Source organism: Canis lupus, chromosome 5 (assembly GCF_011100685.1).
Source record: "Canis lupus familiaris isolate Mischka breed German Shepherd chromosome 5, alternate assembly UU_Cfam_GSD_1.0, whole genome shotgun sequence".
Lineage (NCBI taxonomy): Eukaryota > Metazoa > Chordata > Mammalia > Carnivora > Canidae > Canis > Canis lupus.
In genome coordinates, this window is record NC_049226.1 from 20,886,891 (window position 1) to 21,008,786 (window position 121,896).

The 121,896-nt window shown below is 40.9% G+C and overlaps 4 protein-coding genes and 1 pseudogene across 9 annotated transcripts; 2 read left to right on the forward strand and 3 right to left on the reverse strand.

The window, feature by feature from the left end:
• The first annotated feature begins 29,113 nt into the window (after positions 1-29,113).
• Positions 29,114-29,916, forward strand: LOC111095837 (annotated as a pseudogene).
• Positions 29,917-30,740: 824 nt separating this feature from the next.
• On the reverse strand, positions 30,741-59,741 carry PTS (6-pyruvoyltetrahydropterin synthase). Of its 5 annotated transcripts, none has more exons than XR_005359283.1 (8): positions 59,602-59,741; positions 58,126-58,205; positions 56,851-56,873; positions 56,417-56,473; positions 53,799-53,869; positions 44,363-44,509; positions 39,270-39,371; positions 30,741-31,453 (listed from the first exon to the last, which is right to left on the reverse strand). XR_005359283.1 is itself a non-coding variant. In XM_038536145.1 (7 exons), the coding sequence occupies exons 1-6, from the start codon at positions 59,691-59,693 to the stop codon at positions 44,383-44,385; spliced, it is 450 nt and encodes a 149-aa protein (XP_038392073.1). In that variant the 5' UTR covers positions 59,694-59,741; the 3' UTR covers positions 42,170-43,809; positions 44,363-44,382. The 5 variants fall into 5 exon arrangements, 3 of the variants coding, with proteins under 3 accessions (XP_038392073.1, XP_038392074.1, XP_038392075.1); XR_005359284.1 differs by lacking the exon at positions 30,741-31,453 and adding an exon at positions 38,191-38,475; XM_038536145.1 differs by lacking the exons at positions 30,741-31,453; positions 39,270-39,371 and adding an exon at positions 42,170-43,809.
• PLET1 (placenta expressed transcript 1) lies at positions 31,236-43,654 on the forward strand. Its single transcript, XM_038536144.1, has 4 exons — positions 31,236-31,479; positions 36,190-36,391; positions 38,716-38,777; positions 41,208-43,654. The coding sequence occupies exons 1-4, from the start codon at positions 31,299-31,301 to the stop codon at positions 41,492-41,494; spliced, it is 732 nt and encodes a 243-aa protein (XP_038392072.1). The 5' UTR covers positions 31,236-31,298; the 3' UTR covers positions 41,495-43,654.
• Positions 59,742-62,065: 2,324 nt separating the features above from the next.
• BCO2 (beta-carotene oxygenase 2) lies at positions 62,066-111,637 on the reverse strand. The gene is given in 13 exon segments (XM_038536148.1): positions 62,066-63,227; positions 63,229-63,285; positions 64,513-64,623; positions 65,449-65,631; positions 67,114-67,251; positions 79,725-79,892; positions 80,903-81,063; positions 82,083-82,211; positions 87,285-87,387; positions 88,158-88,273; positions 88,470-88,681; positions 106,853-107,057; positions 111,479-111,637. Coding segments are annotated over 13 exon segments (1,728 nt in total). The 5' UTR covers positions 111,567-111,637; the 3' UTR covers positions 62,066-63,170.
• Positions 111,638-114,801: 3,164 nt separating this feature from the next.
• TEX12 (testis expressed 12) lies at positions 114,802-119,307 on the reverse strand. Of its 2 annotated transcripts, none has more exons than XM_038536149.1 (5): positions 119,232-119,307; positions 117,451-117,529; positions 116,367-116,478; positions 116,220-116,271; positions 114,802-115,457 (listed from the first exon to the last, which is right to left on the reverse strand). In XM_038536149.1, exons 2-5 carry the CDS (start codon positions 117,511-117,513, stop codon positions 115,313-115,315), a joined length of 372 nt encoding a protein of 123 aa, XP_038392077.1. In that variant the 5' UTR covers positions 117,514-117,529; positions 119,232-119,307; the 3' UTR covers positions 114,802-115,312. The 2 variants fall into 2 exon arrangements, with proteins under 2 accessions (XP_038392077.1, XP_038392078.1); XM_038536150.1 differs by lacking the exon at positions 119,232-119,307 and adding an exon at positions 118,333-119,069.
• Positions 119,308-121,896: the final 2,589 nt, after the last annotated feature.

Genomic DNA, 121,896 nt, shown 5'->3' on the forward strand with positions numbered 1-121,896 from the left:
AGAGATAGTGGACATCCCTGCTGTGTTCCTGACCTTAGGGGAAAAGCTCTGTTTTTCCCCATTGAGAATGATATTCTCTGTGGGCTTTTCATATATGGCTTTTATGATATTGAGGTCTGTTCTCTCTATCCCTACACTGTGGATAGTTTTAATCAAGAAAGGATGCTGTACTTTGTCAAATGCTTTTTCAGTATCTGTTGAGAGGATCATATGGTTCTTGTCCTTTCTTTTATTAAGTAGGGTATCACATTGATTGATTGATTGATTGATTGATTGATTTGTGGATGTTGAACCACCCTTGCTGCCAAGGAGTAAGTCCCACTTGGTCGTGGTAAATAATCCTTTTGATGTACTGCTGGATCCTACTGGCTAGTATTTTGGTGAGAATTTTTGCATCCATGTTTATCAGGGATATTGGTCTATAATTCTCCTGTTAGGTGGGTCTTTGTCTGGTTTTGAGTCAAGGCCTCATAGAAGAGTTTAGAAGTTTTCCTTCCATTTCTATTTTTTGAGATAGCTTCAGAAAAATAGGCATTAATTCTTCTCTAAATGTTTGGTAGAATTCCTCTGGGAAGCCATCCAACCCCAACTCTTGTTTGTTGGGAAGTTTTTAATGACTGCTTCAATTTCTTTGCTGGTCATGGGTCTGTTCAGATTTTTTCTATTTCTTCCTGTTTCAGTTTTGGTAGTTTCTGTGTTTCTAGGAATGCATCCATTTCTTCCAGATTGCCTAATTTGTTGGCATATAGTTGATCATAATATGTTCTTATAATTGTTTGTATTTCTCCAATGTTGGTTGTGATCTTTCCTCTTTCATTCAAGATTTTATTTACTTGGGTCCTTTCTCCCTTCTTTTTGATAAGTCTGGGCCAAGGGGTTTTCAATCTTATTAATTCTTTCAAAGGACCAGCTCTTAGGTTTCCTTGATCTGTTCTACTGTCCTTACTTCTCTTTCAATAAGGGTTAAAATTTGGGGGTCCAATTCCACCAAAGTTCCCCTTCACTTGGAGATGCTAGTGGATTCTCTCCTTGTAACTATCAATTGAAAGTCTGTACTCTCGTGCCTCATGAGAATCTGCATGGTCTGGCTCTGCTCTTCTCTCTAGCCTACCTCTATCTACTACTTTGTCACACTCAGTCCTCCCCATGCCCCATCCATCACCAAGCCTTTGCACAGCTATGTCTTCTGCCTTATGTGTCCTACTCATCTTCAAAACTCAGGCATTGCTGCCTCTGGGGAATGTTCCCTGATGGAAAACATCTAACCTAGAACCTCCCTGCCATGTGCTTCCACTTCTATACCCTCCTGACTCATTGGAGGCCCTCAAAAATGTTTCTTGACTGGAAGAATAGGTTGCAAAGGGCACCAGGAATAAATTCCCTTGAGGACTGCTGTGGAGACACTCATTGGTCACCAGAATCTGCCTTCTCCTTCCATAGGAATAGATTTGTAGCTGGGCACTGGCTCCCAAGAAGAGACTACATTTCCTGATGCCCTTGCTTCCATGGGACTAAATTCTCACCACTGGAAAATGAACAAAAGTGACACATGTCCCTTAAAAGACCCTCCACATGCTCCTCCATGTTCTTTCTAGAACCCAGAAGAGGCCACATCCCAGCTTCAGTCAGCAGAGCTGACTAATGCCCTGGGGTAATGCCACGTTCCCAAATGCCCTGATGGGAAAAAAAGAGCCCATTTACTCATCACAGACTATTAAATGAGAGAGAAATAAATCCTGATATTCTTCAAGCCACTTGTATTCCTGGGTGTTTTTCTTACAATGGCTTTGCCTTTCACCATAATGAATAACAAGAGCAGGCAATTTCCTGGCATGAGTCACACCTGGTTTCAGCTCACAATAGTGACAATGCCCTCTGAGGACCAACCTCATATAATGTGGTGGTTAGGTTTGGGTACTGAGACTCCTGATGAAAAATTAAGTGCCTCCCAGCATCACCTAGGCTAAGAGATAAGTATGGCCTCTCTTTTCTTGCAACAGGCCATCTACCTCTTTCCTGCTTCATTTTGTCCTTCGCCCCTTTCCCTGCCCCTTCAAGGCACACAGCAGAGGATCCAATAAGAACCAAAACACACTAACCAGCTGAGCAGTCTGAGCAAGTATTTGGCTTCTCAGGTCCCTTTTTCTCTCCTCTGTGATGAAGGACTGGACTTTACTGGTGCTTCTCAACCCTGGCCACTCACTAGAATCTTCCTGGGAGCCTTTAAAAACTGAGATGAAGGGATCCCTGGGCGGCTCAGCGGTTTAGTGCCTGCCTTTGGCCCAGGGTGTGATCCTGGGGTCCCGGGATCGAGTCCCACGTCAGGCTCCCTGCATGGAGCCTGCTTCTCCCTCTGCCTGTGTCTTTGCCTCTCTCTCTCTCAAATAAATAAATAAATAAATAAATAAATAAATAAATAAATAAATAAATAAAATCTTTAAAAATAAAAAATAAAAACTGAGATGAAGAGTTCTGTGCCAGGCCAATTAAAACCAAAGTTCTGTGGAATAGAGAACCTCCAACTTGGAAGTCAATCCAGTTTTCAGATTGACTTCATAACACCCTAGAGCCATGTTGTTCTGGTCGCAATCCAGCCCAGCACAGCCTTCAGTGGGCTCCGTGTCTTGTTGATGACCCAGCACCTAGGATAGTAGTAGGTATCACACACAGGTGCTTGTTATTCTTTCTGAGGTTACCGTCATTTTGGATAAAATTCTATATTTCCTGTACTTGATTTCAGAATATGTGAGTAGAACTTTTCCCAAAGAGGAAGAGAAAACTAAATTCAGTTGCATTTTACTCCTATGGGGTCTCTGAACAGAAAGACCTGACGTTTTCCAATCATTCAGACCTGGGTTTAAATCTGGCTCTGCCCCTCCCCCATTGCGTGGCTTGGGCTAGTGATTTATTGGCCCCACCTCCAACCAACATGGCCACTTTGACTACAAAGTGAAGAGCATCTCCTGGAGTAGTACAAATATACAACTTGCAGCAGCCCTGGCTGAATCTGTGAGCCCAGTTTCCTTAGCTGTAAAATAGGAATAATGATAGCCACAACACAGATATGGTGCAAAACTATGAACAATGATTTAACACAGCATACAGGAAGTGCTCAATAAATGTTCATTTTCTCCTACTTTTCCCCAAAAAGTTTTCTATAACCCCAAATCTATGTATCTGTGTTCCCTGAGTGATGGAGGCCCCTATTCCATAACCATGTGAGATCCTTGCCAGGGTACCTGTAGACACAGGCCAAGATGCACATCATGCTCACTGTGGCCACAGCAAGGCAGCCACTAACAGGAGAGTGAGTTTTGCACTGCACAACTCCCAAGGACCCCTTCTTCCCTGTGCTCCTCATGGTGTTGACTGGTTACTACAATAGCTTTCTGGAAGATGTCAGTGAAGTATCCTGAGAAAGCGATACCCTTCCTAAATTTGAACAAACTTGCTCTATTAACCAGCAGCAGAGTACCATCCCCATTCCCTGTCTCCTTGCCCCAATGTGACATCTCCCTTCATTGACCAGCCAATCAACCCACCCACATGGTACATCGTCATTATGCCTGCCTCAGAGACACACAAGCCATTCATTGTGCTCCTCTGCAACGCTGGTCACACAATGAGAATGGAAAACAGAGCAGGACAAATGGAGAGATGAATCCCATCAAGTGATATCCTGAAATTTCCATCCTGTGGGAGCTCCTAGCCCCCCTGCAAAGTAGACCAAATCACTCAGTTCCCAGACCAAGGCTTCACAGCAGCCACAAGTGAGTTTCCAAATGGGATGGCCCTATGATGTGCCATGATCTTGCCCTTCTAAAGGAAACTTCCTCAGCCCCTGCTACAAAGGCATCCCCAGCCAGTTCTGCTGTACCACATCCTCCCCTGCCCAGCTGATTGCAAAGGGCCATCCTCCCCTGCTCAGCTGATTGCAAAGTGGGCTGGCCAGAGATCTTTGATGTGCCCAAGCACCAAAAAAGGCAGGTGGTGGCATCAATTAGAGTTCTATCTCAGGAAACAGAACTGAGAAATGCCAAGAAAATAAGTTAGTTGTTGGTACATGCTAAGATTGAAATACCATGAGGTGGAGAGAGTGGAAAGATGCAAGGAGGACCACAATGAGCTTCAGGGTAAACCACAGCTCTGAATAAGCAGAAGCTATGATGCAGAGGAAAGAAACAGGGGGACTCAGGGCAAGGTCAGCAGCAAAGAGAGAGTGAGAGAAGGGAGGCCACCATCCTGCAGACAACCAGGGCAAAAGCCAGACTCCTGCTCCAGTGTGACCTTCCAACCAGATCACAGGCTCTAAGGACATCGGCTCCCCCTGCTCCCCCTCTGTCCTTTCAAATTCCTCCCCAATTTCCTGCCAATTGGTGTGGAGGAGTCCGCTCACAACAACTAAAATAACTCAGCTAAGACACTTAGCAAGTAGAGACGGACAGAGAAAATCACGAAAGAGGCCCCTTAATAAGGAAGCTACCTGGAAGAAGTACAAGGGTTCTGGAGTTCCTGGGAATAACGCTAATTAACATATATATGTAGCCATTTGCAAATTTTGACTGGGAAAAATTATGAGAAACATGGAAATTGAAGGGGAGCTCTCTTTCACCAGTCACTACAGAATCCATTCATTTTAGTCACAAGGCCAGAGGGAGGGCTTTGTACTCTACAGCTCTCCCACCCATATGTTGGTAGATCTTTTAGAGCTGTAAGGAAATCCCCAAGAACAAAGGCGAGCAACGCATATTGAAATACACCTGTGGGGCCACTAGAGGGAGACGCTTCCTTATGAAACCTGTCCTGGCCAGCCACCTACCTGGGGGGATTCTTCACTGACTTCAGGATGCAGAAGAACCAGCTCTCTTTCTTCCTCTTTTGGGTGGCATCCTCTCAGGAGCCAATTGGTTTCTTTCCCTGCCTTGGTCAACAACAACAAAACAACAACAACAACAACAAAAGAATTAAAAGTGCTTCCCTACTTCAAGTCAGCTTTGGGGATCCCCCCACCCCATCCAGAAAGGACACTGGAGAAAACTGCTGCAGAGTGCTGCCTAGGGTGCCAGCTTCATAGTTAGCTGTGGGCCTGGGAAGCTGGAGAACAATGCATTCCTTCCTGAGCCAGGCTGCCCACTGTGCTATCCCCTCTATCTCCACTCACCAGCCACCAGCACAAGGCCTGTTTGGGGACCAGAGTTTCAGGAGGCCAAGAAGAAGCTACAGCACCTCTAGACCTAGTCATGAACATGTAGAAAGAGATAGAAAAAAAAAAAAAATCCAAGAGCTTCGCCTTCCAAAGGAGCCTGCAAATCCAAAATTATAAAACACATGCAGAAATCAAATGCTAAGCGTAACAGCTAAAAACATCAAAAATCTGAAATAAATCAATCCACATGAAATCAGTTTTAGGAAGCAGAATAAAAGGCGTACATCAGTACGTTGAGGATGGTTGAGAAACAAATGAAGACATAATGCTGGCCACTGAAAAGGGCAAATGGCCAAGTAGCATCAGCAGCCGGGAAGACTCAGAGAGAGGAGCAGGAGGACGTGTGCAGGTCCCCATGGCCCTTTTCTCCTGTGGCAGCACACAAAGGTCTAGCACAGCCAGACATCAGACTCTAGGAGAGGAAGCCTGACTCTTAGACCAAGGGCCTTTGATGTTGACTAGGGAAGTATCACTCTCTTCCTGGAGCAATCAGAGGCTGGGGTGCCAGATCCTGGGCTGTATTCTCAGGGGGAGGTTGCACTAGCACTCCCCCATATGATACAGATGGAGGTGCAAGCCTGGCGCTTGCAGCTATACCACCTAGCCACCTTGTGGCAGGGACTTACGGTAGGGAAAGTGCCAGCTGTCCTCTCCTGGCAGGATGGGGGCGTGAGGGCACAGGGCTCATCTCCCAGTCCTTGCTGTTGTCAGCACTGACTGGCATATGCACTGGGCCAGTTCCTGTGGATCCCTGCAGGAAGCCCGCCTGGAGGGATCAGACCTAGACACACCCACCTTTATCTCTCCATATCTATTTCAAACAAAAATAAAAACAAACCACCAAAAAAAAAAAAGAAAGAAAGAAAAGAAAAGAAACCCAAACAGCCAGACATGAAGAACAATTTTTAATCATGGAAGTGAAAAACTTAACAATTACACTTAAAACTCAACAGTCCCTAAGAAACTGGGCACAGTCAGAGATGGAATGAGTGATTGAAAGAAGGCACTGTAGAATTCACCCAGAATGTAGCCAGAGAACAAAGAGATGGAAAATAGGAAAAATTAGTTAAGATGGTAGATGGACTTATAGACTTTAATAAACATGCAGTAGGAGCTTCAGAAGAGAATGAAGAAAATGGCGAGGAGGTGTTACCTTGTTCTTCTCTTTCTCTCACACCCCACATCCAATCCATCAGCAGATTCCGTTTTCTCGACCTTCAAATAATACTCTGAACCTGACACTTCTGCCTTCCCTGTCCCTACCACCACCATCCAAGCTGCCACTGCCTCTCGCCTTCTAACTGATCACTAGCTCCTTTGCAGCTTAGCCTCCATGCAAGAGCCAGTGTGATCATCCATAAAACATGAATCCGGTCATGCTGTTCCCTGCTCACAGTCCTCCTGTGGCTGCCAATCACTTTAGAGCAAAGTCCAAAGCACTATGTTCTACAAGCTCCTTCAGATCTGGCTGCAGCAAATGCGCCAATGCTGCTTCTCCTCCCCGCCTCCTCAATCAGTCTGTTCCATGCACTGACCTCTCTGCTGTTCTTCCAACACTGGGGACACTCTACCGCAGGGCATTTGCATTCACTTTTCCCTCTTCCTAGGGGAAGCATCCCCCAGATGATTGCATGGTTCATTTACTATCCTCATTCATTCAGCTCTCTGCTCAAATGTCCCTCATCAGAGAACTTCCCTATCCTTCTCTCTAAACACCCCCACTCTGCCCCCATAACTGGCATTATAGATTCATGGAGATAGAATGGCCTCTTCAGTAAAACATATTGGTATAATTGGTTATCCATATGCCAAAAAAATTGGATTTTTATCTCCAACAATCACAAAAATTAATCCATAGTAAATTCAAGACCTAAATGTGACGTGTAAAACTTTCAAACATTAAAAGAAAATATAGGGGGATATCTTTTTAAAATCTCATAAAAGGAGAGGATTTCTTCAAAAATATTAAAAACAAAAACAAAAACAAAAAAAAAAAAAAAAAACACTGCCCGTGGGTGCCTGAATGGGTCAGTCGGTTAGGTGGTTTCTTAATCTCAGCTCAGGTCTTGATCTCAGGGTTGTGAGTTCAAGCCCCATGTTGGGCTCCTTGCTGGACCTGAAGCCTGCTTAAAAACAAAACAGTGCCCACGAAAGGTTATAAATGTGACTATTTTAAAATTAAAAATACGTGTTCAGGGATCCCTGGGTGGCTCAGCGGTTTAGTTGCCTGCCTTTGGCCCAGGGTGTGATCCTGGGGTCCCAGGATCGAGTCCCATATCAGGCTCCCCACATGGGGCCTGCTTCTCCCTCTGCCTGTGTCTCTGCCTCTCTCTGTGTCTCTCATGAATAAATTAATAAAATCTTTTAAAATAAATAAATAAATAATAAATAAAAGCTTATATTCACCAACATAAAGGAAATATACCTGAAACAATGAGATACCGATTCACATCAGATTTGCAAAAACCAAATCTTGATAATTTGAATAGTTGACCCTTGAAAAACGTGGGGGGTGGGAATAGGGATTCCAAACCCCTGTGCAGTCAAAAATCCACATATAACTTTTGACTCCTTAAAAACTTAACTACTAATAGCCTACTGTTGACCAGAAGTCTTACCAATAACACAAAGTTGATTAACACACATTTTTTATGTTATATATAGCACATACTGTGTTCTCACAAAAAAAGTAAGCAGAAGAAAATATTATTAAGAAAGTCATGAGGAAGAGAGAATACATTTACAAAACTGGGTTTATTGGGAAAAAAACAAAAACAACCCACTCATGAGTAGAGCCACACAGTAGAAAGCCATGTTGTCCAAGGGTCCACCGTACAGCACCACCAGCCCTGAAGAGTGAAAAGGATGTGCTCAGAACATGCTCTGGCCTGCTGCCCTGGCCTTAGACCCCTCTGCCCCTGGGCTTTGCGGTCTGGTAGCCTGTGTATGGAAGTCAAGTCCTTCCTCATGTCCACACCAGCCTTCGTTTCCCCTTGTCTCCACCACCATCCTTCCTTCTTCCAAGAGGGCTGAACCTTTCCCCATCCCCTGGGCGTTCCCCACTGCGCTCTCATGTCTGAAATTCTCTTCCTCTTGCCCACATGTCCAAATCTTACACTGCCCTCAAGGTCCAAAATGGCCTCCCACTGACCCCTCACTAGAAATACCTTCCTCTTTGAAAGTCTCAGAGCCCAGCATCTCTTCTTTGCTTATGGTGAAGCAAAGGATTAACTCCTTGAGGATAGGTCTGATTCATCCTCAGGTTTTCTCCTACCCACCCGCTATCCACTCTTCGGACGGAGGGCACTCAGGCTCATCAATCCTGACTGGGTGACGTGGGTTGCATCAGTGAGACTTAACAACTAATCAATAAAGGGTTAGAAGGAGGAGGTGTAGAGAATGTCATCCTGGATTCTGGGCCTGCCATTTCCTAAGGCATAATAACAGGAGGAGAAACAGGGTTTGGGAGGGAAGACAGTAATTCCATTTTAGGCACCAGGCACTGGATGTGCCTGCAGGACATCCACGTGAGGATGAATAGATAGATGTCGCACCCAGGAGAGACATGTAGGCTGGAAACAATGTGGAGGATTTCCAGAGGCATCGCTGTCTCCATTTAATGAAGAATGAAATTTGGAGAAGGGGCTTGTTCAGACTTGTCTGGTAGAAATAAAGTGGACTGAAGTAGTGGATGCTGTCTGGCTCCATCCTGCCTGGGGAGAGGTTAAGGAGGCAGAAGTCTTTCCAGGGAGATTCAGGAAGGGATTCCGAGGATTCAGGATTCCACTGGGGACACCGATGGTTTGCGGGATAACCAGGCCTTAAGCAGCACCTCTCTTGAGCCTTGTGTCCTCAAAGACAGACTAGTGTAGTTCTAAAAGCCCTGGCTCAGGAAATGTGAAATCCACTATGAATCTATGTATTACCTCGCATGACTCCCTTTCCCTCTCTGCATTTCCTCTACTGTAAAATGTGGTTAAACAAATGATCCCAGGTCTCTTGTAATTCTAACACAGATGGGATCAGTAATTCATCTCTTTAATTCTTTAATTTTTTTTTAAATAGAAGCCCAGGACCATTTCTTTTCTAAGTGCTTCGCTTCTAATTAGCATATTAATATAATTCCTATAGTGTTCATTGTAGAAAATTTGGCAAAAGGGCAAAGTCTAAAGAAGAAAAGAAAAATCACACTACTGCCAGTTAAAGACAATACTGCTAACTTTTCTATGTAAGAAAAGTACTGGCCTTTCTTTTACTGTGCAAATATACATTTTATTTATTTATTTCAACAAAAATTGGGTGATACTATCCACTACTAACTGAGCATCTGGCTGATACACAGGCTCAGAAACAAGTGCTCCCCATACACATCACCCATCCTTACAGGGCAGACTGCATCGTCCTCATTTTACAGAAAAGAAGGCTGAACACACAAAGGTCAAGAGAGCTGCCTGGGGTCATATAGCTAGGAAAAAAAAAAAAAACAGAATTCCAGAAATCCTACCAAACTAGCTCTCTGAGCTGGGTTTTGTGTGTGTGTGATTCTTCCCCCCCCCCCCCCCTTAATTCTGTTTTAACATGCTCTCATCTCATTTTTCAAATGCTTTTGTGCCATGTTATTATAAGTTGCTTCGAGGCACTAATCGCACAGTCCCTCACTGGTGAGCCTATCAGAAGTTCTCAGTGTTCACTCTCACAAAAAATGCTATGATTATCTTCTTTCCACTCAGTGGTAATTATCTCCTTAGGGTAAATTTGTAGAGACTGAACATCTAGACGGAAGAATATCTGCCTTCTTAAAGCTATTGACAAATAGTATCAGGTTGCCTTTCCCCACACACACACCAAAACTGAACAATTGTTCTCCCTGCAATAATTTATAAAAGTGTCGTCTACCTGAGACCTCATTAATGTGGAAAATTATCTTACTTTTGTTAATCTCTGCCGATGTAATAAATGAAATTTCTTATCAGTGAAGTTGAACTTCTAATGTCATTGACAATTTCGTGATTCATTTTAATAAGCATTTATTATATAAACCCTTGAAAGAAAAAAAATAAACCCTTGGGAGATGGGAGAGAAGTGGAGGAATGGTAAGAAAGGCAGAGAAAATTAATTGTAGTCATTTTAAAAAAAACCATGTACCTAACATATGCAGAGCATGTTGCAAACCCTGCAGGCATAAAAATTAATAAGAGCGAGCAGATATTGAGTACCAAGGCATACAGTGAGTCGTGGGAAACACAAAAGAAGGTATAGTATTTATCCTCCAAGAACCTGCAAGCTAGCTGGGAAGGGAGACAACCAACATACAAGGTGTTTGGGCTATTAAGCCTATTAAGCTATTAGCCTCCCTCCCCTGTTATTTCATGGGGCTGCTTTCCCACATCCAGTGTGGCTTTTTGGGTCAGTCTTGAACTATTGTTACTTGTTCACAAGCCTTATATCCTGGATCACCTGAGAGCCCTGGAGGGCAGGTATGGTGGATTACTCATAGGCCTGTCATGTCACATCAATGAAGGATTTCATAATTCCTTCACAATTATTCAGTGTTATAAAACAGCCACAGGCTGCCGAGCTCTCTGCCCACTACCCACCCCTGCCCCCAAGTTGGTCCAACACACACCTGAGCGTATCATAAATACAGGCAGGCACTCATGTACAAGGTTATAGGACTAGATGTTAAAGTTACATGAACTGTACCAACATGTTGGTTTGAGTAACTAAACCACCACACCACCTTCAACTGTCGGAATTCTAGGATTCTTACCTGCCAGATTCATCGACGTGGCCCCACCTGTAGGGAGGTTCAAGGGTTTGGGATCTGTTTGTTTTCTAGTTTCGCATACCTTACTGATGCTTACATCCCCTTCCTGCCCTTCTGGGACCCTGCAAACCTCATGATCATCTCCCAGCACACCTGAGTGCCTGGCTTGAGAACCTGCCCCCCCACCGACAAGAGTCCACATGAGACTCAATTCCTCTACCACTAACTACCCTTCTGCTGGGCCCTCTGGGCCCTTCTTCCCTTTAATCTGCTCACTGCAGATCCACACTCAGCCCCTGCTTGGTCTGTCTCCCTTCTCTTTTCTTCTAAGGCACATCGCACAACGCCAATACTAGAGACGTATCCCCAAGGTTCCCCTTGACCGTACACTCATGTGTCTTCTCTGTGTTGCCCAAAGTATCTAAGGCCAGCTCAGCTAAACGAACATTTGCTTCCCTGAACAAACTCAGATTCTGATTCCAGTTTCAAGAGTGTTTTGGATTAGTGAGGGCCAGAGGGCTGGAGAGGGGTGGCCCCCACAGTAGGACTGGGATCAGCCTGAAGCGTAAAGAAGAGTCAGGTGCCAAGGTGGCCAGGGCTCTTCATCCCCTTACACCTTTCCTTCCTTGTCCCCTCCACCCACTCCTAAAACAACATGGATAAAAGGTGTAGACTGTTAATAAAGTGTTAATGCACTTGAAGGATGTGAGGGGTGGCCATTGGCACCACCTTCTCTCTGCCACCTTCTCTCTTCTCACCACCATCCCAGCCTCAGACATACCACAACTCCCTGAGGGAGGCCGGTGGACAGGTAAGAGTTAGAGGCCAGTGGAAGAAGAAAGGAGGAGACCAGAGCAAGAAGGGGGCCTGGGGTTTCCCAGAAGCGTGAGTGAGAGGTACTAGGAGGAAAAATTGAAGCCATATTTGCTCCTCGCCCCAGCATATTGGCATGTACATCAGCCAGTAACAAAACTCTGTGTGCCCACACACCCTTCCAGAGGTCACCCAGGGGTCCAAGCATGTGTGACACTCATTGACCAGACAGGCCCTGTGTGTGGTGCTGTATCTCTGAGACGTCACTGCGTGCCACCAGGCCCTCTGCATGCAAGACCACCAAGACTCCCAGATGGGAGTTTTCAAACTGGAGATGCTTCAGAATAAGCATCTGGAGCTGAGTAAAATTGCAGGAACATGCATTTTTATAAGCATCCTGTGACAGTGATGCAGATGCCAAAGACCACAGTGGTATATCCAGACAAGATCCTTGGGAAGCTCCATCCTCGCCCCAGGAGGCTAGTGGCTTCCATCTGGATCCTTGAAATCACTGTCTATTAATGCCTCAGAGGCAGTCAATCCACTCTTGGCATTGAAAGCCCCTCCAGTCATCCCTCCTCCTCACAACACCTCAGTGCTCCTCCACCTTCCCTCGCCCTATCTCTCTGCTTCCCTCTCTCAGAACATTTCCTCTGTGCCACTCAAAGCCCCCAAAGCCTACTAAGCTCCCTTACACCTTCAGTCCTTTCCCTATAACCTTACCCTATGATACCAATTCCCAAGTCCACCACTAGCCTCCTTGGCACCTTGGGTAAATTAGAGACAGGTGGCCCCTCTGGAGGTGGAGGTCTCATTGGTTAAAAGTGCTCCCTCTCCCCCCAGGACCTAAAGTATGGTGAAAGCTCAGATTTGAGCCCCACCACTCCCCAGACAGAGCACAAACTACACCAACTCCAGCCTGACTGCTTCCTTATAACCTTCCATGGAGATTGTTCAATATCCCACTCCCCACTGGCACCAGATCAAGGGAGTGCTGTCCTCTATACTCCCCAGTGCCATTTCAAAATCTTAACTCTTCCCCTTCCAATTGAAGTCTCTGCTATTGAGACTCCGCCCCATGGCTCTAACGGCCTCCAACCCCATCACTGAAGGCTAATAGCTTCCCTCTGTCCCTTACATCTACCACCTGGCTAAGTAACTTGGATGTCCATAACTCATTCCATGCTGCAGTCTCACAGCTCACAAACCTCCTCATCTCCATTCCCCCTGGGTTCCCCACATCCAGTTGTCAGAACTGCCCCTTATAAGAAATCTCAAAGTCTAATAGTCCAGCCCCAAACAGCATTCCATTTACTGTGTGGCTCTTTCCTGTTCTCACTCCTACTCTATTTGCTCCTCAGCATCACAGGCATCCCTGGTCCCCTGAGTCCTTCATTTGCTGCCTGCCCAGCCCAGACCTCACAGCTGACCACCTGAACCATACCCTCGCAAGCACCTACCTTCAATCTCATTTTTCGGAAAAGCACACAATTCTACCATAGCACCATGGTCTCCACACTCAACTGGGTTCAGAGTGCTGCAAATTGAGAATCCTTAGACTTGTGCTTTGCCTGCCATCTCCCCACTCTCCTTAGGAACTGTTCCAATTGCTAGATCCCTCTTCAAATCCCTCCACCCAACCCCAAAGCCCCCTCAGTCTTGGTGGACAACACCTCTTCTTATCTTGATGAGAAAACTGAAGCCATAAAATGAGAGCTGCTTTACCTTCCTGTCCCTACTACATCCTCATCAGTCTCCACACTCCTCCTTTTCCTTGTCTCCAGTCTCCCAGGATGAGGGTTATTCCTCCTGCCCCAGGCCAGTCCCTCCATCTGTGTTCCCCAGCCTTGGCACCTGTCTCCCTCAGCTTTCACCCTTACCTTCCAACACCTCCTTCTCTACTGTTTCCTACCTCTTAGCCTATAAATACACTCCAGTTTTGCAACGTTTAAAAATAAACAGAAACCTTTCTTCCCCTGGGTCTTTCCAACCCAATCTTATCTCCCTCCTTTTTTCTCTACTGAAACCTCTACTTGCTCTCATCACTGCCTCTCCTCCTCTCCCCAACTCATTCCATTGCAGCTTCTGATCCCCTACTTACCACATTCCAGCAAAAAACCAATTCCTTCCCATTGCCAAAATCCAGTGGACAATTTCTAGACTTTTCTTACTGCTTCATTTGACCCTAGTGCTTAATCTTTCTTGAAACCATCTACTCCTTTGTGACTGTCATGCCTCTCTCTCTCTCTCTCTCTCTGTCAGCATGGGTCTCCATCTTGGAGTCCTCTTCCAACCACCACTTAAGCATTGGGATTCCCTGCCAATCAGTCCTTAAACTACTGCTTTTTGCATTGCACACAATGCTCCTGGACAAAAGCTTCCATCATTGGTGTTTTGGCTATCATCAGATAGTGAGTCTCTATCATAGTCTGGCTTTTCTTCCCCCAACATCAGGTTTGTATATACAACTCTATGCTAGACGTCTTCATTGGGATACACCACAGGCATCTCAAATGAGACCTAACTCACTATCTCCACCCTCGCCCCAAAACTGCTCCTCCAGTGATCCCCATGTTAGTCAATGGGATCATCATCCTCCCATCCAGTAAAGCCAGACACCTGGAGTCATCCTAACTCCACCCTCTCCCCAGCAAACTATCTCTAAATCTGCCCTTTTCATTGCCTTAATATTTAAATTCTGCCCCCTCCCTTCTATATCCTACACCTCATGACTACTTTGTGATAGCTCATCATCACTCACCTGGACTATTACAACAGCCTCCTGATTGGATTGATTCCAGATTTTTCAATCCCACATGCACTCCCCACATAGTCACTAAAGTGACTGATCTAAACTCAGATCTGGCCACGTCACTCTCCTGCTTCAAAACCCTATTGCCTGTAGGATAGAGTCTTAAATTCTTGACATGACCTACAAGGCTTTGGTGACTTGACTCCTTCCTAGTCACTCCCCAGCATCATCTGTGTCACCCCTTGTCCTGAGCACTACGTTTCCATAATTCCCTGCTCCCTCCATGCTGTTTCTTACCTCCACATTCCTCTCATCCAGAAACTCCCACCCCAACCACCCCTCATCCTTCAAAATGTCTCGTCCTCCATTTACTCCAAAAAGCACTCCTGTCTTTCCTTTGTACTCCAATGCATACCTAAGCCTACCTCTGTCTTAGCATTTGCCCACTGTCTTGAAACTATCTGCTTATAGGCCTACCCCCCAACACCAAACCAAATTCAAAAACAGGAATCAAGTACTGGGTACTAGGCTTTGTGCCCCCTCCCCCAGGCCCCAGTGCTGAGCACATTGCCTGATACATAGTAAGCACTCAGAAAATAATCATTGAATTGATTGCCACAGTAGGGCAACAAGGCAAGTATTACAAATGAAGAAACTCAGACTCAGCAAGTTATATACTAGTAGATGGGAGAGTAGTGACTTTAAATCAATTCTAAGGCCTATGCTCTTTGAAACACAATCTGGATAACACAAGCTAAGCATAGAAACAAATGAGAATGACATGTCAGGGGCACCTGGCTGGTTCAGTCGGTGAAGCGTCTGCCTTTGGCTCATGTCATGATCTCGGGGTCCTGGGATCAAGCCCCATGTTAGGCTCTCTGCTCAGCAGGAAGTCTGCTTCTCCCTCTCTCTGCACTACCCTTGCTTGTGCCCTCTCTCTCCCTCTCTTTCTCTATCAAATAAATAAATAAAATCTTTTAAAAAATGAGAATGGTATGTCAGTTCATCACCTAAGGGTGACAGTGTACATGAGCAATCTAAGGAAATGATGGTGGGCAAGATTTTGGGAGGCAGAAGATTATGGACTTAAAGTCCTAGCATTGCTGGCTGTATGTGGAGTCCTGATATTATAAACTGCTGGCAGTGCCAGGCCTGAGCAGCCTACTAGCTAATTCTACATGCTGCACCTGAGGCAGCTGATGTTCCCACAAATACTCACAACTGTGCTTTGCAACCATTTTGTCAGTCCTCTCTTAGAAACAAGCCCCTCTCTTGGAAACAAGCCTCCGGGAAGTTCCTAGTATACAAGACATGGACTATCCAAAGGATATGAGAAGACAAATCAATATGGATCTGTGTGAAATAGAGCTGCCATGTCCCTCAGCCTCTCCTGGGAGGTCCCTAGTCTCACCCACCTACTGTCCAGCGGCCTTCCCCTACAACTTGAAACACAGAAGGCAGTCAACAAAAGCTGCCAAGAGAGACACAAGACAAGCCAAGGAAAGCTCAAGCCCAGAACCCACAGAATCACTGCACAACAAAAGAGGAGATTGTTAGATCCAGCTAATGGTACCACACCTGCACACATCATACATGGCGATCCCTGCACACCTTCCTCTGGAACTCCTCACCTAGAAGATGATTGCCCCAGACAAGGAAGGCACAAGGACACAGGGTTGCAATGATATCAGCAAAACAAAACTAAAAATACCATCCCGTGTTGACAAAACACAGGAAAAGGCAGCAAGGGTATAGGTAACAAAGGATAAAGATAGGGTGCCCTTCTCTGGTAAACTCCCTGTCAAACAAAGGTGAAGAGCCAGAATGACCTCATTAGTAGAGAATCTGGCAGGTGTCCAAGGCAAGAACTCCCCCACCCTCTGTTTTCACCCTAATCTCTGGGGGCCCAGCCAACCTCCCCGCACCTCTAAAGGGTTCTAGGACTAGGAGAGCTTATTTCCTGCCTGGGGAAGGAAGCTAGAGCAGCTGCAGCTCTAAATCATAGTTTTTATTCACAAATAGAGACATTAACACATCTGCTCCATACTCTGCTGCTCCTCTACAGATAAAGGCCTTCAGTTTATAAAGTTTCACAAGAAAAAAGAATTTGTTATCTTCCTTTCTTGCTTCCCCTTAGCCAACCAAGCCCAGCTTCATCTCAGCTCAGCTGCAATGGACAGCTCATTACCAGCTGGACAGGCTGTGTCCTGGAGCCAGAGTGAAGCTCTTGCAGCCCTGACTCACCTATCATTGCTCAAGGAGGCGGTGAAGCCTGGGATCCTTGGAATTCCCCTTTGGAGGAGGTGTGAACAGCTCCCAGGCACCACCTCAGTGGAATCTCTCTAATAAATAAGAAGTAAAATAAGAATTTAATGAGTGCTTTCTCTATGCCAAACACTGCGCTTTACATGTACCATCTCATTAAAAAGCTTCCAACAACCTTATAATAAGTACTACCATTATCCCCATTTTATAAACCAGAGAATAGAGCAGTTCAATATATTGGTTTGAGATCATGTGGATAACCAACAGAGAAGCAGATACACAACACAGATCTTTCTTCCTGACTTCAGAGATCCTGCTCTTACCTGCCCACACAGAAGGGGCATCTTCCCTCCTTCTCATTGTTTGGACTATGATTTTTCCCTTTACAAAAAAAAATTTTTTTTAATTTTTTTTTAGTAGACTCCATGCCCAGAGTGGGCATCAACCCACAAGATCAAGACCTCAGCTGAGATCAAGAGGTGAATGCCCAACTGACTGAGCCACCCAGGAGCCCCTGATTTTTCCCTTTTGGTAGAAGCTCAAATTCTCAGAACTCTCTTGATTTCCCATTGGTGTAGAAGCTTTCTGAGGTTAGAAATCATTTTTAAGGTTCCTTTGGAAGTGATTCCAAGAACACCGTGGATGTTTAATAAATAGCATCTATTTGTTATTATTAAAACCATTAATAGGGATCCCTGGGTGGCGCAGCGGTTTGGCGCCTGCCTTTGGCCCAGGGCGTGATCCTGGAGACCCGGGATCAAATCCCACATCGGGCTCCCGGTGCATGGAGCCTGCTTCTCCCTCTGCCTGTGTCTCTGCCTCTCTCTCTCTCTCTGTATCTGTCATAAATAAATAAAATATTAAAAAAAAAAAACCATTAATATTCTAGGGGATCCCTGGGTGGCGCAGCGGTTTGGCTCCTGCCTCTGGCCCGGGGCGTGATCCTGGAGACCCGGGATCGAGTCCCACGTCGGGCTCCCGGTGCATGGAGCCTGCTTCTCCCTCTGCCTGTGTCTCTGCCTCTCCTTCTCTCTCTCTGTGTGACTATCATAAATAAATAAAAAATTAAAAAAAAAAACCATTAATATTCTACATACCAGATAATTCCTTTCCTCTAGAGCAGGGTTTCACGACCTCACCACTACTGGCATCTGGGGCTGAATAATTCTTTATCATGGTGGCTGTCTTGTGCATCACAGGTATTCTGCAACACCCCTAGCTTCTACTCACTAGATGTAAGTAGCAATCCCACCACCATCAGCTGTGACAAGCAAAAATGCCTCCAGACATGACCAAATGCCCCTAGGTGGCAAAATCACCCCCAGGTGGCAACTATTGTTCTGGAGTAAGCAAATAAAAATGATAGTACTTATTCCCTCAAAGTAAAACAGCTGGAAAGCATAGTTCTACCTACAATAAAAGAGCACCCTTATTACTCATAGTTAATAAATATGAGAGTTCCTGAGAATTACTTATAAAATAAAAGCACCAGAGCATCAATTTCAGAAGATCAAGGCAATGTTCCTGTTATGCCTGAACCAAATCACTTTCTGCTTATAGAATCTTTCATAGTGGGATGTCATAGGCTGGTGGGAACCCATACACAGCCAAAACAAAGGCCTGGGTTCAAATCCCTGCTCATAGCCCCAAATCACTTTTTGTAACAAGATGGTGTAGACATAAATATTTTTATATCTCAGCTCATTTACTTACTAGCTTCTGGTCAATTCACTTAATATTGCCAAATCTTAGTTTCTATCAAATGGAGGTGAAGTTTCCTTGCTCAGGATTGTCGTGAGAATTCAATACAACAGTTAGAAAGAAACTATCTCACGAAGTTAAGTCTCAAGAGAGCTCAAAAATAGTCACTTCTGGGGCACCTGGCTGGCTCTGTCAGTTAAGCATCCAACTCTTGGTTTCAGCTTGGGATGATCTCAGTATCCTGGGATTGAGGCCCAGTAGGGAGTCTTGAGTGTCTTCCTCTCTCCCTTCCTCCTGCTTGCACACATGTGCACACCCTGTCTCCTGCTCAAAATAAATAAATAAATCTTTTTTTTTTTTAAAAAAGTTACTTCTTACCAGGCCCTGATACCTGATTTATTTTTGTTTTCTCCACACCATCCAGCAGAGCACCTCTCAATCCTACAGAACTTTCAAAATGCAGATATCTGACCCTACTGTATACCAGCTGGATCAAAATCTCTGGCTTGGAGAATATATATTGTGCATACCCAAAAATGTATTCATAAAAAAGTTAACATATTACCTTTTATATAATTTTATTGGTGCCAAAAAATAAAACAGTAGTATTTGTATCAGTTCTTAAAATATGATATTACTTATTAATAATCAACACATTATAAATAATTTAAATAAATAAGTATATCTCCCAATGGCATCTAGTGTATTCTTAGGATCCACAAGTTCCATTAGAATTTTTAGATTTTATGTTTGAATTTCAAGACTTTTTTTTAAAGATTTATTTACTTATTCATGAGAGACACACAGAGAGGCAGACACAGGCAGAGAGAGAAGCAGACTCCCTACAGGAGCCCGATGAAGGCCTTGATCCCAGATCTCGGGATCACAGAATCACGCCCTGAGCCCAAGGCAGATGCTCAACCACTGAGCCACCCAGGTGTCCTGTTTTGTTTGAATTTCAATGATCACTTAAAAATAGCCTTTACACATCTACTTTTCAGGGGAATGTCCTAGGATTGTTCATATGTAGAAAAAAAGCAAAAGTATTGTTACTCTAATTGGAAATGTGAGTAAAAAACGGCTTCTCTTTAGCATCAGTGGGGGGTTTTGTTTGTTTGTTTCTGTGGGTTTGGTGCTTGGGTTTGTTTTTTGGTTTTTGGTTTTTTGTTTTTGTTTTTGTCTTGCTTCCTGGTGTGTTTTTCATTCAAAGGTAATCGATCTTGGAGGAGAAGCAGAAAATTCTGTCTGGCTTTTTAAAAATCAGGATTGCTTTGATGCTTTTGGCAACAATAGATTTCCCTGACTATTTGGAGCCATTAGGAAGACTATCTAGGTCCTTGGGCTCTAGGTCAACTGAGGAGACTTTTGGCTCCTTTGTCTACTATTGATTGTTTTCTTGAATTCTCAAGACCTGTACCCAGCTATTATTAAAAAGTTTCCTGTTTTCTCCCTCTGATTGCATTAACTTGCACACTGTTAACAATATGTGGCATTTAGAATGCCTTCCTAATTCTTTTTGAGCAGCCATTGCCTATATTTTCTGAGCTTCTCCCTGGTTTCCTTGCATGAGTTCATCTGACAAGGAAATGCAGCTATTTTGTTTGTCCTCTCTCCAAAATGGACCATTTATGTCAGTGTTCTAATTCATCCCTGATGGTCTCTGAGATACATAGACTACTCCACAAGACTCAATAGTTACGCTTAAGAAATTTTTATATAGAATTGGTCCCTGTTAGGAGGAGACTCTCGGTGTCACTTTTGTTATCTTGAAAGCTGGTCCCTTCCCTGAGGCTCTTAATTTTTTGAAAACTTGATGCTGTTTCAACTGAAAAATTGGCAAAAATACTAAAAAAAAAAAAAAAAAAAAAAAGAGTTGAGGGGAGCTGTTTAAGAAATTGAAAAGTAATTACAAACAACAATGGATAATTATGTCTTTCAGTTGTTCTGTATCAGTTAAATTTTTGTGCTCTTTTCCCTGTGTACATGGTAGTTCTATTTTTATACAATAAAACTTTTATTTAAAAAAAGTTTAGGGCAGCCTGAGTGGCTCAGTGCTTTAGTGCCTGCCTTTGGCCCAGGGTATGATCCTGGAGACCCAGGATCGAGTCCCACGTCGGGCTTCCTGCATGAGCCTGCTTCTCCCTCTGCCTGTGTCTCTGCTTCTCTCTCTCTCTCTCTCTGTGTCTCTCATAAATAAATAAAATATTTTTTAAATAAAAATAAAAAACTAAAAAAAGTTTAAAAAATAGCCTTTACATGTTATTTTTTTAAAAATCTTTGAAGTGATAATTCTCAACTGAAAGACATATTCTTTAGTAAGCTGGAATTTCTCATAGTCTCAGGAAACAGGGCTACAAAGAACTCTGAAATTAATGTATCAACAAATTACATAAGTGACAAAATTATATTTGTATACAAGGCTAGAAATAGAGCCTATTTGTTATCAGGAGGTTCATTTGTTTGGTTTTTAGAAAAGAGAAGACACCATAGTATACAGTAGTGATATTTAAATGCTAGTGCATTCTATCAAATCAACACCAAAAGGAAACAAAATCACTGTTCATGATTAATGGCAGAAGTCAATAGCATCTAAGGGAATTAAATGAATTAAAAGACGCTTCTATGACTCAAATAATGAAACAATTATTTTCTTTTTAAAGATTTTATTTATTTATTTGACACAGAGAGAGCACAAGCAGGGGGAGCAGCAGGCAGAGGGAGAGGGAGAAGCCGGCCCCCATGGAGTGGGGAGCCTGACGTGGGGCTCCATCCCAGGACCCCAAGACCCCAGGACACCAGGATCATGACCCGAGGCAAAGGCAGAGGCATTTCTGTAAGTTACCTTAAATCCTACATGAACAAAGTAGGATAATAGAAAATCAATCTTCTTTTAAAGAACTGGATGTAAGGGGATTCCCATAAGTAGTGACTTTGCCCCTGGAGAGCTGCCTCTGCTGCATCCTGTCAGTCCACCCACCACACTGGTCCATTGCCCCTTCTGGGAGTTCAGCTCATGTCCCACTGATTAAAGTGTCCTGTATGTTTTCACAATTAAACTGTCCAGTTAAACAGTCGGCATTTGAATTTCTTGGTAAAATGCCAGAGCCTCCAAAGATGTGCCAAAGTGTAGCTAAGAGGAACTAAGGAAAGCCATTTGTCTCCAGGGGTTTCTGACTAGGGCACCTGGCAGGATACTTCCTCTCAGGAAGAGAGCTCTTGTCTCTCCAGGGAGGAACTCCCACTAGCTGGGCAGTGAAGGGGCTGTCCAAACACACCTCCTCCCTCTCCTGGGGATCCCTTTTCCTCTTCCTCTTCTGTTTGGGGATTGGGAAGCACTGATCCCTGACTTCTCTAGTCTCATTTCACTTCCTCACCCACCAACCCACTCTATGACCAGATGCTGAGGATCCTCGACACTTCTTTTTCTGCCTAAAAATGAATGTAACTGATTTTGGATTTTTGGAGTGACTACAAATGTTAATGTTAGAAGGAGGAGTTTAAAAGGTTCAACTCCCTTATGAGTACTCAGTAATATACAGAATTGCTGAATTGTTATATTGTACACCTGAAATTAATATAACACTGTACATTAATTACACTTCAATACAAGAAAGAAAAAAGAAAATACCTCCTGGCAACATTTAAAAGTTAATGATGGGGCACCTGGGTGGCTCACTGGTTAAGCATCCAACTCTTGATTTCATGATCTCAAGGGGTTGAGGGATCAAGCCCTACATCAGGCTCTGTGCTCAGCATGGAGTCTGCTTGTCCCTCTCCCTCTGCTCTTCCCCCACCTTTAAATAAATAAATAAATAAATAAATAAATAAATAAATAAATAAATAAATAAATAAACAAACAATTTTTTTTTAAATTTATGATAGTCACACAGAGAGAGAGAGAGAGGCAGAGACACAGGCAGAGGAAGAAGCAGGCTCCATGAATCGGGAGCCCTACATGGGATTCGATCCCGGGTCTCCAGGATTGCGCCCCAGGCCAAAGGCAGGCGCTAAACCGCTGTGCCTATATAGGGACCCAGGGATCCCTATAAATAAATAAATGTTAATGGTAAACAACACAATCATCAGGAGAAACAACATGGAGGTGTGTCAGTAAATAAATAAATGTATGCTAATGGTAAACTGACACAGCCATTAGGAGACAATGTGGAGGTTTGTCAAAAACATTAAAAATATGGCTATCAAATGATCCAGCAATCCCACTTCTGGGTATACATCCAAAGGAAATAAAATCACTTTCCTTGAGATATCTGGACTCCCATGTTCATTATTCAGAGTCACCAAGATAGGGAAACAGCAAAATGGATAAAGAAATGGATAAATGGGTAAAGAAATTGTGATATATACACATACATATGAATATATGGATTTCATGTGTATATATATACACATATACTCATACATAGACAAACACTGAAATATTATTCAGCCCTTAAAAAGGATGGAAATCCTGCCATTTGTGACATGAATAAAATTAGAGGACATTATGCTAAATGAAATAAGCCACCCACAGAAAAATAAAGACTTCATGATCTCACTTATATGTGGAATCTAAATATAAAATAAGAGTTGAATTAATAGTAGCAGACAGGGCAGCCCCAGTGTCTCAGCAGTTTAGCACCGCCTTCAGCCCAGAGTGTGATCCTGAAGACCCGGGATCAAGTCCCATGTCGGGCTCCCTACATGGATCCTGCTTCTCCCTCTGCCTGTGTCTCTGCCTCTCTCTTTCTCTCTGTGTCTCTCATGAATAAATAAATAAAATCTTTATTTTTTTAAATAAAATCTTTAAAAAAAATAGTAGCAGACATCAGAATGATGTTTCCCAGGGTCTCAGAGGTAGAAGAAAAAGGAAGATGGTGGTCAAAGGGTACATACATTCAGTTGTGTGTAAGTTCTGGAAACCTAATTAGAGAACAGAAAAAAAAAAAAGATTCAATATCACACTTATTGAGAAAGAGGTCTTTGAACACCAGCTCCTACTTAAATGCCAGTAATCCCTGCTTCTTGCCACAGTAACACAAGGCATTTCTGGATGTTCCTACACAAAGTAAATCTTTGTAGATCCCTGGTCTCCAGATTCTGGATATCAGGGACATAGAAAGTGTGTTAATTTTAATTTTTTAAATTTGCCAAATAAGGACATTAAAAAAAACAAATAGATGAAAGGAGGGATTTACAACCTACAATCTACAATGACCATAATTTCACAACAGAAAGGACATTTTAATAACAAAATGTCAGAAAACTATAATGTTGGAAGAAAAGGCGAGCCCTTAAATTGATAAATTTTTATATTCTCTTTCAAAATCTCACCATTTTGTTCTCATCCTCCTATTCCATGAAAACAAAAGAACTGTCATCAGCCTGGAGTCACAATGAATGACTATAAGACAGGGTATTTTCCCCTAAAGCTGTGTGACATTAGACAGTTGACTTAGTGCCCCCCAATCCTAGTCTCCTGATCAAAGATGCAAATGAGACAATGTGGGTAAAGCACTGTGCTAACCCAACTGTGCCACCGACACACAATTTAGGACTAAATGAAGCTACCAATGTAACCAACAAGGAAAGGATAACAATTAATTATGGCAAGAGTACATTTATCTCTATAGTTCTATAAAATGCAAATAGACTAGTAAGAGTCCCAAATATATCACAAAGTACACATGCCTATTAATGTTAATTTACTACTAAAATTAAAATTAGGTAATGTTTTTAATTATTATAATGTAATAAATATTAAAATTAAAATGTATTATACCTTGACTTTGGTCCTTCTGAATCTCAAATGCTAAGTAGGTGCAGGCATGTAATCGGTAGTAAAACTGTACAGTGAAGAAAACACCTGGCTGGGGCGAAGAGGTGGGCAGTGTGGTCTCAGCCCTGACACTGGCACTAAGTATGGCTATAGCCTTAGGAAAGTTTCACCTTTCTGTATTCAGTTTTCTCAGACATAAATGAGGAAGTTTGATTAAAGTGATCTCTTAGGGATGCCTGGGTGGCTCAGTGGCTGAGCATCTGCCTTTGGCTCAGGTCATGATCCCGGGGTCCTGGGATTGAGTCCCACATCAGGCTCCCCACAGGGAGCCTGCTTCTCCCTCTGCCTATGTCTTTGCCTCTCTCTCTGTCTTTCACGAATAAATAAAATCTTTAGAAAATAAAATAAAGTGACCTCTTAGAGCCAGTTCAGTTTGAAAATTCTTTTTTTATTTTATTTTATTTTTTATTGGAGTTCAATTTGCCAATATATAGCAAACACCCAGTGCTCATCCCATCAAGTGCCCCCCTCAGTGCCCGTCACCCACAGTTTGAAAATTCTTAATGTCATATACAATATAGTGTGTTATCTCCCTGAGAATTTCTAAGCCTTGGAGAATGAGAAAGATGAGCTATATCTTCTAAACTGCTGGCTGCCTGATTGTCCTCTAAGGCATAAGGATTCACCCTATGGAATCCTCAAAAGTGCAATACCCAACACCCTGTTGAAAGCAAAGAGGGGCAGCCCAGATGGCTCAGTGGTTTAGCACCGCCTTCAGCCCAGAGCCTGATCCTGGAGACCGGAGATTGAGTCCCACGTCAGGCTCCCTGCATGGAGCCTGCTTCTCCCTCTGCCTGTGTCTCTGCCTCTCTCTCTCTGTTTCTCATGAATAAGTAAATAAAATATTATTAAAAATAATAATAAAAAATTAAAAATATAAAAAAGCAAAGAGTACAACTCAATTAGTCCCAAAGTCAACGTGTTGTCGTAAGTATCCACCATGGACAAACAAAGGAGATGCTGTAAACATTCTCCAGCCCTCTCCCTCTCCCTGGAGGCCCCTTCTCTTAGATTTGCACCCTGCTCTGCCCGGGGTTGCTAAGAACCACCATTTACTGAAGGCAGACGATGGCAGGCATGTAACCTTTGTTCTCTCTTAAACTTTGATACAATCTAAAACAAAACAAAACAAAAAAAAAACCTTGAGACAATCTTGCAAGGTTTGTATTGTTAACTCCATAATATGACTTAAAGAATTGAGGTTCAGAACAGGTTAAAGACAGTCCAAGGTCACGACATGAGGGGCAGGATTCAAATGGGGGCTTCTGTGACTCTAAAACCTGTGGCAGTGCTGCATCCCTCACCTCTGACACACTTGGGAGATTAGATCAAAAACCAGCCACGGTGCCTCAGGTTCCTGATCCCTGCATTCACCAGTGGTTGCTCCTGGGAATTTCAGGGAACTTCTCTTTAGACTCCGACCTTAGGAAGACCAGCTGCTCTCAGCTGTCTGAAAGCTGTACTTCCTAGAGAGACAGAGATTGGAAGTGCCCACCACTTTCTGCATCATGAAGTCTCAGCATACAAGCTCTAGGCCAACTGGAAACTTCGGAGTACCCAGCACAGTCACAGAGCCCAGCTTTTCTGACTTTAGTAACTAGTCTGACATTCAGTCCCAACCTGGTTTACTCAGATCAAGGTGAGCTTTGCAAGGTGAGCTCCAGGGATTAGCTACATCTTAGTATCCTCTGGGATCCTGTTATAAATGAGAAGTCTCAGGCCCCACATTGGTCCCACTGAATCAAAATAATCAGAAACTGCATGTTTGCAAGATGCTCCACATGATTTGAATGCACATTCAAGATTTAAAAGCACTGTCCTAGAATCACCTATGCAGTTTTCAAAGAGTGTGAATTTCCAGGAACTAGAGTCCAAAATTGGAGAGAAACAGGTAGAGGAATATTGCAAAGTCCAAATACATGTTTGTTTGTTTTTTTAACTAGTTTTCTTGTGGTCTCCTATTCTCAAGAAAACTGAAGTCCTTTCTGGAAGCAATCAAAGATTAATTTTGTTTTGTCAACATATGTCCCTGCAGCCAACAGGCAGCTCCCTCCTCCCAGAAGCAACGTTGGTGAGTTCATATGGGCCATCTTTAGGGCTGAGCTCCACAATGCAGTAAATGAATGGAACAATTCTGCTTTATCACTTTTCTCTTCTGTCCCAATCCTCTGCCCCCAGTTCACAAGGAGGTTTACACTGTGATGTCCATATCAACAGCAAAGCTCCTATATTTTCTCTTCTTCTGACCTACTGCCTTAATCTGGTGTGAAAGAAGGAAGGAAAGTCAGAAGGGAGGGAACAAATCAACATGTGAACATGTGTTATACAGCTACTATGTGCCAGACCCATCTCATCCTCCAAAACAGTTTACATGTATTTCTCATTGAACATACATAAAAATATGTAAGATTGGTATTAATGCCCCAATTTTCAGAAGTGGAAACTAAAAGCCAGATAGGTTAAAACTCTCCCAAATTAAACAGGATCTAATATTAAAGTTTTGCTGCATTCCTTTTACTACCCCCAACTTGCTTACATATAATAGTATATAAGTAAAAACTTTTACTCAGATGTATTCCCATACCATAAAATTGTTTAGTGGTTTTTAGTATAGTCACACAGTTATGAACTGTCACAACTATCTAATTCCAGAGCACTTCCATCAACCCAAAAAGAAACCACAAATCTGCACGCATGTGCGTGCATGTACACACAAACACACACACACACACGTACACCCATCCCTGGAAAATACTTGGTCTCTGTCAGTTTGCCTCTTCTGGATATTTCATATAAGTGCTTTCATACCATTTGTGATCCTTTGTATCTAGCTTCTTTCACTTAGTATAACGTTTTCAAGGCTTATCCATGTTGTAGCATCTATCAATACTTTGTTCCTTTTTATAGCTGTCCATTGTTGGATATATCATAATTTTGTATCCATTCAAGAATTAATGGATACTTGGGTTGTTTCCACCTATTGGCTTTAGGAATAATGCTCCTATAAACATTTATGTACAAGTTTTTGTGCAGACATACATTTTCAATTCTCTTGAGTATATACCTAGGAGTAGAGTTGCTGGTTCCTATAATAGTAATTCTATGTTTAATTTTTTGAAGGATTGCCAAACTGTTTTCCAAATTGGCTACCTTCCCACCAGCAATGCATGAAGGTTACAATTTTTCTATATCCTTACCAACAGTTATTATCTGTCAATTAGCCATCCTAGTAGCTGTGAAGTGGTATTCTCTTTGAGGTTTTATTTGCATTTTCCTAATAACTAATAATGCTGAGCATCTTTTGTATTTATCTTCTTTGGAGAAAGTATTCATTGCCCATTTTTAAATTATGATACTTGTCTTTTTATTGTTGAATTGTAAGTGTTAAAAAAAAAAGAATTGTAAGTGTTCTTTATATATTCTGGGTAGTAGGCCCTTATCAGACAGATGATTTGCAAACATTTTCTCCCATTATTTGGGTAGTCTTTTTACTTTCTTGATAGCGTTCTTTGAAGAATGAAAGCTTTAGTTTTGATGAAATCCAATTTACCTATTTTTTCTTTGGTTGCTTGTACTTCAGGCATTCTTTTTTTTTTTTTTTTTTTTACCTGTTTTTTCCCCTGAGTTTTATAGTTTAAGCTCTTACATTTAGGTTTTTGACCCCACCTTGAGTTAATTTTCTACATAGTATGATTTGGGGGTTCAATTTCATTTCTCTGCATGTGGATATCCAGTTGTTCCAGCACCATTTGTTGAAAAGACTATTCTCCCCACCCCCCATCAAATTGTCTTGGCAGCCTTATCAAAAAAATCAATTAATTCTAAACGTATGAGTTTATTTCTGGACTCTTCACTCTAGTCCATTGATTTATATATGTCTATCCTTACACCAGTACCATGCTATCTTGATTATTACAGCTTAGTAGTAAGTTCTGAAATTTCAGTCAGTGTGAGCCTTCCAACTTTGTTGTTATTGTTGTTTTTTCAAGACCATTTTGGCTATTTTGGGTCCTGTGTCATAGTTTTCAGTATAGAAGTCTTACATTTATTTTGATAAATTTATTCTATATTTTTATTGAAAATCTTCAAGTTTGCTGATACTTTCTCTTGCTGGCTAAAATCTTTTGTTAAGCCCTTCTACGGAAATTTTCATTTTAGTCATCATACTTTTCCACAGTAGAATTTCTATTTGTTTTTTTAAATCATTTTTATCTCTTCATTAATATTCTTTATTGGGTGAAACATTATTCTCATACTTTCTTTTTACTCTTTAGACCTGCTTTCTTTTACTTCTTTGAATATATTTATAATATTTGAGATAACATCTTTGTCTACTAGGTCTAATATCCAGTTTTCCTCGAGGACGATTCCTATTGATTGGGAGGTTTTCCTGTGTATTGACCATAGTTTCCTGTTCCTTTGCATGTCTTGTAATCTTTTGTTGAAACTGGACATTTAAAAAATATAATGTAGTCATTCTGGATGTGCAGTACCTCTCCTTCCCAGGGTTTATTGTAGTTTCTGTTGGTTATTATTGTTTGCTGCGGTGGCCACTGCTGCTGCTGCTATTGTCTGTTTAGTGACTTTTATAAATTAATTCTAAAGGATAAAGCCAGAAGAGAGGCCTGAGGGGGTCTGATGGCCCTTCACCTGCTGAAGTCTTCTGAGGCCTTAACCCTCCCTGCCTGTCACAGGATTCAAGCCACTAAACCTCAGCTGTGCCCTGGAGGAGGGCAAGGGGAACTGTAGAGTGGAGCAGAAGCCTGAGCCAGACCAGAAACCACTTCCTCTCCCAGACCACAGCTCTTCTTTCAGAGACTGACATGGGCCACCTGGTGACAACGCAGATGCTGTTCCTTCTGGTGGGGGTGGCCGCAGTACGGACAGCATGGCCCAGAACTGAGCTTCTCAATGTCTGTATGGACACAAAGCACCACAAGGAAAAGCCAAGCCCAGAGGACGAGCTGCATAAGCAGTGCAGCCCCTGGAAGAAGAATTCCTGCTGCTTCACCAACACCAGCCAGGAAGCCCATAAGGATATTTCCTACCTGTACAGATTCAACTGGAACCATTGCAAATCAATGCCTGCAAAAAGGACTTCATCCAGGACACCTGCCTATATGAGTGTTCCCCCAACCTGGGGCTCTGGATTCAGAAGGTGAACCCAGGGCTGGCACAAGGAGCACATCCTGCACATAACCCTGTGCAGAGAGGACTGCAAGCAATGGTGGCAGGACTGCCGCACCTCCTACACCAGCAAGAGCAACTGGCAAAAGGGCTGGAACTGGACCTCAGGGTATAACCAGTGTCCAGAGAGAGCTGCCTGCCATCCCTTCCATTTCTACTTCCCCACATCTACTGCTCTGTGCAGTGAAATCTGGAGTCACTCCTACAAAGTCAGCAACTACAGCTGAGGGAGTGGCCGCTGCATCCAGATGTGGTTCGACCTGGCCCAGGGCAACCCCAACGAGGAAGTGGTGAGGTTCTATGCTGGGGCCATGAGTGAGGCTGGGCACTGTGTGCTTGGGCCTCTCCTGCTCCGCCTGGCCCTGATGCTGCTCTAGCTACTTAGCTGAGCTCCTTTTATCTCCTGATACCTGCACAGCTCCGCTCTGTTTGGGCCCCACAGCTCCTAGCTATTTACTTCTGTTCGTTGGCCAGGGATGGAGCTCTGAGAGTTGAATAAACCAGGCACCCACCATGAAAAAAATAATAATAATTCTAAAGAAGTCTATCTTCTTTTCCATGTGTGGAGCACTGAAGGCTCTGCTGAGTCCACTTGGTAGTCAGCTAATAAAACCTGAGAATTCAGATTTATAGGCAATTTCCAGACACGTCACATAGTGACAATCCTTTGGAAATGAGGCTTTTTGGAGCACTCCAAGCCCATTCTGACCCCTTCCCTTCGCTGCTAGTTTGCCAGTCTGCATGGCTCCCATAGTGGCAAGGCTGTTGGTTTCTAAGGCTAGTGCAGAGGTGTAGTGAGAGGGGTGTAAATAAGCCAAGTTACAATGCCACCATGCTCATTGTGTTCAATGAGATTCAGCCATTTTTCTTTAAAAAATGCTTGTCAGATTTTTGTAAACCTTTGCTTAATTTCCAGAGTTCTGAAAAAGTTTATTTTGACTGTTTTTGTTCTCATTGCTTTTCTGGAGGAGGAGATTTTTCAGAGGCCCTTGTTCTACCATTCTGTATGTGCTTCTCTTGAGGAAACATTTATAAATATCATCTTGATTCCATTCTCCATTGTTTTGGTTTCCTTTCTACTCACATAATACTCCTTCAGTGAGTAAATCATAAAAATCAGAGGAGAGATACAAGAAAACATATTTTCTAATTCTTTAAGTAGTTTCCTTGTACTATGGTGCTATGGAAGAATGTGTCAAGGGCAAGGTGGATCAAAGCTGTTTATTTCCAAAAAATAAATATAAATCCAAAGGCACAGTCTTCCTACATTTTATGCTAGTCACAAAAGAAACTGGGATTGGAGACATGTTCAATAAAGGAGAGCTAGAAAAGGATATGTAATATTCCAAGAAAATAGAGCTTTTATGCCTAAATTCCCTACAGGGAGTAGTGTGGTGCTTCTAAATGGGCCAAGTATGTGATTACTCAACTCTGAATTTCACTTTGCCAGCACTAAGCCTTTTCTCAACAGCTTTCTTCAAATAGCAGATGCTGAGATGAATGAGATGCAAAATAGAACCATGATCAGTACCTTCCCCTTCTTGAGCAAAACTGGAATTGTAAAGGGTCATGCTGACGAGTACCATGAGATTCACTCCTGGGTGATATCCTGCGCCAAATTCCAGACACCAGTTCATTTTAGGGAGGAGTGGGAAGGAGATTTGCATGTATGACTTCACACAGACGCTCCAGCCCTGGAGCATATAAACAGCTGCAGAGTCACAGGTATTACCCAGTACCGGGCCCAGCAGTTTCCAAACAGGTCAAGACCATGGCAGTCCTTAGCTCCACGCTGCTGCCACTCAGGCTGTTTCTATGCTTCGGACTGTTGTGTTCTTCGGCCAGCTCTGCAGATGACATTGACAGCTGCATGCTCTTCAGTGAGGTCACCACCACTGGCCAAGGCATCATGGCCAATTCAGATGTCTACGAAAGCAACACAAACTACACAGGTGAGGAGAAGCCATTCTCTTTGTTGTCCTTTGTCTTCTGAGGGGAGTTAACTAGAATTTCAGAGCACTCCCCCTCCACTCCTGCTCTCAATCATACAAAACATATGTTTTTGACCCAGATGGGAAATGGAGATAGAAACAAAGAAAGGGGGATCCCTGGGTGGCGCAGCGGTTTAGCGCCTGCCTTTGGCCTGGGGCGCGATCTTGGAGACCCGGGATCGAATCCCACGTCAGGCTCCCGGTGCATGGAGCCTGCTTCTCCCTCTGCCTATGTCTCTGCCTCTCTCTCTCTCTCTCTCTGTGTGACTATCATAAATAAATAAAAATTAAAAAAAAAAAAAAAAAGAAACAAAGAAAGGGAATATGTGTGAGAGAGTTTGCTGGGTGGAACTGTTTCTGCTCTGTTCTCTGTGCAAATCTGAGCTGGGAGTCATTAAGTCCTGATACCCAGGTTAACTGAGCCCCAGTAAGAGCACACCTGCGGCAAATTCTCACACTTAAATAAAGTGGGCATTTTTATTGTTTTCAGGGATAATAAGTCCACCAAAGTGTGTGGTCTGTTCACATCCATGTGATAAAACAATGCCACCATGGATGATGGTATGTTGCACAACACGGGGAGGCACTGTTTGCCTTTAGTGTGTGGGTGGAAACTCTAGTGAGCTAGGGAGGGAAAGTGTTCCTCTCACACCTTGTTTATGAGCAGCCCTGCAGCTGAGAGAAGTTAGGTTAGAAGTTAGGTTAGGTTAGAAGTTAGGTTAGAAGTTAGGCTCAGGGTTCCCCTGCTAATAAGGGGCAGAGCTAGCTCCTAAATCTCGGTCTTTTCTTCCCAATCCAAGGCTTTTCTTCGAAGTGCCTCGGAACATTTTACGAATATCCCATCTGGGATCAGCCACACCTGTAAGTCAAGACAGGTGCTTTCTGATTACTTTCATAATAATATTTAATATGATTACATGTATTCATGCATTTAGGTCTCGTGATAACCTGTTAGGCATATAACATACCATGGTTATTCCGGTTTCACAGATGAGAAAACAGAGGTAGAAGTGCTAGTCACTTGCTCAGGTCACAGAGTTCCTTACGGGATGGAGTTGGGATATGAACCAGAGCTGTCTAGTTTCAGATACCTGGCCCATAGATACTCTATGCCCCTCACTTATGGTAATGGGAGCTGAGACTCCTTACTACGTGCTGGATGCTGTTCTCTGGGTAAATGCTATTGTTTTCTCAGATGAGAACTGCAGCATAAGGGAGTTAAAGTTCTACCCAGGCCGTAGTGGGTAGCATTGTTAATATCTGAACCTAAGTAACAGCTGAGATTTGTCCAGCTCTGTTCAGCCAGGCTGTCTAGCTTCAGAGCCTGCTGTCTCACTACTGTGTCATCTTGTTCTCCTAGAGCACCAGGGTGATGTCCACACCCATGAACCATAGATTCCAGACTTGGGGCAGGAGAACAACTATTTTCTGTTTTCACACACTTGTCCCAGCTTGTCCTTCTTTCTTTTCTTCATGGGGTCTGTCACTAAGGGCTTCAGTTGTGACTTGGGTCACTGTATCCCACCCACTTCCACAGGCAGTGGATCTTGTCCTACCAAGCCAGGGAGGATAACCTTATAATTCAAGATGAGGACAAAAAAGCATAGGTGTGACCTCGCACACAAAGAAGGACCTGGGGGTTGTCAGAGGGACTGCTACAAAAGAGATCACAGACTTGGGACGTAAGATAACATAACACAAGGTGAGGGATTTTGCTGTTGAAATGGAAGGAAAAGAAACCCATCTTGTGAAGATGCTGTGGGGGAGATATGTAGAATGGGGGCCTTCTGAAAGTAGCAAGATAGGAGAATGAACAGTCAAGAGAGGATCCATAAGACTCCTTGAAAGGGAACATGCTGGGTGAGGGGAAAATCAAACATTTACAGAGGGGTTGGGTAGAGTAGAGAGAAAGGGAAAGGAGGAGGAGACCAACTCTGGTTCATTGAATGCCTACTTCGTGCCAGGCACTTCTCCAAACTTCATCTGACTTCATCTCAGAACAGAAATGTGCTAAAGCTCTATGATAAACTGAATCACTGTGTGAGTGATTTGAGAGTCAAAATCCTACGCTCACGGAGATGTGAAGTGCCAGACTCCACACCTAGGATTATACTACATAACAGGCTTCATGATTGCCTCGTACGAGTGTCATTGCAGGACAGCACTGGGACTCGAGACTTTTGGAGAGACTGGGTAAAGACCCACAGAAACCAACTGCTTCTCTTTATTTTGATTTTGAAATTTTTTTAATTTCAGGGTTTGTGTCTACATTGGTAAGTCATGCATAAATGGTTTGTCACATTCCACGGCACAAGTGCAGCTCAGGCAGGATCTTAGAAGAGGTTCCCTGGGTCTGTCTTGATATCAGTGAAAGAAACCCGCGACACAGTGACATTTATATTAAGCTTGTGCTGGGCAAGCATCCGCCTCCGTGGGCAAGATGGCTATAACCTGCTTCCCTTTTTCTTGAACCTTCATCTTTAAGGGCATTGTATAATACTGGGCACACAACTTTTTAAATTAATCCATGAGTAGTTATTTAGTGCCTTCCAGGTCTCCAGTGTTTGGCTGGCCACATATTGACATGGATGAAACCACAGTATATAGTACAGATAGAATGTAATTAAGTACTCAACTCTACAATAACAAATGTAAATGTTTCAGGAGTGAGAGGAAGGGAGGCTGAACTGGCCCAGAGGTGGAACATAGGCAGGGTCCTGGAGAGCAAGCAGGGATGGAATGTGTGATAAGGCAGGATTCCAGACATGAAAAGGCCAGGGGCTGGCTGGTGTGGGCCAGGTACATCTGCAGAACCAGAGGAGGGCTGGCTGCCCCTAGAGCAGAAGTGCGAAAAGCACAGTCCGTTAGGCTAGGAGGGTCATAAAAGCCATGTGTTGGGTATTATAATCAACAGAAGTGAACAAGGCAGAAATGTCTAGATTCTTTAGAAAGACAGGCACTTTGAAAGTTCTGGAGAGTACTGTGTCCTGATGGAAATGCTGTGCATGGAATCTGATCTGGCTATGTCCTGAAGAGAGAAGGTAGAGGCCAGAAATCCAAGTGACAGATGCCTAGGAGGGAAAAGAGGAAGCTGGAATCCAGAAGGCAAGAAGGAGAGCAGAAAAAATGGCGAGACAAGAGTTTGCCCGTGGGAGGACTGACAGACTTGGTGCTCTCTGCAGGCCAGCACCACTGAGCACCATCCATCTCACCATTGTGCACACATCTAGAACTGTCAGCTTCTCACTGGGCAAGTCAGGGCCAGTGGGGTTTGGCTCAGCCTACCTTGATTGGCACAAACAGAACAGAAATGTTTTGTGCTAAAAAATAAATAGATAAATAACAATCGCAATTCATCTGACACCCATCATGTGTTAAAGTCTTACACTCTTCTCTGTGCTCCTCCCAGGAATGCTGTAAGATAAGGTAGTGTGATCTCCTTATAATGAGGGATGTCATCATCCCCAGACCTAGGACCAGACCTGCTGCAGAGTGGGCATTAGATATACACTTGTGGAGTGAGTAATGAACAATAAGGAAACAAAAGCTGAGGGATGAAATGACCTCTCCTAAGTGGGAGAGCTAAAATTCTTATTTAGAACTGGCTGATCCTACTGTGCTACCTGCTCGATTTTCTTTGCTTTGTAAAAAGAATCTTTGAATGAATTTTGGGTGGCTGACAGGGCCCTGGAGAATAACCCTTTAGCACTGAGAAATTCTTCCAGAAGGGATCTTCTAATGAAGGAAATGGACAGACTGAATGAAGTGTCCTCTTGAAGTTCCCTCTGTGTTACACATCAGAATACTGGAATCAGCCAGTGTGAATGAGGTCTCTGTGACCATACCCTAGGCTAAGTCAGCAGAAAGACTCACCTGACTGGGGAAGGTCAGGAAGCCCTAGGATTATATGACAGGTACTGAGGCTCAGAGACCCCACCCATTCCCTCATGCTCAACAACAGAGGCCAAGGGCATCAGTGTTTCTGGGACCAGGAAATGGACTCTGCTTTGACTTGGCACTATCGGTCCCTTTATGTCATGACACACTTCCCGGGGGGCCCACTTGATCCTTTCCCATGCATTGAGCCCACCTCTTCCCATACTCCACTCCCCCTGAGAGAAGGGCAGAACAGGCTGTCCCCTTCATCTGGCAGACAGGAACCTGGCTCTGGAGGTTAAGAGCCAGCCAGGATCTCACCCCTGTGACACAACAAAACCAGAGCAGGCGCACATGTCTTCTTTTGTTTACCTTTTACTGGAGAAAATTTGGAGAACACAAAAATGCACAAGGAAGAAAATAAAAATAATGGATAATCCCACTACCAAGAAATCACCATAGTAAGATCTTATACTTCCTTCCAGACTTTTTTCTTCAACTTCATTTAAAATGGGATACAATGCCCAGAGCATGATCCTGGAGACCCATAATCAAGTCCCACGTTGGGCTCCCTGCATGAAGCCTGCTTCTCCCTCTACCTGTGTCTCTGCCTCTGTGTGTGTGTGTGTCTCTAATGAATAAATAAATAAAATCTTTAATAAAATAAAATAAAATGGGATACTATATGTACAACGCTATTGGTAACTTCCTTTTTCACACTGATGTTTGATTTCACTATCCTCATCCTGTCTGACTGCACAGATGGCTGATTGGTTCCTTACCCTTTCCCCCTAGTGTGGGTTCCTGTGAATGCCAACATCACCTCTGTGGTCCTGCGAGCAGTGGATGAGAACAACAACTCACTAGGCCTCTGGGAAAAAGTAGATGAGCTTTGCAACAACAGTGTCCTGTATCACCTGGAGAACCCGAGTGACGAGCTCTTCACAGCAAGCTGGGTATCTCCTAACTCCACGAACATAACCACAATCACGCTACAGTAAGAATCTATCTCTATGTGATTTACTTTGGGCTTTTACAACTGCAGATGGGGTTTATGCAGTTTTACACTGACCTTGGACAACTCAAAACACCCTAGACATGATGTAGAGAATTTAGTAGCTGAATTCCTTTTCTGCCTTTTCTCTGTCCTACCTTCTACCTACAGGAGTTCACACACATGCACAAACCCCCAGGCAGACTCATCATAGACAGAAAGCTCTGGTCACAGCTGTACGGTGGTTAAAGCCAAACAGGCAAAGAAACAAATGAAAACAAAACTTATTTGGGGAAAGAGACTTCAGGATAGGACCAGGCTCAATTCTGAATACAATGTGGGCAAGTGGGAATTATAGCCAAGAAGCAGGGTGGGAGTCACTGAGAGGAGACAGTTAAGGCCTTATAAGGGGGATTCTGGCTAAACTGACCTAACAGGATTCTTGCAGATAGCAGGCCAGGGCCCTCAGGTATTCCCTGGGAGTGGTAGAGGAGGAAGGACTAGGTATTCGGGGTAAAGGGTGAAAGGTACTTGCTCAACTAACTTAGCAGTGTTCCTACTAAAACTGGATTTTACAAGCAAGTGCACAGATAGGCTTGAGAAGGTTCTAGAGCCTGACAAAAGTTTAAGCAAAGATCTTTGTCACTAGCTATGCTGCTTGCTTCAAATTCTGGAGAATTATTTTTTAAAATACAGATTCATTTTGGAAACACCAAGTGTGATGATTGTGTCATAAAACTGGCTTCCTAGTGTCATACAAAATGGACATGCTCAGATTGTGAAGTGAAGCCACCTGGGGGCTTGCATTACACTTGAACAAAAAGACGTTCCTCTCAGCTAGCAATGTTATCCAGGTTACTTCAGGTGTCCATGTTGAGAGGCCCTCACACTTTCAGACTGCCACTTTGTACTGAAAGGGCAGGTCAAGCCATGTACCCTGGTCGTGTCCCCTGGGTCTCTGTGGACACTGGTGGTGATGATGCTATCAAGCCATCCTGCCTTCTCCTGCCAAAGGCCTGGTTGGACATAGCTGGCCCTAGAGAGGTAATTTTGCCCACAGTGACTTCGGAAAGTGGAAATCTAAGGGAGCTGCTACATTCCAGACTCAGGAGGACAGCAGCCTCTTCGAAGCCAGCAAAAATTAGTCCGGGCTATGACTTTGCTTTCTCTTACCTCCTTAAAGCCTTCACACTCCATGCTACAACAGATAAAAGGCCCAACTGTGACAACCTGCCACAGAAACAGCACATTCCCACCCACAGTGCAGTCTCCAGACCTCTCTTAAACTGCACTGGCCTCTCTGGTTTGGTCCCTACGCCTAAGAGGAAAGGGGAGCAGCATGTACGATGGGAGAACAGAGAGCAGGGAGCTCACTGTGCTGGGGTGGGGGGCCCAATGGGATGTGAAGAGGCTCCTGCCCACAGGGCTCCACAGTGAGTTTTGGGTAGGCAGGGTCTCTATGGAAATAATTGCAGATGTTGAACATCACTCCTCAAGAAAGCATTCCCTAAAACCAGGTCAAGTTCCAGCTTCCTGTTTTCACTCTCATAGCTTCCACTGCTTTGTCATAACACATATCACAATTGGGATCTAATTATTTAACTTGTTTATTGATTGTTTTGTTTCAAGTCTGTCTCTCTGAAGAGACGGTAAAGTGCCACAAGGGTGAGAACCCTGCCTGTCTCCTCCACCCATGTCCCCTCGGCACCAAGCACGGTGACTGACTTGTGGCTGGAGCACTCTCATTAGTCAACTGTTCAAAGTATGAACAAGAGACTGAAATAATAACAGAACCACTGATCTAAGAACAGCACAACAAGCTGTACAGATTGTTTAATGAACATTAAGCACCTCCTATGCATCAGGCATTGCTAACAATAGAACCTGTCCTCCTGCTGTGGCAGGATTGGCTCACAGCAAGGCAGTGCAGTTGAGGGGCATGTCTCTCTAATGGAGCTCCATCTGGGTTAATGACAACAGGGAGATATGGCTTCACAGAGGCCACTGTTGAGTATATAGGCAGATGGGACCAGGCCGGAGACAATGGGTGGAATTGGCTTGAACAGTGACCAGGTGTGCGTTCCAGCCTGTGGGGAGTTCAGATGCTGAAGATGGTGGGGGGTGGGTGATGGACAAGAGCTTGACTGGAGCAAGACCACGGAGGATCTTAGTCAAGACAATATTGACCAGACCAACAATGATCTGTTGATTATGCTTGAGAGAACACTAAGGTTGGGATCCTCTGGGAAGGCAGAAAAGGGAGCTAGACTTGGGAGTTCCACAACTGAGAGCCTCACCATTATCTCTCATTGATTTACCCTCCACAGAGCCTTCGCTATTAATTTCTATGATGTGGCTACATTTTCTTCTCTGCAACTAGAAAGAAAAGGTAAGTTCTTCTGTGGTCTATTTACACATTTCCGTCAGCCTGGAAAATTACTTGATGAGGGCCCCAGAAGAATCTTCTAATCATGTGTTATCCAGATGTCAGTTGAGTTTCCTAATACCTGAGACCTACAGAAGACAGCTCGACCCTTTATCCTACACCCTGTAGGAAACAAAAGCCATTCCCAAGATTTTTTGCCAATTCCTAGGGGCCTCTAATTCTCACAGCCACCTGTGGCTCCAGACTCCTGCTGCCTCAGGAGCCGTTATGTCCAATACCACATAGATGGATAAAAGAGTCAGCCCTTTAATTTCCACAAAGAATTCCCATTCGCACAAAGCCTTCCTAGGTATAGCAGACTCTAACCAAGGGGCTCAAGGGGAAGAAGGGGAGATTTGCACAAAGAAGCCTTAATAGTGTAGAAATGCTCATACTTTCCTTAGTTCTCAGAGTAGCCTCTGGCCATCACCACTACCACAAGGGATTTCCACTGACCTTTCATAAGTTGTCGTCCCCAACTTCCAATTATCCTGAAGTTCCTTGTCCTTCTCCTCCCTTCTCTGTTGTCTTCCTTCTCTCTTGCCTCCTTCTAGGGAGCTGAAACAAATTCAAGAAACTGAGGTCCAGGAAAGACCGGTAACTCGTCTGAAACCACAAAGAAAGTAAATGGAGAAACTAGGACTCATAGCCCACATCTTACACTTTCCTCTCACTTTTCTTAGACTTACATCAAAATTATAAAGGCAATCATTTTTAAATATTCATTTATTTACTTGAGGGGGGGAGAAAGAGAGAGAGAGAGAGAGAGAGAGAGTAGGAGAGTAGGAATAGGGGCAGAAGGGTAGACAGAGAAGCTGACTCCCCACTCAGCAGGGAAGCCTGAAGCAGGACTCGATCCTAGGACCCTGAGATCATGACGTGAGCCAAGGGAGACACGTAACCAACTAGGCCACCCAGGTGCCCCAATAATCTTTTATTCTTAATGAAGTTTTTAAATACAAAGTTCAATCAAGAACAAGAAACATTGGTCTTTCTCAATGTCCAGATAACAGATCTTCCTTGGGAGCCCCCCAGTACTGAAATACGTGCAGCATGCTGCCCATCTTCCTGCTGGCCATACACTGCAAATACAGTCACAAGGGATATCTATTTTCAACAATAAATTTTAAAGTGTTTCTGCCTAAGGAAACTATTACGTGAATGCCTTCATGGCTTCCTTGGTGGTTTCCCTCTGTGAAAAGACTGGGGTGTTATTTTCTTCCTGAAGGACATTTTCAAGATGAATACTCATGTAAATGCTAAGAAAGAAAAAAAAAAATGTTTGTTTCCAATCAGGATTCCTTAGGTCCACACTAATAAAATCCAGTTTAAAAAAAAAAAAAAAGGAAGGAAGGAAGGAGTTGTGTTCAGACTCTGTGGCTCAGTGGGATATTGGTGAAACATCTGCCCTGGGAAACACTAAATGAGTTAAAACAATGCCTCGTAACTGGTAGGCACCCTCCCGCCAGGGTAGAGTGCCTGGGCCTGAGCAAATCATGGGACTTCTCTCTCCTCTTTCCATATAGTTCTCTTTGATCCACATACTCTTGGAGGCATCATAACAAAGCTCCAGTTTTTCCAGGATCAGCCCCTGGCCTGGTTCTCTCCAACTCTCTGCAAGGCAACCTCAGAAAACCAAAGGATGGTCAGACCCCTGCACAGGACAATAAGCAGTGCCTCTGAAACCATAGAAAGAGATTCAGGGGGCAGCCTGGGTGGCTCAGCGGTTTAACGCCGCCTTCAGCCCAGGGTATGACCCTGGAGACCCAGGATCGAGTCCCACGTCAGGCTCCCTGCATGGAGCCTGCTTCTCCCTCTGCCTGTGTCTCTGCCTCTCTCTCTCTCTCTCTCTGTGTCTCTCATGAATAAATAAATAAAATCTTTAAAAAAAAAAAAGAAAGAGATTCAGGGGTCTGGATGGGGCCTCCAAGCACCTGCTTTAGAGTGGGGGTAGCTGTCCTCAGGTCTGGATGATATCTAGTTCTTATCAACTTTATGTGCAACCTTTGAAATTAGTAAGGAAAAATCTGTGCCATTCTGGATCATATTTGCACTGATTGATCTAATATAACATTAAGGACATGAAGACATTTGAGGACAGACTAACCACCCAACAATAAATTCAGTAGTTGTATAAACTCCTCCCCCCCCCCATAGGATTGGATAGACCTTAAGGGTAGAGAGTGTTTCTTATTTGTTTTTTCTTCCTTGACGTTCTGTACTCCCTAGTTTTCCTCCTCTTTTACATACACTTGGCCACTGAGACGTGTTGACTGAAGTTTGCTCATGAATTTCTGGCTCTGGCCTTTTGTCAGATTAGCCTCCTTTCTCTAGTGTCTCCCCCTCCAAAAGAGGTCCTAATGCCATTGTGTTTTGTTTTGTTTTGTTTTCCAGGCACAACCACCTCCCAGATTTCAACAACCAGGACAACCTCACATCCAACCCCAACAACAAAACATATCTCCACAACAACCCCACACTCAACCCCGATAACAAAACACATCTCCACAACCACGACAACCCTACAATCAACTCCAACAACAGAACACATCTCCACAACCAAGACAACCCCACACCCGATCCCAAGAACAACCAACTTGGCCAACAGAACCTTCCTCTGCCCCATCACAAGTGCCATTCAGATCCTCCTAGTCTTTCTCACCAGCAAACTCCTCTCCTAGAAGGAAGCTAGGAGAATAATTGGTCCTGCGCCCACTGCATCCTCCTACGTTCAGTCTCAAGCCAGTGCTCTGATAGGTGTGCAAATGAAGACTCTACATTCTCAAATGTACAACTCTACTGCCACTGCTTTGGACCAAAACAGAGACCTGGAGGTCACTTGGTGGAGAGGGTAGCTAGTCCACTCACTGGTGGACTCAGGGCACACAGATGTTCAACTGGATCTCTCAGAACATTAATTAGGCTTTTTGTTAACTACTTAGACCTGGTCTGGGTGTAACCCAGAATTCCGACTCTCGGTATCACAAGCTGACAGCCAATTCCATGGTCAGTGTAAACTTTTGTTCACTGTCAAATATTCCTCTACACCTGAGTCTCTGAGGGATAAAAAAAAAAAAAAAAACCTTTCTTCACTTTCAAGATGACCTCAGATTTCTGACCAACCCCACTCAGGCTACACAGACCTTCTGTGTCTCATGTCACCCAACAAGGGAAGGAAAAATGATTAGCCTTGATTAGCCTTGATGTTATTGGTCATACCAGTAGTATGTGAAGGGCTAGAAAACAGGAATGTACCATGTCTGAGCAACCAACCATAGGGAAATATTATGGTATAAATAGATTATTTCCTATGGCGTACCAAATAAGCTATACTTCAAACAAGAATAATGAATGTGTTAAATTCAAGTATGTCTTTAATGAGTGATTACTCTAACTTAAAGTACAACCTGGTGTCTAATTTTATTCATGTATGTGAACATTTAAAAAAAATTAAAAGAATGGTGGGAGTGTATATTTTCAAAGCCAGATCTAAGGGTAGAGTTTTACCAATTTTACTTTCCCTCAGTATAAACTGGTCATTTTTCCCCTAATGGTAATTCCCACTAAGAAATGGGCAAAATATTTAGAGCACTCATAATACAATGTAAAACTAACAGAAGTGTGAGATTTCCAGTAATATCCTGGTAATAGGCAACAGTTTTATTTTAATAATTATGCTGAATTCCAGGATGCCAACATCCAGGAACGAGTCTTCTTTGGGGGCAGGTTCTGTCAACTTCTTCTTCTTCCCTGTGAATAGGTCACACTTTCCTACGTGCGGGTCTTTAATTTTTGTTAAGAACTGGACGTGTTAAAGGTTATAACATGGTGGTTCTGGCAATCGGGCTCAGCCTCCTCTCCAGGACATGCTGCTGCTTGTTGCTTGACTTTTCTCAACTATTTCGTGCAGACTGCATTCCTTGTTGAGTGTGGTCATTGACATCGCTTTTCTGTTATCTCAGTAGCAAGCCTGACAGATTTTCTTAAATTTCAAAATTTAGCAGCTTCTTTCCTCATTAAGCATTCCTCTAATAGCTGGAAGTTTTCTTTTCTTAGATCCTAGACTGCTGAGAAAGTTCACTCTGACAGTCTTTACCAGCTTAAAGGTTGCTGCGGTGGAGTGACAGATTCCTGGAGCGCCTCATCCTGCCATTTTCTATGACATCATTTGGTAGCTGTTATTAGTACTGCCAGGCACTGTGCTAAGCGCTTTGAGTGCATCATCCCATTTAATCGTCAGGACAATCCTAGAAGATATAGCTGTTTTACAGATGAGGACACTCAGGCAGAGACAGAGAAATCATTTGTCCAGAGTTGCTCAGTAAGTGGTGAGGCTGGGTTGTGACCACTTCAGAGCCTGCAGCATTAACCAGGATACCTGAAGGGCCCCCTGCGTGGCTTCTGCATCCCCCAGCACCCCCCAGGAAAACCTGCCCCCCAGGGTCCTATGATAAGGACAGGGTACAGGTGTTACTCATGGACACAAGCTCCAGCAGTGCTCCTCCACACCCACTCCCTGCTGCCACCTCTGAGATAAGCTGCAGTGAGCCCTGACCCAAAAGCAAGGGACAAGCTTCATATTTATCCATCATGGCTCAGCCTGGCTACATCTCAGGTTCAGTGTAGAAGTTGGGACAACTATTGGGGCCTCAGTAAAAACACTCTCAAGCTGGAAACTTTGAGACTCAAAGAAATCTGGGGAGCTGAATGCAGACAATGCAGCACAGAGGCAGTTACACAAGGCCATTGGATTCACAGGCGGGGAACATGTGAAGTTCCAGCTCTCCTGCTCAGAAAGAAGGGGGACCTTCTGCTCCGGTTTCTCATCTGTTCCATACAGGGTTGGTCTAGGTGGCATCTGAGCCCTCTTGTGGGTGGGTCTCCATTTTGATTTCTCTGTCACATCCACACCTAGTTCTCAAAGTTGAGTCAGAGGTAGGTAAGGCAGTGTGGCTCGATGCCATGTGTGATTGATGAGCAGAGGCTGCTGGGAGCCCTGTGGAGGAAGACGTGAAAGCCAGGCTCAGAGAGTGTTTGGGTGCCAGGATGGCTTAGTCAGTTAAGTGTCTGCCTTCAGCTCAGGTTATGATCTCAGGTCCTGGGATCGAGCCCCACGTTGGGCTCCCTGCTCAGTGGGGAGTCTTCTCCTTCCCCCGCCAACTCATGCTTTCTCTCTCTCTCATTCTTTCTCTCAAATAAATAAATCTTAAAGAAAAAAAGAAAAAAGAAACAGTGTCGTATTCAACAATGTTATCTCCCCTGCGCTCAGGAGGTCAGACTGAAGTGGCAGGGCTTCCTGGCATCTGCCGTCCTTGCTCTTTCTTGAGAGAATCCAGTGAGTGGCCAGCAGAACCAGAGTAGAGGGATAGACAAGTATGGACATTCACCATCTAGGAACAGGCTAATCCTGATCCTCACTGATGAGAAGGTGACCAACCACAAGGAAACAGACATATAGGATCTTCAAGGAAACTCACAGGGCTGCACCTGGTGCAGAGAAGAAAGAGGTGAACAAAAGATGGACTATTTCCACTCCCACACTCACTTACCCAACCTTGTTCTTCCACTTTTACGTTTTCTTGTTTGCGGCTTCATGTTTTGTGAAATTCAACGTGGGCTTATCCTTAGTTGGAAACAGCAACCGCCCATCCATTGAAGGGAAGTGAGCTTCTGTGCTGAGGAAGTAGGAAAGGAAACTGCAAAAAAAAAAAAAAAAAAAAAAAAAAAGAAAGGAAACTGCTGTCTTCCAAATCCTGGTACCTTGAAGACCTTCACACAGCAGAAGGAGTCTGAGCCCAGCTAGTGGTCCAGCTATCACACCAACCATGCAGAGCAGGGAAAAACGTTCACAACAGGCAGAACACGCAGATGTCATCTTACTATCTATCAACCTCCACATTAGTTTTGAAAATAAATGTTTAAAAATATTAATAATGAAGTAAAAAAAAACTTTATTATTTCACACAAGGGGCAGTTTGGCAATTGTCTTAGAAAATAAACTCTGAAAAAAAAAAAAGAAAATAAACTCTGAGGACAGACCACCTGAGTTTAATTCATTTAATTTTACCCTTTATTAGTTGTGGGACCTTGTACACATTACTTACCTTCTGTGCGACTCAGTTTCTCCATCTGTAAATTAGGGAGAAATATAGTAGCTACCCACAGGCCCTTGTGGAGATTAAGTCAGTTAATACATATAAAACATGTGGAGGGGATCCCTGGGTGGCGCAGCAGTTTAGCGCCTGCCTTTGGCCCAGGGCGCGATCCTGGAGACCCGGGATCGAATCCCACGTCGGGCTCCCGGTGCATGGAGCCTGCTTCTCCCTCTTCCTGTGTCTGCCTCCCTCTCCCCTCTCTCTCTCTCTCTCTCTCTCTCTCTGTGACTATCATAAATAAATAAAAAATAAATAAATAAATAATTTATTAATTTAAAAAAAAAAAGCATGTGGAACAGTACCTGGCACAAACTAAGCATATATAATTATCTAATGCCTAAAAGGGCATCACAAATGATATACTGATGTGCAAGAAAGCCAAGTATTGTACCCATATAAATATGTGCAAATAAAATGGTACCTATTACAAGGATTATAAGTACGAACATGTAACTCTTTTTTTTTTTTTTTTTTTTTTTTTTTTTTTTCTCTTTTTTTTTTTAATATTTTATTTATCCATGAGAGACACACAGAAAGAGGCAGAGACATAGGCAGAAGGTGAAGAAGGCTTCCTACAGGGAGCCCAATGCAGGACTCAATCCCAGGACCCCAGGATCACAACCTGAGCCAAAGGCAGATGCTCAACTACTGAGCCACCCAGGTGCCCCACTAGGTCCCCACTAACGTGTAACTCTTACAAGAAATGGTTCATGTCCAACTTTCCAGTCTTTCTCCACAGCCCCATCGCCACCCTTCAAGCTTCTAAGTAAAATGCCTCCTTGTGTGCTGGGTCTGTTCCTTTCTACAGAGAAACTAAACTGTTGGTGAGGGGTTTAATTCTTCTACATAATAGTTAAGAGAGAGGGTGGAGAAGAAAGAGAGAAGCCAAGTTCGGGATGAGTATTGTGGGGGCTGAGATGGAAGGGAGCCTCTGCAGGCCGAGCGGAGGCTAAGGGATTTCCCAAGAGCTGCTCTAGGTTACAAACCGGTTACCTCTTCATGTCCTTCAAGGCATACAAGTGAAAATAAGAATTATTTTACTTCTGATGGCTGAAATGTATTTCTTTGACTGCAGCTCAGCAGTGAAACTGGGACATATGGACCACCCCCCCCCACCCTGCTTTTATATACGTTATGTCCGTGTATATAGATAGAATGAAGTTAAATATATATACCTGATAGAAGTGGGGAATAACTTCTGCAAAAACCCACACATTTATATATGCATATGCATAAAACCTGTATGTAAAAATAGACTTTAGGTTCAGATGCTTGAGTTCAACAAATTCAAAAAGCCTTTGGCTAAAGGAACAAAATATGTAGATAGTACATTTAAAGAGCTTGGGAAAATTTTTTAATTGTTAATTGAGTCTTTTTCTCCTTTCTCTATTTCTTTTCTTTCCTTTCCTTTTTTTTTTTTTTTTCAAGCCAAACAAATTTAGGTTCAAATCCCAGCTCTTCCACCTAATGAGTAACTTTGAATAAGACCCTTCATCCCCTTAGACCCCAGATTTCTCAGTGGACTGGAGCCTCCTCCCACCTCACAGAGCCATAGTGATGGAGATGCTGGACACAGAGTGGTGAGCATAATGTTAAGCCAATCAATACCAACAACCTTAATTTGGTTAACAACACAATCTCCATGAGGATGGAAAACATTATACCCCACAATCTGGTTCAGTTGCATACTTTTTTTTTTCCTTTTCTAAATAGTTTTCTAGAATGGAGAATGGAGCCTTGACCAGTGTTGCCACAGATCTATTTAGTTCTACACTCTGCAAAAAATCCTGCTTTTAGGAGCCAACCAGATGGAATGATAAAAAGCATTGTTTGTGATACCAGCTGAGGCTCTCTCTGCCTGGGGCAAACCTACTCCCCACTAATCTTCCCACCAATCTTTATGGTTTATCCTGCCATTAAAGGGAGTACCTTGTCCGTGAGCACCTAAGGGCAGCTACCAAATGATGGTGTGGCCATGAGGATACAAATTTACTAAAAGATCCTTGATTCAGAAAGCTGGCTTGTCTTTAGTTAAGGTAGTAGTTGAGGACTAAAGTAATTCTTACTCACAAATGGAAATAGAAAATCTCCAGGAAGATAAAATCAGTCATATAACCAAGTCTGGAGAAATACTTAGGGGGTTTTATTTTTATTTTGTGGTGGTTGTCTTCTAAATGGAAATACATAAAGAATAACACCTATGGGAAGTATCCTCGAAATTTCAGTATTAAATCTCAAAATGTTTACCTAACCAGGTTCAACCTGTTCTTTGGAGATGGCAGGCGATTTCACACATTCAATAACTAATTATTCAGCACTTGCTGGGTAGTGGGGCTCTAGGCTAGGTTCTGGCGAAACGAGAGTAATAAGGCAATGTGACATCTCCATGATCAGGAAAGACAGTAAACCAGTAAGCAAATAAATGAGACAAAAGGAAATATAGGTAAAAGTTTTCAGACTGCGAGAAAGGGGAGTATATAGGAATTACAACAGAAAATAACAAGGTGGCCAAGGAAGGCTTCTGCAAGAGGGGGATCTTTTGGCTGGGATCTGAGAATGATCGGTTTTATAAAGAGGTGGGAGGTGGGGGTGAGGGGGCAGCATTCCAGGCAGAAGGGCAGAAAATACATAGATCTTGAGGTAGGAATGAAACTGATGTGCTTTAGGACTTGAAAAAAGGCCAGTGTGACCAGCTCTCCAGATGGAGGCTGTGGAGAACCAGTGGCTGGGTCATATGAAGCATAAAGTTTCGGTTCTGTTTTAAAATCAAGAGAAAGCTTTCAACCGGTAATAGGAGGGAAGAGAGAACTAAAGAAATATGGAAGAGAACCAAAGGGCAAGCAGGAGACCAGCAAAGAGGCCATGTCAATAATCCAGGCAAGAAACAAGGGCAGTTTGGCTGGGGGCAATGACACTGAAAATGGAGAGATAGACAAAAATCATTGCATATTTTATTTTTTAAAAGATTTTATTTATGTATTCATGAGAGACACACACAGAGAGAGAGAGAGAGGCAGAGACATAGGCAAGGGAGAAGCAGGCTCCCTGTGGGGAGCCCAATGTAAAACTCGATCCCAAGACCCCAGGATCACAACCTGAGCAAAAGGCAAACACTCAACCACTCAGCCACCCAGGTGCCCCAACACTGCATTTTTTTAAAACATTTTATTTATTTATTCATGAGAGACACAGAGAGAGAGAAGCAGAGACATAGGCAGAGGGAGAAGCGGATTCCTTGTGCTTAGGAGGGGCATAGAAGGGAGCCCCATGCGAGACTCGATCCCCAGACCTGGGATCAGGACCTGAACTGAAGGCAGACACTCAACCACTGAGCCACCCAGGCATCTCTAACATTGCATATTTAGAAGTAGAACCAATAGAACTTTCTGATGATTAGAAATAACTGGTAGGAATCCAGGACAATACCCAGATTTCTGGCTTGAAAAAAAAATGGATGGTAGCAGCATTTTCAGGGAAGACTGGCAAAGAATAAAATCTAAAGGAGGAAATTGGGATTTCGTTTTAGGAAATGTTAACTTTGAGATGTCCGTGTAGCACCTCGCTACCCAAAGGTTCTCTCTGCAGGCAAAGTAAACCTTTAAGAGGTGAATCACAACACTAGCCCTTCTATTTCTTCAGGTTGTCATCAGCCACAGTGATATTTGTGAAAAGTGAAAAGGATTTTTATACTGAGTTCATACTTTCACTAAATTGGGAGTTTTCATTAATAAACTGGCTGCTTGAAGGTGAACTTGGGCTGACATGCTGAGGATTTGTTTCTTGGGCATCTTGAAGTATACAAGCCTGGGATGTCATTTCTTTAGCCAACCGGGGGAAAAAAAAAAAAAAAAAGGAAAAAAGAAAGAAAAAAAAAAAGGTCAGTGCTTTTTTTTTTTGTTTTTTTTTTAATGATTAATATTCCTGTCTTGATAGTGACAGAATGCCAGTGGGATTTGGGGGACAGATTCTGAAGGAAGCAAATCAACTGATGAGCTACTTGAAAGCCTAACTGTCGCTTTGAAACTCCTTCCAGCACACAAACCACCCCCCCTACTTTTTCTTTTGTGGTGATAGCAGTTCTCTCTGCAGCTATGTGGAGAGAGTGTTTATCTGGGACAGTTTCCAAAAGTGTCTTGCAACAGAATCTTGCTATAAAGTTAAACTGCGTGAAACTAACAATGATTTTTCTGTGTGCAAGAGAGACTAGAAATATCCCAGACATAACAAAAGTGAAACGAGCACAATCTGTTTCCCACCTTTAAAATAATTCTATTTCCAGAAGGAATATAAAAGTTTGGAATGTAAAAAAAAAAAAAAAAAATGGACACTTACCATAGATCTAGTCTATGAGTAGCCACACATATACAACTGATCGTATTCTGGCCGTTTCTATAACCCACTGGTAGTGACTACATCCAGTTCAGACTAAGTGACAGCTGAGTTCTGGTCATTCTGTTCACAGTGATATGGTCAATATAATTTTTCTCAATTTCTCACCTTAGAGAGGGTTTTAATTTCAAGAATGCCATGCTTTAAAGATCTGTGTATCTACCCACAAAACCCACCATGCTCATTGGAAACAACCACTGCTGCTCGGATATTTCACTCCTGTAAAAGGAAATGAGTTTTAATCCCCTGTGGTGGGGGGGGGGGGGGGGGGGGGTGGGGAGGGCATGACAGCGCCCCCTCCCCATACTTACCTCCCCAGCCACCTCTCCTGCGGTCCTCGCAACACTTTGCACCTTCCCTAGAGTGTGGGGTGGATTTAGTGAGTTGCTTCTAAGGGACAAAATCTAGAAATGTGATTAGGTCACAAGACTGTGGCCTCCGCAGTGCTGGGGCGCGTGCTCACTATCACTCCCTTTCCCTGCCCTTTGCCTGCTCACTCTGAGGAAGCAAACTGCCCTGTTGTAAGCTGTTCTATGCAGGGGCCCCTGTGGCAAGAAAGGGAGGGAGGAACTGAGGGCTCAGACCAACAACCCCACAAGGAACTGAACCCTGTCAACAATCCCATGAGCTGGCAGCTGACCCTTCCTAATCCAGCCTGGGGATAGATGACTGCAGCCTGTCAGTGATCCTGGGCCAGAGGTCCCAGCAGGGACTCATCCAGACTTCTGGCACATTCCAACTGTGATAATAATGATAAATGTGCAGTTTTGAGCCACGATGTTGGGGTAATATGCTGTGTAGCAGTAGATAACTAGCCCACTCCCCTTGCAGAGTGACCATAAGGATAACGTGAGGTAATATAAAAAGTACTGAGCAAAATGCCTGAGGCCACTGCAGGCACCGCCGTGTTAGCTCTGCCCTCCTTCCCTGCCGCTCCACTGCCTGAGCCCTGACAGTTCTAGCCACCATCACCTCACATCTGGATCCCCATAATGGCTTTGCAACTGATTTCATTACTTCCCTGGGTCCAGCCAGTGATCCTCCTTAAAAAGCAAACAAATTTCAACAGCTCCTTATTTCTCAGAGGTTAAGAACCAAACTGATACTCAAGGCCTCCAGACTGTCCCCATCCTATATTTCCTAGCCTGCTTGCATCTCATCACCCTTCTATTAAAATAAATCTATTTGCTCTGCCCCAAATATACTTGGTCCATTCCCACAAGCATCCTCATGAAGGAACTGTACCCATCCAGTACGTATTCCTTCCTTTCTCCTGAACTCCCAAGGCCACCCTCCCTACCCCATCACTTCAAGGACCATTCAGGACTGACCTTCTCTACTAAGCTTTTCCAAACCTCATCACCCCCATGATACCCCACCTTCTTCCTTGTCTAATTTAATACGTACTCCTTTAGTATTTAAAATCACAAAGATATAAAATCTGACAACAGGCAGAAGCAACTTTGGAAAGCATCAGGTCCAAGCATTCATTTTATGAAGAAACTAAGGCTCTAAGACGAGAGGGACAATACCTGAACAGTCATGAGGACCAGAATTCAAGCCTCGAAACTCTCACATTATTCTATTCTAGAAACATTTACCAAGTGCCTATTATGTATAGGGGACCACAAAATTTCAACAGTTTCTATCAATATGCCATTCATTTATTTAATCAACAAAAAAAATTACTGGATACTCTGCTTAGAATAAAGACTCTGCCCACAAGAAATTTAGGGTAGTGAGAACACAAGAAGGTAAAGCAATAGTTATCAATACAGCTCAATTAGGGTCTCTGACAGCAGGTTCTAGGAAGACATAAAAAATCACCTACAGGGGCAGCCTGGGTGGTTCAGTGGTTTAGCATTGCCTTCAGCCCAGGGCCTGATCCTGGGGACCCAGGATCGAGTCCCACCCACATCAGGCTCCCTGCATGGAGCCTGCTTCTCCCTCTGCCTGTGTCTCTGCTTCTCTCTCTCTCTCTCTCTCTCTCTCTCTGTGTGTGTGTGTGTGTCTCATGAATAAATAAATACAATCTTTAAAAAAAAAATCACCTACATAATATCTTTACTCATTCTCTCCGTTTGATAGACAGATTTCTCACTTTTCTAAGGAGAACAAGTAGAAAAAAAAATGTTCTCTCAAAGCAATTTATGAACAGCAAACACCTGGAATTTCCATGCTACTAAGAAAAATAACGTTTTTCTAATGATTTCTATATCAGATCTACAAAATTAGATTAAAAAAAATCCTTGGGGCACCTGGGTAGCTCAGTAGGTGAAGCATCTGCCTTCAGCTCAGGTCATGATCGCAGGGTCCTGGGATAAAGCCCCATGTCTGGCTCCCTGCTCAGTGGGGAATCTGCTTTTCCCTCTCCCTCTGCTACTCCCTCTGCTTGTGCTCTCTGTCATATAAATAAATAAAAATCTTTTTTAAAAAAATCCTCAAATATACACACACTATCCTATTACCCTTTGTTTAGAGTCTGTGTTTAGGAGTCAGACAGACCCTGAGTGTCAAACCCTCAGTTTGCTCTTTATTTGCTGGCTGATCTTAGGCAAGTGGTTAAACCCTCTTAATTTTAATTTTCTCATCTGTAAAATGGGAATAATATGCACCTTGCATGGTATCTGTGGGAACTAAAAATCCTGTCTTTTAAGTAATCAATATAGAATAAACATGCATACATAACAAAAGTTGTGTCTGACTACTAAAACACATTCAAATTTAATTAAGTGGCCACTGCACTATTACCAAAATTTATTATAAAATTCCTGCATTACTAAATCTCCAAAATATTTTTTTAAATTTAAAATTTTTTTTTACTTATTTACTTGAAAGAGAGAAAGCACAAGTGGGGTGAAGGGCAGAGGGAAAAGCAGACTCCCTGCTAAGCAGGGAGCTAGACAACGTAGGGTTCAGAGAAGGGATGTAAGCCAGGGACTCCAGGATCATGATGAATCATTGTTGAAAACAGATGCTTAACCAACTGAGCCACCCAGGCACCCCCTAACTCTCGAAAATTACAGCACACTCCTTTGAAAAATTTTCTAGTATAGTAATCACCGCACAAGTCTTTTTACTATTTTCAGGCAGCAACATTCTGAAAATCTATTGTGTACTAGCTGCTATGTGGAGAGAAAAATAAAACCCTATGTTTAAGAAGTTTAGAATACGAATGAGTACACAGGAAGGAACAATTCTTTGGGCAAACCAAGCAAATATATTCTTGTGGATTTACTCATGAAGAAAAGATACCAGATGCCAAGAATACAGTTCAACTTAAGCAGGTAGAAGTTTAATGATCAGAACAAAATAAGGTCAATTAGGAAAAACTGTATATAAGAGATGCATTACAGTATAATATATCCTTTTCATTATTTAATAAGATTTAGTATATGTGACTATTCTTCAGTTTTCTGAATTAAAATTGTTCAGGTGGCCATAAGGTCTGGAAACATACACAAATATACATAATAGTCCAATGATATTCCAACAAATGTTCAATGAACATGCTGTTCCTCACTAGCAATTCATAGTTCAACAAGATATGCAAAACTGCAGTCAACAATTTCACTTAAAGCAGTATTTTCATCAATCCTTGTATATCCACCTACAACACATTGCCAAGGTGATCTGTGTGTCTCATTTTCACTGAATAAACTTGTGCCCTTACATATCTGAGAAGTAATCAAGGAAGAAGTATATGTTGTCAGTTTCTGGACTCTGTGGTCACCTGTATTTTTAAGTTTCACCTACTATAAGTCTTATAAACATTTCTGCCATTTATATTATACCAAAAAAATGAGTATTAAAAATGAGATAACGGAAAAACAAAAATTGATCTATTTTGCTTTCAAACTCCACACCACAACATTTTACTGAAAATGAAGTGATTTTTAATCTATAGATAAAAGACTCTCTAAATGATAATCAGAATGTTTTACAAGTTTGGTTTTAAGATAGATTTCAATTACAACAGGTCCTACACACAATGATTTCAATCAATCGGGCACTCTAGAACACAGTGTGAAGGCATAACAAGTATGTGATGACTTAATAGTCCGGGGGGATGAAGACCTTTTTCAAATAGAAAGAAATTAGTCTTTCTACAGTATTATCTCCTAAAAGCTACTCTCCTTTATAGACAACAATATTATTGTCAGTTTCATATACTTTTACTTTATAAAGAACTCCCAGAGGAAGAAATTTCTGGAGGTTTTCCCAGATATATACAGCTACATTTTCTGTTGTGCTGTAGGAAAAAAAGAAAGAAGATCAAAGACAAATATACAAAATTTCACTTTTGATATTTATAGAGAACAGAAATTCTAGATGTTAAAAGAGAATATTAAAACTTCAGAAATTATGCAGCAGTCAGATAAAATGTTAACAGCAATTCTTCTTTCTTACTATGTACATAAGGCAAGATGATCAGACTCACCTTACCACATCTGCAAAGTATGGTACATCCAGATCCAGATTCTTGTGATCAAGGGGCTTCATAATTGCCTCCTATAGATAAAACAAAGGAAGGATACCACTCATTCCCTTTCAGACTCAAATTCCAAAGTGTTCTATCTTCACCCCTAAACCTTACCTCATCAGTTAGCCACTAACTCAATACTTTTAAGAACTTCCTCCTTGTCTCAACGCTTAAAGTTGAAAAATAAAGCAAGGCCCAGATGTCCACCATGACTAGTTCTCTTTATTAACAAACGCAAAGAGGTAAGAAACTAACAAGTACAGGAGGATTCACTGGAGCTTTCTTGGAACCAGCCACTATGATTCAGAACTGAGTTTAACACCTTGTGACTGGCTGTCCCAAAAGTTACCAAAAACACTTCTCCATACAGTCTTCCCTTCTGCACAGAGCCACAATGTCATTAGGGTCCAGTGAGTAGTATATTTTACAAAGCAGACTAAGTAAAATTACGTAAGCAGTTCTAAATTTCTGCTATGAGGAGTAATTTAAGAATGGTCTTGGACACTTGGGAGGAAAAAAATGTAAATCTGCGGAGACCATTGTTTCCTAATGCTTATATATATTAACACAGTGTTTTCCCTTGTTAGTGGCAAGGGCAGTAACTGCCTTATTCTAACTTTTTACTTTTAGCTATTGTACAAAATCTATACATTTGAAAAACAATCTAATTTTCCAGTGGTATTGATCCCAGAATGGTACATTAATAATAATGGTAATCATTTTTTGAGCAAAACCAGAACCATATAAAAAGAGTTAAGTCTTTTTTTTTTTTTTTTTTTTTTTTTTTAAGAGTTAAGTCTTAAATAGCCTGTAAAACAAATCAAATGAAAGGCTGTTCTACATGGAAATCAAGAAAATACCTGTTTTCTCTTCAAATCCAGTTTGGGTCCCAACTTTTCTGTCAATGCTTCTTTCACAGGCTCCTTCTGATTTAACTATCTAAGCCACAATGAGTCACTGTTACTGATGGGGCTGCATGGTGTCCCTCAGACACACAAAGTGGGGAAGAGTCCTCTCCAGAGAACCTCTCCTCTAGCATGTGGTCATATGCATGCATGGGACACCTCATACTTCCTATACTGTTGTCTTGTATTGTACAGCACTGTGTCCATATATATTTTATGTCCCCAATAAATGTAAAAATTCTGTCTTCATAGCTTTCCTAAAGTACTTGGAATACACTGAATCTTTTATTCATTTGTTCTTTTTTTAAAGATTTATTTAATTACGTGAGAGAAGAGTGTGTGAGCAGGGGAAGAACCAAAGGGAGAGAGAATCCTGAAGCAGACTCTCTGCTGAATGCAGAATCCAATGCAGGGCCAATCCCAGCTCCCTGAGACCACGACCTGAGCTAAAATCAAGAGTCATTTCACCCAACCGACTGAGCCACCCAGGTGCCCTCCTTATTCATTTATTCAGCCGAACCTTACTGACCATTTATTACTGTTTGCCTCTTAGAAAAAGCACTCTGTGGGGAAGGACTTTGTCACACTCATCTGTGTACTCCTGATACTTAGCCCGAAGACTGATACAGAGTGGACAACCTTGCTGAATATACAGATGATAAGTACCATGGAAGCAGTAATGATCATTAATAGCATTTTTATGAGACAAATGTCAGATTCTAAAACAAGAGTAAGGAGCAGAGGGGATGCCTGGGTGGCTCAGTCAATTCAGTGTCTGCCTTGGGCTCAGGTCATGGTCAGGGTCCTGGGATCAAGCCCTGAATCTAGCTCCCTGCCTCATGGGGCCCTGCTTCTCCCTCTCCCTCTGCCTGCTGCTCCCCATTTGTGCTGTCATATAAAATAAATAAAATCTTAAAAAAAAAAGAGAGAGAGAGAGAGAGAGAGAGAGAAAGGAATAGAGTTAAAGTGAAGAAATGAACAAATAGGTAAAATGATGGAATCATAAAAACAGAGCTGGACAGAAGGAAGTCCACTCCCAACTTTGTAAAAGACTCACCACACAACCTAAGGCAAGTCAGTTAACTCTTCCGCCTCTCTTAGTCTTAATCTATGGAATGAAAAAATTGGTTTAGATAATCTCTAAGGAAAAAAAAAAAAAAAAAGATAATCTCTAAGGTCTCTGACCAGGCAGGATTTCTATGATACAGTCAGCAAGTCTTTGAATTCCTTCTTCTATGTCATCCCTATGGTGAACTGCCTCAGTGAATTTAAAACTAGAGTGAATAACACAGGGTAGTGTTAAAGATCTATGATCAAAGGCATAAGGAAAATCCAGAGAAGGAAAAGAAAGCTTCAAGGGAAAAGCTGTGTCTTGAAAGAAAGGCAGAATCTGTTACACAGAGGAAATTGAGATACGCCAGCAAGAAATACAAGATGAGCCTGTTACTGCTATTCCCATCATTGCAATACAACTGGGACTTCTTTCCTTTAAATCACCCAAACACCTTTAGAAAAACATGAGAATGGTTCCTCCAACTACTTCCCTACTCCCATACCCAATTCCACTCACAAGGTCATGGAACCTCTGCAGATACTTGGTTGGGGAGTGATAAGGGGTCCATCCAATATACTTAGAGGACCATACATAATAAACATCCACCATGACGTTACCTCCATATATTCTTTGAGGTCGGTCAAGTTCATAACCATTCCTGTAACAGGATCAATCTAAAGAATAAACAAAGGTGAATGTTAATCTAATATTATCTTCATATTTAAACCTCTGTTAAATTATTAAAAGCTATACAATGTGCAGAAATTGTGCCCACATCTGCCTTCATTCCCGGGACATTGATCTCAGTATGGAAACACCTGGTGCTCCAGGAGCCCCTTTCATGGTGCTGCTCTTCAACCTGTCCACAGATAGCACATTACAGATAACCCTCCGGGAAAGGAAAGGCCTGGAATGCCAGCAGCTCACCACACACAAAGGCCAACACTGAAGCAATATTGATTTGAACAGAATTTTTCAACACAGAATCCATCACGTTGGCTGAAAGAGCCCAGCAATCTGCACAAATCACACAGCTATTTTCAGCACGTACCTCTCCATGCACTGTCACCACAACTATGGGAAAGAAAACAGAATACCAAAAAACCACATGACTTTCAACAGAAAACAGCCAAACACAAGTTAACAACATAAATTAAGTATTAGATCTCTGCCCTGCAATGTTCTATTTATATTTTCCCTAAAACAGCAGTTCCTTTGGTTCAGATCTTTTTATCAACCAAAGCAAGACTTGGCCAAGACAGAGAAGCTTAGCAGGAGCTTTGTTTAGGCAGAGGAGCCCAGCCAAAGCCAGAAAGGGTGTACACTGTGCTTATGAATTTGATGCACTACGTAGGAATGTCCACTAGATAGTGAGATGCTGCTTGATCACTGCCTGCAAAAGTAGAAAATGCACAGGAAGACATCTAGCAACACACGGAGATGGCCCAATAGTGGGCAACACCTTTCTCAGCAAGGAAAACCACGACTGACCTAAAACTCTGATCCCTTTTCTCACAGGACCTATATACCGTTTAAGGTGATGCTTTGTAAGTTAACAAAGTGCTTGTCTGAAGCACTTGAAAAATGATGATGGGAGCATTTTACAAATTAGTGACCTTTATATATGCTTTCCAGCTTTATACAAACACCATTAGGTATTATGTGATAAGTGAGCAAACTAAGAATGATAAATATCATAGATCACGTAAGAGGCAGTAACTAAACTAGAAATTCTGATCTTCCGATACCTTTTGAATCTTTTTACTCTACTGAACTATACGCTGTTGATACTCTATAGCTTACAGGGCTGTTCTTTTGAGATATCAGCTTTATCTCAAAGAATCAAGTCTCTTATAGTCGCATAAATTATTTTCTTGGAACACTGCTGCCAGTATTAGATCCAACCTATTTTCCTGCCATACAGCTATTCCTAGCCAATATCTCCCTTTTGTCAGTCATTATTTACTCAAAGAATACAATCTAATTTTTTAATACAATCTAATTTTAACATTAGCCTCAGCAATACCTAATTAAAAGGAAGTACAGTGCCAAAAGAATCTCATTATGCACACTAAGGCCAAGGGGGAAGAAAAACCTGTTTAAACCATTCATTATCTCTAACAGAGCAGATACTTGCAAGGTAAAATTTAAGACACATCCAACCAAGGTAACAGATTTTTTTTTTCATTCTGAACTTCCAGGTAACTTCTCATTTAAGGCTCAAATATGCTTTGTCCGTAAAGTTTCTTACTTATTAAAACCGTATTTGCTGATCATACTTTCATCCTCATTGGAAGGGCTAAAATTTCATCAGTTTTTCTCTCACCTTTATAATTGTGCCCATGGCCATTTGGATTGTTGCATTTCCCAAACAGTTTCAAGTTTTCTTCATTACTCAGAGATTTGCTGACCAAAAAAAAAAAGAAAAAAAAATTTACATGACACAAGTTCAGACACCTTCTCTGTTCCCTATGTTTATTTGCTCTTGCCTTTGAAAAGCTTCACAATTTATTATTACCTTAGCTCACCAAAGGGAGAGTCATAAATCAACTGGACTTCATTGTTCAGCTGTCAGGAACCAGTGTATGCCCCCTAATTGGGCTACTGTACAGCACAAATGAGCATCAACCAAGCCCACACCCTTGTTCTATGGCAAGACTCCAACTCATCTAGATGCTCAAGTCCCTCTCCTGAAAAATAGTTCCGTGACCTACTACATCTCCTCTTTAACAACCTTGCATTGAGGCACCTGGGCGGCTCAGTGGTTGAACGTCTGCCTTCGACTCAGGTCATCATCCCGGGGTCCTGGAATCGAATCCTGCCTGCATGCGGCTCCCTGCCACGAGGAGCCTGCTTCTCCCTCTGTCTCTCTGCCTCTCTCACGAATAAATAAAATCTTTTTTAAAAATCGCGTTTCTCCTGAAAACTAATCACATGACCCACTACCTCTCCTCTTTCACCATCTCGCACTATCAGGCCTTAACCACTGCCCGTTGGCCACTTCGCCAATCCCAAGAGCGGGATTCAAATTAGGGGACACTTTTAAAAATCACAATACTCAGCTGTAGTTCTGGACAGAAAACAATTTTCTTTTTTAAAGATGGCATTTATTTATTCAGAGGGACAGAGAGAAAGAGGCAGAGACACAGGCGGAGGGAGAAGCAGGCAGGCTCCGTGTGGGGCGCCCGACGCGGGACTCATCCCAGGTCTCCAGGGTCACGCCCCGGGCTGCAGGCGGCGCTAAACGCCCGAGCACCCAGGGATTCCCACAGAAAACAGTCTTCCTAGTGAATGTTTATGTCTGCACCTGTCCCATCAACCACGCATCCTCAGTGAAGCCTAGGTGGGAAGGCCCTGCTCTGGCACGCCCTCCTGGGACTCTTGCTCCGGTCCCCCGCTCCCTCCGGCTCGCCCACGTCTGCTCAGAGGCTTCGGCACCACGTGACTTCGCCGAACCCTTCCCGAAGCTGCGGAGGACGCGCCCCCACACAAGGCGGGGCGGCCGCGCCCCGGGCACCACTACCTGCCCAGGGAAGGAACGGGGGGCCTTGCTGGGGATGCTCCTCGTTCCGCGACGGGGAGCCGAGCGAGAGGCCACAGCGCCCTCGCAACAGCTCGTCTGGGGCTCCCTGCGCCCAGGGCTGCCTCCGGAAAGGACCCGTGCCGGGAGGGACGCAGACCCGGGGGCCCTGAGGTCCCGGGGACGGCCGCGCCCCGCCGCCTCCGCTCGGCCCCGCAGCCGTCGCCGTCGCCGGCCCTCCAGGTGCCCACGGGCCCCGCCCCCCCGGGCCCCGCCCCACACCTGTGGAGTCGGTGGGTGGCGCTGAAGGAGACGAGGCGGGACACTCGCGCCCTGCGGCGCCCCCCGCCGCCGCCGCCGCCCTCCCCGCTCATCGCCTCGCCTTCCCGCGGTGACGGCGGAGGGGGGGAGGGGGGCGGCCTGCCCGCGGCTGCGCAGTGCGGCCGGCGCCCTGGGCCGCTCTCTCGGCTCGGCGCTGCAGCTGGCCCCCCCTGCTGGCCTGGAGGCAGTAAAGCGAGCGTCTGTTGGCTCCCTGGAGTCGGGCTCAGCCGGGCAAACCTCCCCGAGGTCAGAAGAGGTGGTAGGGATGGCTTTCCTTAGGACTGCTCGGCTTTAGGCCACTCGGGGCCAGGAGGGTCAGCCTGGGTACTCTGGACACTGGAGGGGCCTCTCTGAGGTGCTCTTGCCACTGCCTTCCAGGAAGCCCCGTTACAATCACCGCCACTGGCTGCGTAATCTGAGATGAGCCCCAGATCCAAACTACTCAGCATAAAGGGAGCGGGAATTTCAGGGCACATGTGGGACCACTTGGCTTTCGGGAATGATACTACCTTTGGACTGTTTGTGAAGATTCTTCTTACTAGGGGAAATTCTCGAGCTTTCCTGGTCATCCACACACATGAAGCCATTTGTGTGTGAACACACCCAGTCATGAACACACACACACACACACACACACACACACCCTAGCCATCCTCGGCCCTCTGTGGACACCTCTGCAGTGAACGGAGCTCGTTTCCTCACACTTACTTATGAGCAGTATCCACACTACCTGCAGTTCCCAGTCTTAGGCCCCCTGTTTTCTCCATTCATTCCCTCACTAAATACTTACCCAGTAGCTAACCATGAGGCTGGCAGGGGTCCAGGTACTGGGAAGGACAGATTAAATCATGAGAGTGGCAGGCGTACAGCCTCCAAAAGGTGATTTCTCTCAAATGTTTCCTGTCTGCTGCTACATACTCTGCATGGGACACCTGGGTGGCTCCGCCGTTAAGCCTGCCTTCAGCTCAGGGCGGGACCCTGGAGTCCCTAGATCGAGTCCCACACTGGGCTCCCTGCATGGAGCCCGCTGCTCCCTTTCCCTGTGTCTCTGCCTCTCTCCTTTCTCTTTCTGCGTCTCTCATGAATAAATAAATAAAATCTTAAAAAAAAAAAAAAAGTATTGCCATGGAGCAACCTTTCTTAACACCTTTTCAGATATTTTTATTCTCTCCCCCACCTCGAGTTCACCTCGAGGGATGAACTTCGGAAATATCTGAGAGAGACACTACCTAGTTCAGTCCTCTCACCAATGGGAAAACACGGGCCCAGATAAGTGAATTACTCATCCAAGATCCTACAATAAAACAGTATTTCCTGGGCGTTGACCACATCTAGGATAGAATACTTGACTCATTTTGAATGGAGTCTTAAGAATGAAAAGTACAGGGGTCCCTGGGTGGCGCGGTGGTTTGGCCGCTGCCTTTGGCCCAGGGCATGATCCTGGAGACCTGGGATCGAATCCAATGTCAGGCTCCCGGTGTGTGGAGCCTGCTTCTGCTTCTGCCTCTGCCTCTGTGTGTGTGTGTGTGATGATCATAAATAAATAAAAATTAAAAAAAAAAGAATAAAAAATACAAACCTGAAAGAACTTATGATAAATTGCTGTTATTCAGTTACTGTAGTATGGCATTACATTTGCAGAGCTCTTTCTCTAAATGTTTTTATTAAAGGTACTAAATTCACCCTTAGTGATACTGTTATGAGCTCAGTAATGCCCCCCCCCCAGATTAATGTGTTGAGCCTCCAGTAACTCAAAATATGACTTTATTTGGGAAAGGGTCTTTGCAGATGTAATTAGTTAACAGAAAGTCACTGGAGAGGTCCCTTTCCTTCTTCCTTGTACATCACATACTCCCTTTCCTTGAGTCTCTAGACACTGCTGAGTGATGAGAGGGGAAGAGGCCCTGCAGAGGCTTTGAAGCCTAGTCAAATGCTCACTCAATTTACCTAAACTCTCTGCACTGGATTATCAGGCATAGGCTATTACAAAATGTCATTGATCCTTTTTTGTCTTCTCCATCAAGAACCTCATAGCTGGCAGAACCATGGCAGAATTTAGGCACCTTTGGGTCCAAACCTTATGATTGTACTGCTAACCTTTATATGCTTGAACTTCACTCCCTGTGATTAGGATGGAGTTTATAGAGGAAAGACACTTATCAGCTCCACGTACTCCCAGATGTCAGCTAGAATCTCTTCCACCCTTTAGATCCAGATAAGATCTAAAACAATCTTCCACTCCTTGTCTGGAAAAGTACAATGCCTTTTTGAGGAATTCTGTGAGATATGAGGGGATTTATGTTCTCTTACGGTGACTTCAGCCTCGAAGCTCCCCCATCTGCTGTATTAGCTCTACTCTGGTATCTTCTCGTCATTCTGTTACTCACTGCTTTTGTTCCGTGTTTCATCAACTCAGACACAAAACTTAGAACTTTCACTTTATTGCCACAATATAAACTCTTACACACAGCATTTGTGTACCTGTGGGAACACTTCACTGAAAAGAACAGGGTTTATGATGTCTGCAACAACTCCTGAGGATAACTGGGAACAAACTGGCGATGCTGGTCCAGGGTTGTGCATGTATCTAACTGCGAATTCACAGTTGCCTAGAACTACAACTCTAGGAGGCTTCCCCAGCAACATGCAACATGCAGAGGGAGGGAGGACAGTGTAACGGGCCTGAAACTGGACTGAAGTGGATGGAGGAAGTATAACTGAAGGAAAAAGGAACAAGGGATCTTGAAGGTATTGGCAAAAGTGTGGCTTACATGACAGACATATGGCAGATTTGGGCGGTTGTTAAAAACTGGTGGGGGGGGGTTTAGGAATGTAGAGATTATATGGCCTCTAGTGCCACCTGTTGCCCAATTGAATGAAGAACTACCAACTCCTCTTCAATTTCTGGAGAACCATATACCTGGAGATGAGAAGAAATTTTAGTGACATCCCTCAAAACAACCCTCCCAAGGCTGAGCTGGGGTAGAAGGTGGCAGCTGGCGGTTCAACTGCTGTGCCCTCTGTGGACAGCGGAGAAACAGTGTGGAAGAAAGCTTCTAAGCATGACATAACTGGCTTCCTGTCCTCCCTGGGCCCCTTTGAAGCTGTGCTAATAGGCAGGCTGTGATGGAAGAAACAAAGTGCTTTTTAGAGCTATATTCATATCTTACTATCTATAATTATTTGTATTTTTTTTCCCAAGTGTGAGGACCTCTGTCACCTCCCGACCTGGTGGTGGTAATAACACAGCTCTATTTTTTCTTTCGTGTATTCTTATGACCTAGAGGAAGATCTAGCTAGTAAATATAAATTTAAAGCTCTCTTCAAAAGGATGTATCAACACTTGCTTCATGTTTTTAAGGATGAGCCCTAAGAAATTATAAAACCATGACTATCTCAAGAACTGTTTTTAATAGAAATTTTAAAACCAGATGTCTGTGGTTTGGAAGGGAAGGTATTCTTTTTGTTCTCTCTTTTGTACAGAATATGTTCATCTCAGAGCTAGTTTCCAGGCATTTCCAGGTGTCCTATCAGGTGGCTACAAAGGTGCCATGGAACCCATAAGGCATTCGCACGGGCACTTCTGCTCAGGCCCAGTTCTTCAAAGTTCTTGGCATCCAAGACTAGGAGAAAATTGTTTTCATTCTAGAATAGAAAGACAATACTGAAAATCCTTTTGATCATGTCTTATGCATCTTCCTATCTATCTTCAGCATCTCGCACAGTGCCTTGGCTATCTATCGATTCACTAAATGTTTGCTGAATGGCTGAACTAGCCTGAAAAGGAAATCATAGCTGAAGAAGTTCACACAGAGAGTGAAGAAATTAAGTTGTCTATACCAATTACCTTCATAGAATCTCTCAGAGCTTAAGGATCTTTTTACCTGTTCCTTTTCAATCTCCTAAGAGACATAGAATTTTTTTCTTCCAAATTAGAAATGCCTCCATTTAGTGTTACTTTGGAGCTGTACAAAGGGTAGCATTACAAGGCACACTGATATTTGCCCTGGCCTAATTACAGGAGTGGTAAGTACATGGTGTGAGGACAAAGTCCTTCTAGGCCTATGGCAGATATTAGTAATTGATCATAGCACTTTCCTCACTGAACCCTTAAAAAGCCTCAGAATCCTATACCCAGGCAGTCACTAATAACTGATTTGCCACAAGACTGCCTTAGACAAGAAGTTAAAATATCATGATGACTGAGACACTAAGGCTCACCCCATTACACTTTTGGGGCACTCCGATGAAACTGGCAGTACAAATGGTGGCATGAACGTCAGACTAGATGTCAGAAGACAGACTGAAACACTGTCTTTACCACTATGAGATCTGACACAAGCTGTCTCAACTTCTAAAAGTTACAAATTCCACATGCATAAAATGGTATCCAACAAAGCTGTTCTGATGAGTAAATATAGTGATATGTGTGAAAATCGTTTGTAAATGAATTTCTGTGCAAATATAAATTATGACTATATAGAGACAGAGCTTTAAAGCAATGATAAAGCACAGATTATGATTTTTAAAAGGGCATGTACATGTGAATAGAGGAAGAAAAGGGAGAAAGTGCTGTATTGGAATCAAAAACTATTGACAGGGATCCCTGGGTGGCGCAGTGGTTTGGCGCCTGCCTTTGGCCCAGGGCGCGATCCTGGAGACCCGGGATCGAATCCCTCATCGGGCTCCCAGTGCATGGAGCCTGCTTCTCCCTCTGCCTGTGTCTCTGCCTCTCTCTCTCTCTCTCTCTGTGTGTGACTATCATAAATAAATAAAAATTTAAAAAAAACTATTGACAGCATCACTGAATATAATCCTCAAAAGGCTCAGTGCTACTTTTCTCTCTGACTAGTGATGGAAAGATATATCTACCTGGTCCGGGGTGATCACCACTGAGAGAATAACCCCACCATCTTCTTCTCTGGTTCCTGGTGCTGGGACAAACACAGGTTCCGAGGGGTAAAAGCCATCTTCTCTCCAAATCTAGAAGTCCCCCAAAACAGTATTTGATTGAAGGCTAGTTATGATCAGGAAGCTTTTGATAGCTTTTATCACATGTCATGAATTTGGCTGTCAGTACAATATTCCAACAGTAAAAGAATCAGGCTCACTGAGTTGAGTGGAGGAGGGGGGTGCTTTTGCAGCTGCAGACTCCATCATTATCAGACACAATTTGTGCAATTATAATTTCTCATCCACCTGAAATATAAGTGTCCCAACAACCTGAACCCCATGATTTCTTTAAAAATAATATCAAGCGCAGACTTGTTTTTCTGGGCTTGTGATTCATTTAAAACTCCATAGATGGAATATACCCCTAAGCCTTAGTGATTCCATGGTTCTCAAACTTAAGAAAAGTAAATGGCTGAGCTGCTTATATGTTAAAGAATCTCAAAACCTACTTTAACAAAACAGAAATTCAATTCAAATATCATGATGACTGAGACACTAAGTGATGTGAGTAGAGGAAGAAAAGGGAGACTCATTCAATTCACTACTCACATTCAATTCAATTCAAAGGGCAAAGCAGGTCTTTTAAAACTTCAGAAAGAGAGGGATACGTGGGAGGCTCAGCTGATTAAGCATCTGCCTTAGGCTCAGGTCATGATCTCAGGGTCCTGGGATCCAGCCCAACATCATCAGGCTCTGCTCAGCGGGGAGTCTACTTCTTCCTCTCCCTCTGCCACTCCTCACCCCACTCATGCCCTCTTGCTCTCTCTCATATAAATAAATAAATAAATAAATAAAATTTAAAAAATAGAGTTCAAAAAAAATAGGGTTCAGAAAGGAAAAAAATATTTTCATTACCGTCAGTGTCTTGTTCACCACATCAACCTTGATCAGAGAATCCCCCACCAAATGCCGAAAGCCACAGCCGTAGAAGAAGCGATACTTTTTGCCACTGAATTGGCCATAGTTGATCTGGGGAAATTCAACACCTCCTTCCTCCTCAAGATCCTCAGGATGTAGATTTTCATAAGCACACCAAATCTAAAAGAGATCCCAAAAAAGATTTGCAGTTGTTGCTTTCTTTCTCACTTATTTTACACAGCGTAGGTCAGTGAGAGGACTGAGTTTACCACAGGGCTTGGGAATTGAGACTTTCTAAGTATTTTTATCCATTGTTCCTCTTTCCATCATATGTACGAATGCATAAAAGATTATCGAGTTTGAGGGCACCTGCGTGGCTCAGTCGGTTAAGCATCCAACCTTTGATGTCAGCTCAGGTCATGATCTTGGGGTTGTGAGATCAAGCCCCATGCCAGGCTCTGCACTGTGTATGGAGCCTGCTTAAGATTCTCTCTCCAAGCAGAACCCCTCTTACTCTGTTGGAATGTAAACTGGTGCGGCTGCTCTGGAGAATACTATGGAGGTTCCCCAAAAAGTTAAAACTAGAGCTATCCTACAACCCAGCAATTGCACTACTAGGTATTTATCCAAAGGATACAAACATAGTATTTTGAAGGGGCACATGCATCCCAATGTTTATAGCAGCAATGTCCACAATAGCCAAACTATGGAAAGAGCCCAGATGTCCACTGTTCATTGACAGATGAATGGATAAAGAAGATGTGGCATATTATATATATATATAACATATTATACACACACACACATAAAGGTATAGAATGGAATATTATTCAGCCATCAAAAAGAATGAAATCTTGCCATATGCAAGGATGTGGATGGAACTGGAGGGTATTATGCTAAAGTGAAATAAGTCAGAGAAAGACAAATACTGTATGATTTCACTCATATGTGTAATTTAAGAAACAAAGCAGAGGATCAGAGGGGAAGGGAAGGAAGAATAAAATAAGATGAAATCAGAAAGGGAGACTAACCATAAAAGACTCTTAACTATAGGAAACAAACTGAGGGTCACTGGAGGGAAGGTAGGTGGGAGGATGGGGTAACTGGGTAATGGGCATTAAGGAAGGCATGTGATATAATGAGCACTGAGTATTATATACCACAGATGAGTCACTAAATTCTACCTCTGAAACTAATAATACAGTATGTGTTAATTTAAAAAAAATTCTGCCCTTTTGCACACATACCCTCCTCTGCTTGCACACATATGCACACTCAAACGAGAAAAAAAAAAGATTATCAGGTTTTGTGACGGTCACATGGCATGTGGAAGTGTGCTTTTTTACTCTACTAAAGCTGAAATATTTATAGCTACACAATGACATGCCTGTGGTAAGTGCAAACTATTTAAAGGTGAAGATGATCAATACCAATATCAAATACTTAGATGATCCATAACGATTAGAGAATTGCATGTTTCAAAATACAAAAAGTAAACAGAGTGCTGACTCCTACTCAGAATTCTGCTGTTCCTGTGACCTTACCCTGCTCAGTCGAATGTTATCAGACTTATTGGGCACCAAATATTGTGTAGAACAGCCAAGGAATAAAGCAATATGACTAAAATTCAAAGTCTTCGTCTAATGTCCTTTCATAGCGTACCTTTCCATCAGCGTGTTTCACAGCACTAGCTGAAGAATAGGACAATGGGCTGAGGTTCTCTCCCTCGGGGTCATTCAAACTGACATGTAAGGGCAAAACAAACCTTCGAGGGAAAGATCTTCCCACTGAATTATAGACCTGTTCAGGAGAGACAAAGAAACAGATGAGAAAATGTCATTCGTGGGATAACAGCACATCCCAATAATTTATACCCAGGGAATATTGTTGGCATTCGTAAGTAATTGCCTAAGTGATAATTTTCATTCATTCATTTATTCCTCAAATATCTGCTGAGGATATCTGTCTACCTCCTATAGGCCAAGCACTGTTTTAGACCTTGGGAATGCAACGGTGAACCAAGTCTCTGGCCTCATGGAATTCACATTCTAATGGAGAAAGGATGATAATAAATAAGAATTAAAACACAGGTTATTGAACGAATGTCTAATAAACAAATGATTACATAGCTCAAGGTCTGATAGTGATAAGTGCCACTAAGAAACATACTGCAGGGTGAGAGCCTACAGAGTAACAGGGTGCTTCCTTCCTCATGTTTGGTCAGAATGGGCCTCTGCATTAGAAAAGCATTAACATAGTAGACCTGGGCTGCTGAAACCTGGCACATTGTCAAGAACGGTCTATTTTCACAACTAGTCAGTCGTTGGCCGGCACCTGGAAATTAAGCTCTTAGAATGTTTTGTCTGACAAGAGTGGTTTTGCAGACCTGAGGTCTTGAGCCACACTGTACTAGCTTCTCCAGATACTAACAATGTGATTTATAATGAACACCTGCTTCCTATGGGCATATGGAGGCTCACTAACCCAGGTTGTGTAGAGGCTATGGGCCTATGCGCCAATCCCCAACAAAACCCGGGACAACCAGCTTGGACAAGCTTCCCTGCCATGTAACATTTCACACACGTTGTCACAACAAAGTTGCTGAAGAGTTCAGGCCTGTCCTGTGTGACTCCACCAGAAAGGACTTGGAAATGTGTACCTGTCAGTTTTCTCCAGGCATCATCCCATGCACCTTTTCATGTGCTGATTTTCCTGAGATCTGTGAGCCCTCCTAGTGAATCATCAAACCAAGGGGGTTTGTGACTTTGGGGACCCCCAACACAGATTATGTTTAAGCAGGAGACACTAACAAAATAAATGGGGTTTTTTTTCTGACAATAAGAATGCTTTCAGCACATTTTCTTCTCTTGAACTACTGTTAAGATGGAGGGCAAACTGCCATTTCCCTTCATACACTTGGTTCATATCATCTCCATCTCACACAGAAATGTTTTTACCAAGTAAAGATTTAGTGCTATTGTTAAACTTCACAAAGAGATTTCTAAAAATTAATTTTAAATTTATTTAAACATTTCTTTTCTTTTGCAAAACCATAGCTGAACAAAAGCACTTCCAGTACTGATGGATTAGGTAATGTCGATCAACTGTCCCACTGAAAACAGCTAAAGAAGCTGGACAAGATTTTTTAAATAGCTGTGTGTAGGCACTGGTGAGCTAAAAAGGCAGTGAAAATCAACAGGGCAGAGATTTGAAGAGAGAAGGAAACCCACAGGTAAATAAGATACTGGGGGGCAATTTGTCCCCTCAGGATATCAGCTGCTTCTCAAAAAGGCTGAGAAAATGAGAGAATTTCTTTATTAGACTTTTTAATCCTGAGATCATTGCAGATTGGCATGGAATAATGCAGAAAGATAAACAACTGATTAAAAATAGGCAAGAGACTAGAATTAACATTTCATCAAAAATATACAAATGGCCAATAGGTACTTGAAAAGATGCTCAACATCATTAGTCCTTAAGGAAATACAAAATTAAAACCACAATGAGACACTACTTCACACTAGGGTGGCTATTGTCAAAAAAATAAAAACAAAAACAAAATAACAAGTGCTGTGAAATATGGAGAAATTGGTCCCCTGTACATGGTACAGCCACTGTGGACAACAGTCTGGTAGTTCCTCAAACAGATATAGAATTATCATAGGATCCAGCAATTCCACTTCCAGGTGTATACAAAAGGAATTTAAAACAGGCTCAAATAGATACTTGTATCCTGATGTTCATAACAGCATTATTCGCATTGCCAAAAGGTAAAAAACAATCCACCCAAATGTCCACCAACAGATAAGCAGACAAAAAAATGTAGTATAGACATACAAGGACATATTTAACCTATAACAGGAATGAGATTTTGATATATATTACAATATGGATGACCCTTGAAAGGATTATATTAAATAAAATAAGCCAAACACATACACACAAAATCTTTGGGGCACCTGGGTGCCTCGGTGCATCTGCCTTCAGCTCAGGTCATGATCTCAGGGTCCTGGGATGAAGCCCTGCATTGGGCTCCCTGATCAGTGGAGAGTCTGCTTCTCCCTCTCCTATTGATTCTCTTTCTACTCATGCTCTCTATCTCTCTATTAAATAAATAAAATATTTAAAAATAAATAAATGAACAAATAAATAAATCCTGTCTGATTCCACTTATATTAGGTACCCAGAGTAGGTAAATGCATAGAAACAGAAAGTAGAGTAGAGGCTCCCAAAGGCTGCAGAGAGTGGGGAATAGGAATTTGTTATTTAATGGGTAGAGTTTCTGTTAAGGATGGTAAAAAAAAGTCTGGAAATGTACAGTGGTTATGGCTGTACAACACTGTTCATGTACTTAATGCCACTGAACTAAACACCTAAAAATGGTTAAAATGATAAATTTTATGTTATGTATATTTTATCACATAAAAAAATAATGCAGAGGGATCACATGTATCCTTCATCCAGATTCACCAATGATAATATCTTGCATAACTAGAGTACAATATCACAACTGAAAAATTTACATTGATATTAATCCACCAACTTTATTCGGATTTTACCAATTCAACATGCATTCATTTGCGTGTGCGTATTTAATTCCATGCAATTTTATCACGTGTAAATTCATGTAGTCACCACTGCACTCAAGATATAAAATCACAAGAATCCTTAATGTTACCTTTATAAAGATATAGCCACATCAACTCCCTAACCACTTGACCCTAGTGAGTAGAGACTTTGATAGTTTTGAGGAACTAAAGGGACAAAAGTTGGAATTCAATAACTGCCAAAAAAGGAGAAGCCCTGATAAACCCCTAGTTCTTTGGGTCAAGACCCTGCAGGTCAGCACCTAAGAGTAAGAATAAACAAGAAATAGTCCAACTCTTTCAGGGACTGCATCCTTCTTCAAAATATCTCAATCCCTATAACTAGATTAAGAATATCTGGGACTCCTCATGTACCCTAGCAATCTGCCAGAAGAAAATAAATTTCTCTGGTGGAACATATCGTCCTGGGTCTCAAAATATCTCTACAATTTTTCAAACACAATATTCTGTATACAACAAAAATTAGAGAACACATGAGAAGACAAGAATTAGAGAACACATGAAAAGACAAGAGAGCATGATTAAAAAACAAAACAAGGTAACAAACAACAGAAACAGGGCCACAAGGGATCAAGATATTAGAAACTATCAGACTTTAAGTATTCTGAATAGGTTGGAGGAAATTCTTTTAACTTGAGCATTGTAGCAGAGAACTAGAAATTATAAAAGAGAACCAAATTAAAATTCTAGAACTGAAAAATGCAATGAGATTAAGAACCTAGTGGCAAAGTTTAACAGCAGAATAGACACAGCTGAAAAAAAAAATAAACAGTAAGATAGATAAGAAGAAAATATCCCAAACAAGATGCTTAGAGAGAGACAAGAAAGGTAAACTCTAAAGAGAACATAAGCAACAAATGGACAGAGTGAAAAGGAGTGACGTGTGTATTGCAGTCTCAGCAGAAGAGAAAGAAAGGATTTACCAGAGGCAGTATTTGAAGAAACAATAGGTGACATTTTTCAAAATTAATGAAAGACATCAAACCATAGATTCAAGTATCCCTAAAAACACCCATGTAAAATAAATAAAAAGAAAACTATATTGAGAGATACCATAGGACTAACTACAGAAAACCAAAGAGAAGATTTTAAAATGAGAGGAGGAAAAATTATCAACTTCAAAGGAGCAAAGCTTAGACTACTGATTTCTCAACAGAAATCAGAATACAAATATCTTTAGAATGTCAAAAGAAAATAGCTAATAACATAGAAGTCTTTATCTATGTATCTATGTATCTATACTTTATCTAAAGTATCCTTCAAGAAAGAAGGTAAGATAAAGATACGTTCCTGACAGGCAAAAATAGAGATTTCACCACCAGTATATCTGAACTGTAAGGAGCACAAAAAGATGGTCTTCTGTCAGAAAGAAATGATTCCACACAGAAGTTCAGACAGACTGAGAGGAATTAAGAGCAATTGAAAGGTACAGATGTGGGTAAATGGGTATGCGGAACTATGATTACATAAAGCAATATTAGTAATAATGCCTTATAGGCTTTAATATAGAAAGAAAATTAAAATACACAACAGCAGTGTATAAACCAGGAGTAGAATAAATAGAGTTAAAGCATTCCAGAGTTCTTACACTGTATGCAAAGAATTAAAAGAATCAATTTATAATACATTGTGTTAAATCAAGGATCTATATTTTATTTTATTTTTTTAGATTTTATTCATTTATTCATGAGACACACACACACAGAGGCAGAGACACAGGCAGAGGGCAAAGCAAGCTCCATGCAGTGAGCCCAACGCCAGACTCGATCCCGGGTCTCCAGGATCATGCCCTGGGCTGAAGGCAGCACTAAACCGCTGAGCCACCTGGGCTGCCCAAGGATCTATGTTTTAATCTCTAAAATAACTACCAAAAGAATGTATACCAAGCTAATGGGCAGAGGGTGAAACAAGGTTTGGAGGAAGGGAGATAGAAATGAAACAATAAAATATACTCAACCAATCCAGAGAAGACAAGAAAGGAGAGAAAGAATCAATGACACAAATAGGTAGTGAATAGTAAGATAGGATTTTTAAACCTTAGTATATTGGTGATTATTCCAACTAAAGGCTCAAATAAAAGTCAAGATTTAGGCACCCAGTGGCTCAGTCAGTTAAGTGGCTGACTCCTGATTTCAGCTCAGGTCATGATCCTGGGATCATGGGTCCTGGGATGGAACTCTACTGCAGGATCCGGGCTCAGTGGGGAGTTTGCTTGAGGATTCTCTGTCTCTCCCTCTGCCCATCTTCCCCCACCGCACATGCGCACAACCCTCTGTCTCAAACAAATAAATCATTTTAAAAAACATCAAGAATTAGCACAATGGATTTTTAAAATATATGTTGCTTACAAGGTACACATTCAGAAAGATTAAAACTAAAAAAGTAGAAAAGTTAGAGCAGGCAAGCACTATGCAAAAAAGTAGACTTTAAGGCAAAAACCATTACTCAGAAATAAATGTTCAATAAATTATCAAGGTAGAACAATTCTAAATTTGTATATACATAATAACAAAGCACCAAAATGTATAAAGTAAAATTTAACATAATTAAAGGGGTGTCTGGCTGTCTTAGTTGGTAGAGCATGTAACTCTCGATCTTTGGGTGGGTCATGAGTTCGAGCCCTACATTGGCGGTTGAGTTTACTTTAAAAAATAATATTAAAGGGCAGCCCAGTGGCTCAGCTGTTTAGCGCCGCCTTCAGCCCAGGGCCTGATCCTGGAGACCCAGGACCGAGTCCCATGTCGGGCTCCCTGCGTAGAGCCTGCTTCTCCCTCTGCCTGTGTCTCTGCCTCTCTCTCTCTCTCTCTGTCTCTCATGAATAAATAAATAAAATCTTTTTAAAAATAATATTAAATAAAACTAACATAACTATAAAAAGAAACAGAAAAGTCTATAGTCTAAGTAAGAGTTTTACTATGCCTCTCATGTGATATCGGAACCTTATATAATAAGCAGCAATCAATAAAAACAAGCATGATTTGGATATATATAAACAAATATGACTTAATTGACATATATTAAAACACTACATGCAAAATTCAGAATATATACTATTTCTAACATACATGAAGCATTGAAAAATGATCTTGTGGGCAGCCCAGGTGGCTTGGCGGTTTAGAGCCACCTTCACCCCAGAGCATGATCCTGGAGACCCAGGATCGAGTCCCACTTTGGGCTTCCTACATGGAGCCTGCTTCTCCCTTTGCCTGTGTCTCTGCCTCTCTCTTTTTCTGTGTCTCTCATGAATAAAAAAATAAAATCTTTAAAAAAATAAAATAAAAATTACCTTGTTCTGGGTCATAAAGCAAATCTCAATAAATTTTATAAATTTAAAATCATACAGTAATATTAAGCTGAAAATTAATGGCAGAAAATAACTAGAAAAATCCCAATATATTTGGAATTTTAAAAATATGTTCCAAAGAAGATACCTCAATGAGAGAAAATTCTTTAACTGAAAGGTAATAAAAATAAAACATATCAAAACTCGTGGGATGCAGCCAAAGAGAAATTTATCATCTCAAAGACATATGTTGTGGGGGAAAGTATAAAAAAATAACAAACTGGGCAGCCCGGGTGGCTCGGCAGTTTAGTGCTGCCTTCTGCCCAGGGTGTGATCCTGGAGACCCAGGATCGAGTCCCACATCAGGGTGCCTATATGGAGCCTGCTTCTCCCTCTGCCTGTGTCTCTGCCTCTCTCCCTCTCTCTCTTTCTCTCTCTCTCTCATGAATGAATAAATAAATAAAATCTTTAAAAAAATGAAAAAAAATAACAAACTAAGGATCCATATCCTTAGTTAGAAAGAGGACACATTAAGCACAGAGACAGTAGAAAGAGTCAGAGAAAGACAAATACCATATGATTTCACTCACATGTGGAATCTAAGAAAAAAAAAGAGGATGATAGGAGAGAAAAGAAAAAAGAGGGAGGCAAACCATAAAACAGATTCTTAGCAATAGAGAACACAGGGTCACTGGAGAGACATGGGTGGGGGATGGGCTAGATGGAGGATGGGGATGAAGGAGGGCACTTGTGATGAGCCCTGGCTGTTGTACGCATCTGATGAATCATTAAATTCTACTCCTGAAACTACACTGTATGTTAACTAACTGGAATTTAAATAAAAACCTAAAAAAGAAAAAAACAAAGTAGAAAAGGAAATAATAAAAATAAGAACAGAAATTGATGAAATGGAAAACAAACACACATTAAAGAGCACCAGCAAAGGAAAAAAGATAGTCCTTTTTGAAAAGCTTCATTAAATTAATAAGACACTGGACTGGCAAGCCTTAGCAAGCAAATGAACAAAAAAGACAGGAAAAATAACCATATTAGAATAAAAACAGGTGGTATCAATTAACCCTAGGTACATTTTTTTAAAACATAGAATGACATTATGAATAACATCCAGTAAATAAATTTGAAATATTAGATGTCATGGATAAATTTATAGAAAAACTCAATTTACCAAATTTGACACAATGAAAAACAGAAAATCAGAATAATCCTATATTATTAAAGAAACAGAATTCATAATTTAAGATCTAACTATAAAGAAATTTACAGGCGGGATCCCTGGGTGGCGCAGCGGTTTAGCGCCTGCCTTTGGCCCGGGGCGCGATCCTGGAGACCCGGGATCGAATCCCACGTCGGGCTCCCGGTGCATGGAGCCTGCTTCTGTCTCTGCCTGTCTCTCTCTCTCTCTCTCTCTCTCTCTGTGATATGACTATCATAAATAAATAAAAAATTTTTAAAAAAAAGAAATTTACAGGCCCAGATGGCTAACTTCTTGAATTATTCCAAACATTTAAGAAATAATGCCAATCTGATACATTTTCATGCAGAGAATAGAGAACAATTTCCAACCCACTGTATGAGATCACCAAACCTTAATACCAAAACTTAACAAGGTCGTTATAAGAAAAAAATTATAGGCCAATTTTATTCAGAAAATGCATGCAAAAATATCCTAAACAAAATATTAACGAAGTAAATTTAACAATATTAAAAGAAAAATATGTTGCAATCAGTTGGGATTTGGTTCAGGAATGGAAGGTTAAGCTTCACATTCAAAAATCAATAAGTAAAAAAAAAATCAATAAGTAGCTGTTATAAACATTTTTTAAATCAATCAATATACTTCACCACATTGATTACATAAAGGATAAGTCATATGATTATCTCAATAGTACAGAAAAAAAACAATAAATCCAACACCCATCCATGATAATAATTCTAGTAAACTGTAAGTAAGAAAGAACTTTCCTAAGCAAATAAAAAGCATCTTTAAAAAAAATCTAGCAATAATTTTCTCTCTCTTTCTCTCTCAAATAAACAAATCTTTAAAAGAAAGCTAGTCTGAAAAAGCTACATACTCTAGGATTCCAATAATATGACATCTTGGAAAAGGAAAAACTATAGACAGTAAAAAGATTACTAGTTGCCAGGTGTTGAGAGAAGTGGGGAGGGAAGAATAGGTGGAACATGGTATTTTAGGGCAGGGAAACTATTCTACATGACCTAATGCATTTGTCAAAATCCATAGACTTGTACAACACAAAGAATGAAAGCTAATGTAAATTATAGGTTTTACTTAGTAATAATGTATAAATATTGGCTCATCAACTATAACAAGTATACCACACCAAGGCAAGATGTAAATAATAGGGAACCTGGAGAGAGAAGGGGTAAGAGAATATACATGGGCGTTCTCTGTATGTTCTGCTTGATTTTGCTTTAAACCCAAAACTTCTTTAAAAAAACAAAGTCTACTAGTTTGTTCGTTTGTTTAAATCTATAGCAAACAGCATATTTAATAGTAAAATTAAGAAAACTTTTCCTCTCAGATCAGGCATCAGATAAGGATAGCAACTATCACCACTTACATCCAACACTGTACTGGAGATCCAGTAAAGTAGGGCAATTGCACCCAAAAGCATAAGATACCTAGGAATAAACCTAACCAAAGATGTAAAGGATCTATACCCTAAAAACTATAGAACACTTCTGAAAGAAATTGAGGAAGACACAAAGAGATGGAAAAATATTCCATGCTCATGGATTGGAAGAATTAATATTGTGAAAATGTCAATGTTACCCAGGGCAATATACACGTTTAATGCAATCCCTATCAAAATACCATGGACTTTCTTCAGAGAGTTAGAACAAATTATTTTAAGATTTGTGTGGAATCAGAAAAGACCCCGAATAGCCAGGGGAATTTTAAAAAAGAAAACCATAGCTGGGGGCATCACAATGCCAGATTTCAGGTTGTACTACAAAGCTGTGGTCATCAAGACAGTGTGGTACTGGCACAAAAACAGACACATAGATCAGTGGAACAGAATAGAGAATCCAGAAGTGGACCCTGAACTTTATGGGCAACTAATATTCGATAAAGGAGGAAAGACTATCCATTGGAAGAAAGACAGTCTCTTCAATAAATGGTGCTGGGAAAATTGGACATCCACATGCAGAAGAATGAAACTAGACCACTCTCTTGCACCATACACAAAGATAAACTCAAAATGGATGAAAGATCTAAATGTGAGACAAGATTCCATCAAAATCCTAGAGAAGAACACAGGCAACACCCTTTTTGAACTCGGCCACAGTAACTTCTTGCAAGATACATCCACGAAGGCAAAAGAAACAAAAGCAAAAATGAACTATTGGGACTTCATCAAGATAAGAAGCTTTTGCACAGCAAAGGATACAGTCAACAAAACTCAAAGACAACCTACAGAATGGGAGAAGATATTTGCAAATGACATATCAGATAAAGGGCTAGTTTCCAAGATCTATAAAGAACTTATTAAACTCAACAGCAAAGAAACAAACAATCCAATCATGAAATGGGCAAAAGACATGAACAGAAATCTCACAGAGGAAGACATAGACATGGCCAACACGCACATGAGAAAATGCTCTGCATCACTTGCCATCAGGGAAATACAAATCAAAACCACAATGAGATACCACCTCACACCAGTGAGAATGGGGAAAATTAACAAGGCAGGAAACCACAAATGTTGGAGAGGATGCGGAGAAAAGGGAACCCTCATACACTGTTGGTGGGAATGTGAACTGGTGCAGCCACTCTGGAAAACTGTGTGGAGGTTCCTCAAACAGTTAAAAATAGACCTGCCCTACGACCCAGCAATTGCACTGTTGGGGATTTACCCCAAAGATACAAATGCAATGAAACGCCGGGACACCTGCACCCCGATGTTTCTAGCAGCAATGGCCACGATAGCCAAACTGTGGAAGGAGCCTCGGTGTCCAACGAAAGATGAATGGATAAAGAAGATGTGGTTTATGTATACAATGGAATATTACTCAGCTATTAGAAATGACAAATACCCACCATTTGCTTCAACGTGGATGGAACTGGAGGGTATTATGCTGAGTGAAGTAAGCCAGTCGGAGAAGGACAAACATTATATGTTCTCATTCATTTGGGGAATATAAATAATAGTGAAAGGGAATATAAGGGAAGGGGGAAGAAATGTGTGGGAAATATCAGAAAGGGAGACAGAACGTAAAGACTGCTAACTCTGGGAAACGAACTAGGGGTGGTAGAAGGGGAGGAGGGCGGGGGGTGGGAGTGAATGGGTGACGGGCACTGGGGGTTATTCTGTATGTTAGTAAATTGAACACCAATAAAAAATAAATTAAAAAAAAAAAAGTAAAGTAGGGCAAGAGAAAGAAAACCAATAACTAGTTTGGAAAGGAAGAAAAAAAACATCATTATTTGCGTAAGATACAATTATAGATGTACAGAATCTTGAAGAATCTATAAATTATTAGAATCACTGAATTGCTACATTCATTACCGAATATAAGATCAATAAATAAAAATCAATCATATTGCTATACAGCAGTATTCACATAAATGCAAGTGAAGATAAATAACATCTAAAGTAATATAAAATAATATTAAATACCTGGGGCACCTGAATGGCTCAGTCAGTTAAGGGTCTGACTCTTGATTTTGGCTCAGGTCATGATCTCAGGGTTATGAGATGGAGCCCCATCTTGAGCTCTGAGCTGAGCATGGGGTCTGCTTAAGATTCTCTCTCTCTCTCTCTCTCTCTCTCTCTCTCTCTCTCTCTCTTTCTCTTTCTCTTTCTCTCTCCTTATGCATCCCCCATTCATGCACACTCTTTCAAAATATATATATGTGTATATACATATATGTATGTATATACACATATATATATATATATTACCTAGAAATAAATGCCTAGGAGTAATACCCAGGAGGAAATCTATACTTATTCTAGAAGAAAAAAATTAGGAGGACATGATCTACTAAACATAAAGATTTTTTTAATACAGAGATAGTAATCAGAACAATGGGATACTGGTACAAGAATGCATAAGTAGACCAGTGGAACAGAATACAGAGTTCAGAAATAGAACTATATATATGTATACTTAATTTTTACAATTAAAAATTCTTCTAGAGGTAAATGAGAAAATATTTCCATGACCTTATGATGGGACGATATCTAAAATAGGATGTACAATGTACTACTCATAAAAAAAATTGATATCTTGGAAACTTATTCATCAAAAGCACCACTAACATAGGTCAGTTCTGTAAGTATAAAGAACTTTAAAATTAATGTTTTAAAAAGATTTAAAAATAAAACTACAAGGGCATCTGGGTGACTCAGTCAGTTAAGCATCCAACTTTTGTCTCAGCTCTGGTTTTGATCTCAGGGTTGTGAGTTCAAGCCCCACATCAGCTCCACACTGGATATGGAGCTTACTTTATTTTTTTTTAAAGATTTTATTTATTTATTCATGAGAGAGAGAGAGAGAGAGGCAGAGACACAGGCAGAGGGAGAAGCAGGCTCCATGCAGGGAGCCCGATGTGGGACTTGATCCCGGGACTCCAGGATCACGTCCTGGTCCAAAGGCAGGCACTAAACCACTGAGCCAACCCAGGGATCCCTGGAGCTTACTTTTAAAAAAAAAATTTTTTTTTTAAATAAATATAAAAAAACTACAGCTCAAACCAATTTATATTGCATAATCTAAAGGGAAAACTTTACCTGGGATTCAGTATCAGGAAAATGTGCATCCCTTCAGCTAGATGAACTGAAACACTTTCTTTTATCAGAGAATTAAGATATTATATAGTCCATTTTGTTACCCTTTCCAGGAAATGTAAGTGTATTTAGTGTTCAAGTATAATAAAGAACTAATCACAAGAGCTCCAAAACACATCTCTTGGTTTTCCTTAATATGCTTTTTATTTATTAGGTATGAAGTAAGTATTTTGAATTATTTTTAAGTATTTTTTTAAATTTTTATTTATTTATGATAGTCACACAGAGAGAGAGAGAGAGAGAGAGGCAGAGACACAGGCAGAAGGAGAAGCAGGCTCCATGCACAGGGAGCCCGACTTGGGATTCGATCCCGGGTCTCCAGGATTGCGCCCTGGGCCAAAGGCAGGCGCTAAACTGCTGTGCCACCCAGGGATCCCTATTTTTAAGAATTAAATAAGTAAATTACAAAGCTGTGTTTTCAATGCTTCAAAACCATTCTCCTTCTTTATTTGCCAAAAAAGCAAGAGAAACAGCTAATTCCAAAGCTAACCAGAACCTGACTAGTTCAAAATTATGTTGACAACTCCTGACAAATCAGTTATTTACCTGATCAAGCCCTTCTCCAGCTTTCCTGAGATTCTGTAGCTGGTAAACTTCCAGGCTTCTTCCATCATCTTGACAGCACAAATCAATTACAACACAGCCCTGGTCCTCAAAGGCATTGATTTGATGAAAAGTAACAAAAGGTTTAGTGTAGTACATTCCTGGAAGAAGCTGCAGGGGAAATACAATGAAAAGAGATATTTTATTTTTTGTTTCATTTTTTTTCTCTAGGGAACAGAACCACGAAGTTTAAATTAAAAAGGTTAATGACCTCCCTTTAATGACAAGCCTAGCAAGTGTAAAAAGTAGAAGCAAACATTTTGATTTGAGCATTGCTTGTTTAAGCCATCACATCTCATATTAAACAATGAACTGGGGCTCCCCTTTAAATGACAAGCCTAGCAAGTGTAAAAAGTAGAAGCAAACATTTTGATTTGAGCATTGCTTGTTTAAGCCATCAGATCTCATATTAAACAATGAACTGGGGCTATCTGATACAAACCAGTCAACTGCTACAACGAACTTAAAAGTCCTGATGAAATATGGTCCAATATTTTGAGGGATAAATAAATCCTGGACTCTACATGATTAAACAGAAAATACTGCCATTAAGTAACTTATGATTAATTCTTTGAAAAATGCACTCATTACCAAAAATAGGATTCTTTTGTGTAATGACATTAGGATAGAATAAATTTAGGATATTATCTCTTTAAAGAGGCTAAAAAAGGACAAACATACCAGTGCCACTAATCAGGAATATAGAAAGATATTTAACCAACATACTTTGGACTTTGGTAGGATTATCATATTTACATATCAAAAAGTCACAGAAGTAAGCAATTAAAGTATGAGTGCAAAAGTTACAGAACACCTCTGCACGAACAACGTTCTCTTTAGCAAATAGTATGATATGGACAAATCCATGCTAAGATGCTAAGAAGGTTTCCTAGATGCCATTATAGTTGGGTCAGATAATTAAAAGTGTAAAGCCATTTCTTACCATTTTCTAATATGCAAAACCCACTGTATTAATAAATAAGTGAGCTTCTACCTATGGAAGAAGGTAATATCCTTGATTAAGTGTGTCTTATGCAAGCAATGCCCAGAGAAGGTAAAAATCAACCACAGGAAAATATGCCTTTATGTCCAATCATTTTAGTATACTCAAAATACTCCACCTGTCCAGTGTGCTTATCCACTACATGAAATCGCGTATTATACTGGGGTTCCCAGCTTATTCCATCTGAAAAGGCCTTTCCCCGAATTCTAGAAGTGACAATTTTCCACAAATTCATCTTTAGAGGCTGTTCAATGAAGATTATATAGTTCCTTGTCATTCCTAAAAGGCTCCAGCAAATAATAAAATGTTATTTGGCAAATTAGAGTTGTCTGAAATGTAACAGTTATGGGGACTCATCCAAATGCCTGGACACGGTACTGCTGACCTAAGCAAAAGCCAGCCACAAAATAATTCTTCACTGTTTCCCAGCTTTGCTTAACATATTTTCTGTTCCTACATAAAAAAGGGAATTTCTTTAGAACAGCTGGGGTTTGAATGCCCTCAGCTTGCTTTTTGAGATCATGACTTGAGCTGAAGGCAGATGCTTAAACCAACCATCTGAGCCACCCAGGCACCCCTAAATTGTTTGTTTTAGGAACAAAGTAAAGAAGCATAATATTAAAATGTCATTTGTGATCGAGATGTTTATTCTGTATTCCATTTGCTATTTACATTGAAGGTAAGGATTCAGGAGCAGATTGGCTATAAAGGTTTAGAACACAGAAAATAAATATTCTGAGAAAGATCTGAAGCAATCAAACAAAATATGAATTTCCCCCCAAAATATAGTCAAGATCTTTTCATGTCTGATCATTACCTATGGCTTTAAAGTTACCTAAAATTTTGAGTTCTGTCAATTTTTTATGGTCAAATTATTTTTTTTATTAAGGCTTTACTTTTTTAGAGCAGTTTCAGGTTTGTAACAAAATTAAAGGGAAGGTACAGAGACTTGCCATATACCCCTTGCCCCCATACATGCATAGCCTCCTTATTAACAACACCCCCACTAGAGTGATCAGCATGTTTACTACACCTGATGAACTTACACAGATACATCAAAAGCATCCAGAGTCCATAACTTATGGTTCACTTTGATGTTGTCAATTTTTTAAATATGTCTTTTTCAGCAGTCATTTGGCCAGGGTAAGAAGTATGTGACTAAACAGAATAAATTTAACTAGCATTACAATGCAACTTTGATCTCATTATCAGCATACTTTGAGGTGTATTGACACAGCATTTGCCCAAACTAGTTCCTCTGCTGCAGCGACGTTAATTGACCTTATCTCCGGGCTTACCAAAGCTATGATAGTAAGAAGGTTTCATCCTCTCTGCAGAGGCAATAGAACATATCACCTGGGCTCCGTGGACTGTCTCCCCAAGATCCACCTTCTCTGGAGGAATCTGAATAACATTATAGCAAGAACCTGGAAAACAAAATCCTGTCTTACACATTCCAGAATAAAAGACAATCCTTTTAACTCATGAACTACACAAAAGCAGTGAAAAGACTTATGCAATATATGCATGACATCCATATTTCATAAAGGGCTATTTCAAAGGAAGACTTGGATTTAAAAAAATATGAACTTCACAAAAATCATTAGCTAAGGTTTTCAAACAATACAAAGTAATCGATCAACAGTTTATTGTGGTTTTTTTTTCATGATTTGTAGCTAAGTTTGTTGCATTTTAATGATCTCTAAAAGTTATCCACCCTTTCACTCCCTGAAGATGATCTCACTCTCTACTTTATAGGAAAAGATTAGGTACCAGTCAGTATTATCCTCAAATTCTTACTTTTTTTTAATATCCTCAAATTCTATTTGTCCCTCTTCCTACTCCCTACAACTATAGTCTCCACGTGCCCCAACATCCACTCTTGTCCAATCCTCTGAATCCCTGGGGGCACTCTGAGTCCCATAGTCCCATCTCATCCTTTCTCATCAATGCATTCATGCAGTCACCTTCATTCATGCAATCATTCATCTTACCACTTCTTCAGAAATCAGCTCAGGTAACCACTCCTCAAGTAGCAATCCCTGACTCTTCCCTACCCCAAATGTAATTGGTGCCCCTCCTCTAATGCCCTGATTATATCCTATACAGTTATAGCACTTATTACACTATGATTGTGACTTATTTATCTGCTTCCCAGTAGACTGGTAAGCTCTTTAAGGGCAGGAATTGTGTCTGATTCATCTTTGCATCCTCAGTACCAAGCAAGGACTTAGTATTCAGTAGGCACAGTACAAATAGCTATTGACCGATTAATTAACATATTTGTTAAATCATATGTTATGTTAAACCATACGTTATAATAAATATTGAGGTCATATCAAATTATATTTCTGGTATTAGAATTGTCAATGCTGGTCCTGAAAAACTGGGGTAACTTACAGAATTTTGTAATTACTGAGCTTCTTTTGGAACAAGATAACCATACAGTTCTCTATTCATTTATTCAGCAATTATTTATTGAGTGCCAACTATATTCCAGGTATTCTTCTGAGTATCCTAAGTTTATCTTCCAGATACTTGTATACAGTGGTGTGCAATATACAAAAGGCTCTTCTTTGATAAAGCTCAAGTTCTAATAAGTACCCATAAGTAAAAACATAAAGCATGAGATGATGGTAAGACCTATAAAGAAAAAATAAAACAGGGAACGGGGATCAAGAGTAAGTGTATATGGATGGAGGCCACTGTTTGCAATTTCAGATATGGTGATCTGAGAAGGCTTCTCTAAAAAGGTGACATTTGAGCAAAGATCTAAAGATGGTGAGGAAGAGAGCCTTGAGGATACTCAAGAAAAACAATTCCAGGCAGAAAGAAGAGCAAATCCAAAGATTCTTAACCAAGAGTTAAGTCTGGAGTGTTCAAATAAAACCAAGAAGGCCAGTGTGGTCCTATCACAGTGAACAAGGGGAAGAGTCTAGAGAGATGAGGTGGGTGGGTTCAAAGGATAAGTGGCTGATATGTTGAGAATGAAATGAAGTGAGACTGAAGCATGGAGACCATTAAAAAACCATTATAATAATTCACATGAGAGAGGATTGTAGGCTCAAACCAGAGTGCTGGCAGTAGAAGTCATATGAGGTAGCTGGATTTTTTATTTATTTTGAAGGCATTGCTGCAATTTGCTTTTTAACCAATTGGATATGGATGTGACAGAGGTGGGAAGGATGATTCCAAAACTGTCGCCTTGTGCAGTTGGAAGGATGAAATTAGCATCAACTGAGATGGGGATTATTTTAAGCAGAAAAAAATCAGGGGAAATCTTCAGGAGTTTGGTTTTTAGATAAGTTAATTTTGTAATGCCTATTAGACATCCTAGTAAAAACACTGAGTAAGCAATTGGATATAAAATACTGGAGAGGTCTGAGTTAGGGATGTAGATGTGTTCTGAGAACCCATTATATATAAAGATGAGTTATAAAGCAATAAAAGACAAGCTCTATAGTTCAAGAGTACCATATTACCATCTAAATGATTACATATATTTAATTAACACTAAAAGTTAGCTGGATTGATTAATATTTAGAGGATTTTTGTTCATTTTTAAAGGTCTCTTAAAGATACCTGGAAAGGCTAAAACAACTAAAAGCTTTTTAATTCTTTTATTTTATTTTATTTATTTATTCATGATACAGAAAGAGAGAGAGAGAGAGGCGGAGACAGGCTGAGGGAGAAGCAGGCTCCATGCAGGGAGCCCGACGTGGGACTCGATCCCGGAACTCCAGGATCATGCCCTGAGCCTAAGGCAGGCGCTGAACCACTGAGCCACCCAGAGATCCCCAAGCTTTTTAATTCTTAAAGATAAAAATTACTGGCAAGCACCTTATTATGAGAATCACTAAATTCCCCCCAAACACATCTTAGGTAGTCGAGCTCCCTGCAGCTACATGTACATTTGAGTTTCAGTTCAAAAACTCCCCACCAGACTAAATCATCAAGTAAAAAGAAGGAAGAGGAAGAAAGAAAATTCAGTTTTAGTTGAGATTAGCAGAAGATAAAGAGAAGAACTGCCCATCTCAGCAGTTGGATTAAGTGACAATATTCAATTCATTAAACTTAACCATTAGTTAATGAACTATTTTTTTGTTTTCCTGGAAGATTTTTATTTATTTATTTGAAAAAAGAGGGAGAGAGAGCACGAGCAAGGGAAGGGGCAGAGAGAGAGGTAAAAACAGACTCTTCACTGAGTAGGAAGCTCGATTTGGGGCTTGATCTCATGACCCCAGGATCACAACCTGAGCCAAAGGCAGACACTTAACCAACTGAGCCACCCAGGCTCCTCATTAATGAACTGTTCTAACCACAAGTTGTGAAGGCCTGAGCAAGGCAGACACATGCCCAGGAAACATCCAGCAAAGGAATGCCCAGAATGACCTGCCCATACTACAAGTCTAACTGTAGGAGACTCTTCAGGACTTTGTATAATAGCAAATTGAGGCAAAGTAACAAGATAGCCTTTGATGACTTGGGGCAGGGGGGCAGGGTTTCTCAAAGATCCAGGAGTCACTTGTACCAAAATCACCTGGGGACTTGTTCAAATGTGCCAAGATAAGGGCCTTGTAAGGGGGTGGTTAAAATGCAGATTCTTGGCCCCTTTTCAGGTCTATTGAACCAAAATCTCTGAAGACAATGCCCAGGAATCTACATTGCTAAAAAGCATTCCAGAACATTCTTAGGCACATTAAAGGCTGAGAACCACTAATCCAATGACTATTTATTTTAGAATATATAATTCAGAATGGTTAAACAGTATTTATCATATTATGAACTAATTACAAAGTTATCTACTTGATTAATAGTTAATTTTTTTTTAAAGATTTTATTTACTTATTTATGAGAGACACAGAGAGAACAGATAAATAGGCAGAGGGAAAAGGTGGCTCCCTGCAGGGAGCCCAATGCAGAACTCCATCCCAGAACCCCAGGATCATGACCTGAGTCAAAGGCACTCAACCACTGAGCAACCCAGGTGCCCCTAGAATTAATTTATTAGTAAATGTATTTTTTGTCAACCATATTTTAATCAACATGAAAATAGTTTTTAAAAAAGAGGTACATCTACTTAGAAGAATTCTATGCAGCCTGGTTCTGCAAAACGAGTAATTAATTACACTAATATGTTACTAAAGGAAGAAAAAACAGACCAAAAAAAGTATATAGACATCATTTTTTAAATGAATCTTTTTTTTAATGATGAAAAAAGATGGATAGCCAAAAACGAAACAAAACCACTGAGTCAGTTTACCTATTTGCTGAAACATTTTACCTAAAAGAATGTTTGCTGTGTCCTGTAACAGCTTTGAAGGATTCATCCCTATCCTAGATCAAGTAATAAAGAAGAGGAGAGAGACACGGGTGATAAAGTGTCGGAATACCCTATCTTTACTTGAGCCGTAAAAAAAAAACCTGCAGTATTCATTTTAATATACACCCCCACATTTGTAAATACAGAGGTAAAGACCAACAACCTGCAAAACCAATTACTCACTACCAACGTATACATTAACCTACACAACATTAAACTCTACAAAGCTTTCACAGGTTACAGATGATAGATTGACAGCAAAGAGAGCCAGCAATATCTTAACACCTACCCATTTCTTTTCAGAGGGATACATACTCAAGCTACAAGAACATGAATTTGCATGGTCTGACAGTCTTCTGCACTCAGTAATGAAAAATTCCTAAGATTGTCCAACAAAGTGACTTTGGGTATGATTCAGGCTCAAGACCGGTTTTATATACTTAGAAGCTTGCTTAAGCAAGTATCCTAAACCTTCTTAGGTTCACTCCTTTCATCTGTAAAACGGGGGCAGTTTATTAGTACCTTTCCCAGAGAGTTGTTAGAAGGATTAAATGAGAAAATATATGTAAAAATGCTTAACATCAGCATGTACTAGGCACTTGTGCTCAATAAAAGTTAGCTATCACTATTAGCTATTAGAACTTTCTAGAGCAGATTGGTAGGCAGTTGGAAAAATATGTGGATGACCAGGAAAAAGATGTGATATAAACAGCTGTAAATACAACCACACTATAACCTTAACTTACTTCAGAATGTTATTCCATTGATAAATTCCTTCCCATGTGATAAACAATATACCTTCCCTGACCCCCATATCTCTTTGTGGTAGCATTCTACATTTTTTTGTACTTGCAATATGATACTTTTAAGAAATTCAAGTTTGTGAAATACATATTAAAAATCCCTACAATGCCTGTGAGCCAAAAAGGACGATAGAATATAAAAATGTAAGTCATGCTGAAAAGGTCAAATAGCAAATCAGTTGCTAAGTGTATGTGCAGAAGGACCACAGAACACAGTAAATTGTATACTTTAAGCTCAGTTATACCACTTTGGAAAATTCTCTCAGAACCTTTCAAACAAAGTTCCTATGGGCTTACAACCTTAACCATAATGGAATCCTGGAAAGATAGTTAACTCCTAATTATTTTTAAAAAGACCTCTATCTCAACTTTACCATGTGGCCCATAGGAGTTCCCCATGTTGTATGCTGTTCCATCTGGGTCATAATGAGGATGTGCAGTTGCTCCATTCACAGCAATAAATTTGCTCCAGTCTACCTGCAAATTTAAGACCATCAGGGATTTTTAATGTTACATAGGCAGATCCCTACTTGCAGCATAGACAGTAGGAATGTGTTAAATATTTTTAAAATAGAATAGAAAAACTATAGTATAAGCCCCAATATCTCACCCCCAAGAAATCAAATTTATTTTTCCTACTAAGGAAACTGAGAATAAATAATAAACAAAAACTGCAACACCATTAACAACAAATGGACAAAAACAATTATCCAGTAAGGATTTTCCCCCCAAGATCATAGGAAAGTGCAAAAAATAAGAATTAAAATTAAAATTCTGGTCCAAAATCCTATTTATTTTTAATTAATGTGTTAAGTGAAAGCAGTATGGGTCTAGACAATCTCTAGTCCAATTCTACCTGTAGCTAGGAAGAACATGAAACAGCCAATGTAAATCTATACTATTCTATTTCTCCTTTGCCATAGCCTTCGGATATTAGGACTAAGAAGTCTAGAATTGTCTTTCTTTTTTTTTTTAAGATCTTATTTATTTTAGAGAGGGAAGAGCAGAGGGAGAGAGAGAATCCTGAAGCAGACTCCCTGCAGAACGCTGAGAAAGACTTGGGGCTGTATCCCAGGAGACTGAGATGAGATCATGACCTGAGTTGAAATCAAGAGTCTGCCACTCAACTGCCTGAGTCACCCAGGTGCCCCCTCAATTTCTTCTTTAGATATCTACTACACTAAAAAGTATTTTGAAAGGAAAAAAATTGTAGGGTCTATTTTATTTATTTTTTACCTATATTTTACCTTTTCTGTTTTTTCCAGAGTTTTAATGTCCACTTTATTCATAAAGTTGGTCTCAGTACTAACATAGTAGTCACCTTTGTACTGCACGTAGTTGACGTTGGTATTGTCAGTTATTGCTGAAACCAAACCTCAGAGTTAATTAAACATCACAACTTACTATAGCACACAATCAGAGCAACAGCACAGTTTAAACATCCTCTCATACCTAGATATATGTATTTCAAAGTATATATTTATATAGATTGATACATATCATAATGAAATAATCATCACTATCACCCACAAATTCTGAGTACAGTAAAGGCTGCTTACCAGGCAGCTCAAATTTTGACATGAAACGTTCAAAAACATTCTTGCATGGATCAGGGAGAGCCAGTGTGCCAAATTCTGAGATCACAATTCGATCATGGGCACTATTGGCCTTATAGGTATCACTCTGTAGGAACTTGCTTCTATAGGTCACTGTGCCCTTCTCCATCCTGAACTGGTGAAGCAAAGCCATTCCATCAAACCAGTGACTGTACCTTCAAACAGGAGCAAAAAGAGAAAAACAGTTATCAGTAGGAAAAACATGGTGTCAAAATGAGAGCCTTCAAATATAGAGATAAGGAATCAGAATGAGTTCTTAGCACAACTTGATTAATTAGAAAACTTGAAATTAAGGGATGATACCTTTTGAGTATATCCTGGAATATAACGGTAAAGAGCAACCTACATTCTTCTGACCCCTACCCCATCAAAAAACTCACACTTAGAAAGCTAAAAAGAATCTCTAAATTGCTGACTCCAAAGATAATTCTGATTTTTTAGCCTATGGCCAAGAGAATAACATGCAAGGATATAGAATACTTTACATTTTCTCAATTAAAATGGGTTCCTAAATTTTTAGAAAGTTATCTTCATATCTTATATCTTCCATTGACTTTAAAAATTTTCAAATTATCAGAATTTTGCTAAACTAAATAAATAAGATGACTGTCCTTACTGGCTAATCATTTTTATACATATAATTACAGTAGAAATGATCTATTTAAATGACAGAACAGGGGATCCCTGGGTGGCTCAGCAGTTTAGCGCTGCCTTTGGCCCAGGGCGTGGTCCTGGAGTCCCGGGATCAAGTCCCACATCAGGCTCCCTGCATGGAGCCTGCTTCTCCCTCTGCCTGTATCTCTGCTTCTCTGTGTGTGTGTGTGTCTGTCATGAATAAATAATAAAAAAATAAAATCTTAAATAAATAAATAAATAAATGACAGAACATCAAAAAACCATAAGGAAAAGTTGTGGCTTTGCTTTCTAAATGGTTTCACACCTTACAGTCTTTTCATTAATGTGCTTGATTGAATGCTTAATGTCCTCAGCATGGATAAGCCAGGCTAACACCACTGCCTCAAGGCAATGGTCCAGAAAGCAGGGGATCAAAGAGATATTCGTACACCCTTGTTTATAGCAGTATTATTTACAATAATCAAAAAGTAAGCAACCCAGTGTGCAATAAGCAGGAAGGAAATTCTGTCACATGCTAGAACATAGAATTTGGGGGACAGTGTTATAAATGAGATAATCTAGTCACACACACACAAAAGGTATAGTTCAATTTTCCATGATGAAAAAATTCTGAAGATCTATTTCACAATGTGAATAAACTTCACTAACCTTTACCCCTTAAAATAGCTAAGATGGTAAATTTTATGTTATAGGTTTCTTTTTAAGATTTTATTTATTTATTTGAGAGAGAGAGAGAGAGAGACAGCACGAGCAAGGTGAAGGGCAGAGGGAGAGGGAGAAGCAGACTGCGCAGTACAGAGCTGAAAGTGGGGTTCGGTCCCAGGACACTGAGATCCTGACCTGAGCCGAAACCAAGAGTCAGATACTTAAATGACTGAGCCACTTAGGCACCTCAAAGTATATTTTAATGTCTAGAAGGGCGTGTCCCTTCACTGAAAAATCTTTTTTAGTGTTTTCTTGACTATTCTTGCATATTTATTTTTCCATATAAACTTTATATTGATTTGTTTAACTTCCCTTATTTATTTATTTATTTTGCTTAACTTCCTTTAAAAACTTGTTAGAATTTTTATTAAGATTGTATTAAATTAAAAAAAAATTTTACAAAAAAATAAAAATAAAAATTTTTTTAAGATTTTATTTATTCATGATAGACACAGAGAGAGAGGCAGAGGCACAGGCAGAGGGAGAAGCAGGCTCCATGCAAGGAGCCCAACATGGGACTCGATCCTGGGACTCCAAGATCAGGCCCTGGGCCAAAGGCAGGCATTAAACTGCTGAGCTACCTGGGCTGCTTAAGGAGTACTAACATCTTTATGTTGTTGAATTATCCTATTCAAGAACACAGGATGTTTTTTTCATTTAATTGGGTCTTTCAGGAGTATTCTAAAGTTCACACATTTCTTGTTAAGTTCCTAAATATTTAATCTTTTTTGCTACTGTAAAGGTTTTTTCTACTATTATTGTTCCCTAACTGGTTGTTTGTGTATATGAAGGCTATTATTTCAGTAGGTTAATTTTACACCCTGTTGCCTTACCTTCTATTGTTTGAATTGGTTTTGTCATTGATTCTGCCTGGTTTTCCAGGTTTACTAAGATATCATCTACAAACAGAGTTTTACTGTACTAATCCTCATGCCTCTAGTCAATTTCTTTAGTTTAACTGTATTGGTTACATCTGGTTGAAAGCTGTGGAATAGTGGCTATTCTCCCCTGTTCCTGTCTTAAAGAAATGAGTTGTAGTATTTCCCAATTTAATATTACTGGTTTTAAGACTAAGATTAAAATATTTTATGTGTGTATACTATATACACATATACATACAAACTATATAATGTGTATATACATACATATATCAATATAAATACACACGTGTATATATACATATACACATATACACATCTATTTACATATATATGTATAAATTATGTATACATATATTTATACATGTGTGTACACATGTATAAATATATATAATATCACATTAAGAAAATATCCATCAGGTCCTGTTTTCTTGAGTATTTCCATAAAGAATGGATGTTGAATTTTGATAAAAGTTTTGTCAGCATTTATGGAGATAATCCTATGATTATTTATCCTAAAACCTATTAATATGGTATATGATATTGGTGGATTTCCAAATAATGAACTTACTTCGCATTCTTGGAATTAATCTTACCTTATCATACTTATTTATATTTTAAAATAGTGTTGGATTCTATTTGTTAATAAAATATTTGTCTTGTATTAACACTATATATATTTTTTCATGGATATTCAGAAATAATATAAATAATAGTTTTCTGTACTATGTATCATGTATAGTCAAAATTGCACTTGTTTCATTAAAAAAGGTGGAAAGTTTCCCTTCATTTCCAATTCTCTGAAATAATGTATAGAGAACATCAGGAGTATTTGATATTTGAAGGTTTGGTAGCATTTCTCTGTGAAGAAATCTGGGCCTTGTGCTTTTTTTGAGAGGTGGATACTTAATACATATCTCTTCTTTCCTCTGTAGAAATTGTGTTCACATCTGCTATCTCTATCAATTGTGGTATCTGTGCTTTCCCAGGAAACCATCCGTTTCACAAGGTCCTCAAATGTATTTGCTGAGAGGTGTGCAGTCTCCTGTACATTCTTATGTTTCGATGGTTTCCTTTCCTCCTGCCATTTCTTGTTTTGCACATTTGTGCTTCTGTCCTTTTTCTTCTTGATTGTATTAGCTAGTAGTTTCTCTGTTTGGGTAATTTTCTTCCAAAAACATTATAAAGAAAATAATTTCAATAATTATTGCTATTATAATCTAAGTATCTCTAAAACCACAATACAAAAAAAAATTTAAAAAAATAAAATAAAACCACAACACAGAGTCCCAAACACAATACTCTGGGTATAACAGCAGACACTCAAGTTTCTTCATTTAAGAAACTTCATATTTTTTTCTTTCCTACTTATTTTTTTTTGTTACCACCTCATAGTATTGACTCACACTGAGCTGTCAACCAAAACGCTTAAGTAATTTTTAACACATTATGCTGTTACATTCTGAATTACTTGTGCTTGTGAAATCTCTCTTCATCTCATCTACCTTTAAAAATATTCAACTTGTTAGATTCCATCTCATAAAATCCTTCTAGATCCTATCATTCCATGTATCCATTTACTCAAACCAGCCAACTTTTCTTGAGCCCCCACTACTCTGCCAGGCTTGTGCCAAGACGAGTGCTTACAGGCACATAACTATGTCATAAAGTTGTTCTCTGAGACAACAGAAAGGTGTTAACTAATACTATCTGTGCACAGAAGGAGCAACAGAATGGAAGGATGTGGGGATCGCGAAAGGGTCTAGAGGAGAGAAGACTCTGATTCCCTAAGGATGTTTGCCAACTAAAGATGGGGGAGGGGTACTCTAGGGAGAGGTGGTGACAAAGAGAAAGAAAGAAAAAGAGAGAGAGAGAGAGAGAGAGAGAGAGAGAGAGAAAGAAAGAAAGAAAGAAAGAAAGAAAGAAAGAAAGAAAGAAAGAAAGAAAGGGAATTGAAGGCATGTGGTGATCCTGGAGAAACATCCAGTTAACAAATCCGTATGTGGGCAGCTGTCAGTGGCTGGTGATGGTGGAGAAATCAGTCAGCGCAAGATCTATCCACACTTAGAGCTCAAAGACTTCTTTTTTTAAAAAGATTTTATTCATTTATTCATGAGTACACACAGAGAGACAGAGAGAGAGAGACAGAGAGAGAGAGAGAGAGAGAGGCAGAGACACAGGCAGAGGGGAAGCAGGCTCCATGCAGGGAGCCCGATGTGGAACGTGATCCCTGGACTCCAGGATCATGCCCTGGGCCAAGGGCAGGCACCAAACCACTGAGCCACCCAGGGATCCCCAAGCTCAGACTTTTAACAGCAATGTATGCAGTTTTGAAACAGGAAGAATGAAATAGGCAGATGTGCATTTTAGAAAGGTCACTTGGGACACACAGTAGAATGCAGGACAGAATGAGGAGCATCCAGATTCGGAGAAACCAATAAGGAGACCACGCAACAATTCAAGTGAGAGATTATGAGAACCTGAACTGACATAGTATAATTAGAAAAGGACAAATTCCAGAAACAAGTGAGATGACTGATAGGATAAAAGCAGCGACAAAAACACAAAGTACAGTCATACCTGAGAGATAGAGATACTTCCACTGAGATGGAGAACATGTGAAGAGCACAGAGTTCCATTTTGAACAAGAGTCAAGCTATTTGAAGCCATCAGAGTAAAGATGTTCTACAGCCCATTGGCAAAGTTACAGGTGCTAGAGCACAAGAGATGGGGACTGGGTGGGAGCTGCATGTGTGAGAGTATCTGTGTGTGACAGGCACAGGCAAGGTGCAAACAAGACAGTAACTACCACGTACTGAGTGCTTAACTAAGCATGTTACCACATCCTTTCCTATATATATAAATCTATAACATATTTTAACTCATATATAAACATAAAATATTATTTTAATATTTATCTCACACATGCATTAATCCTGTGAATAGATATTATTACCATTTTAAGGATGTAGAAACCAATGTACAGACTAAAAACACGCCAGGGTAACAGGGCTGGTAAGTGGCAGGAAAGGGATTTGAATTCAGTGCTGACCCCAAATCGTGGGATCTTACAACACCCCAAAAATTAAGGTGAACTATAAAAAGTAATTTGGCAGGAAAGGGAGTGGGGAGAGAAGGCACTGAAGGGAAAGAAGAAAATGAAAATGTACTGACTGCCAATTCTTGTTAGCCACTGACTGAGGTACTTTTTATGCATTGTCTCCTTTAATTCTCATGCCCAATCACTAAAATCTGTATTATTAGCCCCATTTCTCATGGGAAAACTTGCTCAAGACCACAGCACTGATAAATGGCAAAATGGGATCTGAATCCACTCCATCTACTCCAAAGAATGTATTATTTCTACTATATCAAAGAAAGCATATAATGAGAGAAGAGGAATACTCAGGGCAGAGGCTGGTATGTATCAATATCAAAGGCACAAGTGAAGTGAGATGAAGAACAAAAAATTTATTTTAGAATGAGAAATCTGATGGGTAGAAAAAAAATCAGGAGAGGACACCTGGGTGGCACAGTTGGTTAAGCGTCTGCCTTTGGCTCAGGTCCTGATCTTAGGATCCTGGGATCAAGTACCAGGTCAGGCTTCTTGCTCAGCAGAGTCTGCTTCTCCTTTCCCCTGTGCCCTTCCCCTCCCCACACTCGTGCTCTCTCTCAAATAAATAAGTCTTTAAAAAAAAAGGGGGGGGGGGCAGCCTGGGTGGCTCAGTGGTTTAGTGCCGCCTTCAGCCCAGGGCATGATCCTGGAGACCCAGGATCGAGTCCCACGTCGGGCTCCCTGCATGAAGCCTGCTTGTCCCTCTGCTGTGTCTCTGCCTCTCTCTCTGTCTCTCGTGAATAAATAAATAAAATCTTTAAAAAATAATAAAAGAAAAGAAAAAGAAAAAAGAATCAGGAGAAACTGGTCTGGAGGAGTTCAGGGATGAGAGAATTTTAAGACAGGCAGTCGATAATGTTAAACACTATTGAAAAGTCAGGCTAAGGATTGGAAACCTCATTTCATTTAATAATTACATAGGCTTGGTGACCTTTTTGAGAACAGATACTGTAGAGTGGTGTGTTAGTCAGAGGGCCGTGAACCAAGAAGACATGAGGAAGCAGGTAAACAGAGGCAGTGAGGGAGGAGAATGGATATTAGCTGAAGGGGAAGGTACAACAGCCAACGAAGGTGTTTTAGCGTGAGAGAGCATCTGGAGGCTGAGATGAGGAGTTGGTGAAGGAGAAACAGACACAAAGGAGGGTGTGAATGATGTGGCAAGGTTTCAGAGGAGAAGACAAGGGCCATTTGCTCCTCTGATCATGAGAAGGCAGGAAGAGGCACTTTTGTGGAGAAGTTTGGGAAGAGGGTAGTGGACAAAGCTCAATCAAGTCTGATGGCCCTCTTCACTATGAAGTAGGCTTTACTGTGCCTGTGACATTGAGAGGGACAGACGGAGTAAAGGAGGCTTCAGGAAGGGATGCTCTGAGAAGCTGGGAAGAACAGTGAATGCTAACCATGCCCGGCAACACCAGATTCAGCTGGGGCTGCCAAACATGCTGCTGTTCTTGAACCTGCCAGCGGGTTATGTGGTCTCCCCTGGAACTGCTGGGCAGGCCTGCACTGAGGGAAGACGGGATGGGTACATCCAGGACTGGCAGTGGTCAGAGGGGATGTGGGGATCCCCAAGTAGAGGAAGCATGGACAGTGGTGAGAGTGGGTTTGAAGTAACAGACGGTGGGATCTGTACCAGGGACAAGTCAGAGGAGCATTGATAAACAGAGGACAGAGAAGACAGAGGAGGGGAGACCCTGAGGAGATTGAAATTACGTGGGGGACAAGCAGACTCTGCTAAGCACAGAGCCTGACACAGGGGTCGATCTCATGACCCTGAAATCATTGACCTGAGCCAGAATCAAGAGTTGGATGCCTAACCCACTGAGCCACCCAAGTGTCTCAACACTGAAAACAAGTTTGATGGGAATGAAGGAGTAGGGACACTGGAGTGCTGAACGGAGAGCTGAGTCTCAGAGTTCAAGATATCAAGGGCAGGACGATTCTGTGGCATAAGTTCCATGATGTAGATGTAGCCTTGTCGTTGTGGCACAGAGGGGAGAGTCACTGCAGTGGGGATGGGAGGTCCTGAAGTCAGTCCAGGACAGTGGTAGGTATGAAAATGCTAAGCATAGTTCCCATTCCACCCAAATTCATGTCATTTTAAAAACTCATAAGCATGGAATCATTGATATCATTGCTTAAATCACTGATGAAATCAGTGAAATATTTTTGATTGAAAAAGGGCTCTTAATTGAAGAAGACTGTCACTACTATGTCTACATGTTGACAGAGACTCCTGAATGGCATCTCACAAAGGGACCAACACTCATGACTGAGTGGGGCTACTCTCATCCATAGGTTGGGGTCCCCCGGCTTTAGTTCTCCACCGGCCCAGGAAGTCTGATCAGGGGGGCCAATCACTAAACCAAACCTCTACTTTGACCTGAAGGCATATGTACCTCATATGCAAGGGGAAGGCTAGATCCTGTTCTTCTGTAAATGCCTACTGCCGGCTCTGAAAAAATGGACCAGCCACATTACCACTTCCCCCACAAAGATGTTTATCTTTAAAGAGGCATGTAAAAAAAAGGGGGGGGGGCATGTAGTACAAGCCTAGGCCATGAGCAGCCCTGCTGCTTAGTTTTAAAATTTATTAGAGCTACTTTTGCAGCAGATGAAAGACCATATGCTTTTGCAAGAGACTGTTACTCTCTCAGGGTTGGACTAGTTGTTTTATTTTTCTCTTCCTCCTCCCTCTTCTTTTTGCCTTATAATCTTTTTCAAATTATAACTTGCATGGAATCAAGATATGGAAATAGAAAAAAGCTCAACTCTGCTGATTAGAGCCAGGGGGATCCACAGGCCAGCTCATTCACCTTCTTTTTCTCTGCCTCCAAACCACCTATCATCCAGCCATAAAAATAATGGTCATTCAGATTTCATAGCAACATGGGTTAAAAGGCATGAAATTTTTTAAATAAGGGCAAAAAAATCAACTACTATCCAAGATATAAAGAACCCACACAGCTCAATAGTAAAAATAATTAATTAATTAATAAACAATTCAATTAAAAAATGGAGAGATCCGAGTAGATGTTTTCCCAAAGAAGACATTCAGATGTCCCAGAGGCACATGAAAAGATACTCAAAATCACTAATCATGATGGAAATGAAAATCAAAAAAAAAAAAAAAAAAAGAAAAGAAAATCAAAACCACAATGAAATAGCACCTCACAGTTAGGATGGGTAATATCAAAGAAATGACAAGTGGCAAGTGTTGGTGAGCTGTTGAGAAAAGAGAACCCTCATGTACTGTTAGTGGGAATGTAAATGGTGCATCCACTGTGGAAAACAGTATGGAGGTTCCTCAAAAATTAAAAACAGAATTACCGTATGATCCAGTAATTCTACTTCTGGGTATTTATCTGAAGAAAATAAAACACTAGCCTCAAAAGATATCTGCATCCCCTCATTCATTGTAACATGATTTACAATAGCAAAGATACAAAAACAATCTGTGCATCAGTGGGTAAACCCATAAAGAAGATAAAGTACATATATATATATACAATGGAATATTATTCCATCATAAAAAAGAAGGATATCCACCATTTGTGACAATATGGTAAAGGCATTTTGCTAAATAAAAAAAAAAAAAATCAGGTGTTAAAAGACAAATACCACCTGATCTCATTAATACAAAGAATCTTTAAAAACAAAACAAAAAACAAAAAAACCCAAGTTCATAGAACAAGACAGGTGGTTGCAAGAGATGAGGAGGAGGGGTAAGTTAGGTGAAATGGGTGAAGGAAGTCGAAAAGTACAAAAATAAGTAATGGGAATGTAATATACAGCATGGTGACTATAGTCAATAATCTATATTGCATATTTAAAATTACTAAAAGAAAAAAACCTTAAAAGTCTTCATAACAAGTAAACACTATGTGTGGACAGATGTTAACTAGACTTACTCTGATGATCATTTGCAACACATACAAATATCAAATCATTACGTTGTACACCTGAAACTGTTATGTTAATTATACTTCAATAAAAAAATTCTACACACAATATGATTATAATTATTTAAAACCAATCTATAGAAATGGGGTAAAGCCTAGCAGGAAATACACCAAAGTGCTACCAGGATATGGTCCACATTCCCCCCAACCACCATCTCCGCTCTGTTCGATAATTTTTTTTAATAATAAATTTATTTATTATTGGTGTTCAATTTGCCAACATACAGAATACCACCCAGCGCTCATCCCGTCAAGGGCCCCCCTCAGTGCCTGTCACCCATTCACCCCCACCCCTAGTTCGTCTCCCAGAGCTAGGAGTCTTCATATTCTGTCTCCCTTTCTGACGTTTCCTACCCATTTCTTCTCCCTTCCCTTCTATTTCCTTTCACTATTATTTATATTCCCCAAATGAATGAGACAATATAATGTTTGTCCTTCTCCGACTTATTTCACTCAGCATAATACCCTCCAGTTCCATCCACGTTGAAGCAAATGGTGGGTATTTGTCATTTCTTTTTCTTTTTTTCTTTTTTTTATTTTTTTGTATTTGTCATTTCTAATGCCTGAGTAATATTCATTGTATACATAAACCACATCTTCTTTATCCATTCATCTTTTTATGGACACCGAGGCTCCTTCCACAGTTTGGCTATTGTGGACATTGCTGCTATAAACATCGGGGTGCAGGTGTCCCGGCGTTTCATTGCCTCTGTATCTTTGGGGTAAATCCCCAGCAGTGCAGTTGCTGGGTCATAGTGCAGGTCTATTTTTAACTCTTTGAGGAACCTCCACGGTTTTCCAAAGGGGCTGCACCAGTTCACATTCCCACCAACAGTGTAAGAGGGGTTCCCTTTTCTCCGCATCCTCTCCAACATTTGTGGTTTTCTGCCTTATTAATTTTCCCCATTCTCACTGGTGTGAGGTGGTATCTCATTGTGGTTTTGAATTGGATTTCCCTGATGGCAAGTGATGCAGAGCATTTTCTCATGTGCGTGTTGGCCATGTCTATGTCTTCCTCGGTGAGATTTCTGTTCATGTCTTTTGCCCATTTCATAATTGGATCGTTTGTTTCTTTGCTGTTGAGTTTAATAAGTTCTTTATAGATCTTGGAAACTAGCCCTTTATCTGATATGTCATTTGCAAATATCTTCTCCCATTCTGTAGGTTGTCTTTGAGTTTTGTTGACTGTATCCTTTGCTGTGCAAAAGCTTCTTATCTTGATGAAGTCACAATAGTTCATTTTTGCTTTTGTTTCTTTTGCCCTCATGGATGTATCTTGCAAGAAGTTACTGTGGCCGAGTTCAAAAACGGTGTTGCCTGTGTTCTCCTCCAGGATTTTGATGGAATCTTGTCTCACATTTAGATCTTTCATCCATTTTGAGTTTATTTTGTGTATGGTGAAAGAGAGTGGTCTAGTTTCATTCTTCTGCATGTGGCTGTCCAATTTTCCCAGCACCATTTATTGAAGAGACTGTCTTTCTTCCAGTGGATAGTCTTTCCTCCTTTATCGAATATTAGTTGACCATAAAGTTGAGGGTCCACTTCTGGATTCTCTATTCTGTTCCATTGATCTATGTGTCTGTTTTTGTGCCAGTACCACACTGTCTTGATGACCACAGCTTTGTAGTACCACCTGAAATCTGGCATTGTGATGCCCCCAGCTATGGTTTTCTTTTTTAAAATTCCCCTGGCTATTCGGGGTCTTTTCTGATTCCACACAAATCTTAAAATAATTTGTTCCAACTCTCTGAAGAAAGTCCATGCTATTTTGATAGGGATTGCATTAAACGTGTACATTGCCCTGGGTAACATTGACATTTTCACAATATTAATTCTGCCAATCCATGAGCATGGAATATTTTTCCATCTCTTTGTGTCTTCCTCAATTTCTTTCAGAAGTGTTCTATAGTTTTGAGGGTATAGATCCTTTACCTCTTTGGTTAGGTTTATTCCTAGGTATCTTATGCTTTTGGGTGCAATTGTAAATGGGATTGACTCCTTAATTCCTCTTTCTTCAGTCTCATTGTTAGTGTATAGAAATGCCACTGATTTCTGGGCATTGATTTTGTATCCTGCCACGCTACCAAATTGCTGTATGAGTTCTAGCAATCTTGGGGTGGAGGCTTTTGGGTTTTCTATGTCGAGTATCATGTCATCGGCGAAGAGGGAGAGTTTGACTTCTTCTTTGCCAATTTGAATGCCTTTAATGTCTTTTTGTTGCCTGATTGCTGAGGCTAGGACTTCTAGTACTATGTTGAATAGCAGTGGTGAGAGTGGACATCCCTGTCTTATTCCTGATCGTAGGGGAAAGGCTCCCAGTGCTTTCCCATTGAGAATTATATTTGCTGTGGGTTTTTCGTAGATGGCTTTTAAGATGTTGAGGAATGTTCCCTCTATCCCTCCACTCTGAAGAGTTTTGATCAGGAATGGATGCTGTTATGTAAAGTTTTGTTGGCATTTATCCTACAAAAATAGAATATTTTAGTATGAATTTGCTGAATAAGACCATGGACTCTGTTTTTATACTATGGCCTGATTTTAAAGGTCCAAAACAAATTGTTTTTAAAAGTTTGCCCTTGTGCTAAAGTGCCAGTGTATGTATAATTGATCTGGTTGTAAACTATATTTCAAAGTAAATCCTAGTGTAATAAGTTTTATATAACTAAAGGTTTTAAGCTGCTAAAACACTTCCTATTTTTAAGAGATGTGAGATGCAGTATGGGACTAATTTTTCTTTCTTAAGCCCAAAGATTAAACTATTAAAGGTCCCTCCAACCGTAAAGATTCATTCTGGCTTTCAATAATTTTTGTAATCTATAATACGAATATAGTTTAGTGTATGATGTCAGTATATATTTTGTTACTAGTCCAAGTGCAACCCAGGGGACCATTAATGCAAAAGATGTAATTTCTTGCATAATATCTTGAAACGTGTTTTACCTAAATATAAATTTATCCAACATTAACTTACAAATCTGTATGGGAGACTCAATTTAAAAATTATTAAGTGCCCTATTCTAATTTGGTGGCTTTTTGACATTTTAAAGCAGAATGGCCAAATTGTATTTCCCCAGTTAAACGTAGATTGAGGTGATATTGCTCAAGTCAAATAATGCTATCCTAAAGTTTACATAGTACTTCATGTACATTTGTGAATTTCAAGCATGAAATTAAAAAATAAAATTGCCTCTTCCCCCCTCCCAAAAAAAAAAAAAAAAGGAATGGATGCTGTATTTTGTCAAATGCTTTCTCTGCATCTATTGAGAGGATCATATGGTTCTGGGTTTTTCTCTTGCTGATATGATGAATCACATTGATTGTTTTATGAGTGTTGAACCAGCCTTGTGTCCTGGGAATAAATCCTACTTGGTCATGGTGAATAATTTTCTTAATGTACTATTGTATCCTAGTGGCTAGTATCTTGTTGAGAATATTTGCATCCATGTTCATCAGGGATATTGGTCTATAATTCTCCTTTTTGGTGGGGTCTTTGTCTGGTTTTGGAATTAAGGTGTTGATGGCCTCATAGAACGAATCTGGAAGTACTCCATCTCTTTCTATCTTTCCAAACGCTTTAGTAGAATAGGTATGGTTTCTTCTTTAAACATTTGATAGAATTCCCCTGGGAAGCCATCTGGTCCTGGACTTTTGTGTCTTGGGAGGTTTTTGATGACTGCTTCAATTTCCTCCCTGGTTATTGGCCTGTTCATGTTTTCCATTTCTTCCTGTTCCAGTTTTGGTAATTTGTGGCTTTCCAGAAATGCGTCCATTTCTTCTAGATTGCCTAATTTATTGGCGTATAGCTGTTCATAATATGTTTTTAAAATCGTTTGTATTTCCTTGGTGTTAGTAGTGATCTCTCCTTTCTCATTCATGATTTTATTAATTTGAGTCTTCTCTCTCTTTTTAATAAGGCTGGCTAATGGCTTATCTATCTTATTAATTCTTTCAAAGAACCAACTCCTGGGTTCGTTGATCTGTTCCTCAGTTCTTCTGGTCTAGATTTCGTTGAGTTCTGCTTGAATCTTTATTAACTCTCTTCTTCTGCTGGGTGTAGGATCTATTCGCTGTTTTTTCTCTAGCTCTTTAGGTGAAAGGTTAGCTTTTGTATTTGAGTTCTTTCCAGTTTTTGGATGCTTGTATTGTTCCTTCCAGTTTTTGGATGCTTGTATTGCGATGTATTTCCCCCTTAGGACTGCTTTTGCTGCATCCCAAAGATTTTGAACAGTTGTATCTTCATTCTCATTAGTTTCCATGAATCTTTTTAATTCTTCCTTAATTTCCTGGTTGACCCTTTCATCTTTTAGCAGGATGGTCCTTAACCTCCACGTAGTTGAGGTCCTTCCAAACTTCTTGTTGTGATTTAGTTCTAATTTCAAAGCATTATGGTCTGAGAATACGCAGGGGACAATCCCAATTTTTGGTATTGGTTCAAACCTGATTTGTGACCCAGTATGTGGTCTATTCTGGAGAAAGTTCCATGTGCACTTGAGAAGAATGTGTATTCAGTTGAGTTTAGATGTAAAGTTCTGTAGATATCTGTGAAATCCATCTGGTCCAGTGTATCATTTAAAGCTCTCGTTTCTTTGGAGATGTTGTGTTTAGAAGACCTATCGAGTGTAGAAAGCGCTAGATTGAAGTCACCAAGTATAAGTGTATTACTATCTAAGTATGTCTTAATTTTGGTTATTAATTGATATATTTGGCAGCTTCCACATTCGGGGCTTATATATTGATGATTGTTAAGTCCTCCTGTTGGATAGATCCTTTAAGTATGATATAGTGTCCCTCTTCATCTCTCACTACAGTCTTCGGGGTAAATTTTAGTTTATCTGATATAAGGATGGCTACCCGCGCTTTCTTTTGAGGACCATTTGAATGGTAAATGGTTCTCCAACCTTTTATTTTCAGGCTGTAGGTGTCCTTCTGTCTAAAATGAGTCTCTTGTAGACAGCAAATAGATGGGTCCTGCTTTTTTATCCAGTCTGAAACCCTGCGCCTTTTGATGGGGTCATTAAGACCATTCACGTTCAGAGTTACTATTGAAAGATATGAGTTTAGTGTCATCATGATATCTATTCAGTCCCTGTTTTTGTGGATTGTTCCGTTGGACTTCTTCATAAAGGGGAATTTTGAGAGTCCCCCTTAAAATTTCTTGCAGAGCTGGTTTGGAGGTCACATATTCTTTTAGTTGCTGCCTGTCTTGGAAGCTCTTTATCTCTCCTTCCATTTTGAATGAGAGCCTTGCTGGATAAAGTATTCTTGATTGCATGTTTTCCTCATTTAGGACCCTGAATATATCCTGCCAGCCCTTTCTGGCCTGCCAGGTCTCTGTGGAGAGGTCTGCTGTTACCCTAATACTCCTCCCCATAAAAGTCAGGGATTTCTTGTCTCTTGCTGCTTTATCTTTGGAATTTGCAAGCTTAACTATTAAATGTTGAGGTGTTGAACGGTTTTTATTGATTTTAGGGAGGATCTATTTCCTGGACCTGAATGCCTGTTTCCCTTCCCAGATTAGGAAAGTTTTCAGCTATGATTTGTTCAAATACATATTCTGGACCTCTGTCCCTTTCAGCGCCCTCAGGAACCCCAATTAAACGTAGGTTTTTCTTCCTCAGGCTGTCATTTATTTCCCTTAATCTATCCTCATGGTCCTTTCACTGTTTGTCTCTTTTTTCCTCAGTTTCCCTCTTTGCCATCAACTTGTCTTCTATATCACTCACTCGTTCTTCCACCTCGTTAGCCCTCGTTGTTAGGACTTCTAGTTTGGATTGCATCTCATTCAATTGATTTTTAATTTCTGCCTGATTAGATCTAAATTCTGCAGTCATAAAGTCCCTTGAGTCCTTTATGCTTTTTTCTAGAGCCACCAGGAGCTTTATAATAGTGCTTCTGAATTGGCTTTCTGACATTGAATTGTAATCCAGATTTTGTAACTCTGTGGGAGAGAGGACTGTTTCTGATTCTTTCTTTTGAGGTGAGGTTTTCCTTCTAGTCATTTTGCTCAGTGCAGAGTGGCCAAAAACAAGTTGCATTGGGAAAAGGAGAAAAAGAGAGAAGAGAAAGAAGGAAAGAAAAGAAAAAAGAAGAAAAAAAAGAGAAGAAAAAGAGGAAAAAAATAAAGAAAGGAAAATAAAGGGGTGGGGGAAGCAAACAGAAATCAAAAACCAAAAAAAAAAAAAAAAAAAAAAAAAAAAATCCCCCAAAAACCCAAGGGGGAATATCCTCTGATTCTGTATAGTGTAAGTCCCTTGACTTCCCCTGGAACTTTCCAGTGCTGCTTGGTCAATAATTTGTTTTTCCCCCTTCCGTCTAGCTGGTCTTCTGGGGGGAGGGGCCTGTTGTGATTTTCAGGTGTTAGGACTTGGGGGAGTTTCTCTGCCCCCTGCCTGGTGCAGGGCTCAGTAAGTGATGTTTATCCTGTTTATCAGGTGAGGCCACTGTGAGGCTCAGTGGGGGTTGTTTACCCTGTGAGGCCCCAGGAGGAACAATCACAGTGGCAGCGGCCAGCCCTGGAGCCCTGGATTCAGCTCCCACAGTAGCTACAGAGCTCTCAGTCTGCAGGGGCCTGGATGCTCTGGGGGAGGGGCCGCTGATCTGCTCAGCTTGGGGCAGGAGGGTCCTTGCTGTCCTGTGCCCTCCGGGCCTCTGCCTGTCCCGGGGGGAGGCCAGATCCTGGGCTGTGTCCCTGGTGTCCTGTGCTCCCAGCCCTGCACTGTTGGATTTGCGCTCCTGGCCGCGCAGCCCCTTATCTGCGGAGCCGCAGCCTGAGCCCCTCCGAGCTGCTCCCGGGTCCAGCCGTGCCGCGGGCTGAAGCCCTTTAGGGAGCTCGGCGCACTCTCCCCAGGGCACAGGTGTCTGTTAGTGTCCCAGGGAGCCTGAGGGCATCCCCGCCCCTCCTGGGGTCCTGCTCTAACTCCCTGACAGCGCCTTTCCTCCGGGAAGATTGGTGGAAGCCCCTGCTTCTCCGGGAAGATTGGTGAAGCCCCTGCTTCTCCAGGATGGTGCTTTCCTGTCCTGGGGGCACTCGCCCTGGCCTTAGCCCAGCTCCTCACGGGGCCCCTCCCCCTTGGATGCCTTTTGTTTCATTTCTCCACCCCCCCCCCCCCCCCCCCCCCGTCTTTCTACCTAGATAGAAGCGTTAACTCTTCTCACTGTAGCATTCCAGCTGTTCTCTCTTTAAATCTTAGGCCGAATTTGTAGATTTTCAGGATGATTTGAAGGTTATCTAGGTAATTTGGTGGGGACAGGTGACTTGGGGACCCTACTCTTCCGCCATCTTGCCCCTCCCCCATTCTTCTATATTTCAAAAAGTTTTATATAAGTAAAAACTTTTATAACGGAAAAAAGTTTCTGGGATCCCTGGGTGGCACAGTGGTTAAACGCCTGCCTTTGGCCCAGGGCGTGATCCTGGAGACCCGGGATCGAATCCCACGTCAGGCTCCCGGTGCATGGAGCCTGCTTCTCCCTCTGCCTATGTCTCTGCCTCTCTCTCTCTCTGTGTGTGACTATCATAAATAAATAAAAAAAAAAAAAGAAAAAAAAGTTTCTAATATTCGAAAATGTTTAAAGGGACACTTAATTGGCTCAGTGGTTGAGCATCTGCCTTTGGCTCAGGTTGTGATCCCCAGGTCCTGGATTCGAGTCCTGCATCAGGCTCCTTGTGGGGAGCCTGCTTCTCCCTCTGCCTGTGTCTCTGCCTCTCTGTATGTCACTCATGAATAAATAAAATCTTTTTTTTAAAAAGTTTAAGGCAAAGAAGATTCCTTCCTTACCATAGGGGTTTCTTTAATCATTTCATGTCCCTACTAAACAGAGTAATAATATACTAAAGAATCACTGGTGTTTTTCATTTATTTATATGTATTTTTTGAGAGCTATTTAAGAACAGGCCAAAAAAAAAAAAAAAGAACAGGTCACTGTCCTAGATACTGGGGATATAGGGTGAAGAAGAAAAAACTTTCTGCCCTCATGGAATTTATATTCTAGTGGAAGAACACGGCCAATAAAACAACAAATAAACAACAACAACAAATACTAGGCATTGACAGTGCTATGCATAGAATTAAAATAGGTAACACCATTTTTAAAAAAGATTTTATTCATCTAGTTGGGGGGAGGGGCACATGAGCAAGGGGAGGAGCCGAGGAAAGGGACAAACAGACCCTGAGCCAAGTGCCAAGCCCATCACTGGGCTCCATCACATGACCCTGAGATCATGACTGAACCGAAGCCAAGAAACCAAGAGTCAGGCACTCAACCAACTAAGCTACACAGACACCCTAATAGGTAATATAATTAATAATAGCATTTTTAGATTGGGATATCAGGAAAGGCTCAAAGGACATTTGAGCTGATATCTGAATGACAAGAATCAGACTTGGGAAGACAGATAAGGGCCAATGCCAAGACCCTGAGCAAAAATAAATGTGTCCAGTTTGAGGAACTGAAAAAGTCATGGTGTCTGGCGAGCTGAGTAGGGGAGCTGTCTGAAGTGAAGACATTGCCTCTTCCTTCAGGAACTTGTGGTGAAACAGAGCTTGGTAGTCATACAGGCACTTCTCTTTTGGCATAAGCCTTCAGAGGACTCTGAATTCATAATATTCTGCAAAGCAGAAAAGTCTGAACTTTCCTTTTTTTTTTTTATAAAGATTTATTTATTTTTATTTATGATAGATACAGAGAGAGAGAGAGAGAGAGAAAGAGGCAGAGACACAGGAGGAGGGAGAAGCAGGCTCCATGTCGGGAGCCCGACGTGGGACCCAATCCCGAGACTCCAGGATCGTGCCCTGGGCCAAAGGCAGGCGCCAAACCGCTGAGCCACCCAGGGATCCCCCTTTCTTTCTTTCTTTTTTTTTTTTTTTTTAAGAATTAAGTGTCTTATCTTTTCTGTAGACTACGGTTTTCTCACCTGTAATCAAAGGGACTGCATGCAACATTAGCCTCAGAGAGAAAACAGACTTAATGCACATTAATGCACAGAACCAGTCACACTAAAAAAAATCTAAATTGTTCTCCAAAATCAAGACTTACTCATCCTTCCCAAACTCGAATTTCCCAGGCCCAATTCGAAGTAGATAGCCACTGAGCCACTCAGGAAACTGTCCTCGGACTTGGGCAGAAACCATCTGTGGCATCTCCTCCACCGTGGTTAGTAGTGGTGCAATACACGGGAGCCTTTCACGCTTATGGAAGACTGCCTTCTTCTGATGAGTACCTTCCATGTATTTCTTCAAAACTGTGAAGAGGAAATCAAGAGTCAAAAAATTGTACAAGATACCTGTTTCTCCAGAGACAATACTCCTACCTACTAGTAAGGGAAAAGTAAACCCAATACTAAATATCATCTCCAAATCCCTCTACCTCCTCATTCTCAAATGTCACCTCTCTGTTTTGTTTTTTTGTTTTCTTTTTTTAAGATTTTATTTATGTATTCATGAGCAACACAAAGAGAGAGGCAGAGACATAGGCAGAGGGAGAAGCAGGCTCCCTGAGTCTGATGCGGAACTCTATTCCAGGACCTCAGGATCACGCCCTGAGCCAAAGGCAGATGCTCAATCACTGAGCCACCCAGGCATCCTGGTTCTCCATTTTTGAACTACAACAATCCTTTTTTTGTATTCTTGCAGTACAAATCTGCAAGAATACCCCTAAGAATTAACTCAAGATTTTATTACTACTATCATTTCTCACAGTTGAACAATGGTCCTCTTTTCACAAGACTGAGTCTACATATTAACCTCAGATGTGCTAAAAGCAACCTCATTGTTAGAATGAAAAATGACCACTATTCATTACTATCCTAATTACATCTATGTCAGTACTTTTGATACACCAAAGTGGGATGCCAACGATTTCATAGCAATTTATGAGAATTTAGTAGGATCTGTAATTCAATTTCTTCCATTTTAGTGGCATACACATAAATGTGCATGGCATTTTCTAAAAGAAAGGTGTCATTAAAAAAAAAGAAGAATGTCATGAATTAAATTATGCAGTGATACATGGTCTGAAATTATCTGGGCTTCAAAAGTTACGAGAAGAAAAAAATCATTACTATATAATAAGCTGGAAATTATCCCTATTATTTCATATTTATTTGATGTTCACAAGATAGTGTTGCCTAATGCATAGAGGTGGTGAGATATATTAGACTGTGCTTTATTTTATTTCACAGATCTTGAACAGTAAAATAGAAATCTAAACCAGAAAAACTGACACAGAGAGATACTATTCCTCCAAAGAAGTGAGATTTGCATTGCATGATTTTAGCAAAATATTTTACAATGTTATATCTATTATCCCATTTCTTTCAAATCTTTATAAAATTCAGTTTAGAGTACATGATTCCTTCTACTTTCCTATAAATAACAATTCAAACTCAACTATTTCCTAATTTCCAAAAAAAATGGACTCATCTATCCGTAAGGAAATGCTAGTATTGTTCAAACTCTATGTCAAGTGCTACCTCCTTTAAGAGGAAGTCTAGTGTAATATTTGATAAAAGTACTGGCCCAGGTTCTTCTGCTGGGCTCCAGATTGCTTAGGTTCAAATCCTGGCCTCCCATTTTTCAAATAAATAGCCTTGAACAAGACAACCTCTCTGTGCTCTGTTTCCTCCGTTCTAAGATGGGGATAATAATAATTCTTATTACTTCTAGGGCTATAAAAAATAAATGAGTTAGGTTATGTATAGGTTTTAGAACAAGGTTTTAGAAAAAATGTTACCTATCATTATTTATATAGCTTTCAATGATCAACCCAACAAGACCTAACATCATTTTCCTTCAAATTATTTACTCATTCTACAAAGTGGTAACTGGTAAGGGATAAAAGGTATGTGAATTTGATGTAAAGGAACTTGTTCCCTAGTAAATGGACATACAAACAGACCATTTGTACTGTAATCAGTGTTTTGTTTGAGCACTATTTCTCAAGGTATGATCTGAGGACTACTTGGAACAGAAATACACGGTATTACTGCTAAAATGCAGATTAATGGTCTCCAGACTGGACCTAAGCAGAATCAGATACAGCAAGCAAGTATTCTTAGGCATACCAAAATTTGAGAACCCCAATATTAGAGGTATAAAGAGGATACTTTGAAAACTTGGAGGAGGAAACCCTTAGGTATTTATCTTATTACTTTCATTTATATTATGCATATTCATCTCACTCTCCTCTTAACATTAAAATAAATGTCCTGAGGTCAGTGATTTTAGTCCTCACACTTAAATAGAAACTGAATACCCAGGTTGGACATTTGTCTGAATAGAGATTCATGAATTTAAAACACCTTGCATTTTAGAAAAAATGTATATGTCCATATGTTTTGTACGCCATAGCATTTTTTTAAATTTTTATTTATTTATGATAGTCACAGAGAGAGAGAGAGAGGCAGAGACACAGGCAGAGGGAGAAGCAGGCTCCATGCACCCGGAGCCCGACGTGGGATTCGATCCCGGGTCTCCAGGATCGCGCCCTGGGCCAAAGGCAGGTGCCAAACCGCTGCGCCACCCAGAGATCCCGCCATAGCATGTTATTGGCAGTTTTTTGTACACTCTTCAAACTTTCCATGGCACTTGATATTGTGATCTATACCTCTTTAAACCCTTTTCTATTCTTGGTTCCTGAAAACACTGCATTTTTCTAACTTCCCTACTCCCTCTTTGTTTGCTTTACGCTAGCTTCACTTACTAGCTGACAACCTTGGGTAAGTTACCACTCTGAGCCTTAAGTTTTTCAATGGTAATATGGGGATCATAGAGTGAAAGGAGGATAATATTTCCCATTTGTATTTGTTGTCAGAATTACATATAATAAGAGTAGTTTCCCTTAATTGGCTCCTCTTCTTATCACCTCTTGAGTCTGACCTTGGACCTTTATTCTTTATAATCTCAGCACACCCTCCCTGGTAGTCTCACCAAGTCCCTTAATTTTACCAAGTACTTCTTGCAGGTGACTCTCAACACGCCAAAAGAGAATTATTCATTTTCCCCTTTCCAAATCCATTTTCTCCACCGCTAAATCATCTAGCTTCAAAATCTCTGTGGGCCTTGAATTCGTCTTCTCCACTGGCCCCTCACATTCACTAAGTGGTTAAATTCTGACTATCCCCAGACAGGACCAGGAAGAGAATGCTAAGGGGATGATATGTGGTGGCCAGTATAAACTATTAGGGCTGAGAAGTTTACAAGGTTATCTGGGGAAATCCTTTGTAAAGATTTTTGCTAGTCCACCCCACCTGGGCAGCGCCCCCCCCCCCAATTTTTCTTCTGCCTGAACCTGTCCTCCTCAATCTCTCTTACCTATCCAGTCACTTCCTTTCTACTGTCCTAATTTAGGCCCTCACATCCTCTTAGAGGATGTTGGCATAGCCTCTTACTTGGAAGGAGAAACTAGATAGGGAAGCTATCTACCATGCAGAGCCTCTGACTGGGTGGGCCTCGTGATCGCTTGATCCCTTGGGATGGCCAGAGGCCACAGGTCAATTGTCTCCAGCTCTAAAGGATCCCATCCAATTTACTCCAATGTAAGGTAAAAATATTATCATTTTCTATGTGTGCTATGATGTGAAAAATTTCGGGAAGCACTGCTACAAAATTAATCTTCTTAAGAACAGATCTGATTGTATTAAATAATCCTCCAAAAGCCTTCACATATAACTCCTCGCTTCTACCAAGTAAAGTCTAAACTTCTTGGCAGGCACTGAAGGCACTGTACCATCTCACACCAACTTACCTGTCCAGGTGCCCCCTAACTAATGCCTTCCACTCCAGCCAAACTAAACCATTCCCCATTCTCTTCTCATCATAATTACAACCTTCTCTTCACCTAGGATATTTCCCATCTCTTCCAGGTGAAATTCACTTACCCTACTCATCCTTCAAGATCCAGTGCCCATAGCAGGTGCTTCTCAAACACAGCATTCCCATTTTTCTATAGCAAGAACTGATTCTCATTAGTGTGAACTCACACAGCATCTATTTCAGCTCTGTTAAGGCACTCATCTTACTCTCTCTTCTGCGATAAAGATGAATACAATTTATAACCTCTACTACTGGTATTTCTTGAATAAAGGATCACTTGTTTTTACCCCCACTCTAGTACCTAACACACTATGTTGCATACTACAAGCACTAAATTATTAAACAATTTTGAAGTTTATAATGCATATTAATATGATTTCTGGTAGTTCAACATCAGCCAATTTCAAGAAATAAAATCTTGTAATGATAGTACCTATAATAAAAAGCTAGAAAACCACCACCAGACGTTTTAAAGCAGTCCCCCAGAATGCAAATAGAATAACCAAACATTTACATTAGAACGAGAAGCAGTGATTTGCAATTGAGAAGGGTCTAAATAGTGAATATTCTTCATATTGCAGATTCAAGAGAATCCCTAAACCCTGAATCCTGCCCTGTATGTTATACAAAATATACAAATGGAAAGACTGTTTCCCTGACAAGTAAACAGATCCTGACTCAAGTCTTCCTTAACTCCCAGCTCCATGGTGTTGCTGCCTGCACCTGCTACACACAGAGTGAAAAGCTTCATAAGCCCCCAGAACTTTTCAGGAAGGAGACACAGAATTGGAAGCCTAAGGTGCTACGTACGAAGAGGAGGAAGGGGGGTAGCAAGGGGCAAATCCCCTACCTGGGATCCAGTGTACTACCACAGAAAGGAACCCCACTGCAATGGTAGAAAGGTTGCTGACAAAATGGAGAAAGGTCTGAGAAAACATTCTGGTACTGAATTTAGTAGCAGCAGATCCTGTGATTTCCAAAACCTCACACTCACTTCCTGGGCTGTCCTTGGCTCACTGACAGAATAGGAGGGAATGGGGGAGGGAGTCAGGGAGGGCAGACAAGGGGCAGGGCTTCCAGACACCTGCAATCTCTTAGTCTCATTTTCAGGAGAAATATCCTAACTACCTAACCTATCATAAATAGCTGTTTCAAATTCTGAAATTAGACCACTAATAGAGGTCTCCCTTCCTAAACTTTCTTCTTTCAAACCTCTTCTCACAGTACAATTAAGCCCCTTGATCCATCGGCTCAGTTTCATTATGCCACTTCTCTCAAAGATCCACATGTCTTTCCTTAGAGAATATAGTCCAACGTCGTCTAGCAACAAAGAACTCTACCTTTTTGGCCACACCTACTTTCCATCTTTTGTCCCTCTGCTTTCTAATATTTCATCCCTCCTTTTCTTTTCCATTTATTTAATTTACAAAACATTTTCTGACAATCTAGTACGAATAAGGCTCTGTGAAGGTATGCTCTTAAAAAACATATAACCAGGGATCCCTGGGTGGCGCAGCGGTTTGGCGCCTGCCTTTGGCCCAGGGCGCGATCCTGGAGACCTGGGATCGAATCCCACGTCGGGCTCCCGGTGCATGGAGCCTGCTTCTCCCTCTGCCTATGTCTCTGCCTCTCTCTCTCTCTCTCTGTGACTATCATAAATAAATAAAAAAATTAAAAAAAATTTATAAAAAAAAAACAACAAAACATATAACCCTGTATGTTTTTATTAAACAAACACTCTTGAACACCAATATATCAAATACTGTGCTACAAATTAGGAATATAAGAAAACAAGATTCAGTCCCTGCTCTCTAGCAGTTTAGATGATGCACTATTCCCTTGTGAATTCTCAGCTCCAGAGAAAGTCTATCCAACATACCACATGATTTTGTTCTTTGGTGCCATTTTAGAAACCTTCCCCTGCCTGAAATATCCACTTCTTTCCTTTCCAAAACTCGTTTCACTACTTTTCTGACCCATTTGCCAACACCCACTAAGGAGTTAACTAGCACTGCACAGAGATACTCTTAACATTTACCTATCCTGGCTTCCTAGCAAAGACATGTAAGTATATTTCAAGAAAGGAGTGGTTACAACTGTCAAAAGGGAGAACAGAGTATCTTATTCTGTATTCCCCTCAATGCCTAGCAGAGTATGATGTACAAAGATATTCAATATCTATTTTTATTGGTAACTAGTGAGAAATAATTTATAAACTGTGACATTTTATTGAAATGAGTGATATTAGAAGTGCAAACTAAAGGGTAATAACATATCTGCAGTTGTTAATCATCCAAAGATAATTATTTTTGTTTATATGGATGGTACAAAAAACACCAAAACGTGATAAAAATCAGTCTTAATTAGGTTTTCAGGAACTTTTATCATAGGAGGTAGCTTTTCTGACCAGTAAACACACAGTAACTAAAAATCAGGGGATCCCTGGGTGGTGCAGCGGTTTGGCGCCTGCCTTTGGCCCAGGGCGCGATCCTGGAGACCTGGGATCGAATCCCACATCAGGCTCCCGGTGCATGGAGCCTGCTTCTCCCTCTGCCTATGTCTCTGCCTCTCTCTCTTTCTCTCTCTGTGACTATCATAAATAAAAAATAAAAAATAAAAAATAAATTAAAAATCACTTCCCCTAGTCTTAGTCACACCAAAGGAAATGATCAAACCAATTTTCTGAACCAGCATAAAAAAGAACATGTTGAACAATGGTGACACCATTAAGATATAACATATTATGAAATGCCCTCTGAAACAACGTTAGCCTTATCTTTCTCATTAATAATAAATGCTTATAAAAGAGTAATTCAGGAACATTAAATTATGATGTGCCAGTAGATGTCTTTGTATTTAGAACATTATAAAATTCTGTAAGTTAACAGAATAACTCAAAATCTATGTGACGTGTCATAACAACTCAAATATAATCTTCTGGTTACATTTAGTATTTTCAAATTCCATTACTGGGGTGCCTGGGGGGCTCAGTCAGTTAAGTGCCTGCCTTCGGCTCAGGACATGATCCCAGGGTCCTGGGATGGAGCACCCTATCAGGCTCCCTGCTCATGGAGAGTCTGCTTCTCCCACTCCTCTCCACTCATTCTCTCTCTTGTTACCTCTCTCTCTCAAAGAAATAAATAAAATATTTTTTTAAAAAATAAAATTCTATTACTTTTTTTTTTTTAAAGATTTTATTTATTCATGAGACACACACAGAGCAAGAGACAGGCAGAGACACAGGCAGAGGGAGAAGCAGGCTCCATGCAGGGAGCCCAACGTGGGACTCGATCCAGGATCTCCAGTATCACACCCTGGACCAAAGGCGGTGCTAAACCACTGAGCCACCCAGGCTGCCCCTAAAATTCCATTACTAATAGTTCTCTCATTGACCTTCAACCTATCCTGTGCCATTAGCATATCCCTCTACAAACCTAATTAATTTTTTTTCACTTAGCCAATATTTTTAGTTAATATTTTATTTTACTGTTTTCAATCCTTTCTTGCATGAGTACTTATATAAATGTGGTATATATGCCTTCAAATAGTAATGTGATTGCTATTTTAGTTGTCAAATGAGTTTTAACATTTAGAAGGCAGCAAGGCAAATATCCTGTACACCAGAGGAATATCAAATTCCCTGTGGTGCCATTTGTAAATATGTCCAAATTTGTGATTGCTTATATGGCAAAATATACATAAAACAGATTGAATTACTTATATGATTGACAAATGTGTGCTGTGATTTTTAAAATTCTGTTTAATATAGTTATCACATATAATAGCTAACATATATAATTATAAAACATATTAAAAGTCTTCGATAAAATCATACACGACCTTCCAACCTTTTTTTAGCTAGATGAGTTTTAGATCCTCTAATTGAAATTCAATTTATGAATTATCATAGGTTTTAAATGACTCACCAAGGTTACTTTGTTGTTTAGGCAATCTTATACCACACAGTTGCTAAGGTTTCTAAACATAATTTATTAACTGCACCATTGTATGGTTGATATGTAAAAAAGCCAACTCATATAAGGTTCTGGTTAGTAATTTCTGGTTTTTATTTTATCACTTTTATCACAAAAAAATAATTTTATGCCAAGAATTTTTATTAGTCATATATAATAATTAATAGTTAAAATAATCAAATGATAACATTAAACGCAATAGTTGAGTCATATTTTATTACATATTGTGAAACTGGACAAATTACCTTGAGGTTTTAGTTTTTTTTTAATAATACTGACCATGAAAACCATTTAAAACTATCTCCAATAAAAAACTATCTCCATAGCTATCTATCTGCTATTTAGACAGAGTATTCTAAAAGAAGAAGTGCATTATTGTTAAACATTATCAAATTAACTCACTGAGTTCTCTTTTAGAATTTTAAGAAAGGCTAGGAGGTTTAAAAAAAAAATCTACAGAGAACTTAAATAATTTATATTTCTATGAAATATGCCAAATATTCAACCCTCAAAAAAAAGAAAGCTACATACTTCATATTAATGTCCAGTTTAAAGCCTCTTTTAAATCTAGAAAAGAAATGCAAGGAATTTCCCCTTCTACATTTAAGGTACACATTTTCTTTAGTAACTAGAGAGCTTTCAGAGCATTAATGTCATTCTTTTAGTACAATAATGGGCTTAAATTCTCAGCTTATGTTAAGTACACAATTTTATCTGTGCAATGTGTTTGCAATCACTGTAAACCTCTGTCTCAGGAGCTCTCTTTTTTGTATTAGAAAGTTTTCAATAGTATTGGCTTCTTTGAAGAGTCCATCTATCTCGTCAATATAAGATGCATCTACTGCTGCTCTCTCACTAATGAGGAAAAAAAAGTTTTACGTTAAACTAAATAGTTATAATGTCTAGTGACACTATCACAGTGATGTCATTTGTTAGCAACTTCATTTAAATAGCTTTGCATATCAAAAAGCTTCATTAACTTACAAACACTCTTCAGTGAAAGTTAAATTAGTCATGTAAATATTTTGGACTATTCAAAGTCTCCTGACACTGCAGACTATATATCTTACAATACAATTCCCATATTAAACTATATACATTATTTTAACAGCCACACAAACCATCTTCCAAATACAATGATTGTCCAGTAGTTAAAAAAAGAAAAAAACCTTAAAAAACAAAACAACAGCAAACATCTTACAAACATGATAATCTCAGGCAAATAAAATATTTAAATTCAGTCTTCAAATATATGACATAATATTTTAATATTTCATAAATATATTTATCTTTAATAGCACTCTTATCATTAAACTTCAACAAATGGCATCTTTCTCAAAGATATTTTTTTCATAAAATGTTAAATGTTATATCATCTAATCAGAGATCAAAATACAACCAGCCTAGTACTTAGCTTTGGTAGTAACAAAACACAGGATTTTAGTGGAAAAGTTCATGTTAGTCTTTGAAAATAACCAACTAATTAATTATTTAAAAACTCTGAAATTACAATTACTGGACAGATTTGCAGCCACTGAACTAAACTTCCCATTATGGTTTCAAGAAAAAAATCATTTCTAAGAGAAAGACTCAAGAGGATATACTATAAGTACTTGCCTTAAGATCTTTGCATATGTAGACAACATTAGATTAATTTCCTTGCTCATATCTGTTCAAAAAAAAGTCACTGAGTAAGTTATGAACTATAACAAACTTTCTGTATTAGAAAATCATTGTTTAGAAATATATGCATTTATATATCACCATTCAAATCTTTCTCCAGGGATTCATCTTTATAAAACAGTCCAGAGCTTTCAGAGAAAGAGGAATCTGATTTTCCAAGAGAAGACAGTTGTGGACTATCTGGCATTTGAGGCTAATAAAAAAAAGTAAAGAAAATAGATAGTCAACAGGATTCTTTTTTTTTTTTTTAATTTTTTTTTTTTTAATTTTTATTTACTTATGATAGAGAGAGGCAGAGACATAGGCAGAGGGAGAAGCAGGCTTCATGCACTGGGAGCCCGATGTGGGATTCGATCCCGGGTCTCCAGGATCGTGCCCTGGGCCAAAGGCAGGCGCCAAACCGCTGCACCACCCAGGGATCCCAGTCAACAGGATTCTTAGAACATATGCATGCTGTCCCCAAAAAAGGCAAATAAAATATCTTTCAGGAAAAGAGCAAACATACTAGAAATTATATGCACTCATGTCCCACTTAGTCATTTGACATTTTATTATCGAGAAAACTTTTAGGCCTAACAAGAACCTTATTCAACATGCTAAATTTTACTTTGGTTTTACGTTAGACTTTGATTATGGTATGAATCCCCTGATGGAAAAGTTTCCTGTATCCTGAAAGGGTAGATGTTTCCATAGCAATAATGTAAAACTTTCATTTAGACAACAGACAAATGTCTGGAAAACTGCAAGATCTTTAAGGAAGCAAATAATATCCTAAATGCAAACAGATCTATTGGTGGGAGCAGTAGTGAAGAAGGGCAGAACACAGTGCTCTTAATTGAAAATATCAGCAACTATAGTACCTAGGTCTCCTATTTACTAGAGCAAAACAATTACTTAAAATCTTAGGTATCATATATGCATGAAACCATTTGTTTCTACACCACTAATTACAAGAAAGAAATCTCCCAATAGTTTCTTGAAGACCTCCATTAATTTAGTGAAAAAGCAGGTGGAGTCAACATAGTTCCTGCTGGGACAAGCCCAATTCCGGGAATATGAAAACATTAAATTCCATTCATCAACAGAACTTGGTTAAATAGAAAAAAATTTTGAGAAGTATAAAAAATAAAACCAAAGGTTAAGGCTCCAGGAGCATATGGATTACCTCCAGCTCTCTTGGTCTCTTGCAATTTCTAGTATCAGGTTTTACGATGTGACTTGCCATCATATTCTGGAGGCAAGAGCTGCAAAGTTTAAGGGAATGCCAAATGTAAGTACAAACTCCATGCTACAGCTTATTTTAGTCTTCCCCTTTCTTCCTAGTCCCACCAATTTTATTTAAGTTCTAATTGTTCATTTAGGCTCTCGTTATCTGTCATTTATCTGAACTACTTAATTTCCCTCTACCCTACTCCATCCTATCAACTACTGCCAATATTTCAAACTGATTACCATATCCCCTTAACTCAAAATTCCCTTCCCACTATTCATTGCTCCAGAACAAGTTCAATTTCCATGGCAGGGCATCTAAAGTCCGACGTCACCTGGGGTCAACCTACCAACCCATGATTTTCACCTACTCCCTCTGCCTAGGTTCAGCCAAACTAGTCTCCTTGGCACTTTTGCCTCGTTTCAGAATTTAAGATTCTTCTACCTTCAAAAAAAAAATCTTAATGGTGAAATATATCTCATAGTCTACCTAACTGGTTCAATGTCATTTTTCACAGACGTGAACACAGAGGCAGAGATCATTGGCCAAGTTCAAACAAGTGCAACTGAGCCAGTCTAGAACCGAGATTTCGCGTCGGAGTTTCCACCGCCCTATCTGACCTTCACAGAGCATCAAATTTTACTCTTAAATTACTTTTCCATAAATCCTGAAGATCATTTCCCTAGGAATCTGAAAGATTACGGTCACAGTAAAAATGTAGAAACCCACACGGGGATAGCCTCTACGTCTGAAGAGATGAGCCCGGAAAAGAGAAAAAGAAAAAGAAAAAGAAAAAAGAGAGAGATGAGCCCGGTCTATACTTGAATATCAATTTACTTTTCTTTCTTCTTCTTCTTCTTCTTTTTTTTTTTTCTTTTTTTCTTTTCTTGTAGAAACTATGGTGACCTGAAAAATTGTAATGAATCTGTTTGGTTGGTCACACATCATATTCGTATAAATGAGACAGAAAGACAGCAACAACGAACAATACTAAAACACTGATGATGATCATGAATTCCGTCCTGTGCTCCACAGGGTCCACCACCACAGCAGCAGGAAAACACCACACGTGCCCCGGAGGGCTCGCTCTGCCTTGGGAAGTTCCAAAAGAGAAGCCACCACCAGAGCCCTTCTCTTCCTCTCCCTTCCCCTTTTTCTCTTCCCTTTTTCCTTCTACACCTCTTCTCTCCCCCTCAGGGTAGCAGAACGCGTGTGGACAGCAAATGAAAACTTCCACAGTTAGGTAATTCTGTTTCTGCAAAAATTAATCTGTTTGTTTTTTTGTTTTGTTTTGTTTTTTGTTTTTTTTTCTGTCATCCACTTAGCCGCCCTCCCCCACCCGCCCTGCCGAGTCCGCCGGGTCACGAGGCTGGGTGGGACTCCTCCCGTGACACACCCCACTCGCAGACGCCGACCTCGGCTCCGCACGCCAATGCTCCGGTGACCTAGACTTTACCAAGCAATGACCCTGCACCTTACGCAACTTTTTTTTTTTTCTCCTCATCTTCTCTTTCTCCTCAACGCCTAGTGGGCCCCTGGGGCCATGTCACCTACCTTTTTTTCTTCCCCCCGCTTCCCTCCCCGCGGCCTTTCCTCCCTCCTTGTGTTCCAGACCCGCTAACGCCCCTGAGAGGAAGCAAGCGTCCGTCCTCTCACTGCCTGGCTTCACACCCTCGAGAACATGCATCCCTCCCGCCCCACCCCAAGCCCAGGCTACTACTACATGCCGACGGGACCTTCCACTTCAGCGAAAGCGCGGGAATGAAGAGGCCTGGTTCGCGACCGAGCGGCGCCAGTGCGCAGACTCCGCGGGCTCCCAGCAGGCAGCGCGTGGGTCACGTGACGAGCCGCACAGCTTCCGGGAGCGCTGCGAGGAGCTCTCCCGCGCTTGGCCGAGGGGCGTACCCCCCTCCCACACCAGTTGCGATCCCTGAGTCAAAAATCTCTCCTCGCCTCCAAGTGTGTATTTGGGGAAGATGGGAAGACCTCCTTTCCTGATGTCCGGTAGGTCTAGTCGACTTAATCGGCAGCATTCAAAAAATACTTTCTAACAGACATGGCCCACATACTTTGAAGTTCATGCTTTCCTGTGGTGACTTTGACCTGCAATTTCAAAGATAGACATTCTTAAGGTTATGCCCAGTTAGTTGATGGGAAAGAAAAAAAAATATATCACCTCATAAAACAAAGGTCAATAACACCCTCCATAAATTCCAGGTACACAGTCTCACACCTTAGCAAAACTACGTTTGACTGCACAGGCTTCCCCCCACACACACCCTTTGAAACATCTCAATGTTTGCGTGTGTGTGTGTGTGTGTGTGTGTTGGCTATTTGTGAAAAAGGCCATTCGTTTTAAGTAAGCTCCCAGGAAATAGGTACTTGGTTTGTTTCACTGGATTTGCTAATATTGTGAAATATAAGTTACTTCATAAAACTAGACTAGATGATCAGGGCGCAGTTATTATGGGCAGTCTTTGTAGGATCCCAACCACTCTTTGGGGACTGATCACAATCTGTGTTGACATCTTCCCCTTGTGTGATAAAATGAGGGGGGAAAGTAGAGTTTTTCATAAAGCCGCAGCATCTACCTGAAAAAATGGTCCTTTACTCTTATTCTATGTACTTCCTAGTCTTTTTGGTGTGAAAGTGGTCTTTCATGAAATAAAAATATAAAGATTTTTAAGACTTTTAATGTCCTACTTGAAAAAATATAAAGCTGCCCACTCAGTGCTCATTCGTTCTGCGTTATTATCCTTATTGTCATTATTCTCAATAGTCCATTAAATCCAAAAGCCTGGGAAATATTGATCTAATTCCTCTTTCAGACTTCACATTGTATGATTTCTAAAGAGATTATTATCTAGTTCCTAAAATATTTCCAAGAAAGATGATTCCACCCAATACATAAATGTTTACACCAGATTAAGAGAACACTATATAAGTTTTATTTTTAGAATGTCATCTCCATTGTATAAACTAAATGAGTAAGAATAAGTGAGAATACATGGAGAGTTATAGTTGTCTAGTGCTTTAAAATATTCAGAGGGCTATCATCATCTCATTTAATCTTTACAAACAATCCTGTGAAGTAGGCAGGACATGAAGACATCTGGGGTACTCTGTATCAAAAAAGTGTTTATCCCAGAACTAAGAAATGGGTAAATTGTGCATTCCACATCTTCACAGTTGGAGAAAATGACTGGCAATTAACACGTTTGGTGCTATGCTTTTGATCACTGTTTGACTCCACTTCATGCTTTCATACTCTATAATTGGAGGAGGAAAAATTTGTTATTTCTATTTCAATCATATGTAGATTCTTATTATATACTTCTTAAATATGTGATTTTTTCTTCTTCTAGTGATCTCTGCACCAAGCACTCTGACTATCCCACCACAGACTTCCTTTGTAATCACTGCTGGGACATGATGTTTTTATGACCTTATAAAATAAAAACTCTATTTTGTTAAAAAACAAAACAAACCCAACTAGCTACTTATGGACACATTTCACTTCCTAATTCTAGAACCCCTCTGTTTCCTTTTTTTCTTTTTTTTTAAGATTTTTATTTATTTATTCATGACAGATACAGAGAGAGAGAGAAAGCAATGCAGAGACACACAGGCAGAGGGAGAAGCAGGCTCCACACAGGGAGCCCAACATGGGACTTGATCCCTGGTCCCCACGATCACACCCTGGGCCGAAGACGGCGCCAAACCACCAAGTCACCGGGGCTGCCCAACCCCTCTGTTTCTATACAGTCTCTATACCCACAAAAAAAGCAAAAACAAAAAGTTGCTTTGCTAATTCCCTTGCTAGCAAGGTAATACAATTTAGTGCATGTTCAAGAAAAAATTGTCCAAGGAATTTTGTATCTGCTAATTATTTTCAAGCTGTAATATTTTACTTTGCTTTAAGTTACATTTTAGGTGCTATTATTACATTATAGGGACTTTTCTAATAGGGCTGATTACTCAGCACCGCAAGATAAGGAGTTTTGTACCAAAGTGTGAATAGAAAGGCTCAAAACAGAGTTGTTGTTGTTGTTTTAAGATTTTATTTATTTATTCATGTGAGATAGAGAGAGGCAGAGACACAGGCAGAGGGAGAAGCAGTCTCCATGCAGGAAACCCAATGTGGAACTCGATCTGGGGACTCTGGGATCATGCCCTGAGCCAAAGGCAGGCGCTCAACCGCTGAGCCACCCAGACGTCCCTCAAAACAGAAAAGATGCTTCTAATTGGCCACGCAGTGCTTTTCTAAAAGGGCTTAGGGGGCAGCTAGGTAGCTCAGTCTCTTGAGTGTCTGACTCTTGGTTTCAGCTCAAGTCATGATTTCATTGGCCCAGAGATAGTCTCCCTCCACCACCACCTTGCACTCACCCCATCCCAGTCAGG

Bases quoted from the DNA above. Each gene is read 5' to 3' on its own strand.
- PLET1 (XM_038536144.1), top strand. From the start codon at position 31,299: ATGGCAGTCCTTAGCTCCACGCTGCTGCCACTCAGGCTGTTTCTATGC. The intron at 31,480-36,189 runs GTGAGGAGAAGC...CTTTCCCCCTAG, and splicing joins AAGCAACACAAACTACACAG to TGTGGGTTCCTGTGAATGCC. The intron at 36,392-38,715 runs GTAAGAATCTAT...TACCCTCCACAG, and splicing joins ATAACCACAATCACGCTACA to AGCCTTCGCTATTAATTTCT.
- PTS (XM_038536145.1), bottom strand. From the start codon at position 59,693: ATGAGCGGGGAGGGCGGCGGCGGCGGCGGGGGGCGCCGCAGGGCGCGA. The intron at 56,874-58,125 runs GTGAGAGAAAAA...TCTTTCCCATAG, and splicing joins CCATGGGCACAATTATAAAG to TTGTGGTGACAGTGCATGGA. The intron at 56,474-56,850 runs GTACGTGCTGAA...TTTATTCTTTAG, and splicing joins TGGTGACAGTGCATGGAGAG to ATTGATCCTGTTACAGGAAT.
- TEX12 (XM_038536149.1), bottom strand. From the start codon at position 117,513: ATGATGGCAAGTCACATCGTAAAACCTGATACTAGAAATTGCAAGAGA. The intron at 116,479-117,450 runs GTAATCCATATG...TTTTTTTATTAG, and splicing joins AGAGACCAAGAGAGCTGGAG to CCTCAAATGCCAGATAGTCC. The intron at 115,458-116,219 runs GCAAGTACTTAT...TTTCCTCATTAG, and splicing joins ACATATGCAAAGATCTTAAG to TGAGAGAGCAGCAGTAGATG.